The 112,011-nt window shown below is 60.6% G+C and overlaps 5 protein-coding genes across 15 annotated transcripts; 3 read left to right on the plus strand and 2 right to left on the minus strand.

The window, feature by feature from the left end:
* Positions 1-14,714: 14,714 nt before the first annotated feature.
* BSG (basigin (Ok blood group)) lies at positions 14,715-26,260 on the plus strand. Of its 6 annotated transcripts, none has more exons than XM_063620004.1 (9): positions 14,793-14,945; positions 20,169-20,516; positions 21,921-22,077; positions 22,795-22,877; positions 23,057-23,193; positions 23,994-24,264; positions 25,042-25,066; positions 25,249-25,351; positions 25,954-26,260. In XM_063620004.1, exons 1-8 carry the CDS (start codon positions 14,879-14,881, stop codon positions 25,310-25,312), a joined length of 1,152 nt encoding a protein of 383 aa, XP_063476074.1. In that variant the 5' UTR covers positions 14,793-14,878; the 3' UTR covers positions 25,313-25,351; positions 25,954-26,260. The 6 variants fall into 6 exon arrangements, with proteins under 6 accessions (XP_055103639.1, XP_063476075.1, XP_063476076.1 ...); XM_055247663.2 differs by having other exon boundaries at positions 25,249-25,316; XM_055247660.2 differs by having other exon boundaries at positions 14,796-14,945; positions 25,249-25,316; positions 25,525-26,260.
* A 6,430-nt stretch (positions 26,261-32,690) lies between these two features.
* Positions 32,691-63,724, plus strand: HCN2 (hyperpolarization activated cyclic nucleotide gated potassium and sodium channel 2). 2 transcript variants are annotated; one of them, XM_055247623.2, is made up of 8 exons: positions 32,691-33,387; positions 47,776-48,199; positions 49,641-49,802; positions 52,540-52,758; positions 55,774-55,920; positions 59,855-60,095; positions 60,317-60,481; positions 62,359-63,724. In XM_055247623.2, exons 1-8 carry the CDS (start codon positions 32,756-32,758, stop codon positions 63,033-63,035), a joined length of 2,667 nt encoding a protein of 888 aa, XP_055103598.1. In that variant the 5' UTR covers positions 32,691-32,755; the 3' UTR covers positions 63,036-63,724. The 2 variants fall into 2 exon arrangements, with proteins under 2 accessions (XP_055103598.1, XP_055103599.1); XM_055247624.2 differs by lacking the exon at positions 52,540-52,758 and having other exon boundaries at positions 32,756-33,387.
* A 63-nt stretch (positions 63,725-63,787) lies between these two features.
* Positions 63,788-80,998, minus strand: POLRMT (RNA polymerase mitochondrial). Its single transcript, XM_055247965.2, is given in 22 exon segments — positions 63,788-63,894; positions 63,990-64,051; positions 64,142-64,227; positions 64,350-64,422; positions 65,063-65,161; positions 65,281-65,336; positions 65,542-65,655; positions 65,760-65,846; positions 66,123-66,302; positions 66,526-66,648; positions 66,934-67,056; positions 67,702-68,490; positions 68,796-69,020; positions 69,229-69,399; positions 69,468-69,612; positions 69,614-69,630; positions 70,098-70,247; positions 71,375-71,561; positions 71,807-71,937; positions 76,700-77,328; positions 80,254-80,358; positions 80,846-80,998. Coding segments are annotated over 22 exon segments (3,690 nt in total). The 5' UTR covers positions 80,934-80,998; the 3' UTR covers positions 63,788-63,844.
* Positions 80,999-87,314: 6,316 nt separating this feature from the next.
* Positions 87,315-91,417, plus strand: FGF22 (fibroblast growth factor 22). 2 transcript variants are annotated; one of them, XM_055248515.2, is made up of 3 exons: positions 87,315-87,575; positions 90,287-90,390; positions 90,462-91,417. In XM_055248515.2, the coding sequence occupies exons 1-3, from the start codon at positions 87,362-87,364 to the stop codon at positions 90,654-90,656; spliced, it is 513 nt and encodes a 170-aa protein (XP_055104490.1). In that variant the 5' UTR covers positions 87,315-87,361; the 3' UTR covers positions 90,657-91,417. The 2 variants fall into 2 exon arrangements, with proteins under 2 accessions (XP_055104490.1, XP_055104489.1); XM_055248514.2 differs by having other exon boundaries at positions 90,485-91,417.
* Positions 91,418-94,400: 2,983 nt separating this feature from the next.
* Positions 94,401-108,775, minus strand: RNF126 (ring finger protein 126). Of its 4 annotated transcripts, none has more exons than XM_055248513.2 (9): positions 108,501-108,775; positions 99,225-99,283; positions 98,634-98,697; positions 98,085-98,248; positions 96,813-96,875; positions 96,618-96,687; positions 95,717-95,810; positions 95,208-95,323; positions 94,401-95,119 (listed from the first exon to the last, which is right to left on the minus strand). In XM_055248513.2, the coding sequence occupies exons 1-9, from the start codon at positions 108,573-108,575 to the stop codon at positions 94,970-94,972; spliced, it is 855 nt and encodes a 284-aa protein (XP_055104488.1). In that variant the 5' UTR covers positions 108,576-108,775; the 3' UTR covers positions 94,401-94,969. The 4 variants fall into 4 exon arrangements, with proteins under 4 accessions (XP_055104488.1, XP_055104486.1, XP_063476070.1 ...); XM_055248511.2 differs by having other exon boundaries at positions 98,004-98,248; XM_063620000.1 differs by having other exon boundaries at positions 94,401-95,323; positions 98,004-98,248.
* Positions 108,776-112,011: the final 3,236 nt, after the last annotated feature.

Below are 112,011 nucleotides of genomic sequence, written 5' to 3' on the forward strand. Positions count from 1 at the left end.
TGAGTAACTGGGACTATAGGCGCCCGCCACCACACCTGGCTAATTTTTGGTATTTTTAGTAGAGACGGGGTTTCTCCACGTTTGTCAGGCTGGTCTCAAACTCTTGACCTTGTGATCTCCCCACCTTGGCCTCCCAAAGTGCTGGGATTATAGGTGTGAGCCATCGTGCCCGGCCCTTCCCTGCTTTAAAAAGGGAGGTTGTGGCTCCCAAGGCTTCTCCCAGGAGGGGGCGGCGTTGGCCAGGACTGGAGCAGTGACCGGGTCTGCAGGCCAGCAGGGGTGCGCGGCCGTCCCCCCCACCCGCATGGCTCCTGGGGCTGGGCCTTGAACAGCGTCCCAGGATCTTCTTTTTTAGTAACAGCTTTATCAAGTTACAACTCACACAGCAGGTGCGTCTCCCTGTAAACTGCGGTTCCAGGGCCTTTAGCACCTGCGCGGAGCTGGGCAACCACCACCGTGACGTGTCACCCCAGCACCCCAAAAACAGGCCCATCCCCACTGTCAGCCCAGCACCCCGAAAACAGGCCCGTCCCCACTGTCAGCCAGCACCCCGAAAACAGGCCCGTCCCCACTGTCAGCCCAGCACCCCAAAAGGTGGCCCTTCCCCACTGTCAGCCCAGCACCCAAAAAGGAAGCCCCACCCCCGTTGTCATTCCAGCACCCTGAAAAGAGACTGTCCCCACTGTCACCCCAGCACCCCAAAAGGAGGCTCGTCCCCATCGGCCGTCACTCCCCATCCCCCCCCCCCAGCCCCGGTGCCGTCACATCGCCTCCCTGTCTCTGGATGGGCCTGTGCCGACATTTCATGGACACGAGAACACGCTGCGTGGCCTTCTGTGTCTGGCGTCTCCCACTGAGTGTGACGTCCTCAAGCTGCACCCACACGGTGGCTGGGTCCGAGCGGTGCTCCTGCTCCGGAGGGTCGAGCTCCAGCTCGAGGGGGGCCTCGCTGCGTTTGTGGGTGCATCCCTGGGTGCACATCTGGGCGGCTTCGTCTGCGTCCGTCCGTGTGAAGCTTTGCTGGGAGCCGCCTATGCGCGTTTTCGTGTGGACCTACCTGCTCCTTCCTCCCTCCAGATTAGACCCATGGGAGTGGCATCTCGCGCTGTTCAGTGACTCTGTTTCAGCGCGGCGCTGTTTCCCTGCAGAACCTTTTAATTTCACTACCAACTCTTTCTTTCTTTTCTTTCTTCCCGTTCTTCCCCTTCTTCCCTTCCCTTCCCCTCCCCTCCCCTCCTTCCTTCCTTTCTTTCTTTCTCTTTCTTTTTTTCTTCCCCTTTCTTTCTCTTTTTCTTCTTTCTTTCTGTTTCTTTTTCTTTCTTTCTTTCTCTTTCTTTCCTTTCTTCTTTCTTTGTTTTTCTTTTTCTTTCCCCCTCCCCTCCCCTCCTCTTTCTTTCTTTCTTTCTCTTTCTTTCTTTTTCTTCTTTCTTTCTTTCTGTTTCTTTATTTTCTTTCTTTCCTTTCTTCTTTCTTTGTTTTTCTTTTTCTTCCTTCCCTCCCCTCCCCTCTCTTCTCCTTTCCTTTCCTTCCCTTTCCTTTCTTCCGATGCAGTCTCAGTCTGTCACCCGGGCTGGAGTGTAGTGGCATGATCTCGGCTCACTGCAAGCTCCGCCTCCCGGGTTCAAGGATGCACGCAATTCTTCCACTAACATCCGCTCACTGCAACCTCCACATCTCAGGTTCAAGCGATTCTTGTGTCTCAGCCACCTGAGTAGCTGGGATCACAGACGTGCATCACCCCGCCCAGCTAACTTTTTTTGTATTTTTAGTAGAGACTTTTAACAGAAACACAGGTTTCACCATGTTGACCAGGCTGGTCTTGAACTCCTGACCTCAGGTGATCCGCCCGCCTCGCCCTCCCAAAGTGCTGGGATTACAGGCATGAGCCACTGTGCCCACGTTAATGATTTTGTTTTTTAATTATTTTATTTTATTTTTAGACAGTTCCTGCTCTGTTGCCCAGGCTGGAGTGCAGTGCTGCGATCTCGGTTTGCTGCAACCTCTACCTCCCGGTTTCAAGTAATTCTCCTGCTTCAGCCTCCCAAGTAGCTGGGATCGTAGGGGTCCACCACCAAGCCCAGCTAATTTTTTTGGATTTTTACTAGAGATGGGGTTTCACCATGTTGGTCAGGCTGGTCTGGAACTCCTGACCTCAAATGATCCACCTGCCTCGGCTTCCCAAAGTGCTGGGATTACATGTATGAGCCACTGTGCCCGGCCTGGTTAGTGTTTTAATAGACTTAATTTTTAGAACCATTTTTGGTCTGCAGGAGATGTGTGGTGGCGGTATCCACAGGTTCCCCCTCGTCCCCGCCCCCAGGCCGCCCCCCTCTTCAGTCAGCAAGAGTCACAGCTGACAAACTCACGTGGATGTGTGATCATTAACTACTAAGGCCTACGCTTGGCTCGGATTTCCTCAGTTTCCCCTAATGTCTCTTCCTGCACAGGGTCCCACCAGGGACCGAACCTGGCGTTTCACCACAGCCTCTCCTGGGCACCCCCAGGCTCCCACCCTTTCTCAGAATTCTGTGTCCCGAGGCCACCTGGTCAGGATTTATGTAGATTATGGGTGTGGGCCACCGCACCCCCCAACTATCTCACGTTTTTCTCAAGATTGGACTGGAGTCACAGTTTTTTTGGCACAGCCAAGTGCATTTTTAATCTTTAACTTTTTTTATTTCTTTATGTTATTTTTTTAGAGACTCCTGGGCTCCAGCAATCCTCCCGCCTCAGCCTCCTAAAGGATTACAGGTGTGAGCCACCGCACCCAGCCTAATCTTTAACTTTTTATGGAGTCATTGGCTAGCAGTCGAAGGTTCCCAGGTCACAAGTGAAAAGCCTCATAACTCACAAACCGGGCACGCCCCTGTTCCCGGCACCTGGGTCCAGACACAAGCCCCTGCCCCAAAGCCCCTCCTTAGCCAAGTACCCAAAGTCCAGTCTCTCTTTTTTTGTTTGTTTGTTTTGAGACGGAGTCTCACTCTGTCCCCCAGGCTGAAGTGCAGTGGTGCAATCTCAGCTCACTGCAAGCTCTGCCTCACAAGTTCACACCATTCTCCTGCCTCAGCCTCCTGAGTAGCTGGGACTACAGGCGCCCGCCACCACGCCCAGCTAATTTTTTTGTATTTTTAGTAGAGACGGGGTTTCACCGTGTTAGCCAGGATGGTCTTGATCTCCTGACCTCGTGATCTGCCCACCTCGGTCTCCCAAAGTGCTGGGATTACAGGCGTGAGCCACCGTGCCCGGCCCCAAGTCCAGTCTCTAACCCCAGAGATGGGCCCTGCCTGTTTGGGTTCTTTTTTTGTTTTTTGTTTTTTGTTTTTGTTTTTGTTTTGACACGGAGTCTTGCTCTGTCGCCCAGCTTGGAGTGCAGTGGTGCAATCTCAGCTCATTGCAGCCTCCACCTCCCAGGTTCAAGCAATCCTCCTGCCTCAACCTCCCTAGTAGCTGGGATTACAAGCACCCGCCACCACACCCAGCTAATTTTTGTATTTTTAGTAGAGACAGGGTTTCACCATGTTGGCCAGGCTGGTCTTGAACTCTTTTTTTTTTTTTTTTTTTTTTTTTTGAGACGGAGTCTCGCTCTGTCGCCCAGGCTGGAGTGAAGTGGCGCGATCTCGGCTCACTGCAAGCTCCGCCTCCCGGGTTCACGCCATTCTCCTGGCTCAGCCTCACCGAGTAGCTGGGACTACAGGCGCCTGCCACCACGCCCGGCTAATTTTTTGTATTTTTAGTAGAGACGGGGTTTCACCGTGGTCTCGATCTCCTGACCTCGTGATCCGCCCGCCTCGGCCTCCCAAAGTGCTGGGATTACAAGCGTGAGCCACCGCGCCCGGCCTGGTCTTGAACTCTTGACCACATGATCCGCCTGCCTCCCAAAGTGCTGGGATTACAGGTGTGAGCCACCACGCCGGGCCCCTTTGGGTTTTTAAATTGTTTATTTATGGCCAAGCCCGGTGTCTCACGCCTGTAATCCCAGCACATCGGGAGGCTGAGCCGGGCGGATCACGAGGTCAGGAGTTCAAGATCAGCCTGGCCAACATGGTGAAACCCTGTCTCTACGAAAATTACAAAAAAATTAGCTGGGCATGGCAGCAGGCACCTATAATCCCAGCTACTTGGGAGGCTGAGGCAGGAGAATCACTTTAAGCCAGAAAAGGGAGGGTGCAGGGAGCTGAGATCGCGCCACTGCGCTCCAGCCTGGGTGACAAGAGTGAGACTCCATCTCAAAAAAAAAAAAAAAGCCATAAATAAAAAATTTTTTAAAAAATGATAAATGTTGGCCGGGCGCGGTGGCTCACGCTTGTAATCCCAGCACTTTGGGAGGCCGAGGCGGGCGGATCACGAGGTCAGGAGATCGAGACCACGGTGAAACCCCGTCTCTACTAAAAATACAAAAAAAATTAGCCGGGCGTGGTGGCGGGCGCCTGTAGTCCCAGCTACTCGGAGAGGCTGAGGCAGGAGAATGGCGTGAACCCGGGAGGCGGAGCTTGCAGTGAGCCAAGATCGCACCACTGCACTCCAGCCTGGGAGACAGAGCAAGACTCCATCTCAAAAAAAAAAAAAAAAAAATGATAAATGTTTGCGATCCTGGCTATGTTAATGTCTGATCAGTACACGTATGTATTGAAAGGTCACTACGTACCCCATGAATATGTAAAATTATTATGTGTTCTTTTTTTTTTTTTTGGGAGAGTTTTTTGCTCTTGTTGCCCAGGCTGGAGTGCAGTGGCACAATCTCGGCTCACTGCAACCTCTGCCTCCTAGATTCAGGTGATTCCCCTGCCTCAGCCTCCGGAGCAGCTGGGATTACAGGCCTACACCACCATGCCCAGCTACTGTCTGTATTTTTTTTTTTTTTTTTTTGAGACGGAGTCTTGCTCTGTCGCCCAGGGTGGAGTGCAGTGGCGCAATCTCGGCTCACTGCAAGCTCCGCCTCCCGGGTTCATGCCATTCTCCTGCCTCAGCCTCTCCGAGTAGCTGGGACTACAGGCGCCCGCCACCACGCCCGGCTAATTTTTTTTTGTATTTTTAGTAGAGACAGGGTTTCACCGTGGTCTCGATCTCGTGACCTCGTGATCCGCACGCCTCGGCCTCCCAAAGTGCTGGGATTACAAGCGTGAGCCACCGCGCCCGGCTACTGTCTGTATTTTTAGTAGAGAGGGGGTTTCACCATGTTGGCCAGGCTGGTCACGAGCTCCTGATGTCGTGATCCACCCGCCTCAGCCTCCCGATGTGCTGGGATTACAAGTGTGAGCCACCGCACCCGGCATGTGTTCATTTTTTTTTAAAAGAAGGATAAAAAGGCCGGGTGCGGTGGCTCACGCCTGTAATCCCAGCACTTTGGGAGGCCAAGGCGGGTAGATCACTTGAGCCCAGGAGTTCGAGACCAGCCTGGCCAACATGGTGAAACCCCATCTCTACTAAAAATACAAAAAAATTAAAATTAAAAATAAAAACAAATAAAGGATAAAAAGAAAGCCAGGCCTGTTGGCGATGAAAGCTGCCCGGGGCAGCCCTCTCCCTCTTCCTGGTGCGGGTGTTGCCAGCGTGGATGTCTTTCGTGGACGTGAACTTATTTTACAAAAGGGCACTTGTTCGGAGCTAGTCCTGAGCCTGCAGTTTCTGGGAGTCACCAGCTCGAACGACGCAGGACAAGTACACTTTGGGGTGGCATGTTCTGGTGCTATTATTTTGGGGTGGGGTGTCCTTCCGTGGTACGGCTGCACCACGTTGCCTCTGTCCGCTTACTGCCCTCGGAGGATGGGTGAGCTGTTTCCACCTTTGGCTGCCGTGACCTGGGCTGCTGTGAACTTTGCAGACGTTTGTGTTTCCTTCCCGCACGGAAACTTGGACAGAAGCTCCTTGTCACGTCCCACAGTCACACGGCCCCTGCACGTGCTTAAAAGAAGCTGTGGTGTTTTTTTGTGTTTTTTGTTGAAACGGAGTCTCTGTTGCCCAGGCTGGAGTGCAGTGGCGTAATCTCGGGCTCACTGCAACCTCCTCCTCCCGGGTTCAAGTGATTCTCCTGCCACAGTCTCCCTGGGTTCAAGCGATTTTCCTGCCTCAGCCTCCCAAGTAGCTGGAATTACAGGTGCCCACCACCACGCCCGGCTAATTTTTGCATTTTTAGTAGAGACGGAGTTTCACCATGTTGGCTAGGCTGGTCTCAAGCTCCTGACCTCAGGTGATCCACCCGCTTTGGCCTCCCAAAGCACTGGGATGACAGGTGTGAGCCGCCGTGCTCGGCGGAAGCTGCGATTTTTCTTGTTCCGTGACATCCTCAAGGGAGACCCTGATTTAGAGGCAGGGAGGCTAGGAAGGAGGAAGCATCCAGCCCAGTGGAGTGGACCCATCAGAAATGCTCAGAGGCGGCTGTGCGTGGTGGCTCACGCCTGTCATCCCAGCATTTTGGGAGGCCAAGGCGGGCGGATCACCTGAGGTCGGGAGTTCGAGATCAGCCTGACCAACACAGAGAAACCCCATCTCTACTAAAAATACAATGTTAGCCGGGCGTGGTGGCAGGTGCCTGTAATCCCAGCTACTCGGGAGGCGGAGGCAGGAGAATCGCTTGAACCCGGGAGGCGGAGGTTGCAGCAAGCCGAGATTGCGCCACTGCACTCCAGCCTGGGCAACAAGAGCAAAAAACTCCGTCTCAAAAAAACAAACAAACAAAATGCTCAGAGGCAAGGGCTGAGCTTCCTCTCCAGCCTCCTCCAGAGATCACAGGGCATCACCTCACCCCACCCACCCCACCCACTGGGTCCTGGGGTAACTCCAACTGGACAGACATCAGTGGAGGCCAGGCAAGTGTTTGGTGAGCTGGAGCCACGCCCCGGGGAGAGAGCTAATCTCTGAGCCCAGATGCACCTCATCAGTGGTTCCCTCCTGCCCTGCTGGGATGTCGCCACCACAGCCCCGGTGAGTGACAGGGGACTTAGAGACACAGAACCAGCCACCAGCAGGAGGCTGACACCCTGTGTGGGACACACAGTGCCCTGGAAGCCTCCACCCCTCCGTCTGTGTTTTCATTTTTTTTTTTTTTTTTTTTTTTTTTGAGACGGAGTCTCGCTCTGTCACCCAGGCTGGAGTGCAGTGGCGCAATCTCGGCTCACTGCAAGCTCCGCCTCCCGGGTTCACGCCATTCTCCTGCCTCAGCCTCTCCGAGTAGCTGGGACTACAGGCGCCCGCCACCGCGCCCGGCTTATTTTTTTTTATACATTTAGTAGAGACAGGGTTTCACCATGGTCTCGATCTCCTGACCTCGTGATCCGCCCGCCTCGGCCTCCCAAAGTGCTGGGATTACAAGCGTGAGCCACCGCGCCCGGCCTTTTTTTTTTTTTTTTTTGAGACAGGGTCACCCAGGCTGCAGTGCAGTGGTGCAATCCTAGCTCACTGCAGCCTCAAACTGCTGGGCTCAAGCAATCCCCTTCCCTCAGCCTCCTGAGGAGCTGGGGCTACAGGTGTGCACCACCACGCCTGGCTAATGTTTGTATTTTTGCCAAGATGGGGTCTCACTATGTTGCCTAAGCTAGTCTCAAAGTCCTAGGCTCACGTGATCCTCCCGCCTAAGCCTCCCAAAGCGCTGAGATTACAGGTGTGAGCCACTGCGCACTGCCAGCCCTCCCTGGTTCCTCCTGCTGTAAAAGGGAACAGCTGAGTGAGCATCTCCGGGTGGCCGGTGGGCAGAGCTCTGGTCTCAGGTGGTTTAAACTGGACAGGCGTCACCCGGGAGCTTGACAGTGACGTGGAACCACGCGTTGGGTGACTTAAACAACAGAAGGCAACCCCTCCCCGTCCTGGGGCCCAGAGTCTGAGGTCAAGGTGTGGGCAGGCACCGCTCTCTGAGAGGCCCCACGGAGGAGTCCTCCTGCCTTCTCCAGCTCCGGGGGCACCAGGCATCCTTGGCTTGTGGCCACATTGCTACGTTCTCTGCCTTGGTCCCTGTGTCTCAATCCAAATTTCCCTCTTCTGATGAGGATGCCAGGCATTGCCTTAGGACCACCCTAACAACTTTTTTTTTTTTTTTTTTTTTTTTTTTTTTGAGACGGAGTCTCTCTTTGTCGCCCAGGCTGGAGTGCAGTGGCGCAATCTCGGCTCACTGTAAGCTCCGCCTCCCGGGTTCACGCCATTCTCCTGCCTCAGCCTCTCTGAGTAGCTGGGACTACAGGCGCCCGCCACCACGCCCGGCTAATTTTTTGTATTTTTAGTAGAGACGGGGTTTCACCGTGGTCTTGATCTCCTGACCTCGTGATTCGCCCGCCTCGGCCTCCCAAAGTGCTGGGATTACAAGCGTGAGCCACCGCGCCCGGCCTCCACCCTAACAACTTTATCCTAACTACCTCTGCCAAATAAGGCCACGTTCTGAGGTTCTGGGTGGGCGTGAGTTTTGGGGGGCACCGTTTTCCCTGGGAAGACGCAGACGCTTGTCGTTCCGTGGTAAACGCCAGAAGGCCTCATCTGATGCCCATGCATGCCCTGAGGTGGGGAAGCTGCTGTCCTCATCCTCGCTGAGCGTGGGGTCCTAGGATTCTCAGGCAGCTGGATTTGCCCATGGAGAGGCCGGCGCCCAGGCTCGGTCCCAGGACAAAGGCAGCGGCGTGATGGTCGCTGACAAAGTGGGGGCCCCCGGACCCCAAAGAGAAAGGTCCACAAAGGCTGAGCTCGGGGCAGGGGGATTTGATTCAAGAGACATTTGCAGCCATACGGCCCTTCTCAAATTTTTTTTTTTTTTTTTTGAGACAGTCTCACTCTGTCGCCCAGGCTGGAGTGCAGTGGTGCAATCTCAGCTCACTGCAACCTCCGCCTCCCAGGTTCAAGCGATTCTCCTGCCTCAGCCTTCCGAGTATCTAGGATTACAGGCACGCGCCACCACACCTGGGTAATTTTTGTATTTTTAGTAGAGACAGGGTTTCACCATGTTGGCCAGGCTGGTCTCGAACCCCTCACCTCAAGTAATCCACCCACCTCGGCCTCCCAAAGTGCTGGGATTACAGGTGTGAGCCACCGCGCCCAGCCCCTTCTTGAACTTGATGATTTCTCTCTCGTATCTTAGAAGTCACACGCTGGAGGATTTAGGGTTGAAGAATCCTGATGCCAGGGTCGGGTGTGGTGGCTCAAGCCTGTAATCCCAGCACTTTGGGAGGCTGAGGCAGGTGGATCACGAGGTCAGGAGATCGAGACCATCCTGGCTAACACGGTGAAACCCCGTCTCTACTAAAAATACAAAAAAAATTAGCCAGGCGTGGTGTCGCGCGCCTGTAGTCCCAGCTACTCAGGAGGCTGAGGCAGGAGAATGGCGTGAACCCGGGAGGCGGAGCTTGCGGTGAGCCAAGATCGTCCAGCCTGGGCGAGAGAGCGAGACTCTGCCTCAAAAAATAAAATAAAAAAATAAAAATAAAATAAAATAAAATACACTCTGAAATTTAAATTAACTGGGTATTTTTATTTGCTAAATCAGGCCCTACAGGGAGTGGTCCTGAAGCCCCTCTCCTTGGAGGTAAAAGGGGACTGGGGTCTTCTTGCTTCTGGGGTCAGAACTGCGCAGAGCAGGTTCGGGGAGTTTTGGGTGGGCGGCACGGGGGTCCCCCTGGCTCTGCCGGAGGGTCAGGGGAGGCTTTCCAGGGAAGGGATCAGAAAACAGTGTCTTGAAGGCGGCCACAGGCTTTATTTTGTAAACAAAGACCAAGTTCCCAGGAGAACTGACCTCAGGCCTGATTGAGGGCTTGCCAGGGGAAGGCTGCCGAGGGGGCAGGAATTGGGCCAGACACTGTGGTTGTTTACAGCCCTGGAGGGGCTTTGAAGCCAGCTGGCCCTGCTGGGCCTCACCAGCGTCCGTGCCCTCGTTCTGCACGTAGCTTCAGACCCTCCCCTCGCCCGGCCCCCATGAGGACGTTCCAAGCCTGTGGTCCCCCAGGTGGGAGCTCTTGGCGCCGGGTGGTTCTGAGGCTCCAAGTCCCCTGATGCGAAGCCATCCCCGAGAGGGCGTCTCCCAAAGTGGGAAGAGGGGTCTCCCAGAGTGAAGCCCTCAGCCCCGTCCTGGCCCTCTGCCCTCAGCCTCTGTCCAGCATCTTCCCACCCTGGCTGGGCCCAGCCTTCTTCCTGGATGGGGTTTTCTGCCCCTGCCCACCGTGGGCTGGCCCCTCAGTTACGCACATCACCCTATTTATTTTTATTTATTTAGAGACGGAGTTTTGCTCTTGTCCCTTAGGCTGGAGTGCAGTGGCGCGATCTTGGCTCACTGCAACCTCTGCCTCCCAGGTTCAAAGGATTCTCCTGCCTCAGCCTCTTAAGTAGCTGGGACTACAGGCGCCCGCCACCGCGCCCGGCTAATTTTGTATTTTTAGTAGAGACGGGCTTCCACCATGTTGGTCGGGCTGGTCTCAAAACTCCTGATCTCGTGATCTGCCCGCCTCGGCCTCCCAAAAGCAACCATTTTATTTATATAACTGTGTCCAAATTGTTAGAAATAAGTGCTCGGTCCTGCAAAGAGAAACTAGCACTTAGAAAATTTCCCAGCGAGTCGGCCGGGCGCGGTGGCTCACACCTGTAATCCCAGCACTTTGGGAGGCCGAGGCGGGTGGATCACAAGGTCAGGAGTTCAAGACTAGCCTGGCCGAGATGGTGAAACCCTGTCTCTACTAAAAATACAAAAAAGTTAGCTGGGCGTGGTGGCGGGCGCCTGTAATCCCAGCTACTCAGAGGCTGAGGCAGAGAATTGCTTGAACCCGGGAGGCGGATGTTGCAGTGAGCTGAGATCATGCCACTGCACTCCAGCTGGGACACAGAGCAAGACTCTGTCTCAAAAAAAAGAAAAAAAAAAGAAAATTTCCCAGCGAGACAACTTTACAGAACGGGGCTCCCTGGGCGTGACACAATCGCCAGAGCGCAGGGGACAAAGGAAGGAAGGGAGCTTCTGTTTCCCCATTGGCTGGGGCTGGACGCCCACATCTAAGCTGATCCCGGTTGGCTAAGACTTAAAACTGTCTCCAAATAGGGTAAAGGCGAGATTCGCGAGAATAGGAGGGCCGGGCGGAAGAAGGGGTAGGGTTGATTGACAACTTATGACCTGGAAGTTGAGTTTTGTAAGAGGAATTTAGTTGTCCCAACAATTTACTCCTTTTCTGTTTTATACTTCTTCCTCTTCAAATTTATTTATTTTTTTTGAGATGGAGTCTCACTCTGTCGCCCAGGCTGGAGTGCAGTGGCGGGATCTTGGCTCACTGCAGGCTCCACCTCCCGGGTTCACGCCGTTCTCCTGCCTCAGCCTCCCGAGTAGCTGGGACTACAGGCGCCCGCCACCACGCCCGGCTAATTTTTTGTATTTTTAGTAGAGACGGGATTTCACCGTGTTAGCCAGGATGGTCTCGATCTCCTGACCTCATGATCTGCCTGCCTCGGCTTCCCAAAGTGCTGGGATTACAGGCGTGAGCTACCGCGCCCGGCCTATTTTTCTTTTTTTTTGAGACAGAGTCTCGCTCTGTTGCCCAGGCTGGAGTGCAGTGGTGTGGTCTCGGCTCACTGCAACCTCTGCCTCCTGGGTTCAAGCGATTCTCGTGCCTCAGCCTCCTGAGTAGCTGGGATTACAGGCACGTGCCACCAAACCCAGATTATGTGTGTATTTTGGTAGAGACGGGGGTCTCACCAGGTTGGCCAGGACTGTCTCAAACTCCTGACCTCTTGATCCACCCGCCTCGACCTCCGAAAGTGCTGGGATTACAGGCATGAGCCACCACGCTCGGCCTTCAAATTTCTTTAGCAGGATTTGGCTTTGTTGTTCTTGTTGAACATCTAGGAACAAGAGCTTATCTGAGTACAGAGCAGGAGAGGTAGGGGAGGTTTTTGTGAGAGCTGCTTCTGTGAGTCTTTGGGTTAACCCGCGAATACCAGGTATGACACAGCAGCCACAGGATGAGTCCTGTAACAATTGCAAGGGAGTTAAAGATTGAGGTCAGCCCGGGCGTGGTGGCTCATGCCTGTCATCCCAGCACTTTTGAGAGGCCAAGGCAGGTGGATCACAAGGTCAGGAGTTTGCGACCAGCCTGGCCAACATGGTGAAACCCCGTCTACTAAAAATACCAAAAAAATTAGCCGGGCGTGGTGGCGGGCGCCTGAAATCCCACCCACTTGGGAGGCTGAGGCGGGAGAATCGCTTGAACCCGGGAGGCAGAGGTTGCAGTGAGCCGAGATTGCGCCACTGCACTCCAGCCTGGGCGACAGAACGAGACTCTGTCTCAAAACAAATAAAAATGACCGGGCGCGGTGGCTCACGCTTGTAATCCCAGCACTTTGGGAGGCCGAGGCGGGCGGATCACGAGGTCAGGAGATCCAGACCACGGTGAAACCCCGTCTCTACTAAAAATGCAAAAAATTAGCCGGGCGTGGTGGCGGGCGCCTGTAGTCCCAGCTACTCGGAGAGGCTGAGGCAGGAGAATGGCGTGAACCCAGGAGGCGGAGCTTGCAGTGAGCCGAGATTGCGCCATTGCACTCCAGCCTGGGTGACAGAGCGAGACTCCATCTCAAAAAAAAAAAAAAAAAAAAAAATAAAAATGAAGAAAAGAACAAAAAAAAGATTGATGTTATGAGTCCCTTCCATTTTCCAAACCACCTTTACATCAGGCCATCAAGGGGCCGTCTATTCCAGAGTTTACGGCTGATTCATTTGCTAGGTCGGTAAGGCCCGGGTCAGGCTTTTGTGATGGTCCCATCGGGGCCTGTATTATCTAGGATCAAAGTAACGATGCGCTTTCTTTTTTTTCTGAGACAGAGCTTCGCTCTTTTAGCCCAGGCTGGAGTGCAATGGCGTCATCTTGGCTCACTGCAACCTCCGTCTCCCAGGTTCAAGGAATTCTGCCGCCTCAGCCTCCCGAGTAGCTGGGATTACAGGCGCCCGCCACCGCGCCCGGCTAATTTTGTATTTTTAGTAGAGACGGGGTTTCTCCATGTTGGTCAGGCTGGTCTTGAACTTCCGACCTCAGGTGATCCGCCCGCCTCAGCCTCCCAAAGTGCTGGCATTATGGGCGTGAGCCTCTGCACCCGGCCGATCTTCTTTCAATATATACTTTCCGGTTTCTTGGGCAAACTAAGCTTTCTTGTTTGGAGAATAACGTGGGACCTCTGGGAGGGGAGGCTGTGGGAGGAGAGGCATAGCCAGGGCTTCCTCTTGCGCATGTGGTGTCCTTATTACTGCCCATTTTGCCTCCTCGTCTGCCTTTCTGTTTCCTTTGGCCTCCAGTGTTCCTGCCTTTTGTGCGCCCTGCAACGCAGAACAGCTACTGTGTTTGGGGCCCACACTGCGCCCTGGAGCTGTAAAATTTCTTTTTTTTTTTTTTTTGAGACGGAGTTTCGCTCTTGTTGCCCAGGCTGGAGTGCAGTGGCGCGATCTTGGCTCACCGCAACCTCCCCCTCTCAGGTTCAAGCGATTCTCCTGCCTCAGCCTCCGTAGTAGCTGGGATTACAGGCACCTGCCACCACGCCTGGCTAAGTTTCTATTTTTAGTAGAGATGGGGTTTCTCCCTGTTGGTCAGGCTGGTCTGGAACTCCCGATCTCAGGTGATCCGCCTGCCTCAGCCTCCCAAAATGCTGGGATTACAGGCCTGAGCCACCACGCCCGGCCTAGGAGCTGTAAAATTTCTTCTTTGTATTTTATTTCTTTGCCCCCAGCAGTTAAGAGTTCTCTTTCTTGGCTGGGCGTGGTGGCTCACGCCTGTAATCCCAGCACTTTGGGAGGCAGAGGTGGGTGGATCACCTGAGGTCAAGACTTAAACTTTTTAAAAGTAGGGTAAACGCGCCACCTGTGAGGAAAGAAGAAGGGGGGCGGGGAAGAAGGGGGTAAGGTTGATTTACAACTTTTGACCTGGAAGTTGAGTTTCTGAAGAGGAACTTAGTTGTCCCAACCAAATGGGGCACAGGACGTTTATACTAAGAAATTATTCATTTTTTGAGATCCAGATTCAAGTGCCCTTTACGTATTTTTATTTGGGCGGAGGAGGTCGCTTCCTCCCACCTAATTTATTAATGTTCATATATATATATCTATATATATAAATAAATTTTTTTTTTTTTTGAGACAGAGTCTCGCTCTGTCACCCAGGCACCCAGGCTGGAGTGCAGTGGCGCAATCTCGGCTCACTGCAAGCTCCGCCTCCCGGGTTCACGCCATTCTCCTGCCTCAGCCTCTCCGAGTAGCTGGGACTACAGGCGCCCGCCACCACGCCCGGCTAATTTTTTGTATTTTTAGTAGAGACGGGGTTTCACCGTGGTCTCGATCTCCTGACCTCGTGATCCGCCCGCCTCGGCCTCCCAAAGTGCTGGGATTACAGGCGTGAGCCACCGCGCCCGGCCTTATATATATACATTTTTAAAGGCAAAGATGTGGGTCTCGTCATGTTGCGGCGTCTGGTCTCGAGCTCCCGGGCTCAAGCGATCCTCCCGCCTCGGCCTCCCAAGTCTCTGGGATTACAGACGTGAGCCACAGCAGCCGGCCCGTGTTTAACTCAGATAAAATCTGGGTAACACTTTCAACGCTTCAAGCCCCTCGGGCGCACCGCTCTACGCTCATTCCAACTTTGAAAGCAGAAAGGAAGAAATGCGCGGGCTCCAGCCGCGTGCCCGCAGGCCCCACTCCCGTTTCCTAGCAACGCCGGGTCACGTGTGCCGCCGCCCGGCTTCCGTAGCGTGAGCCTGCCGGAGCCGGCGCGTACGTGCGTGAGTGTGCGCGCGTGCGCAGACGGGGCGATCGGCGTCCCCCGCGCCGTCGCTCGCCCCGCCCCCGAGACAACGCCGTGCGTGCGCGCGCCCGGTCCGCGCCTCCGCCTGTTTTTATAGCGGTTGCGGGCGGCGGCGGTGGCGGCTGCGGGGCCGGGGAAGAGGAGAGATCATGGCGGCTGCGCTGTTCGTGCTGCTGGGATTCGCGCTGCTGGGCGCCCACGGAGTCTCCGGGGCTGGTGAGGAGCGGGTGGGGGGCGGGCGTGCTGTCCTGCAGGGGCCGGGAATGGAGGCCGCGGGCCGAGGCGCGGGGCGGACCCGAAGCCGACGGGAACCGGAGCCTGGGGCCTCGGCGCGGGGCGGCCTGGGGTGCGAAAGGCCGGCTCCGGGGACTTCCCGCGCCAGCGTGGAGCTTGTGGGTGAAGTCCCAGGGTTTGAGGGGGGACTGGGGGTCCCTCCCGGCGCTGCCTGCCAGGCTCGCCCGGGCTCCCCGGCCTCTGTGTAGGCGTGAAGCCCTCTGCTTGGGGGCGGGAGCCAGGGGGTCCTTGCCAGGCTGGTCTTGGTCAGGGGAGGTGGGCGTCTTGCTTTTCGGTGGCCTGGGGTTGGGGGTTCCCCGGCGGAGGTTGAGGATCTCGCCTGATCCCTGGGTGAGGGCGTCTGTGAAGGCGGTTGGAGGTGGCCCGCCCGCCCGTCCCACCGGCCAGGAGAAGGGAGACCCAAAGCCTGGGTGAGCGTCCCCTTTGGCCTGGAGCCAGGGGTCAGGGGGTGGGCTGGTGCCTGCCCAACCTGTCCTGCTGGGGCTGGACTCCGCAGGACCTGGGGAAAGCGGACTGGGGGTGGAATCTGGAGACAGGTCCACCCTGCCTGCGAGTGTTAGGGTCAGAGACCCTACCCTGAGACTCTCTGGGGCCCCCGCCAGGGCCCGTGCTGTCTGTAGCCATCTCTTCTGGAAAACGGGCTTTTGTCCTCCAAGAGCACATGGAGGCTCTGAGTGGGTCAGCCCTCCGGATCGGGAAGGGATTACCGTTCTTCACGGGATTTAGCCCTGGCGTCTTGCCTCGGGTGTGCACCTGCCCCCGGGTGTTCTCCCAGACTTTTAAGCCCTCGCAGGCTCCCTCAAGGGGCCCTGCGTGGAAGGGAAGGCAGAATCTCCCTTTGATTCTGCCTGGTTTCGGGACACAGAATGAGGTGGTCTCAGAACGCCCCTCCTCATTTACAGGCGAGGAAACTGAGCCCTGTGGGGAGTCGAGGTTCCAAGGTCACAGTGAGGGGCATTGGCCACCCGATGCAGCGCAGGAAATAGTGAGAAAGTCGTTTTTAGCCGACTCTGACCGGCATTCGGTTTCCAGTGCTGTCTTAGGAGGGCCGTGCGTTGAGGGTGGGCAAGCCTGGTTTGGAGAATGCATTTGGGAACTGGATTGAGGTGTGTTTTTCCGGGAGAAAAGCATGACAGCCTTTCTTGCTTGATAGAAAATTTCTTCATTGTTGAGACCCCCATTTGGTTCCGGGTTAAAGATTTATAGTGAGGCCGGGCGTGGTGGCTCAGACCTGTCATCCCAGCACTTTGGGAGGCTGAGGTGGGTGGATCACCTGAGGTCAGGAGTTCAAGACCAGCCTGGCCAACACAGTGAAACCCCATCTCTATTAAAAATACAAAAATTAGCTGGGCGTGTGGGCGCACGCCTGTAATTCCAGCCGCTCAGGAAACTGAGGCAAGAGAATCGCTTGAACCCGGGAGGTGAAGGTTGCAGTGAGCCGATATCGTGCCACTGCACTGCTGGGTAACAGAGGGAGACTATCTAAAAAAAAAGAGGCCGGGCACGATGGCTCACGCCTGTAATCCCAACACTTTGGGAGGCCGAGGCAGGCGGATCACGAGGTCAAGAGATCAAGACCATCCCGGCTAACACGGTGAAACCCCGTCTCTACTAAAAATACAAAAAATTAGGCCGGGCGCGGTGGCTCACGCTTGTAATCCCAGCACTTTGGGAGGCCGAGGCGGGCGGATCACGAGGTCAGGAGATCGAGACCACGGTGAAACCCCGTCTCTACTAAAAATACAAAAAAAAAAATTAGCCGGGCGTGGTGGCGGGCGCCTGTAGTCCCAGCTACTCGGAGAGGCTGAGGCAGGAGAATGGCGTGAACCCAGGAGGCGGAGCTTGCAGTGAGCCGAGATTGCGCCACTGCACTCCAGCCTGGGCGACAGAGCGAGACTCCGTCTCAAAAAAAAAAAAAAAAAAAAATTATAGTGACCGATGTGTTGGGAACAAGGTGCAGAGCTGGAGGGTCTGGACTCCTGAAGGGTCAAGAGCAAGGGCTTCGAGCCTCTGTCCTGGGCATTGAGCCGTAGGGGGCCTTGGGCAGAGGCTGGGGAGGGGGCTGCTTCTTCCAGAGGCTTTGCCAGCTAACTCCTGACCCACATCTGAGATTTCGTCTTCCTGGTAACCAAAGTGGCCCTTTATCGAATGTCTCCTGGGCAAGGGCCTGGCCCCAGCACTGCGGCCAGCTCTCTGGGGAGACAGATAGGAGCCCACGGGCGAGGTGAATGTGGAAGATAAGCCGCCGCCCCAGCCCTGTGGAAACAGCCTTGGTGGCCGGGGCCAGCCAGGCTTGACTGGGTTTCCAGCACAGCACAAGGTCCCCACATTGAGCTAATTTGGACAGTCAAGTGGGTGAAAGACCTTTGGTCTCTCCCTGCCGGGTAGGGCGGTTCGAGATTTTGTTCCTCTTGTGCAGGAAACTGAGAAGGGTTTCTCCTCAGCAGAAAGCTTAGCCCGGGGCTTACTGGCCAGAGCTGCATGCAGCCTGGGAAGCAAGTGGAGTCCGCAATGCTGGCAGCGCTGCCATGCAGCCTGTAGCCGTGTGTCTGTGCGTGTGTGTGTGTGTGTGTGTGTGTGTGTGGTGAGAAGTGGGTCCACGTCTGTGGAGCGTGTCTGTGCTTTTAACAAACCCCACTTTTGCTGGGGACTGACTCGTGAAGACCACAAGGTCTGGGCAACACAGCCTTGTTCTGTGTGGGGTGGACACTGCTGTTTGCTCTGTGAGTTCGTGACTGTTTGCCTCTCCTGAAACTTGCTTCAGGGGCGTCTGCGGGTTGGTGGGGCATGGCCGGGTGGAGTGAGCGCCCAAGATTGGCCGTCCACGTCTCCTGTGGGCTTGTCAGGAACTGGAGGGCCGGGGTGTGCTGGCTGGGTCCCGAGAGTGGAGGGCTTCACCCTTGAGCCTCAGATGAGAGGAGTGGGAGTGCCTGGCTGTGGCTGGTGGGGGTGGGTGGGGGAGGTGCCGGTGGCCGCTTCCCCGAGCTGTTCTCTGTTCTCGCTGGCTGCTGTCTGAGCACTGCGGTGGGTGGGGAGGAGGGCGGGTGGGGGCGGGCAGCCTTATCCTGCGGGGCTGCTTGTGTACAAGTACCACGTGGCCTGCCTGGCCCTGAGCCCTGGGCAAGGAGGCGGTGGCTGTTTTTAGATGAAGGTGACTTTACTTGAGAACATGGGTTATGGCTCATATGGCCAGAATCGAATTCTAACCTTTCTGGGGCTGTGGCCGAGGGTCAGGCGCTGCCCCTCCTGGTGCTCGTGGGTGGAGGTTCCTGGCGCGGCAGGCAAGATGGGCTGGCCCGTGGGGTGGGGGGCTCTGCATTGCCCCCGAGGAGCCTCTGTGGAGGCTTTGTCTTCCAGAGCCCACCCCAGTGACAGGTGAATACAGAGACACCAGCATCACCAGCATCCAGAGGGACACAAGGGTTGTTCTGTCCAAGGCCTTTTGGTCCCTTTGGGAGTGATGCCGCCTGCTGAGGTGGCGGCCCAGCGGGAGCACCGTGACTGGTGCAGATGGCACCTGGGAGCCTGGGACACCCGGGAAGGTGGGTGGGGGCAGCTTGGCTTCGGGCCCCGCCTAGTCCTCCTCTCTGCCCTGTGTGCCCTGCCCTGCCTGGAGGTGGGATGTGACGACTCAGGGGCCGGCCTCTCCTAGCACCCCTGAGTGAGGAGGATGTGGAGCACATTCCTGCAGGGCTGGAGGATGAGGAGAGGGGCTGCTGCGGGGCAGGAAGGAGCTTGCCAGCTGGGCCGCCTCTGGCTGTGCTTCCTGCCCTGACTCACCTCGCCCAGCTCTGCACGTAGCTGCCAGTTTTGCAGTCTGGGAAATCTTAACTCCCAAGAAATGTAGGTTACCAGGAGGAGATCCCTTTGTGAAAATGGCACTGCCAGCCAGGCACGGTGGCTCACGCCTGTAATTGCAGCATTTTGGGAGGCCCAGCAGGGTGGATCACGAGGTCAGGGGTTCAACACCAGCCTGGCCAAAATGGTGAAGCCCCGTCTCTACTAAAAATACAAAACATTAGCTGAGTGCGGTGGCAGGCACCTGTAATCCCAGCTACTGGGGAGGCTGAGGCAGGAGAGTCGCTTGAACCCGGGAGGCAGAGGTTGCAGTGAGCTGAGATTGCGCCACTGTGCAACAGAGTGAGACTCTGTCTCAAAAAAAAAAGAAGAAAAAGAAAATGGCACTGCCAAAACCTGTCAACTGCGCCTGCCCAGAGCTCACATGAGGTGGCCAGACGTGAACATCCCTGTCCCTGTGGCCTTGGGGGCTGTAACCTGTGCACTGCCACGCAGCCTCAGAGCCGTGAGCATGCGTGTGCACGTGTGTACGTGTTGTGTGTGTTTGTTTGCAGATGTGTGTCCTTGTATACGTGTATGTTGTAGCGGTGCCTGGGGAGTCTGGCCTCAGAAGGTGCTGTGGGGAGGGGGCGCTCCCCTTGGTCTTCCCCTCAGGCTGGGCTGTTCTTGGCAGGCAGGTGCTAGGCACAGTGTGAGGTTCTGTGTGGATTCTGCTGTGCTCCTTGGCAGCTCGGGGGGCCTTCCCTTGCATTTCGAAGGAAGGGGAGGCGTGTGGCCAGAGGTGAGAGGCCCTGAGGCCCTGCCTGGTTCCCAGCTTCCCAAATCCACCTCTCTCTGGGTCGCCGCCCTCAGAGATTGCTGAGGACACGAGCTTTCCACCCACGGGCCGTCCTAACGGAGCCGGGCTAGGGGCTCCTGGACAGAGGCCGCCTGCCCCTTTGGGCTTTGGGGTTTGTTTTTCTCAGCAGCTCAGCCGGGTCTCTGGGGTCAGGGTATCGGGCCGAAGGCAGAGGACGCTGCCCTTGGGACGTGAGCTCTGGGCAGCCCTCGGGGCTCAGGACTCCTGGCTGTTCTGCCCAGTTTCATGTGTTTTGTGTTTTGAAACCATGTGTGGTCCCATAGTTGTGCCCTGAGAAGCCGCCGTGGCTGCCGTGAGGTAGGAGTGGACAGGACGCCCACGGTGGCCCCCACGGTCTTTCCCATGCCATGCTCTTTCCAGCCGGGCCCCATCACTCTCCCACAGGCTGAAAGGAAGTGGCTTCTCCACCAGCCCTGGCTGGGACTCCTGTGGGCGAGGCCTTCCCCAGGGGCTGCACTAACAAGGCCCCACGCGCGCTCTCCCCGCAGCCGGCTTCGTCCAGGCGCCACTGTCCCAGCAGAGGTGGGTAGGGGGCAGTGTGGAGCTACACTGCGAGGCCGTGGGCAGCCCGGTGCCCGAGATCCAGTGGTGGTTTGAAGGGCAGGGTCCCAACGACACCTGCTCCCAGCTCTGGGACGGCGCCCGGCTGGACCGCGTCCACATCCACGCCACCTACCACCAGCACGCGGCCAGCACCATCTCCATCGACACGCTCGCGGAGGAGGACACGGGCACTTATGAGTGCCGGGCCAGCAACGACCCGGACCGCAACCACCTGGCCCGGGCGCCCACGGTCAAGTGGGTCCGCGCCCAGGCAGTCGTGCTAGTCCTGGAACGTGAGTGGCGGGCACCTCCCTCCCCGCCTCCCTCAGTTTCCCTCCTGTGCCGCTCGCCTCCCGGCTCCCGCTCAGTAGAACCCAGACGCCTCCTCCGCTCTCCGTCCCACTGTGCCCCGTTGGGCCCACCGCCTGGACAGGGGCCCGGACTGAAGGGGGTGGGCTTGCCGCCTGACCACCAGTGCTGGGCGACCTGGCTCAGGGCGGGCAGGGCTCTGCCCTCCAGCAGGTGGGTCCTCGTCCTCCCCTCGACCCTTGTGCCGTCCGTTCCGCCGTTCCTTTCTGCTCCCCGGGCGCCTGCCCGGCTCCCTCCCTGAGCGTCCATACTGCAATCCTGGGGGGACCTCCAAGCTCAGCACAGGCTTGCAGGTCTCAGAACCTTCTGTGTCCTTCTCAGCGTCTCGTTCTAAGGGATTTTCAAATTTCAGTTCCTAGCGGGAATGTTGTAAATTAAACAAGAACCAAGAGATTTGCCTGGTTGGGGATTGGCAGAACTGGGGTGCTCCCAGCACTGCTGGGGTGCTGTCAGCCTGGGCCCGGGGGATGTGGGGCTGCCTGAGTGCCTTGGCCAGGGGGTGCTATGGCTGTTTTTTTTTTTTTTTTCCTGGAGATGGAATCTTGCTGTGCCCAGGTGGAGTGCGGTGGTGCGATCTTGGCTCACTGCAACTTCCACCTCCTGGGTTCAAGCGATTCTCCTGCCTCAGCCTCCTGAGTAGCTGGGATTACAGGCATGAGCCAACATGCCCAGCTAATTTTTTTGTATTTTTAGTAGAGACGGGGTTTCACCATGTTAGCCAGGATGGTCTCGATCTCCTGACCTCGTGATCCGCCCGCCTCGGCCTCCCAAAGTGCTGGGGTTACAGGTGTGAGCCGCCGCGCCCGGTCGCCAGGCTGGTCTTAAACTCTTGACCTTGTGATCCGCCCACCTTGGCCTCCCAAAGTGCTGGGCTGGGATTACAGGCGTGAACCACCGCGCCGGGCCGGCTACGTTTTTAGAAAGGAATTTCCGGTTTGTGCTGGGGCTGCTGCAAGAGCTCGATGCCCTGGTCCCTACTCAGGGACGTGGGTGGTGCCTTGTCTGTCCCCACACCCCGGTCCCAGCCTCGTGTGTCTCTGGCCTCTGGGTTCCCAGTGCCTTAGCCCAGGGCCCGCCAGCTGCCAGCGAAGGGTGCCTTCCCGAAGGGGCCTTCTCAGCAGGCGCTGGGGCTGTTCCCTTCCCGGAAGCATGGCCAGAAGTTCCCCTTGGGCCTCTGGTCCTCGGGGTGTAAGGGCCACGGTGTATTTTTGGGATGAAAACTAGTGCTTCCCAGGGAGGACCCGCAGATTCCTGGCGTTCGGGAGTCAGGCAGGCAGCGCGGGCCGTGCTCCTCCACTCTGCTGACCGCGTCTCGCCGGGCCTTGCAGCCGGCACAGTCTTCACTTCTGTAGAAAACACTGGCGCCAAGACACTCCTCACCTGCTTCTTGAATGACAGCGCCACAGAGGTCACCGGGCACCGCTGGCTGAAAGGGGACGTGGTGCTGAAGGAGGACACGCTGCCCGACCAGAAAACGGACTTCGAGTGAGTGCCTGACCACGCGATGCCACCACCTGCCCTTTCTCACGGCTCTCTTGCCAACGGCCTGTGGTCCGTGAGAACAAAAGACTGGTCGGCAGGCTTGATCCAGGCGGAAGTCAGGGACCAGTTCCACGCAGACCCCCAGAGGGAAACCCCAGGGAGGGTCTGAGGGGCGTCCTTGTGAGCCAGGTGGTTCCAGCAGCCCTGACAGGAGTCCCTGTTGCTCCTCGCTAGGTCCCAGGCACGAAAGGGCGCCACACTGCCAGGTCCCGGGCACGCGTACAGGCCTCCCAGGCTCTGTGCTCCTGGCACAAGAGGGCACCACACTGAGGCCTGTCCTGCTTGGACCCCAGACGCCGTCATGGCCGGAGCTTTGTCATAACTGGGGCTGGGATGGCCCTCGGAGCACAGAGCCTTTTGTTTTCAGGCCGACTGGGAAGATAGTCACAGGGTGTGGGGTGCAGAGCAGGGCCCAGAGGTGTGGGGTTCATTGGTCAGGGAGAGGAGGTCTGTTTGTTGGTTCTCTCACCTGTGGGGTCTTGCCAGCCTGGCTGTGTCCTTGGGGCCGTACGGGGACACCAGGAGTTCTGTGGAGGTTCAGACTTGACTGGAACAGTTTTGCTTTTTCACTGTCCCGTGGTTGGGCCTCTGGAGAACCCTGGGTCCTTGGAGGCGTCCTGCAGAGCCGGCACCTGGCTCACCCGCCTGCTGTGGTTGCAGGGTGGACTCGGACGACCGCTGGGGAGAGTACTCCTGCGTCTTCCTCCCCGAGCCCACACGCAGGGCCGACATCCAGCTCCACGGTGAGTCCTGCAGCCAGGGGTACCGGGCACCACCGACTGTCGGGAGAAGCTGTCGGCCTGAGGCACCCGGCACATCCCAGAGCCCTGGCCCCCTGCTCCCTGGAGGGGAACAGCCCTTCTGCGGGAGAGGTGGGGGCGGGCCTGTGGTTCCAGGCTCCTCTCTCTCACCGTCCTGTCAGGTCCTCCCAGAGTGAAGGCTGTGAAGTCGTCAGAACACATCAACGAGGGGGAGACGGCCGTGCTGGCCTGCAAGTCAGAGTCTGTGCCCCCCGTCACCGACTGGGTCTGGCACAAGATCACTGAGTCTGGGGACCAGGTGAGAAGCCAAGGAGGCTGGGGGTCCCGGACTCAGCCCTCAGGACTGGGTGAGGGGCCTAGACTGGGGGTCCCGGACTCAGCCCTCAGGACTGGGTGAGGGGCCTAGACTGGGGGTCACAGGCTCAGCCCTCAGGGGACTGGGTGAGGGGCCTAGACTGGGGGTCACAGGCTCAGCCCTCAGGACTGGGTGAGGGGCCTAGACTGGGGGTCACAGGCTCAGCCCTCAGGACTGGGTGAGGGGCCTAGACTGGGGGTCACAGGCTCAGCCCTCAGGACTGGGTGAGGGGCCTAGACTGGGGGTCACAGGCTCAGCCCTCAGGGGACTGGGTGAGGGGCCTAGACTGGGGGTCCCGGACTCAGCCCTCAGGACTGGGTGAGGGGCCTAGACTGGGGGTCACAGGCTCAGCCCTCAGGACTGGGTGAGGGGCCTAGACTGGGGGTCACAGGCTCAGCCCTCAGGACTGGGTGAGGGGCCTAGACTGGGGGTCACAGGCTCAGCCCTCAGGGGACTGGGTGAGGGGCCTAGACTGGGGGTCACAGGCTCAGCCCTCAGGACTGGGTGAGGGGCCTAGACTGGGGGTCACAGGCTCAGCCCTCAGGACTGGGTGAGGGGCCTAGACTGGGGGTCCCGGACTCAGCCCTCAGGACTGGGTGAGGGGCCTAGACTGGGGGTCACAGGCTCAGCCCTCAGGACTGGGTGAGGGGCCTAGACTGGGGGTCACAGGCTCAGCCCTCAGGACTGGGTGAGGGGCCTAGACTGGGCGTCACAGGCTCAGCCCCTGTCTTTGGTCCCCCTAGCTCATTGGGAACCAGAGCAGGTTCTTCGTGAGTTCCTCGCAGGGCCGGTCAGAGCTACACATTGAGAACCTGAACATGGAGGCCGACCCCGGCCAGTACAGGTGCAACGGCACCAGCTCCGAGGGCACCAACCAGGCCATCATCACGCTCCGTGTGCGCAGCCACCTGGCCGCCCTCTGGCCCTTCCTGGGCATCGTGGCTGAGGTGCTGGTGCTGGTCACCATCATCTTCATCTATGAGAAGCGCCGGAAGCCTGAGGACGTCCTGGATGGTGAGCCGTCTGCCCTCCTGCCCACACGCCCTGCTCTTGGGGCGGCCTGGGGCCACTCCTGGTCCGTCCCTGACAGCCCCACCACTGATCCAAAGCTCGGAACCAAGGAGCCCCAGGCAGGGAGTTGATGGGACCCTGAATGAAAGTGTGGGATGGAGGGTCCGGCCCCGGGCAGCTGCAGCTCAGTGGGCAGCGGGACCCCAAGAGGAGGAGGCGGCGGCAGCTCCGCCCCACAGCCTCACCCGGCCCTTCCCTCCCCCTCACTTGGCTGCAAGCCGGTGTCCTCCATGGTAAGCCGGCCCTTGCTGCTCTGCCGGACCTTGTGGCAGCTGTGAAGAGCCCAGGGCTGTGGCACCGGGAAGTCCTGGCCTCTGCGTGATCGGGCTCGGGAACCTGAGTCAGCCATGCTCGGCTCCGGCAGCCCCTGCCTGCCACCCCTGCGTGGCTCTTCTGCCCCTTGGGCTGCGTGTGCTGGGGCGAGGCCTGTGTGGGGCCTGTGGTGGCAGCTCCTGGAAAGCAGTGGGGAAGGGGTGAGGCCCACGAGGCCGTGGGGACAGCTCACCGTGGGGAGCACAGCTGCAGGTGGGAGGGCTGCCTTTCCCCACGCCACTCAGAAGATGCACGTGGCCGGGGCTGTTGAGCTGCCCCGAGCCAGCCCTGGGGGTCACTGAGGGCAGGGCTAGCAGCACAGGTGCTCCTGCTTGGGGCCTGAGTGGGGCCAGCACTGACAGGCTGTCCTCTCATCTCCTCTTTTTCATGGTGGCGGCTCTCCTTCAGATGACGACGCCGGCTCTGCACCCCTGTAAGTCACAGCTGCAGGGGTCGGGGGTCCCAAGGAGCTGCCTGCTGCCCTGGGCCTTTAAAACACAAAGGCAGAGCCCCCGGGCTTCAGTATTCAGGGGTCCTGGGGACGGGGGGGGCAGGGGTGGCTTGGAGAGGGTGACTTGTGGGGGACACCCTCTCACCCGGCCCCTCGTGCCCCAGGAAGAGCAGTGGGCAGCACCAGAACGACAAAGGCAAGAACGTCCGCCAGAGGAACTCCTCCTAGCCAGGTGCGGTGGGCAGGCGGGAACGCCTCCTGAGCCAGGTGCGGTGGGCGGGAACTCCTGAGCCAGGTGCAGTGGGCGGGCGGGAACGCCTCCTGAGCCAGGTGCGGTGGGCGGGCGGGAACGCTTCCTAGCCAGGTGCGGCGGGCTCCTGGGTCCCACCTGTGGGTCGCTGGGAGGTGGGTCCAGTCTGAGCGCCCCTCCCTGTCCCCAGGTGGTCCGAGGACGCTCCCTGCTCCCGCGTCTGCTCCTCCGTGGAGTCCACTCCCAGTGCTTGCAAGATTCCATGTTCTCGCCTCTGAAAGAAAACCCGCCCCGTAGATTCCCATCATACGCTTTCTTCTTTTTTAAAAAAGTTGGGTTTTCTCCATTCAGGATTCTGTTCCTTAGGTTTTTTCCTTCCGAAGTGTTTCACCAGAGCTCGGGAGCTGCTGCGCCGCGGCCCCGTCTGTGGCTTTCTGCCTCTGGGTCTGAGTCATGGCGGGGTGGGCGGCGCAGCCTTCTCCACTGGCCGGAGTCAGTGCCAGGTCCCTGCCCTTTGTGGAAGGTCACAGGTCACACGAGGGGCCCAGCATGCTGCCTGTCTGAAGCCAATGCTGTCTGGTTGCGCCATTTTTGCGCTTTTATTTTTAATTTTATGAAGGCCACAGGTCTGTGTTTGACTCAGCCTCAGGGACGACTCTGACCTTGGCCACAGAGGACTCACCTGCCCACACTGAGGGCGACCCCGTCACGGCCTCAAGTAACTCCCAAGCCCCCTCCTCGTCTGTGCATCCGGGGGCAGCTCTGGAGGAGGTTTGCTGGGGAACTGGCGCCGTCGCCGGGACTCCAGAACCGCAGAAGCCCTCCCCAGCTCACCCCTGGAGGATGGCTGGCTCTCCACAGCACCAGGGCTCACGTGGGAACCCCTCTCCCACCCACCGCCACAATAAAGATCGCCCCTACCCCCACCCTCTCCCTCTCCTGGCTCTTGTCTGTGCCTGATGGGGTTGGGTCGCCCGGGTGCACCCCGGGCTCTGGTGGCCACAGCAGTGGTACGCTCAGTACCGGGATTTCTTATGCGAGGATGGGTCTGCTGAGACCGCAGTGTGTGTTAGGGGTCTGGGGGCATGGGCTGGACAGGGCCTGAGGCTGTCAGCCGGCCTGGGAACTTGGAAGGTGCCTGGGACCGACCCCGTGCCTCAGAGCCACACAGAAGAGGGTGGGCACTGGCCTGAGCCTTCTCTGAGCCTATTAATCCCCTCGGCATGTTTTGGCCCTGACAAAGGCTGAGGCTTTCTGCTGCCTGCCCCACGGCTGCCTGTACCCACCCTCCTGCGTGGGCTGCTTGGGCAAGGTTCAGGGGCAGTCCTGGCGGCTCCTGGAGAGTGGGTGTGTGAAGCTGGTGCCTGGAGGTTGAGGGATGCCCAGCCCCTGCCCATCCAGCACACGGAACAGACGTGGTTGCAGGGCTGGAGAGCTTGGGGGACCAGGAGCTTAGAGCGTGGAGGTGGCGAGTTGCAGGACCAGTAACTGGGTGTGGAGGGAGGTTTGCAGCAGCTGTGTGAGCCCTGCAGGCGGAGTGCGGCACTGGGCCTTCTGCTGGTCTGAGTGAGGGTCTCAGGTTGGAGGTCAGCAAAAGAGGTTGGGTGGGGCTTAGGGAGCCTGGGTGGGTTCCCTGGGAAGCCAGGAATCAGATGGGAAGGCAGTGTGTTTCCATGTTGGACAAATCCAGGGTTTTAATGCCACAGAAGCCAGGAAAGGGCTCACGGCCTCTGGCCTCACAGGGCTGTACAAAGGGGGAGTTGAATAAACACTGACGGGCCCCAGGCAGCAGCTGTTCATGGTGCTGATCCTCCTGGGCCAGCAGTGGACTTGCAGGGCCCACATCCGGAGCTGGCTACCAGGCCTGGTGCCGCACAGCCTCGGAGGAGCTGAGGCCGGCTCAGGGTCCCTGGCAGCGACCGCCCTGCCAGGCAAGTGGGGGTGCTGCTGATTTCCACAGCTGGGCCCTCCCCGCTGGCTGCCACCAGGCGGCGCCACACGCCCAATGCTGACTGGGGCTGGCCCGTGTGGCAGGTCCTGGAGCCCCTCTGCCCGGGCAGTCTGACAGCCCTTCCTCCTCGGCTGAGACCGAAGAGTCCCAGGCATCACGCACTGAACCTGTGCTCAGTGACCTGTGAATAGGGATGCCACGTCTGCATTCGGACGCTGACTAGGCGTCTGTGGTATACTTGGAGCTGGAAGGTGTGCGTGGACAACAGGCAGAAGGTTCCAGTGGGATGGAGGCTGCCAACAGGACGATGGGGAAGGGGCGCATTGGGGGCATCGCCAGGCATGCGGCCCAGGTGGGCCCCTGGCTCATTTTCCCCCCCACCTCCCTGCCTGGGCGCTGTCCATCTTTCTGCTGCACCCTGAGCCCCAGGTGTGGGCCCACCGTGCCTGTGGATGCCTCACGCTCTGTACCGGGTGGGAGGTGTGGGAGTTACAGGTCAGGGCAGCCTTGGGAGACGGGCGGGTTTCCTGGGTTGCTGACTGGCAGATGGGGGGCCTGGGTCTGTGCAGGGTCGTCTGCCTGAGAAAGCAGCCCCTCACCCCTGGGCACTAACGTCGTCTTTTTTCTTTGCACACAGAAATGTAAACCTGATTCACAAAAGTATAACCACTCAGCATGTAGCTTTGTACACCTGCCCTCAGCATTTAGTGTCCTTGTTCATCCAACAAGCATCTAGTGAGCACTGGGGTACGAAGTGGTGGGTGTCCACCCCGTCACTGGGGTGTGCAGCCCTGTGCCCAGCGTGGGGTGTGGAGGTGGATGTCCACCCCATCCCTGGGTGTCCAGCGTCACTGGGTGCAGCAGTGGGTGCCCAGCGTGGAGGTGCAGAGGTGGATGTACGCCCCATCGGTGGGTGCCCAGCGTGGGGTGCGGAGGTGGATGTACGCCCCATCGGGGGGTGCCCAGCGTGGGGTGGGGAGGTGGTGTACGCCCCGTCGGGGGGTGCCCAGCGTGGGGTGCGGAGGTGGATGCCCAGCCCGATGTCCACCCCGTCCCTGGGTGCTCTTGGTGGCAACTCGCTGAAGCCCTGCCTCGGTTTCCCCAGAGGTGAGATGGGGAATTCACTACCACCACGTCATGAGATGAGATTAGATCCTCCTTGTCAGGTGTCAGGAAAAGGCCTCAGGGCTCCCCTGGGAACCTTGGGGTCTCAGGAGTCCCAGCTCCCAGTGGACAGGGGTAGGGTTGGGGCAGCCAGAGGAACAAGAGTTCATTCATGGGCTGGACTCCACCGCGGCCCCGCAGCTGGGCTGCCTATTCCTGTCCTGGGCAAATTGGCCTCTCCTCCCTCTTACCCCCCACCCCAATGGGAGTCCACAAGGACAGGGCCTGCCGGGCTGCAAGGGTCCCAGCCCCTGCCCCATCCCCTCCACTCTGGGCTGTGGCTCTAAGCAGCACGTCCCACTCTAGGGACTCAGGGCGGGGGCAGTGACACATCCAAGGTCCCGCCGTGGAGGGCAGAGCTGAAGGAGTGAGAAGCAGCTGCTGAGATGGAACTGGCCTGTGCGGAAAGACTTTGGTCTTCCCCCTGTTTTTCACCAGGCTCCTGGGGCAAGGGCAGCTCAGCAGGGAGAAGGAAATTTGTGTGAATCCCAGGCCAGCACGGGGCCCCCACTCTCATTGCAGACACTGCAGACATGGAGGCCTGGGGCAGGGGCCCTCAGGGCTGCGCTCCTGCAGAGATGGAGGTTGCGTGTGTGGCTGAGACTGGGATGCCACCCCCTTTCCTCAGCCTCTGTTTCCTCAGCTGAAAACGTGGGCCCAGGCCTGCCATGCACAGCTCATCTCTTTATTTTTTTTTTTTTCTTTCAAGACAAGGGTCTCATTCTGTCACCTAGGCTGGTGTGCAGTGGTGTTGATCTGGGCTCGCTGCCACCTCGACCTCCTGGGCTCAAGTGATCCTCCCACCTCAGCCTCCCAAGAACCTGAGACCACAGACGACACACACCACTCCGCCTGGCTCGTTTAGTATTTATCGAGTCAAACTGCAGATTTTCCAGGCGGGCTCAGTGCCTGCCCTGGCCTGATTTTGTCTTCCTGGTCTTAAACTGCTTTTCACTCCAAAGGCCCCAAAATTGTATAAGCTTTCTGGGCATGCAACCTGGACCTGTCCTGACTAAGCGGGAAATGTAGGTCCGAGGTTGGTAAACCCGGTAAACAATGCCCAGAGAGGCTGCAGGGGGCGGGGAGGTGGGGAAGACCTTGTGGAGGGGATGGCAGGGCCTGGGGAGGTTCAGCAAGGAGGGGTCTGGGAGTTTGGGGTCCAGTGACCCAGGCACACAAAGGCCAGACACGGGCGGAGGAGTACAAACCGCTGGAGGGACCCGGGCTTTCTTCCAAAGGCACTGGGAGCCGTGGGTGGTTTTAGGCCACAGACCGATGTGACTGACCGAGGGGCCAGGCCCTGGGTCTCCATGCTCCCTACACAAGGCAGGCGTGGTCTCACCTCACCTCAGGGCTTCGCACAGGCTATGCTGCCTGTCCAGAGCTTCCTGCAGCTTTCCGGGCCGCACCCCCTCCTTCGGGCCTTCTCCCAGCACCTCGCCCCCTCCCCACCCCGAGTGTTTGGACAATGCTCTCCACCTTCTGCTGGACGGTGTCTTACTGGCTACTCATAAGGTTGACTGTGATAACCAGCTTTCTCCCCCAGCTGGCTCTCTGAGTCAGCCATACTCTGAATACTCCACCTGGAGCAGGTGCTTAATAAGTTTTTTTTTTTTTTTTTTTTGAGACAGAGTCTCGCCGTGTCACCCAGGCTAGAGAGCAGTGGTGCCATCTTGAATTGCTGCACCTCCCAGGTTCAAGCAATTCTCCTGCCTCACCCTCCTGAGTAGCGGAGATTACAGGCACGCGCCACCACGTCCGGCTAATTTTTATATTTTTATTAGAAACAGGGTTTTGCTATGTTGGCCAGGGTGGTCTCAAACTCCTGACCTCAACTGATCCGCCCGCCTCGGCCTCCCAAAGTGCTGGGATTACAGGTGTGAGCCACCGCGCCCGGCTAACTTTTTTTTTTTTTTTTTCCTGAGACGGAGTCTTGCTCTATCACCAAGCGCTGGAGTGCAATGGTGTGATCTCAGCTCACTGCAACGTCCGCCTCCTGGGTTCAAGCGACTCTCCTGCCTCAGCCTCCCAAGTAGCTGGGATTACAGGAGCCCGCCACAACGCCTGGCTAATTTTTGTATTTTTAGTAGAGATGGAATTTCACCATGTTGGCCAGGCTGGTCTCAATCTTTAAATATTTTTAAAATTAAATGAGCATGGCCGGGGGGTGGCTGACACTTGTAATTCCAGCACCTTGGGAGGCTGAGGCGGGTGGGTCACCTGAGGTCAGGAGTTCGAGATCAGCCTGGCCCAACATGGCGAAACCCTGTCTCTACTAAAAATACAAAAATTAGCCAGGCGTGGTGGTGGGTGCCTGTAATCCCAGCTACTCCGGAGGCTGAGGCAGGAGAATCACTTAAACCCAGGAGGCGGAGGTTGCAGTGAGCGGAGGTCACGTCACTGCACTCTAGCCTGGGTGGCGACAGAGTGAGACTCCATCTCAAAAATAAATAAATAAATAATAGATAAAGGCAGAATACTCCAGCCTGGGCAAGGGGTCAGAGTGAGTGTGCTGAGGCCAGGGAGGCTCCCAGCGCACACTGACAGGCACTGGCCTGGGTAAGCCTGTGGGTTGGGGAGCCGTCGCCAGGATCTGGTGACAAGGACCCCGAGCCAGCCTCCCTTGTGACTTGCAGGTTCTGCCGGCGCCTGGAGGAGGCGTCTTTCTGCTTCTCCCACTGCCAGGCATGGGCGGTTCCCGTGCCGTGCGGGTCCCGCCTCCTCCCTGCTCCCAGCCGCGAGCCCCGGGGCTCTGGCGACCTGCCCGGCCTGACATCTTCCCAGGGTGAACATAAAAGAACCTCCTTCAGCTGGAGCACGCATCTGCCTCGGGGCGGGCCACAGCCTGGCACTGCCAACTGTGCCACCCGCCCAGCCTCTCCCGCACCACCTTGGGATGAACAGCTGTCCTGCCCGCCTATGCGGAGGTGGCCGGCGGGGCCAGCGTGGGGGTGCAGGGATCCCCAGGGTGTGGGGCAGCCAGGCCAGGGCGAGAGACACGGTCAGGCTCAGCCCATCCACTGTCAGCCGGGCACATGCTGGCCCTCCCTCGAGTACCACTGAGTGCCTCCTGTGTGTAGGAAGAGGGCCATCTCTGCCCCGGTGGCCTGGAGATGCAGATGGGCAGGGGGCAGGCATCGTGGCTGACAGGACATCAGGCCAGGTGCCAGGAGGGTCTCAGGAGGGCCTCCTGCCTCCAGGTGGGGATGTTCAGCCCCCACTTCTTTGTGTGTGATTGTCTGTCTCCTCTCTCTCACTTGCCAACTTCCTCACCTGCCCCCTCCCGGCTGTCTGGTGGGCTGGGTGGCTAGGGACAGAGGCCTCATGTCACCCGGCACCAAGCAGCCCCCACGCCCAGCCGGCTTCGGCCCAGAAGCAGAGCCTTGGGAAGCACCTGTCTCAGAGCTGGGGACTGGGGGCGGGCACTGGGGCACAGCTGCGCCTGGAGTCCCAGGGGTGGGGGAAAGGAGGCAACCGCGGGGCAGGGGGCTCTGGTACCTGTGCGAAGGCGCTAGCGGGCTCTGGGTCTCCCTGTGACCCCGATCTAAAGCCCACCAGACCTAGAGGAGACCCCCGCCCGCTTACTCCCCAGGGCACTGTTTGAGGGGTGGGTAGGGAGCCCCACACCCTCGGGTGGCTCTTCCAGTTTTTCTTGTCTGGCTGCGCTTGGCCTCAGTTTCCTCAAATGCAGACCAGGGAGAGGAGTGCCTCAGTCTCCCGGAACGGCCCCCAAGCCGGCCTGCCCCTCCCCACGCACTCAAGGGTCTCTGTCCAGGGCCCACAGGCGACCCAGCAAGGGCTCCTGTGGCCTTTAGAAACACCCTTTCGTCGTGGAAGTCTTCAAACCTACAGAAAGCAAGGAGGCGCTGGCCGTGGCGGCCTCCCGTCTCCCAGGCCCGCGTCCACCCTCCCCGCGCCGGTGCCCTCCGGACGGAGGTGGAAGCCGAGGCGCGGGAGAGGCGGCTGCGGCCGGGCAGCGGGGCCCGGTGACCTTGGGCGCGTCCTTACACGTCGCGGGCCTCAGTTTCCCCTCCTGGGGAGAGGCCCGCGAGGGGCTCCGAGGCCTCGGCCCGCGTGACCTTGGGGCGCCCCCGACCCCGCGGCCCGAGATTCCCGGCGCCGAGCGGAGGCGGCGCGCGGGGAGGGGGCGCAGCCGAGGCGGGTCTCCCGCCCCCGCCCCTCCCCCGCCGCAAGGCTCCGCCCCCCGCGGCTCCGCCCCGCCCCGCCCCCGCCTCCCCCCTCCCTCGGGCTCCGGCCGGCGGCGGCGGCGGCGGCTCCGCTCCGCACTGCCCGGCGCCGCCTCGCCATGGACGCGCGCGGGGGCGGCGGGCGGCCCGGGGAGAGCCCGGGCGCGACCCCCGCGCCGGGGCCGCCGCCGCCGCCGCCGCCCGCGCCCCCCCAACAGCAGCCGCCGCCGCCGCCGCCGCCCGCGCCCCCCCCGGGCCCCGGGCCCGCGCCCCCCCAGCAGCCGCCCCGGGCCGAGGCGTTGCCCCCGGAGGCGGCGGATGAGGGCGGCCCGCGGGGCCGGCTCCGCAGCCGCGACAGCTCGTGCGGCCGCCCGGGCACCCCGGGCGCGGCGAGCACGGCCAAGGGCAGCCCGAACGGCGAGTGCGGACGCGGCGAGCCGCAGTGCAGCCCCGCGGGGCCCGAGGGCCCGGCGCGGGGCCCCAAGGTGTCGTTCTCGTGCCGCGGGGCGGCCTCGGGGCCCGCGCCGGGGCCGGGGCCGGCGGAGGAGGCGGGCAGCGAGGAGGCGGGCCCGGCGGGGGAGCCGCGCGGCAGCCAGGCCAGCTTCATGCAGCGCCAGTTCGGGGCGCTCCTGCAGCCGGGCGTCAACAAGTTCTCGCTGCGGATGTTCGGCAGCCAGAAGGCCGTGGAGCGCGAGCAGGAGCGCGTCAAGTCGGCGGGGGCCTGGATCATCCACCCGTACAGCGACTTCAGGTACCGCCTCCGGGAGGGCCGGTCGGCGCGAGGGGGCCCGGGGAGCCGGGTGCGCGGGGGCTGTCCTTGGAGCGCCTGGGGAGGGCGGGGCGGCGCGCCCGGCCGGTGACCTCGGGCGTGTCCGGGACCCGCCTCGGAGTGACCCCGGCGCGCGAGGCTCCGCCTCTGGGGGTCTCCCCGGGTGACCCCGGAGCGCCCCCCTCCCACGCACCCCGACATCCTCCGCCCTGCGGCGCGGCGGGTGGGGTGGGCCGCAGGGCCAGGGTCTGAGCGCAGAGGGGCGGAGAGGACGAATAGAGGGGAACGTGGGCCCCAGAGAGGCGGCGGAGCGGAAGGGAGGAGGAAAGAAGGGCGCCTGGGAAGGACGCGCCCGAGGGAGGCCGGGGGAGAGGGGGTTAAGCGACTCCCACGGCGTCCATCCGCGCCCCGCCTGCAAAGAGGCGCGCCCGGGGCTGCGGGCCTGGAAAGCGTGCGGGTCCCCAAGCTGTGTCTCCGGGAGCCGCTCCACCCGAGCCGCGGGCGGTGCGCGCATGTGGCGGTGGGTGTGTAGACGCTGCTGTGGATCCAGCCGGCTAATGCGTGGAAGGCTCGGAGCAGGGCCGGCGCGGGGCCACCGCCACCGATGTTTGCGGTCCTGGTTCCTGGGCTGTGCGTGCTGTGGCCGGAGAGTGAGACCGGCGCGTGTCCCCGTGGGCTGTGTGTGAACAGGGGCCCGTGACCACGGCGGGTTCCCGGGGCGCGAGCCTGTGGCCGGGGAGGTGTGTCTCCAGGAGTGTGTTTGCGTGTGGTCGCGGGCGTGTGCGCCTCGGGTGGGTTTATGTTGGCGGGACATGTGGTTTGTGTGTGTTGGGACCAGGTGGCGGGCGTGCGCGTGTGCGCCCGTGGCCGGTGTGCACCGGTGGGCAGTAGTGTGAGCCATAGGCAGGTCTCACACGTGCGACCATAGAGGGATGCATGTGTGTTTGTGTGTCCACGAGTGGGGTGTGAGGTGGGGTGTGAGGTGGGGTGGGGTGTGGAGGGTGTAGGTCGGGCCAGCCGGGCTAGCGAGGCCGGGCGCTCGGGGCGGGCGCGGTTTCAGCACCACGGACAGCGCGCCGGACCTGGGAAGCCTGCGGTTTTCCCGCCTGTCTCTCCTCCTCCAGGCCTGGGCGCCCCAGGACGGCCCCCACGGACCCTGGACCCCCGGAACTGGGCAGGGAGGCTATGGGGTTCTCTTCCCCTGGCTTCTCTGCACCCCTAGTGCTTGGCTGGAGAAACTGAGGCCTGGGGCACATGCGTCCTGGACAGAGCCTTGAGGAAGGCCCTGGAATCCTCCTCTTACCCCAGGCCTTCCTGAGAGGTGAATACAGCTTTGACCAGAAGGCTGGATTTCGAGACAGGCCAGGGTGGGAGGAGCCCCGAAACCCCAGAGGGGCTGTGTCCAGCCCCTCCCACCCTGCCTATGTGCCCCACTGGGAGAGCTTGGTCAGGGTCTGGGCTCTGGCCTGCGAAATGCGGACAGTGAGCAGGAAGGACTGGACTTCCAGGGCTGCTGGTCGGCCTGGCCCCACTTCCAGTCGGGCAGTGGCACCCCCTGACCGGAGAGGGACGCGGTGGAGAGGGAGCTGCAGAATGTGCCACTCCCCTCCATCCCCTCCAGCATGACCTTCGACAGAGATGGGTGCACCGCAGCGTGGGGGCTGGCAGGTGGAGGCCCACACCAGCCACTCCCTCCCCTGGGCAGCTCCAGCGACCGCCTGGCTGCAGAGGGGTGGTCGGTGGCCTGGGGGGCAGGTGGGCTGATGGCTGATCCCGGAGCTTGGGAGGAAGGCCGGTAGGAGGAGTGAAGCCCCATCATCCTTCCACCCTCCTTGGGCATGGTCGCCTGGAGGCCTGGGCAGGCGGTGGCCCCACTCTGTGCTCTGAGGCATTGAGGGCTCAGAGGCCCCTGTGTGGACCAAGTGCGGCCCCACCCCGGCAGATGAGCGTTAAAGTGAAACTGAGCAGGCAGGGAATGGGGTTAGCAGGGCCTGTCTTCAGGACTAGGGGAGTTACGGCAGTCAGATTTTAAAAAAGGATTTTGATGCTGCCACGCTGGGTGCACGGGGCCCCTACTACCCTCCCCAGGCTTGGGACCTGTGCCAGTGTGGAATCAGTGTGGAAAAAGACCCCCAAGAATATCTCAAAAGCTTCCTAAGCCCCCGCTGGGCCGGGGGCTGTCGGAAGCACCTCTGAGGATTAATTTAATAATACTAATTATTGTAAGGGTGAGGAGGGTGCTGTTGCTAACCCGTTTTACCCAGGAGGAAAGAGAGGCCCAGAGAAGTCAAGTCGTTTGGTCAGAGTCACACAGCTACTCAGGGCCGGATCTGGGATTCTGTCTGGGCAGCACAGCCCAGGTGTCCACACTCCTGACCGGCAGGCAGCCAGCCTCTGCCTAGGTCCCATGCAGACCAAGAGGAGCAGGAAGGCCTCCTGGGGGTGCCTAGGGGTGGGTGGTGGGTGATATTTGTGTGAATATTAATTATTTATTTATTTTTTAATTTTTGAGATGGAGTCTCGCTGTGTCTCCCAGGCTGGAGTGCAGTGGTGCGATCTCGGCTCACTGCAACCTCCGCCTCCCGGGTTCAAGGGATTCTCCCACCTCAGCCTCCGGAATACCTGGGATTACAGGCACACACCACCACGCCCGGCTAATTTTTGTATTTTTAGTGGAGACCGGGTTTCACCATCTTGGCCAGGATGGTCTCAAACTCCTGACCTCAAGTGATCCGCCCGCCGCGGCCTCCCAAAGTGCTGGAATTACAGGCGTGAGCCACCACGCCCGGCCTGTGAATACTAAATTTTTGAAACCATGTATGCAGTGGTGGGAGGGGCCTGTGTCTGCCTTTTCACATTTGCCCCTTTCTCCTCACAACCCGGTGGTGTAGTAACCGTCCCTGCTGGAGCCGCATCTGCAGCGAGATTTAAAAGGAAGAAGGAGGGGGCAACTCCCGCCCCAGCCCCCAGGTCCCTGTGCAGAGGCCAGCAGTGTCCCCCCTCCTCGAACGCCCCTTGTCTCTTGCCAGTTGATCCCACCCCCGGAAATTGGCCCGAGCCGCCTGGCACCAGGAAGGAGACCATTAGTGTTTGTGAACCGGAACCGCCCCCACTCGGCTGGGCTGAGGAGGTGTGGGGGATGCAGGAGAGCCCTGGCCGGGAGGAGGCATTTGAGGTGGCTGGGGGATGATGGGAATGTGTGCAGAAAGGTGGCCCAGCCGAGGGAAGAGCCGGGAGCGGAGCCGGGCACGGGGCCGGGCCAGGAGGCAGCATCGTGGAGCGTCTGGGGGCCGGACCCTGCTGTGGGGGATGTTTTTGGGCAGCCCACAGCAAGCAAAGAGGCTGCCACATTTGCAGCTGACTCAGGAGTCGGGCCCCAGCTGCCTTTGGGCCCAAGGCCTCCTGTGCCTGGCTGGGTGTCTTGGGTCCTCATTGGGCCCGTCTGCCTCAGTTTCCCCAAATGCAAGGTGGGGATGGTATGAGGGAGAAGGGTTGGGTCTTTCATAGCCTTGCCAATGTCTTGGCCTCACGTCTCACACTCTCTTCACCTCCCCTTCCTGCTGAGAGAGTGCTGTGCTCCTTGCCCAGCCTGTGCCCCCCAGGCACGCCCTCACCCCGGTTCTTCCTTGCCCATCCGTCTCCACCTCGCCCAAGTCTGCCCTACTCCTGTGCTCGGAAGCGGCCTCTTTCACGCGACATCCCAGTCCCGGTATACAGCAGGTGCCACATATCTGCTGAATTTGCTGAGGGGCAGACATCGGTCCAGATTTTGGCTCTCAGGCCTGGGCGGCTGGCCCCTTTGGAAGTGCAGTTGGTGCCAGGGTGCGGTGGCTCACGCCTGAGATCCCAGCACTTTGGGAGGCCGAGGCGGGCAGATCACCTGAGGTCAGGAGTTCGAGAGCAGCCTGGCCAACATGGTGAGTTCCCGTCTCTACTAAAAATACAAAAATTAGCCGGGTGTGGTGGTGAATGCCTGTAGTCCCAGCTACTCGGGAGGCTGAGGCAGAAGAATCACTTGAATCCAGGAGGCAGAGGTTGCAGTGAGCCGAGATCGCGCCGCTGCATTCCAGCCTGGATGACAGAGTGGGACTTGGTCTCAAAAAAAAAAGAAACAAAAAAAGAAGTGCAGTTGGTCTATTCCTGAAGCCTCTGGGGCTGTGGGTGGCTCTACACCCCGGCCTGATGTCTGGAAGTCCGCAGAGGCGTGCCGGGCGCTTCCCTGGGGTGCTGGTGGAAAAACAAGTTCAAGGACCCAAGTTCAAGCTTTGGGTTCCGGAGGCTCAAGTTCCCTTCTTTGTAGGTGATTACGGTTCGTGCCTGAATTGGAACAGGCGTGAAAACCAAGAAGAAGGGGTTTGGCCTTACGGAACCCCAGGGCTGTGGCAGGGTCTTCTGTGCCTCCCAGAGCAAAATTAGGTCAAAAATAAGTATAGTTCATTCCTACTCCCCTCACCCCAACCGCCGCTGATTCTAAAGGCCACACAGGTCCACTTGGGAAAGCCTGAGTCATGCAAAGGAGGGCGTCCCCGCGGGAGAGGGGCCGGGGCCGGAGGGTGTCCCTGCGGGAGGGGCTGGGGCTGGAGGGGACACGAAGGCCCAGGGAGGGACGGTCTGAGGAGGTCGCATTCTCCGAGGCTTGCCCTCATCCACCCCCCACCCCCGGTGTCACCCAGGGAGCTGGGCAGGCCTGGCAGGGTGGAGACCTGGGCAGATCCGGGGTTTGTGCCCTGGGCGCTCTGGAGGGCACAGGGCAGGTGTCGGGTGGAGAGAGGCTGGCGGCTTCCTGACTGCCCTCGGTCCAGCTCCAGGGCTAAGTGCCCTGTGGCCGGCCTGCTGTCTCCTGCTGCTGCTGACTTTCAGGTCTGTGTTTCTGAATTGTCTTCAGCTGGGGAGGCCCCGTGTGAGGGGAGACAGACGAGATGCTCCCCAAAGCCAGGATCCGTTATGTCTCCTGGGGTCCTCGAGAGGACTGGTCGGGGAGGGGCTGCTCCAAGACCCCACCAGGACAGGCGGCCCCTGGGCCCCGCCTCAGATGGCTGAGCGGGTCAGCGGGAGATCAGCCTGGGGGTGCAGCTCTGCAAATCCATGGTGATGAATTCCGGCATTAGGGCGAGGGAATAAACCCCCCATTATCCCGGGGGAGGTCGGCCCTGGGGGCAGGGCGAGGCGACGGTTTCCCTGGCTCCAGTCACGGCAGGAAGGCCCAGCGTGTGCAGGATGGTGGGGCGTGCACGGACCCATATCCCAGGTGGCAGTGGCCTGCCCTCTGGCCTGTGTGGAGGGGTCAGGGGTTGCGGTGGCCAAGGCCTCCCCACTCTCTTCAGGGCCTTCCCTATGTTCCCTGCTCGAAAACGGACATCTCTGTCTGGGCACTGTGGCTCACGCCTGTAATCCCAGCACTTTGGGAGGCAGAGGTGGGAGGATCTCTTGAGCCCAGGAGTTCGAGACCAGCCTGGGCAACATAGCAAGCCCCCCCATCTCTACAAAAAGTTAAAAAATTAGCCAGGTGTGGTGGCGTGCAGCTGTAGTCCCAGCTACTCTGGAGGCTGAGGCAGGAGGATCACCTGAGCCCAGGAGGTTGAGGCTGCAGTGAGCTATGATCATGCCACTGCTCTCCGGCCTACGAAACAGAATAAGACCCTGTCTCAAAAAAATAAAAAACCTAAAAACCCACATATTCAAGCCCCCTTCATCAGCTCACCACTCACTTGAGCTGGGCCCTGCCTCACCCCCCGCCCCACGGTTCAGCCTCGCACCCAAACAGCACTGGCCGCCTCTCTCCTGCCAGATGCCTCCCCGGCCCCCTTTCTGGCCTCCCGGCTGCCACCATGGGCCTCTCCAGACATCGGTCCTTCTTTCCCTGTCACCTCAACCTCCTGCCTGGCTCCAGCCCTCCCCCATCGTGTCCGCCCACATGCCCTGGTCCCGAGGCTGCCCACCGGCCTTGAAGGGAGCATCAGCCTCCACACCTGCTGCCCCTCTTCAGGCACCGCCCTCGCCTCACCATCTCATCCACCCACACACCACCTCCTCCGAGGAGCCCTCCCGCCCGCCCGGGACTGACAGGCCCCCCAGGTTGGTCTTCTTGTGGCACCCCCCAAGGCATCCCATGTGTCTGTCTTGGGGCTGGGCCTGGCCTGTGTGGTCTTCGTGTCCCCCGGTGCCCGGCGGGACAGTTCAGTGAACATCTGCTCCGTCTTGGGATCACCCGGGAATCCGAGATCTCCCCCCCGCCCCCGGCCCATAGCGTCTCCCTTTCTTAATCCCGGGCACCTGCCACGGATCTGCCCATGACTCCACAGCTGAGAGCGCTGTCTCCTAATCCCCCGGCCCGAGGCTCTCCCTTAATCACCGACCTCCAGCCCCTAATCCTCTCCCGGATTTGCCCCATCTGTAAATCCTGGACGGCCTCCGGCCTGAGGCTGGGCTCCTGCGGGGAGGGCCCGGCTGCCCTCGCCCAGTTCCCCAACGCGGGACTCAGGCTCCCACAGGGGCTGAAGACCCCCTGGGCAGGCCCTCCCCTGGGATCCAAGGGGCTGAGGGTCCTGGGCCTTCTATTGCCAGGAGACCTGGTGTCCTCGTGGTGTTTGGGAGCCGGGTCAGCGGCCTCCTCCCCCGAGCTTCATCCAGCCCTGGAGAGACGGGGCCCTGCATCGGCCTTGGGAACTTCCAGGGGAAGAACCCTGAGCTCCAGGCAGGAGAATGACACATGGTCTGTCTGGGTTCCCATCCCACTGTTTCACTTATGGCTGGAGGAGCCTCAGTTTCCCTGTCTGAGCCGAGAGAGAGGCTGGGCGGCTGTTGGAGGAGGGCTGAGCTCACGTTGGTGTCAGGTGCCGGGGTCCCCACTGAAGCCACTCTGGAGTGGGAGGGGGTCCGAGGCTTCCTCAGGTCCCCCAGGCGTGAGAGCTGAGGCCTGAAGGTGTCCCCGGGGACCCAGCCTCATCCCCGGCCTCGGGAGCTGGTCTCCCTCCCTGCCTGTGAGGGCCGAGCTGGAGGAAATGGCCTCGTAGAGGCCTCACTGTTACCTGTTGGGGATGGGTTTTAAATACAGGATTTAATGATGGTCTCTGATGTTCCTGTGACAGCTGAGGGGGACCTGTCCTTGCTCAGCACTGGGTTTGGACAAGGAGGGCACACAGTGCCCGGGGGCTGCTGGGGCCCGCTTGGGTCCCTGTGGTGGCTGGATGAGGAAAGGGCTGCTGGATGCGGCTGCACAGAGTGTGAGGGGGAGTGGGGGCGGGCTTTGGGCCTTCCCCTGACCCCAGGTCCCCTCTCTGGGGTCCTGTCTTCTGGAGCTGGCTCCTCCTCCCCAGGGCGAGAGGCAGGAGAGGGTCTCCCAAGGTCACTTGGTCTAGTGCTGGGCAAGGAGAGGGTTGGGGTGCACCGGCAGAGACAGTGATGCCCTGCAGAGCTCTGGGGTCCCCTCTGCCCCAGGCCTCGGGTTTCCCCTTGGGAGGGGACATGTGTGGACGCCCTTCCTCGTCCTCATCTCTGAATGGTGACGACGAGGGTTGCAGCCCCAAGCCCTGCTTGGAGACATTGTGGTTGGAACGGGCAGGCCCCGCCCCACGAGGGACCCTCGGAGTGGCCACCCCACCTGTCCCTTCTCCTAGGCCCCTCTGCTCCGACCCCTGTAATCTCCAGGAATACTGCCCTGCTGGGCAAGATGGGCTGAGGAGTCCTTTTCCGGGACACAGGAGCAGAAGGCTCAAGGGAGGAGGTTTCCAGACAGTATGGGCTGTAGATAAGAGGACAGTCCTGGGGTCTCATCCTGCAGCCCCACTTCCATCAGAGGGGAGGTGTGGTACCTGCCCCCAGCTTACCCCAAGAATAAAGGGGAGAATGTCTGTTAATCATCACCTGGAAGGGAGGCCCTCATGTTATATGGCCGTTTAAAACCAGGTCCCCCCTTGGCGGTTTCTAGGTCTCTTTGGCTGTTTCTAGGTCCCCCCGCCTTGGCGGTTTCTAGGTCCCCCTTGGTGGTTTTTTTTTTTTTTTTTTTTTTTTTTTGAGGCGGAGTCTCACTCTGTCGCCCAGGCTGGAGTGCAGTGGCGTGATCTCGGCTCACTGCAAGCTCTGCCTCCCGGGTTCACGCCATTCTCCTGCCTCAGCCTCTCCGAGTAGCTGGGTCTACAGGCGCCCACTACCACGCCCGGCTAATTTTTTGTATTTTTTTTTAGTAGAGACGGGGTTTCACCGTGGTCTCGATCTCCTGACCTCGTGACCCGCCCGCCTCGGCCTCCCAAAGTGCTGGGATTACAAGCGTGAGCCACCGCGCCCGGCCCCCTTGGTGGTTTCTAGGTCCTCCTGGTGGTTTCTAGGTCTCCTTGGTGGTTTCTAGGTCCTCCTGGTGGTTTTTAGGTCCTCCTCATGGGTTCTAGGTCTGCTTGGTGGTCTCTGGAGCCCCCTGGGAGTTTCTCCCCACCCCTTGTAGGGGAGGTTTCTAGGCCCTGTGGCCTTCTCAACTGATTTTTCCTGCTTGTTTTGTCCCAAGGCTGGTGCTCGAAGGTGGGAGGCAGGTCTCAATCCAGAGGGTGAGGCTGGGGCTGAGCTCCACGGTGAGTGCCCTTGGGGCTGAGGGGCAGGGAGCCAGCGGCAGGCAGGTGGCATCCCATCAGCCCACTCGGTGCTGGGGCCCTGGGGGTCTTGTTGCTGAGCAGATGCGTGAGATTGGGGGCCGGAGCCCTCATGTCCTGTTAGACTCAGGGAAAGGAAGGCCTTAAATTTCCAGTCATTAGTCATTTGATTTCACCCTTCAAGCCTGTGAGTGGACCCCTCCCCACTCCAAGATCAAGTCAGCCTTTTGTTTTTTTTTTTGTTGTTTTTTTTTTTGAGACAGAGTCTCCCTCTATCACCCAGGCTGGAGTGCAGTGGTGCAGTTTTGCTTCACTGCAGCCTCGACTTCATGGGCTCGAGCGATCCTCCTACCTCAGCCTCCCAAGTAGCTGGGTCCACAGGTGCACACCACCACGCCGGCTAATTTTTGTATTTTTTGTAGAGACGGGATCTCACTATCTTGCCCAGGTTGGTCCTGAACTCCTGAGCTTCTGTGATCCTTTAGTCTTGGCCTCCCAAGCTGCTGGCATTAGAAGCATGAACCCCTGCACCCATCCTTCCCTTCTTTTTTTTCTTGAGACAGAGTCTCACTCTGTTGTCCAGGCTGGAGTGCAGTGGCGGGATCTCGGCTCACGGCAAGCTCCACCTGCCAGGTTCACGCCATTCTCCTGCCTCAGCCTCCTGGGTAGCTGGGACTACAGCGCCTGCCACCACACACAAAAAAATAATAAATTTTTGTATTTTTAGTAGAGACGGGGTTTCACCGTGTTGGCCAGGATGGTCTGGATCTCTTGAGCTCGTAATCTGCCTGCCTCAGCCTCCTTAAACGCTGGGATTACCGGCGTGAGCCACCGTGCCCGGCCTGAGTCAGCCCTTCTCCAGGTTTTATCCCCAGCCCGGGTGGTTCTTGGGGGGCGTCCCAAAGGCTCAGCCCCTCCCCATCTTGAGGTGGTGGATACTTGGAAGAAGAGACTGAGGTTCTCAGGGGCTGCAGGAACTCACCCAAGGTCACTGTGCCAGCAGGCGGGTGCCAGCCCAGCTCTGGCGGGTGCCAGCCCAGCTCTGGCTGGTGCCGCCACGATGCGAGTCGCTGGGTCCCTTCCAGCCTTTGGCTCTTGCAGACCGAGCTGCTGTGACCATCTTGGTACAAATGGCTTTTTAATTTTTTTCTCTTCCTTTTGGACGATTTCCCCGGGATCCTTTCCCCGAAGTGCAGTGTCTGGGTCACCTCGCAGGCATGGTGTTAACAGGTTTTCCCTCGAGGAGTCATCCAGAAACAAGGAGCCAACTTTCGGCAGCTCCTGAAACAAAGCTCCCGGCGGCCATGCCAGCGATGGGCTCCCAGGTTTTCCTTTATTGCTGCTAACTTTGGGGAGTCCCTCCAGCCCCTCAGCATCTCCTCCGAAAGGATGTGGGGACCCCGGCCATGATAGGGAGGGGCTGGGCCTGGGGTGGGGACAAGGCCTCAAGAATTGGCCGGACGCAGTGGCTTACGCCTGTAATCCCAGCACTTTGGGAGGCCGAGGCGGGTGGATCATGAGGTCAGGAGATCGAGACCATCCTGGCTAACACGGTGAAACCCCATCTCTACTAAAAATACAAAAAATTAGCCGGGCGCGGTGGCAGGTGCCTGTAGTCCCAGCTACTCGGGAGGCTGAGGCAGGAGAATGGCGTGAACCCGGGAGGCGGAGCTTGCAGTCAGCCGAGATCGTGCCACTGCACTCCAGCCTGGGTGACAGTGAGACTCCATCTCAAAAAAAAAAAAAAGCCTCAAGAACTAAGAAGGCTGAGTTGATCCCGGGGTGGGGAGGGGTCCTCTCGTGGGTGTGTGTGTGTGTGTGTGTGTGTGTGTGTGTCACAGGGTCTCATGTTGCCAAGGCTGGTCTCGAACTCCTGGGCTCAAGTAATCCTCCCACCCCAGCCTCCCAAAATGTTGGAATTACAGGCATCAGCCAGTGTGTCTGGCCTACCCCCCAAGCCCCCAGTGTTAATGGCAAAATCAAATGAATCTTTGTGCTGGAAATTCAAGACCCTCCCTTGTCTGAGTCAGGCACATGCAGGGCATGTAGGCTCAGACCCCAGTCTGGAACCTCCCCTTCAACAAGAGCCCTTGGCCCCAGAGCCCAGAGGTTTTTGTTTTGTTTTGTTCTTTGAGACGGAATCTCGCTCTGTCACCCAGGCTGGAGTGCAGTGGCGCGATCTCGGCTCACTGCAACCTCCGCCTCCTGGGTTCAAACAATTCTCCTGCTTCAGCCTCCCGAGTAGCTGGTACTACAGGGGCCCGTCACCACGCCCAGCTAATTTTTGTATTATTATTTTTTGGGATGGAATCTCACTCTGTTGCCAGGCTGGAGTGCCGTGGCATGATCTCAGCTCACTGCAACCTCCGACTCCCTGGTTCAAGCGATTCTCCTGCCTCAGCCTGGGATTACAGGCACGTGCCATCATGCCCAGCTAATTTTTTTTTTGTATTTTTTGTAGAGATGGGGTTTCACTATGTTGGCCAGCCTGATCTTGATCTCCTGACCTTGTGACGCGACCGCCTCGGCCTCCCAGAGTGCTGGGATTACAGGTGTGAGCCACCTCACGCGGCCTAATTTTTGTATTTTTAGTAGAGACGGGGTTTCACCATATTGGCCAGGCTGGTCTCAAACCCCTGACCTCAAGTGATCCACCTGCCTTGGCCTCCCAAAGTGCTGGGAACACAGACGTGAGCCACTGCGCCCAGCAGGCTTTTTTCTTCTATCAGTTTTCCACTTAACCATTTTAAAACCTATGAATCAGTGTCATTAAGCCCATTCGTGCTGTCGTACAACCGTCACCACTATCCATGTTCATACCTTTCTCATTCCCCCGGACGGAAACCGCACCCCGCACATGCCACTCCTCATCCCTCCAACCCCTGGCCCCCAGCACCCACGCATCCCCTTCCTGTCTCTCTGGATTGGCCTGTCCTGGACATCTCATAGAAATGGGGTCACACGGCCGGGCGCGGTGGCTCACGCTTGTAATCCCAGCACTTTGGGAGGCCGAGGCGGGCGGATCACGAGGTCAGGAGATCGAGACACGGTGAAATCCCGTCTCTACTAAAAAAATACAAAAAAAAAAAATTAGCTGGGCGTGGTGGCGGGCACCTGTAGTCCCAGCTACTCGGAGAGGCTGAGGCAGGAGAATGGCGTGAACCCGGGAGGCGGAGCTTGCAGTGAGCCGAGATTGCGCCACTGCACTCCAGCCTGGGCGACAGAGCGAGACTCCGTCTCAAAAAAAAAAAAAAAAAAGAAATGGGGTCACACGACCAGGCGCGGTGGCTCACACCTGTAATCCCCACACTTTGCGAGGCTAAGGCAGAAGGATCACAAGGTCAGCGGGTCGAGACCAGCCTGACCAACATGGTGAAACTCTGTCTCTACTAAAAATACAAAAATTAGGAGTGGTGGCTCATGCCTGTAATCCCAGCTACTCAGGAGGCTGAGGCAGGAGAATCGCTTGAACTCGGGTGGCGGAAGTTGCAGTGAGCCGAGATGGCGCCACTGCATTGCAGCCTGGGCAACAGGGTGAGACTCAGTCTCGGAAAAAAAAAAGAAATGGCTTCTCTCAGCATGACGTCCTCAAGGGGCATCTGAGCCATCGCCTGGGTCAGAGCCTCGCCCCTTTTCACGGCTGAGTCATGTTCCATGGTGGACGGGTCGCGCCGCGTTTGTCCCTCTATCTGGTGATGGGCGCCTGGGCTGCCTCTGCCTTTTCGCTGCTGTGGATCGAGCTGGTGTGAACACGGCGGAGTGGGCGTCGTCCGCAATTGAGCTGGTGTGAACATGGCGGAGTGGGCGTCGTCCGCAATTGAGCTGGTGTGAACATGGCGGAGTGGGCGTCGTCTTTGTTTTCATTTCTTTGGGTATAATCTTGGGGCGGGGAAGTGCTGGTAATTTTATGTCTTTTTAAGGAACCACCCGTGTTTGCTCGGAGTGGTTTTGATTTTCATTTTCTCGACAGCGAAAGGGCCGGGCATCTGTCTAGGTGGCCATTTGCTGACTCCCTATGACTTCCTGTGTGGACGCGGCACTCCCAGCACCGTGCCTGGCCGGCCATATGCAGGCCCTGAACCCACAGGCCCTTTTCTGCCAGAGCTTCCCAGGGAGAGTTTTGGGATCCACCCTGGGGACTTGGACCCTGACCGGTTGTATCTGGGAGTGGAAACGCCCTCTGGTCTCTTGTCCACGGGTATTTATCTTACGGAACGTCCTAATGGTGCCAAGTCCGGCTCGGCCGTTCCTCCCACCCTCTCGGTCTCCCCTGTGGCGCCAGCCCCGTCTCTGCTTCGCTTGCCTCCATCCTGTGTGGGCCCCACTTCCTCCTCTCTCCTAATGCGTGGAAGCCCCACTTCCTCCCCTCTCCTCCTGCGTGGACGCCCCACTTCCTCCCCTCTCCTCCTGCGTGGACGCCCCACTTCCTCCCCTCTCCTCCTGCGTGGACGCCCCACTTCCTCCCCTCTCCTCCTGCGTGGACGCCCCACTTCCTCCTCTCTCCTCCTGCGTGGACGCCCCACTTCCTCCTCTCTCCTCCTGTGTGGACGCCCCACTTCCTCCTCTCTCCTCCTGCGTGGACGCCCCACTTCCTCCTCTCTCCTCCTGCGTGGATGCCCCACTTCCTCCTCTCTCATCCTGGATGGATGCCTCACTTCCTCCTCTCTCCTCCTGCGTGGACGCCTCACTTCCTCCTCACTTCCTCCTCTCTCCTCCTGCGTGGATGCCCCACTTCCTCCTCACTTCCTCCTCTCTCCTCCTGCGTGGACGCCCCACTTCCTCCCCTCTCCTCCTGCATGGACGCCCCACTTCCTCCTCTCTCCTCCTGCGTGGACGCCCCACTTCCTCCTCTCTCCTCCTGTGTGGACACCTCACTTCCTCCTCTCTCATCCTGGATGGAGGCCCCATTTTCTCCTCTCTCCTCCTGCGTGGACACCTCACTTCCTCCCCCTCCTCCTGCGTGGACGCCTCACTTCCTCCCCTCTCCTCCTGTGTGGACACCTCACTTCCTCCTCTCTCATCCTGGATGGAGGCCCCATTTTCTCCTCTCTCCTCCTGCGTGGACACCTCACTTCCTCCCCCTCCTCCTGCGTGGACGCCTCACTTCCTCCCCTCTCCTCCTGCGTGGACACCTCACTTCCTCCCCTCTCCTCCTGCGTGGATGCCCCACTTCCTCCTCACTTCCTCCTCTCTCCTCCTGTGTGGACGCCTCACTTCCTCCTCTCTCCTCCTGCGTGGATGCCCCACTTCCTCTGGAAATGCAGCCAGTGCTGCCCTGGTTCAGTCTTCCTGTGGCCCCTGTGGATGCTCCCGCTTCTCAGTAAGGCATCTGGGGCCCTCACCTCCCAGCGTGAGCTGAGCATGGTTCATTTCCCACACTGGCTTCCCGCCTTCGCTCTCCCTGTGCGCGCCGCCATGCCTGGCCCTGCTGCTTCCCAGTGCCCCTCTGCACCCCAGCTCCTCTCTGCTCCTCCTCTCTCCTGTCTATTTTTTTAACGCCAACCTTGTGCCAGGCACATTGTCCCTCTCTGGTCATGTGAAGCATTTAATCTATTTTGAGCCACCTCTTGGGCCTTGTGAGGTCTCCTGCATCTTCAAGGACACGGGGTCAAAGCTGGGCCTGAGGAAGGGACCTGGGCTAGGGCAGCACAGTGGGCATTGGGCTCCCTCGGAGCTGGGTGGCCTTCCTGGGGGTGGGAGCCTGGTCCCCAGGGAGGAGTGCCCAGGGCTGGTCCCGCAGGCGCCCGGGGGGGAAGGCACCGGCCTGAGGTGTGGGCACCCTCGCCCCCAGGTTCTACTGGGACTTCACCATGCTGCTGTTCATGGTGGGAAACCTCATCATCATCCCAGTGGGCATCACCTTCTTCAAGGACGAGACCACCGCCCCGTGGATCGTGTTCAACGTGGTCTCGGACACCTTCTTCCTCATGGACCTGGTGTTGAACTTCCGCACCGGCATTGTGATCGAGGACAACACGGAGATCATCCTGGACCCCGAGAAGATCAAGAAGAAGTACCTGCGCACATGGTTCGTGGTGGACTTCGTGTCCTCCATCCCCGTGGACTACATCTTCCTTATCGTGGAGAAGGGCATCGACTCCGAGGTCTATAAGACGGCGCGTGCCCTGCGCATCGTGCGCTTCACCAAGATCCTCAGTCTCCTGCGGCTGCTGCGTCTCTCACGCCTGATCCGCTACATCCACCAGTGGGAGGAGGTGAGGTGGGGCGGGGCCAAGGCCGCAGGGGCGGGGCTATGAAGGTGCTGGGGTGGGGCTACAATGGTGCATGGGTGGGGCCAAGGCCCAGGGGCGGGGGCTATGAGAGATCTGGGTGGGGTCAAGGCCCCAGGGCGGGGGCTATGAGAGATCTGGGTGGGGTCAAGGCCCCAGGGCGGGGGCTATGAGAGATCTGGGTGGGGTCAAGGCCCCGGGGCAGGGGGGCTATGAGAGATCTGGGTGGGGTCAAGGCCCCAGGGGGGGGGCTATGAGAGATCTGGGTGGGGTCAAGGCCCCGGGGGGGGGGGCTATGAGAGATCTGGGTGGGGTCAAGGCCCCAGGGGTGGGGCTATGAGGGTGCAGGGGCAGGGCTGTGAGGGTTCTGGGGTGGAGCTACAATGGTGCAGTGGTAGGGCCAAGACAGCAGGGGTGGGGCTATCAGGGTGCTGAGCAGAGTCGAGGCAGCAGGGGCAGGGCTATGATGCTGCTGGGGTGGGGCCATGATATCTGGGTGGGGTCAAGGAGCATGGGCAGGGCTGTGAGGGTGCTGGGCGGGGTCAAGGCGTCAGGGCAGGGATATGCGGGTTGTGCTGGGGGGGTCAAGGTAGCAGGGGCGGGGCTAAGGGTTGTGCTGGGTGGGGTCAAGGCTGCAAGGGTGAGGCTATGAGGGTTGAGCTGTGTGGGGTCAGGCAGCAAGAGTGGGGCTATGAGGGTTGTGCTGGGGTGGGTTCAGACATCGGGGTGGGGCTATGAGGGTTGTGCTGGGGGGAATCAGGCAGCAGGGGTGGGGCTATGAGAGTTGTGCTGGGGGGGGGGATCAAGCAGCAGGGGTGGGGCTATGAGGGTTGTGCTGGGCGGGGTCAGGCAGCAGGGGCGGGGCTATGAGGGTTGTGATGGGGCAGAGTCAGACATCGGGGTGGGGAGCTGTGGATTTGGGGAGTGTCCTGGGGCAGGGGCTGTGGATTTGGGGGGGGGGGTCCTGCAGTAAGGGCTGTAGATTTGTGCGGGGGTCCTGGGGCGGGGGCTGTGGATTTGGGTAGGAGTCCTGGGGTGGGGGCTGTGGAGTGGGGGTCCTGGGGTGGGGGCTGTGGATTTGGGGTTGGGGCCGCAGGGTGGGGCGGGGGTCCTGGAGTGGGGGCTGTGGATTTGGGGTTAGGGGTCCTGGGATGGGGGCCATGGATTTGGGGGTGGGGGTCCTTGGGCGGGGCTGCAGGGTGGGGTGGGGTCCTGGGGTGGGGGCCGTGGATTTGGGGTTGGGGGTCCGGGGGTGGGGGTCCTGGGATGGGGGTGGTGGATTTGGGGTTGGGGGTCCTGGGGCGGGGCCTTGGATTTGGGGGACAGGGCCAGGAGCTCCCGCAGTGGGGGTGCATGGGGCTGGGGCTCTGAAGGTGGGGGGCCGGCAGGGCAGCGAGTAGGGTGGGCTCACGGCACCTTCCTGCAGATCTTCCACATGACCTATGACCTGGCCAGCGCGGTGATGCGGATCTGCAACCTCATCAGTATGATGCTGCTGCTCTGCCACTGGGATGGCTGCCTGCAGTTCCTGGTGCCCATGCTGCAGGACTTCCCACGCAACTGCTGGGTGTCCATCAACGGCATGGTGGTGAGCACCGTGGGTCCTGACGGAGGGGGACCCAGGCCCCCTTATCCCCCTTATCCCCCTTACAGAGGGGGGACCCAGGCCCCCTTATCCCCCTTACAGAGGGGTGAACCCAAGCCTTTCAGAGGTGGAGACAAGACCCCCCCCCTTATGGAGGGGAGGACTCAGGCCCTTACAGAGGTGGGGACCCAGGCCCCCTTATCCCCCTTATCCCCCTTATCCCCCTTACACGGGAAGACTCAGGCCTCTTTACAGAGGGGGACCCAGGACTGCAGCCCCGGCGCTGGCCCCTTAGTGTCCCTTGGGGCTGAAACAGCCACTTGGAACGTTTCAGGCCTGGGACCATCCATGGAGAGAAGTCGAGTGTGATTGTGATGAGTCCTGTCACCCAAACATCTGCTTAGTGCTTTTTCCAATGGATTTCGCTTTTAATTTACTTCCATTTATTATTATTATTTTATTTACTTACTTTTTTTAAGACTGAGTTTCACTCTGTCACCCAGGCTGGAGTGCAGTGGCACGATCTCGGCTCACCGCAAACCCCACCTCCCAGGGTTCAAGCAATTCTCTCGCCTCAGTCTCTCGAGTAGCTGGGATTACAGGCGCCCACCACCACACCTGGCTAATTTTAGTACTTTTAGTAGAGACGGGGTCTTGCCATGTTGGTCAGGCTGGTCTCAAACTCCTGACCTCAGGTGATCCACCCGCCTCGGCCTCCCAAAGTACTGGGATTATAGGGGTGAGCCACTGTGCCCAGCCTAATTACATACATTTATTCAAAAGAACAATTTAAGAGCTGGGCATGGTGGTGCTCACTTGTGGTCTCAGCTACTCAGGAGGCTGAGGGGGTTGGATCCCTTGTTTTTTGTTTTTTTGTTTTTTTGTTTTTTTTGAGATGGAATCTCGCTCTGTCTCCCAGGCTGGAGTGCAGTGGTGTGATCTCGGCTCACTGCAAGCTCCACCTCCGGGGTTCACGCCATTCTCCTGCCTCAGCCTCCCGACTAGCTGGGACTACAGGCGCCCGCCACCACGCCCGGCTAATTTTTTGTATGTTTAGTAGAGACGGCGTTTCACCATGTTAGCCAGGATGGTCTCGATCTCCTGACTTCGTGATCCGCCCGCCTCGGCCTCCCAAAATGTTGGGATTACAGGCGTGAGCCACCACGCCCGGCCTGGTTGGTTCCCTTGAGCCCAGAAGTTGAGGCTGCAGTGAGCCATGATTGTACCATTGCACCCCAGCCTGGGCCACAGAGCAAGACCTGATCTCTAACAACTAAAGAAAAATTTACATCATAGCCCTGAAATGGGAAAATGGTATCACATGCCAAAGAAATAATAAATGGGCCAGGCATGGCTGCTCACGCCTGTAATCCCAGCACTTTGGGAGGCCGAGGAGGGCGATCACCTGAGGTCAGGAGTTGGAGACCAGCCTGACCAACATGCTGAAACCCTGTCTCTACTAAAAATACAAAAATTAGCCAGGCGTGGTGGCACGCACCTGTAATTCCAGCTACTGTAGAGGCTGAGGCAGGAGAATCACTTGAACCCAGGAGCAGAGGTTGCAGTGAGCTGAGATCGCACCACTGCACTCCAGCCTGGGCAACAGAGGCAGACTTCGTCTCAAAAAAATAAAAATAAGTAAAAGCAAAAGGAATGGGCCGGGCGTGGTGACTCACGCCTGTAATGCTGTCACTTTGGGAGGCCGAGGCAGGCGGATCACGAGGTTAGGAGTTTGAGACCAGCCTGACCAACATGGAGAGAACCCGTCTCTACTGAAAATACAAAACTAGCTGGGCATGGTGGCGCGCGCCTGTAATCCCAGCTACTCGAGAGTCTGAGGCAGGAGAATCGCTTGAACCTGGGAACGGAGGTTGCCGTGAGCCGAGATCGTGCCACTGCACTCCAGCCTGGGCCACAAGAGCGAAACTCTGTCAAAAAAAAAAAAAAAAAAAAATGGAATAATAAATGAAGTTAGGTCCCAGATACCCCTTGCTTCGTGGCTGAGATGTGCTGACTCTTTAGAAGGGTTAGCTATGGGAGCCCTCGGCTGTTAGAGCCAGGTTAGTGCCCAGTGAGCCTCTGTCCCTGCCTGGGGAGTGCTGTGCCCCAGCCTCCAGCCGCATATGGGACTTGGGACGTGTTTGGGTTGGACACAAAGCAGGTGGGCATTGATGGGGTCAGGAGCTACAGAGGGAAGACCCGCCAGTGCCCCTCCCCAGAGCCTGGCACAGCTGCCCAGGCTGAGGCAGCCCATTGTCCGGCTGCCACCCGCACATGTGGTCCCATTTCCTGAACAGAGCCCCATGGCCCCCCTTTCCCAGCTGGGTCAACTGAGGACTTGGTGCAGCAGGACCTCCTGCGCCGGCCTCATGTCTCCGCCCGCCCTGCCCCTCTGCTCTGGCCCACATGCTCCCTGGAACTTTCGTCCCCTCTTGACCTCACAGATGTTCTGATCTCAGAGGCTGCAAAAGGCGGGATCCAGACTCTCGCCCTTGGGGTCGCAGTTTCCCCAGGAGTGAAGCGGGCGGGTAGCATCAGCCCTGGCCCTACTGCCGACTCACTGTGACAAGTGTGCAAACCATGTCATCCACCTGGGTCTCCGTTTCTCGTGGTTACCTCTGATCATGGGGAGCTCACCACCTCCAGTGCTTGGGGGAGGGTGGGTGCTGGGCCCTTGAGGACCGAGGGCACCCGGGGCGTGAGCACCTGCCCACTAGCACCCCTCCTGGTGGCCTTGCAGAACCACTCCTGGAGCGAACTGTATTCCTTCGCACTCTTCAAGGCCATGAGCCACATGCTGTGCATTGGGTACGGCCGGCAGGCGCCGGAGAGCATGACGGACATCTGGCTGACCATGCTCAGCATGATCGTGGGGGCCACCTGCTATGCCATGTTCATCGGCCACGCCACTGCCCTCATCCAGTCGCTGGACTCCTCGCGGCGCCAGTACCAGGAGAAGGTCTGAGGGAGGCGGGCCCTGGCCTGGGTTCTCATGGGGGAGGCAGGCCTGGATCTGGGGTTTGAGAGTCAGGCCAGGCCGTGGGGTCTGATGGAGGGAGGCAGGCCCAGTCCTGGGGTCTGAGGCGGGAGGGAGGCCTTGCCCTGGGGTCTGTAGGCAGAGGTAGTCCTTGTCCTGGGGTCTGAGGTGGGAGGAAGGCCCGGCCCCGGGGTCTGAGGTGGGAGGAAGGCCCGGCCCCGGGGTCTGAGGGGAGAGACAGGCCCGGCCCCGGGGTCTGAGGGGAGAGACAGGCCCGGCCCCGGGGTCTGAGGTGGGAGGAAGGCCCGGCCCCGGGGTCTGAGGGGAGAGACAGGCCCGGCCCCGGGGTCTGAGGGGAGAGACAGGCCCGGCCCCGGGGTCTGAGGGGAGAGACAGGCCCGGCCCCGGGGTCTGAGGGGAGAGGCAGACTGGGCCGTCCACCCAGCTCCAAGTGGCGTGCTCAGGGCAGAGACAGCGTGATGGGGAGTAGGGACCCTGGGGGTTTGTGGCTGTGATTAGGAGGAGGAACAGAAACGTCTCCAGCCGGTGGTGAGAGGCTCTGACCCTGTGACAGGGAGGGAGGTCCGGGGCCTGGAGATGGACGTGGGGTGGGGGCTGGGGAGGGGATGCAGGCTGGGCAGGAGGGGGCTGAGTTGGGATCAGGGCAAGTCAGGGTCAGTCTTTGGACATCAGGAAGCCCCTGGGGCTGAAAGGGGGATGCGGGGGAACCTGGAGCGAGAGCAGGAGAGATGGGCATCGCCAGGAGGCTGGGCCCACCTGGGGGTCTCTAGGCCGGCTCAGGACGGGGCTGGGGTGGGGAAGGGCCTGGCGGGGTCTGAGAGACCTGGGGGTTGCTTCAGGACACGCTGGTGGCCGGCAGTCAGGGCCAGGCTTCAGGGAGAGCAAGGCTGCCCCACTGCTTAGACGCGGCCTCTGGCCTGCAGCGTGCACTGGGCTAATCCTAGGCTTGGCTGCGGAGGGGACACGGGGGAGCTGGGAGGGGTGGAGGGAGATCAGGATTGGCCCCATGGCAGCCCCTGGAGTTGGGCCTCATGCTCTGCTGTGTGCCTCAGTTTCCCTGTGTGAGGCGGCTGGCTGGTCCTGGCTGGGAGCCAAGCGCCCCCCTCTCCCGCGCCCCGAGCAGTGGCTGGCAGGGTCGGCTGGGTCAGCTGGGCCCCGTGCCAGGCGCCCGGCTGTCCGGAAGCCACGGGCCTCACACCCAAACATAAGCTGGTGCCACCACCCGCCCGCCGTCACGGGTTCTGCTGAGCTCAAGGCAGCTGCGGTCAGGCGGGGCTGGGGCGGAAGTGAGGCTGGAGCTGCCGGGGGGGCACCGTCCTGGGGACAGCAGGGCCTGGCACCCCCACCCGGCACCCATACTCCCTTCCCTTCTCAGGAGGGGCTGACCTGGTGGTTTCCGGAAAGATCATCAGGGAGGGGCCAGAGCCCCCGCAGGGTTGGAGGCCCTGGGAAGGGGATCCTGTGTGTCAGGCCCTCATAGAGTCAGGTGCCCACCCATTCCTCAGGGATGGGGTTGCTAGATAAAATTCAGGGCACCGGGCCTGGCGCAGTGGCTTGTGCCTGTAATCCTGGCACTTCGGGAGGCTGAGACAGGCCGATCACCTGAGGTTAGGAGTTTAAGACCAGCCTGAGCAACACGGCGAGACCTCATCTCTACAAAAAATAAAAAAATTAGCAGAGCATGGTGGTGCACACCTGTAATCCCCCCTACTCAGGAGGCTGAGGTGGGAGGATAGCTTGAGGCCAGAGGCTCAAAAAAAAAAAAAAAAAAATTCAGGTTACATAGTTACATCTGAATTTCAGAGAAACACCAAATTTTCTTAGGATATGTCAAATATTACAAGGATATACTTGCACTAAACGTTGTTCTTATTTTTCTGCAATTCAACTTTTTTATTTATTTGTTTTGTTCCTTTGTTTTTGAGATGGAGTTTCCCTCTGTTGCCCAGGCTGGAGTGCAGTGGCACAATCTCGGCTCACTGCAGCCTCCGCCTCCCGGGTTCAAGCGATTCTCCTGCCTCAGCCTCCTGAGTAGCTGGGATTACAAGCACCCACCACCACACCCGGCTAATTTTTGTATTTTTAGTAGAGATGGGGTTTTACCATGTTGGCCAGGCTGGTCTTGAACTCCTGACCTCAAGTGATCCACCCACCTCCTCCTCCTAAAGTGCTGGGATTACAGGCGTGAGCCACCACGCCCGGCCTGCAATTCAACTTTAAATGGAGTTGAACTTTATCCACCAACCCTGCCCCTGTTAATTAATATTATTTTAGAATTATTTAGGATATCAATATCAATTATTCAGAATGTTAATTAAGAATTGGCTTGGCCAGGTGAGGTGGCTCACACCTGTAATCCCAGCACTTTGGGAGGCCGAGGCGGGAGGATCCCTTGAGCCCAGGAGTTCAAGACCAGCCTGTGCAATATGGCGAGACCTCATCTCCACAAAAAAAACAAAAGAATCAGCAAGGTGTGGTGGCGTACAACTGTAGTCCCTGCTACTCAGGAGGCTGAGGTGGGAGGATTGCTTGAGCCCAGAGGTGGAGGCTGCAGTGAGCTGTGATTGTACCACTGCCCTCCAGCCTGGGCAACAGAGCGCGACTGTCTCAGAAAAAAAAAAATGAATTGAGTTTATCATTGAAACGAATTGAACTCTGATTTAAATAGAAGCATGTTTATTTGCTCTTGTTGAATCTGGCGGCCCCTGTGTGTGGCGGAGGCCTGTCTCCCAGCTGCGGGCGGGGGCTGTGTCTGACCCAGCCCTGACTCCCCACAGTACAAGCAGGTGTGAAGGCCTGTCTCCCCGCCATAGGCCGGGGGGCTGTCTGACCCACAAGCAGGTGCCTGTGTACCTGCTGCAGGCTGGGGGCAGTGTCTGACCCAGCGTCGCCTCCTCCCCACAGTACAAGCAGGTGCCCGTGTGCCCGCTGCAGGCCGGGGGCGGTGTCTGACCCAGCCTCGCCTCCTCCCCACAGTACAAGCAGGTGGAGCAGTACATGTCCTTCCACAAGCTGCCGGCCGACTTCCGCCAGAAGATCCACGACTACTACGAGCACCGTTACCAGGGCAAGATGTTCGACGAGGACAGCATTCTGGGCGAGCTCAACGGGCCCCTTCGGGAGGTGAGGCGGGCGCCGGGCGGGCGGGAGGCAGCCTCGGGCACAGGGCCGGCCAACCCCTCCTGGAGCCCATCAGCCGGTCCCTGAGGGAGGCGCGGTGCCTCGGCTGCAGCAGGAGGCACTCGAGCTAGACCTGTGTACACACCCTCCCCGCCCCGTGAGCCTCTGCACCCCCAGGACCCCGGCCACCCCCGCCTTGCTTCCCGCTGCCCCCTTAGCCGACCTGCCTGGGTCTGTGCCCGACAGGGCGGGGCAGAAGCAGGGCAGGGTGGGGAGGGAGGAGCCGCAGAGGCCCCGCTGAGCACCAGGCACTGGGGGCAGTGAGGCTGACTGGAGCGGGTTTAACTCCCAGCTCTGTTCCTGCAGCCTGGGTGACCCTGGGCAAGTTTCCCGGGGCTGCGGGAACAAATACCCACAGGCTGAGTGGCTTGAATGGCAGAGATTCGGCCTCCCGCCGTCCTGGAGGCCGGAAGCCCAATATCAAGGCGTGGGCCGGGCCGCGCTATCCCCAGAGCCCCTGGGGGGGGATCCTTCCTGCCTCTTCCGGCGTCTGGGGCTCCAGGCGCCCTCGGCTTGCAGATTCATCTCCCTGATCTCTGCCTCCATCTGTTCACAGCCCTCTCCCCTGTGTGTGTCTGTCTCTTCTTGTAAATTCATCCGTCGTTGGATCAGGGCCCACCCGGTTCCTCGTGGCCTCTCTAACTGGGTCACATCTGCAAAGACCCTATTTCCACATAAGGTCCTATTCACAGGAACCGGGGGTCAGGATGTCAGCCTGTCTTTCTGGGAGATGTAGTTCAACCCACAACACGCATCAAGCAGTTATTGAGCACCGACTGCGTGCCCTGCTGTGTGCTTTGAAGGTCCCACCCTCAGGAAGCGGGGCCTAGGGAAGGCGGCCGTGATCACGCAGGCGGCAGAGAGCAGCTCTGGGAAGCGGGGAGAGATGAGGACGGGGAGGCGACATCAGAGCAAGGCCACGTGTGAGCCGGGCAGGGTGTCCCCGGTATAGCACCTGGCTCGGGGAGAGGCCCCGAGGAGGGGCTGGAGGAGTTGGGCGAGGAGGCGGGAAGGACCGGCCTGACACTAGGGACCTTGGGCCCCGGGAATGCTTCTGGGGGGCACGTACACCCATTGCTCCCAGAAGGCACACACTGCGGTTCGCTTCGCGGAAAATGTTTAATTGCATTTGATGACTGTGGTTTTTATTCATTGGTTTGTAGAGATACAACACTCAGACCACAGAATGCATAAAATGCGGTGGCTTTTAGTATTAACAGAGTGGTGCGCCGGACACCACAAGCTAACTCCAGAACGTTCTCATGGGTCCAGAAGGAGGCCTGGGCTGTTAATCACCAGCTCACTCCCCATCCCCAGCCCCTGGCAACCCACACTACTTAGTCATTACTGAGGTGTTCAGGAGTTGCAAAGTCAAATCTTTAAACCCACATATGGCCGGGCGCGGTGGCTCACGCCTGTAATCCCAGCACTTTGGGAGGCTGAGGCGGGCAGATCACCTGAGGTCGGAAGTTCGAGACCAGCCTGGCCAACATGGTGAAACCCTGTCTCTACTAAAAATACAAAATTAGCTGGGCGTGGTGGCGGGTGCCTGTAATCCCAGCTACTCGCCTGAGTCAAGAGAATCACTTGAACCCGGGAGGCAGAGGTTGCAGACAGCCGAGATCGTGCCACTGCACTCCAGCCTGGGCAACACAGTGAGACTCCGTCCATCTCAAAAAAACAAAAACAACCGCATATATTCAGAGAAGACTGGCTCTGTCCTGTGCCTGTTCCTCTACCCAGTTTCCTGTGTTGGACTCCACTTTAGTTTTTTTTTTTTTTTTTTTTTTTTGAGATGAAGTCTCGCTCTGTTGCCCAGGCTGGAGTGCAGTGGCACGATCTCGTCCCACTGCAACCTCTGCCTCCCGGGTTCAAGCAATTCTCCTCCCTCAGCCTCCTGAGTAGCTGGGATTACAGGTGCCCACCACCACACCTGGCTAATGTTTGTATTTTTAGTAGGGACGGGGTTTCACCATATTGGTCAGGCTGGTCTTGAACTCTTGACCTCAGGTGATCTGCCTGCCTCAGCCTCCCAAAGTGCCAGGATTACAGGCACGAGCCACCGTTCCTGGCCTGTTTTTCCTTTTAAGATAAACGCATGCAGATACCCACTGCCCGCTGTCCTCCTGGCTGAGGCACCTGTCTGTGCTTCTGGTCTTTGTGGGGTGAGCTCCGCATACGTGCTGAACCAGGGCCCGTGCGTCCGGATTCGCTGGGTTGGATCCAGATTCCCTCAGGGCTTGCGCCATTCTGCGGGCTCGGTGGCTGTGAGGGGTCACCTGTGCCTGGCTGAGGAAGGCGCAATCTCCCTGGGTTAGAAATGGCTCATGCCTGTAATCCCAGCACTTTGGGAGGCCGAGACAGGCGGATCACTTGAGGTCAGGAGTTCAAGACCAGTCTGGCCAACATGGTGAAACCCCATCTCTACTAAAAATACAAAAATTAGCCGAGCGTGGTGCTGGGTGCCTGTAATCCCAGCTACTCGGGAGGCTGATGCAGGAGAATCACTTGAACCCAAGAGGTGGAGCTTTCAATGAGCTGAGATCGTGCCACTGCACTCCAGCCTGGGCAACAGAGTGAGACTGTCAAAAAATAAAAAAAAATGCCAGGCGTGGTGGCGGGCGCCTGTAGTCCCAGCTACTCGGGAGGCTGAGGCAGGAGAATGGCGTGAACCCAGGAGGTGGAGGTTGCAGTGAACCGAGATCACCCCACTGCACTCCAACCTGGGCAACAGAGCGAGACTCCATTTCAAAAAAAAAAGTGCCAAAAAGTGCCCCACGTCATCAGGGCACAGCTCGATAGCTGGTTCCTAAAGTGAACGTGGTGTAACCACCACACTGAACGAAACTGGAACAGTCTTGCCATTCTTAGAAGCTGCCTTGCTAAGGGGAATTGCCCTGACTTCCCATACCATCGATTCATCTCCAGGCCCTTGGTTTTGATGTTGATTTTTCAAAAATCACCTGATAGTTTGACCAAATGTAGCTTTCCGCTGATTGTGTGTGTGTGTGTGTGTGTGTGTGTGTGATGGAGTCTTGCTCTGTCGCCCAGGCTCCAGTGCAGCTGCGTGATCTTGGTTCACTGGAACCTCCTCCCGAGTTCAAGAGACTCATGCCTCAGCCTCCTGAGTAGCTGGGATTACAGGCACCTGCCACCATGCCCAGCTAATTTATGTATTTTCAGTAGAGATTGGGTTTCACCATATTGGCCAGGCTGGTCTCCAACTCCTGACCTCAGGTGATCCACCCACCTTGGCCTCCCAGAGTGCTGGGATTACAGATGTGAGCCACTGTGCCTTTTTTTTTTTTTTTTTTTTAAAGAGTCAGGGTCTTGTTCATGCAGGCTGGAGGGCAGTGGTGTGGGGATCACGGCTCACTGCAACCTCGACTTCCTGGGGTCAAGTTATCTTGCTGCCTCAGCATCCTGAATAGCTGAGAGTAGGTGCCCACCAGCACGCCTGGCTTTTTTTTATTTTTTTTTTTCTTTTTCGGTACAGACGGGGGTCTTAGTGTGTTGCCCAGGCTGGTCTGGAACTCCTGGGCTCAAGCGATTCTCCCGCCTCAGGCTCCGAAAATGCTGAGATCACAGACGTGAGCCCCCGCACCCGGCCTTCTTTCCGGCGCTCCTGTCTACAGCTGCCCCTCTTGGTCCCATTGTGTTGGCGGATGTCGCCAATATGGTGTCAGACAGCGAAGGAGCAGTGGGCGTTTTTTCTTTCTCCCGTCCTTGGTGGCAGCAGCTCGGTCCGGCTGCGGGGCTGAGTCCGTCTCTCAGACAAGGAAATTGGGGTCCAAGAGGTGAACCGGTCCCAGAGGCCGGGCGAGGGGGAAGTGGGAGTGGGATCCACAGCGGACCCAGCCCCGCCTCCCCCCTGCAGGAGATCGTCAACTTCAACTGCCGGAAGCTGGTGGCCTCCATGCCGCTGTTCGCCAATGCTGACCCCAACTTCGTCACGGCCATGCTGACCAAGCTCAAGTTCGAGGTCTTCCAGCCGGGTGACTACATCATCCGCGAAGGCACCATCGGGAAGAAGATGTACTTCATCCAGCACGGCGTGGTCAGCGTGCTCACTAAGGGCAACAAGGAGATGAAGCTGTCCGATGGCTCCTACTTCGGGGGTGAGCTTGAGGGGGTCGCACTGGGTGGGGGGGGACACGCGACCCCCACAGTATGCAGAGCCAGGGGCTGCGGGCTGGGCTGGGGCAGGCAGCAGGGACAGCCTGGGTGGGAAGCGCCCACGCTGGCTGAGGTGCAGAGGCCGGGCCGTGTGCCTGGGCGGGGAGGGCCGCGGTGCCCGCCTCGTCCACACGCTGAGGACCCCCCTGCCCGCCATGTGCAGAGATCTGCCTGCTCACCCGGGGCCGCCGCACGGCGAGCGTGCGGGCCGACACCTACTGCCGCCTCTATTCGCTGAGCGTGGACAACTTCAACGAGGTGCTGGAGGAGTACCCCATGATGCGGCGCGCCTTCGAGACGGTGGCCATCGACCGCCTGGACCGCATCGGTGAGCGGGCCGGGGGTGTGGCCGGGCCGGGAGGGGTGTGGCCGGGGCGGGAGGGGTGTTGCTGAGGCTGCGGGGGCGTGGCTCGGACAGTGGCGGGGGGGGGGGGAGGGGTGTGGCTGAGGCCGCGGGGGCGTGGCTTGGACAGTGGCGGGGGGAGGGGCGTGGCTGAGGCCGCAGGGGCGTGGCTGTGGTATCAGGGGCATGGTTGGGGCAGAGACGTGGCCAAGGCATCAGAAGTGTGGCCATGGCATCAGTGGCGTGGCTGGGGAAGGGCAGCGGCTGGCGGCTCCTAGGACCCCTTTGGGTCTACAGGCTGATTTTCTGATCTATTGTCCTACTTTGGCCAGAGGCAGCCTGTTTCCCAAGGGAGGGAATGCATGGGGTGTTTGCGGTTGTGCCGAATGCTTGATGACCACCTGCTATGTGCTGGGGGTGTGGGGGACAGACCGGGGGGCCGACTCAGACTCCCAGGGAGACTTATGGACTGGTGATGAAATCACACACAACCGGGCTGTGTGCCAGCAGGGGAGGTGGGGCCGGTGGGCTTCCCTGAGTTGGGAATGCAGAGTGGAGACCAGGGTAAGGGATGCTATGTGGAAAGGGGGAGGAAGGTGTGTTCGTGGACTGGACACAGCATGTCCCAAGGCCCTGAGGTGGACACAGCATGTCCCAAGGCCCTGAGGTGGAAAGGAGGCCTAGAGTGCAGAGAGCTAGGGAGGCCTGGAGGAGGCTGGGGAGAAAGGGGAGGCCAGACACACAGGGCCCAGTGGGCAGCAGGGAGAGTTTAGACTAAACCAGGAGCATCACGGAGCCATGGAGTGTTCTAGGTGGGTGGAGACCTAGTGAGATTGTATCCGCCAAGGCGGGCCATGTCCAGGAGGGAGACGGTGACCTGGCCTCTGGGGGGGCAGTCTCTGGGGCAGGGAGGGGCAGAGCCCTGATGACTGGATGTAGGTGCCGGGGAGATGGCGGCCCGTGCTGCTGTTGGTGGGAATGGGAATGAAGACCATGGCTGAAACACAGGACAGGGGCGAGGGAGTGGTGTCAGGGAGCTCCCCAGTGTACAGTAGGAAGCACTCAACAACTTGCTCTATACAGTGAGTATGCAACACATTCCTGAATATTAGGTGCTTGGATTATACCTTCTGTATACAGCAGGTGCTCAGCACAGGCTGTGTACAGGCAGGTGTTCTCGTTATGCTTCTGGCACACTGGAGGCACTCATTATATAATCAGCCTATACAAATGGTACACGTGCATACTTGCTGTACAGTGATACCTGCTCCATGTACACAACAGGCATTAAATACCTGCTTGCTGCCAGGCGCGGTGGCTCACGCCTGTAGTCCCAGCACTTTCGGAGGCCGAGGCGGGCAGATCACGAGGTTAGGAGGTCGTGACCATCCTGGCTAACACGGTGAAACCCCGTCTCTACTAAAAAAATACAAAAACTTAGCCGGGCATGGTGGCGGGCGCCTGTAGTCCCAGCTACTCGGGAGGATGAGGCAGGAGAATGGTGTGAACCCGGAAGGTGGACCTTGCAGTGAGCCGAGATCCTGCCACTGCACCCCAGCCTGGGTGACAGAGCAAGACTCCCTCTCAAAAACAAAACAAAAACCCTGCTTTCTGTATGCAGGTGCTTCATGCATGCTGGCTGTGCATAGCACTTGCTCAGCCTGTATGCAGCAGGTACTCCATATCCATACTATAGGCAAGAGATACTACATGTGTGCTTATTGCATACAGTAGGTGCTAAATGCATGCTAGCTCTACACTGCAAGCACTTTGTGCGCACCCGCTGTGTAGAGTAGGTGCTCGATGCCTGCTGTACGCAGCAGGCGCTCCCTGTGCACACGCTAACGCCCCCTCTCCTGCAGGCAAGAAGAATTCCATCCTCCTGCACAAGGTGCAGCATGACCTCAACTCGGGCGTATTCAACAACCAGGAGAACGCCATCATCCAGGAGATCGTCAAGTACGACCGCGAGATGGTGCAGCAGGCCGAGCTGGGTCAGCGCGTGGGCCTCTTCCCGCCGCCGCCGCCGCCGCAGGTCACCTCGGCCATCGCCACGCTGCAGCAGGCCGTGGCCATGAGCTTCTGCCCGCAGGTGGCGCGGCCGCTCGTGGGGCCGCTGGCGCTCGGCTCGCCGCGCCTCGTGCGCCGCCCGCCCCCGGGGTCCGCACCTGCTGCCGCCTCACCAGGGCCCCCGCCACCCGCCAGCTCCCCGGGCGCGCCCGCCAGCCCCCGGGCACCGCGGACCTCGCCCTACGGCGGCTTGCCCGCCGCCCCCCTTGCTGGGCCCACCCTGCCCGCGCGCCGCCTGAGTCGCGCATCGCGCCCACTGTCCGCCTCGCAACCCTCGCTGCCCCACGGTGCGCCCGGCCCCGCGGCCTCCACACGCCCGGCCAGCAGCTCCACACCGCGCCTGGGGCCCACGCCCGCTGCCCGGGCCGCCGCGCCCAGCCCGGACCGCAGGGACTCGGCCTCACCCGGCGCCGCCGGCGGCCTGGACCCCCAGAACTCCGCGCGCTCGCGCCTCTCATCCAACTTGTGACCCTCGCGAACCGCCCCGTGCGCCCAGGCGGGCCGGGGGCGGGGCCGTCATCCAGACCAAAGCCATGCCATTGCGCTGCCCCGGCCGCCAGCCCGCCAGAAGCCATAGACAAGACGTAGGTAGCCGTAGTTGGACGGACGGACGGGCCGGGCCGGCGGGGCAGCCTCCTCCGCGCCGCCGGCCGTCCCCCCTCATCGCCCTGCGCCCACCCTCATCGCCCCTGCCCCCGGCGGCGGCCTCGCGTGCGAGGGGGCTCCCTTCACCTCGGTGCCTCAGTTCCCCCAGCTGTAAAACAGGGACGGGGCGGCCCAGTGGCTGAGAGGAGCCGGCTGTGGCGCCCCACCCGCCCCCCGCCCTCTAGGTGGCCCGCCGTCCGATGAGGATCGTTTTTTTAAGTGCAATACTTGGCCCGCCGGCTTCCCGCTGCCCCCATCGCGCTCACGCAATAACCGGCCCGGCCCCCGTCCACGCGCGTCCCACGGTGCCCTTGGGGAGCAGCACCCCCTGCTCCCTCCAGCACTGGCACCGAGGGGCGAGCCTGGCTGTGCAGGGCGCGGGGGCGAGGCTGGGGTCCCGCCGCCGTGATGAATGTACTGACGAGCCGAGGCAGCAGTGCCCCCACCGTGGCCCCCCACGCCCCATTAACCCCCACACCCCCATTCCGCGCAATAAATGACAGCATTGGCCCCGAGCCTGGCCGCGTATGATTGCTCGGGACCCGCAGGGCAAGCACGCTCCCTGAAGACAGCAGCTCCGGGGGGGTGGCAAAAAGAGCTTTATTTACACCCGGGCACAAGGCTCGCCGGGTGTCAGCTGAAGAAGTATGTGGAATGCTTCACCTGCTCCAGGTCGAAGGCCCCTGCGGAGGAAGCAGAGCAGAGGGCATGGGTGGCGGGAAGGCCCCGCCCTGACCCGCAGTTAGAGCCACCCTTGCGAGGCTGCCCACCCGCCTACCTGGCTTGGGCACCGCCTGCAGTGTCTGCTTCAGCTGGCTGGCCTCCAAGATCTTCCGGGGCCTGGGGTTGGAAACAGTGCGGGGTGAGGCTGAGGCCAGGTTTTTTGGGGGTGTGGGGGTTCCGGGTAGTTGGGGTCAGCGAGCGCCTTACTCGGAGCAGAACCGCTTGACCAGGAACTTGGACAGGTCCTGCAGAATGGGCTCGCTGTGCAGGTGGACAAACTGCTCCCGGCACACCTGGGCAGGAGTGAGGGGATCCCCAGGGGTGATCAGGCAGGCTCTGGGCACCACCCCTACCCAATGCCCTGGTGTGCGGGGCCCCACCCATGAGTGGACTGAGGCTCGGACGCTGGGGGCACCTGGTTCATGACGGAGACATCAGCTGCATGGGTCCAGTAACAGTCGTGCACAGAGACGAAGGTCAGGCCCTTCCTGCGGCAGAGCGGAGGGCTCGGGAGGGGAGCTCACAGGGCCACCCCGTGACCAGCATCCTAGCCCTGTGCTCAGCCCCCTCCACTCGAGGTCCAGGGAAGCCCACCCTCCTCCAGGCCTCGCCCCACCCCTTGCCCAAACATCCTGGGTTTGGAGTCAGCACAGGCAGAGGAAATATTCTCAGAAGCCTCCCCACCCCACACCTGCTGCCCCCTGGGCTGCTGTGGAAGCCTCAGCTCCGAGGGCGGCTACATTGTCCCCTCCTGCCAGGGCCACCACCACACATCCTGAGCGTTCCCAGCTCCCATGGCTGGTAGATTCTGCTGGAACGACCTCCACGTGTTGCAGATCTAACCACACATTGCGGTGCCCACCAAGAAATGCCCACCAGGAAGAGGCAGAGCCCATGCTTGGCTCTCCCTGTCAGGCCACAAGAGGGGAACTGCCAGGACCACCTACATTTGGGGCACACAGCCTCAGGGCCTCTGCAGAGGCCCCACAGACATAGCAGATCCACTCTGCCCAGTCCCTGCCCCCAGCACTGTCCCCTGCTGGACCCAGCCTTGCCAGCTGTGCCCTGGTAACCAGAACAGAGGCCCCTGGGAGGCGAGCGGCACCCACACCGTCCGGAGACGCCCACCTGTAGCAGTGCAGGGCGGTGAGCATCATGTGTGAGGAGTCCAGCGAGTGGATGAAGTTGGGCGGGAAGCCGTTCTTCTGCTTACGTGTGTTGGGCTTCCTGAGGACGGAACAGGTGCCAGTGGAGGCAGCCCAGGGACACCCCTAATTGGCTACTGTCTCCACTGTGGCTGCTCTCCCGACCCCCGGCCAGCCCCCCAGCCCGGGCCCCCCACTCACCGGCTGATGTCTCCGTTGTGGGTGTAAGTGATGCTCTGAATTCCACCTCCTAATTGCTAAAAAGGGGAAGGAGCCGGTGAATCCCGCCCGAGGCCCAGCACGGCACTGGTACACTGGGGCGGTGGTACACTGGGATGGTGGCACACAGGTGGGACGGGATGGCACACAGGTGGGATGGGGTGGCACACTGGGGCGGTGGTACACTGGGACGCTGGTACACTGGGATAGTGGCACACAGGTGGGACGGGGTGGCACACTGACCTTGACCTTGGACTCCAGGCGATACGGCTGGATGATGGGGACACCCAGGGGTGTGACCCACTCCACCACGGAGCCCGTGTGGGAGATGAGGCGGGCGCTCTCGGTCAGCCAGTGCTGTGGGACACAGGCCGTCTCAGGGCAGGGGGCTCAGGAAGGGGCTCCGGTCCACTTGCTAGGGGAGCCCTGGCCGAGCGGGGACAGGACAGGACAGGACGTACCTGGATGGCCCGGGTCCCCGAGAACATCTCCTGTAGACTCTTGAAGACCTGGCGTACGAGGTAGTGGGAGGCCTCCCACACGAACTCCTGCAGAGGGCAGGCAGCAGGTGCGGGTCCTCAGGGGCTGGCCCTACTCCCCCCCATTTCTGAGCAACTGAGGCCCAGAGCGGGAGGGGGGAGGGGGGTGGGGGATGGGGCCTGACGCTCACGCGGTCAGCAAAAGACGCCCAAGCCCTAACAGGCAGCCAGTGGTCTGGGGGAACAGCCAGGTCTCCTGCTGGGAGGCTGGGTCTGGGGCACACCCATCTGAGTTTCACAAGGCAGTGAAACCAACATGTTCGCAGCGCTACAGGCCTGGCACACCTGGGGAAAGTCGTTCAGCTCCCGGAGGCGCTTCTCAATCTGCAGGCGCCCGCCGTAGCGGGTGACCCCGTACACCACGGTCATCACCGTCTGCTTCACCACCTTGCGGGTGATGAAGCCTTCCAGCACCTGTGCCACCCGCGTGCCCCGCTGGGCGTCCTGCCTACGGAACACCTCCACCTGCACCACGAGGGGGCGGGAGGCGTGGGTCAGCCCCTCTAGCAGCCCAGGGGCCACCAAGCACCCACGAAACCCTCGGACAACACCTGCTTGGGAAGCCCCTGCCCCAGCCCCACCACATCCTCCGGACAGGCCAAGGTGAGGGCAGCTGGGGCCGAGACTCAGGGCCCGCACTGCCCCCACGCTGATGCCCCCGGGCAGCAGGTAGCAGGGCACGCCCTACCTGCGCGGCCACGCCGCTGTACACGTCCTGCGGCACATCCGAGGGCTCCAGGTTGACGGAGGCGGCGCCCACACTGTCGCGGCCCAGGGCAGCATAATGCTGCAGGCCATTGCAAGAACCGTCCTGAGGGAGGGGCCGCAAACGGGAGATGAAGGCTCAGAAAGGCAGCGATGTGTGGGACCCCAAACCACCCCCCAGGTCGAGCCGTTCCTAGGGCCGTGCACCCCCCAGCCAAGTGCACCGGAGCCCCCGCACGCTCCCGGGAGAGACCAGGAGCCACGGCTCCTGCACCCTCTAGGGCCACCTCCAGAGAACACCACGAGTGAAGATGAAATCTCACACCCTCAAGTCGAGCCCCAGGCCCAGTGCACATGGCATGGCCTCGGGGGCCCGACCCAGCTGGCTCACCTGATGGACGGGTAGGTGGGAAACATAGGCGGCAGGGTCGGAGGCGCGCACAGCCTTCGCCACCTCCATACAGCAGGCCAGTGTCTGCCAGGGTTCCTCTGCACCCATCCACCACTTTCGGCCCTGCAGGGACAGCGGGTGGAGGAGGGCGGGCAGTGAGTACCGGGCGGAATCCCTGAGCCCGCTGGGGGGCTGTGTTGCGGGGAGGTGGGAAATGGGGAGGAGACGCACAAGCGTGACGGTGAACACAGGACCCATGTGGGCGAGAGACGGGGCGGTGGCTGGATGAATCTTCCATAGCCACGGATGGAGAGTGGGGGCTGCAGGTAGACCGGGCTCAGACAAGTGTGTCCTGAGGCGCCGGGGAGAGGGGAGGGGGGGAGAGGGGAGGGGGGAGAGAGGCGGGCGGGGGACTTGGGGACGCCTGGGGAGGAGGGAGCGCAGGGGACGCGGGGGCCCTGGGGGAGGGGAGAGGCAGGACAGGCGGAGGACGCGGGGGCGCCGGGGTAGGAGGGCGGGTGGGGGATGTGGGGGCGCCGGGGGAGGGAGGGGAGGAGGAGAATGGGTAGGGGGCGTGGGGGGAGAAGGACGGGCGGGGGACGTGGGGGCGCCAGGGGAGGGCGGAGCGTGGGGAAAGCGGGGGCGCCAGGGGAAGGGGGGAGGAGGACGGGCAGGGGGCACGGGGGCGGGCGGGGGACGCGGGGGTGCCGGAGGAGGGTGGGGGATGCAGGAAGGCGGGACACGGGGGCGCCGAGGCCCCGCCCCTACCGTCAAGGGTCGGTCCGCGGAGTCCAGGATGTCGTCCATCACCTCCTCCGCAAAGGCCAGGCGCTTCTGCAGCGGCTCCCGCTTCTTGAACCCCGTGAGATTGACCAGGTGGATCTTGAGCCAGTCTAGGCCGTGCGGGCCGAGCGGGCGGCCCTGGGCGAACTCCAGCAGGGCCCGCGCCACGTCGCTGCCCAGGTGGTTGAAGTGCGGCGGGCAGGGGTAGGTGCGGCCACGGAAGTCCATGTTGTGCGGCAGCCAGAAGACGCAGTCCCGCAGGTGCTGCGCCAACGAGAGGCGGTACAGCGCTTCCACCCGCAGGCTGTGCATGTCGCGGGCCACCTTCTGGCAGTGTGCCAGCTCACGGCGCAGCTCGGCCTTGCGGGCGGGCGCGGCGCTGTGCTGCAGGTGGACCTCGGGCGGCTGGGGCGCCTCGGAGGGCGGGGCCGGCACGCCTAGCTGGGGGCAGCCCTTGGCCTGGAAGAGCTGCAGCACCAGGTCCAGCACCGGCCCGTTGACGCGCCAGGCGCAGTTGCCCAGTTGGGTGAGGGCGTCCAGCGCGCCATGCAGCGCGGTGGGCGGGCAGGTTTCCAGCAGCTCCTGGTGCTGCGTGGCGCCTTCCACCGTGCGCATAAGCTTGGTGGGGCTGAGCAGGAAGGCACCAGAGTGCGGCGAGGTCCAGGGCAGCGGGGGGCAAAGCATGGGCACATCCACCGCCTCGAAGGTCAGAGTGGGCTCCGCGGCCTTCTCCAGCAGCTGCACGTAGGCCGGGTGCGGCTTCAGGATGCCGATCTGGGGTGCGACAAGCAGATGGGTCAGGGCCCTGGTGCTGGGGCCTTCCTGCACCCACCCCTTAAACTTGGGTGAGACGGGCCGGCTCCCCGACCAACAAGAAACCAGTGTGGCCTCCCACGAACAGAAGCCACCTCCAGAAACGGCCGGACAGCTGCGTGGACACCCGTGGTGTGTCCCGAGTCCTGGGAGGTACCGACGGCTGCGCTGAGATCAAGGCTCCGCCCAGAGGCGCCAACCCCATGGGGTCCCTGGTCACCCCAGCGGGATGCCCCCCAGCTCAGGAGGGCACTGCTGCCTGGCACCTGCTGGACGTTGCGGAAGGAATACACGTGGTAGAGCACGGGGACAAGTCGGGAGGAGCGACGCAGCTTGTCCAGGCTGCTCGGCATCTGCGTAGCCTGCACCAGCATCTCCGCCAGCATCTTGCCGAGCTCCATCTGCACTGGCAGGGGCCAGGGCTGCTCCCGCAGGGCCTCGGGTGCCCCCAGCGCCTCCCAGTACTGCCGCGGCAGGCAGGGCTTGGGCACCTGTGGGACGGGGCGGTCAGGGCGCTGGGCACCGGGGCCTCTGAGCCAGATGCCCCACCGCCCGTGCCTGACCCCCGGTGCGGCATCTCTCAGCCCAAGCATACAGAGAAACAGGCTGAGACTTGGGGGCAAACCCGGCTGCCCTAGGGAGGGAAAGCGCCCACCCGCCACTGGCCCCAGACAGGAAGAGAGCGGGTGCGGGCCTCACCGTGGTGTCGGAGGCCAGCAGGCACAGGTACTTCCTGTAATGGTTCTGCAGCGCCTGCACCTGGCCACTGAGCCGCTGCCTCTGCACCACGTGCCGGCTGAAAGTGCGCGCACTCAGCTCCCGGGCCAGGGTGGTGAAGGACTCACCCTGGGCGGGCAGCGCCTGCAGGACCTGCGGAAGGAGGCCGTGAGTGCCTGCCCGCCCCACCCGGGGACCCGGCCGCGCGGAGGAAGACGCACCTGCAGGAGCATCCGCACCACCTCGCGCTCGTCCAGCAGGCACAGGAAGGGGTACAGTGAGAACCGACCCTCGTGCACCTCGCGCTCCAGGCGGTTCTTGGTCTCCTTCAGCGCCCGGCACAGTGCTTTCTCCCACTGGTCCCGCAGTCTTCAGGGTCTTCCGCTGCGGGGATGAACGGGCCCGGTGAGCCCCGTGGCAGCTGGCGGGACCCAGGCTCACATGACGCGGATCACCGCAGCTCCCTGCAGAGACCTCACGGCCCTCAAGGTCCCTGCTGTGTGTTCCAGGTAGCTCCTCACCCCGGCCTGCCCTCCGCTGGCTTCGGTGTGACTGACGCAGCCAAGAGCACAAGCCCAGCCGCAGCGTGCGCAGAAGCACAGGCCAAAACCCAACCTCGGGACCCCACAAGTTTTCCCTGAGCGACACCCAGGCTGAGATCCTAGGCCCTGCATGCCCAGACCAGGGCATGAGCAATTCAACCGCATACACGGAGCTCAGCCCCTGCGGCAGACACGGGAGCCCGGCTCAGCCCCTGCGGCGGACAGGGGACCCCGGCTCAGCCCCTGCGGCGGACACGGGAGCCCGGCTCAGCCCCTGCGGCGGACAGGGGACCCCGGCTCAGCCCCTACCGCGTGCGTGACCTCCTTGCTTGGCAATGTGGGCTTCTCCACAGACACCACGCACACCTTGCTGGCCAGCTCCACGCGGAGCTGCTTCTCAAAGAGGCACTGCAGGTCCTTCAGGGGCAGGTGCAGCTTCGGGTAGGACACAGGCCCATCCTGCAGGGATGGGGGTAGTGAGGTCGGGGGCTTGGCTAGAGGGAGACCTGCCCTCCCCTCCCAGAACCCCAAGACGTCATGGGTGCAGGCATTTCTGCGTCTCCTGCAAGTTGCTGGCTGCCATCGCTGACGTGGGGAAAAGCGGGCTGTGGGTAAAGTCAGTGCCAGCGGCGCAAACCAAAGGCCTCGGTCTCTCCTGGCCTCGGCCTCTCTAGATGGGACACGGCACCGTGGAGGTGGGGGGGGGGCGGGGGTGCTGGGAGCTGGCAGAGCCCAGGGAGACCATTCACTGCGCCCCCAGATGTTTGCTGTTTTCTTCTCAAACTTGGAACTGTGTGAATGTGACCCATCCAGAAATAGATGAATTAAAAATAACAACTAAAGCCTAGCGCTTTGAGAATCAAAGACGCACGTCCACACAAAAGCTTGTACACAAACGTTCACAGCCGCATGACTCATAGTAGTCGATAAGTAGAAACAGCCCAACATCCATCAACGGACGAACAGACGGGCACGGCGCGGCCATCCACGCACCGGAGCATGACTCAGTCCTGACCCCGGCCGCCTCACGGATGCACCGTGAGGACGTCACGCTCAGTGGGAGATGCCAAACACAAAAGGTCACGCAGTGTGCGGTCCCATTTCTACGAAATGTCCAGAGCAGACTCATCCACAGAGGGGGTGGGGATGGGGAGTGACAGGTGATGGGGACGAGGCTTCCTTTTGGGGTGATGGAACATTCTAGAATTAGACAACTGTGACTATACTAAAATCGCTGAATTACACCTTTAAGAGGGTTTTATGGCAGGTGAATTACACCTCAGTAAAAGACGAGCCCACTGCGTGCTCCTGGCAGCCCCACTCAAATGCGCTGCTCTCCTGTCACCCACCCTATCTCTGTGGCGCCCGACCACCTCGTCCCCCTGGAGCCCACACCCTCAGGGCCAAGACCCTCCCAGCTCTGGCTCCTCCAATCTTCTCGGAGGAGGGAGGAATTCAGGGCCCAGCCCAGGTGAGCCCTGGGCACCGGGGAGGCCCATTGGTCTGGTCTGAGCTGAGGCTCCAGGGACCCCCAGAGGGCAGCTTTGAGGACTGAAGTCCGTCTGCCAGGCCCCACGTGGGCTCACCTTGGCATACACGTCCCTGAGCAGCTTGGAAGTGTTGACCGGGGGCGGCAGCTGCGGCGGGAGGCTGAAGGTGGGCTTCACCTTGTGCACGGCCTTCAGAACAGTGGCCCGATCCTCCTCGGTCAGGGGCACGGTGGTGAAGAGTGCCTGCAGCTTCAGCCCCTCTTGGCTCATCTGTTCCAGACACCTGTGGGGCAGGAGGCCTGCTCTAGGGTCGGGCCAGCCCCACGCTGGGCTTCCACGGGCCCCGGGGGAACCTCGTGACCACCTCCTGCTAGCCTGCAGGTCTCAGTGAGGCTGTCAGGCCCTCTGGGGGTCCCCAGCCCCCACCCCAGGCACTGTCCCAGATCTTAAAACCCTGGCAGGGACATGGTGGGGGGTAGGGGGTGGGAGGTGGGGGGTGAGGGGTGGGGCCCTCCCGACACCATCTACCTCTCGATGGTCCCGGCATCCTGGTCCCGCCTCCCCATGCATTGGAGGGCGGCCGCATAGGACAGCAGGTCCGGGGTCAGGCCGGCATCCTTCACCATGAATAACACGTACACCAGCTCCTTGAAGGCACCCTGGGAGACCAAGCCAGGGTGAGGGTCTGGGGGGATGGCCCAACCTCCGCATCCTCCCTGCTCCCTGGAGATCCCTTCTCTGTAGCCACCAGCTCAGCAGGGGACAGGGTCACCAGGCAGGAGCGGCCAGCTGGGCAGACCGACGCGTCCCTGAGGTTCTGACACACAGGCTCTGCCTGCAGAGGCGGCCGCATGGCCCGCCAGGTGGCGCTGTGGGAGGTTCACGCTCCTCTGGGAGGCGGCTTGTTAAACCTCCAGGTTTGTCAATTGCATGGATCTTTTCAAAGGACTGACTTGGCTTGACTGTTCTGTGTTGTTTCTGCCTTCCGTTTCATCGATTTCTGTTTTAATTTTTGTAACTTCCTTTCATCTACTTGCTTTAGGTTTAGTGACAGCTTCTTCTAGTTTCCTAAGGTGAAAGGTGATGTATTTGGTCTGAGATGTTTCACTTTTTTTTTTCCCCCAAGATGGAGTCTTGCTCTGTTGCCCAGGCTGGAGTGCAGTGGCACGATCTCGGCTCACTGCAACCTCTGCCTCCCGGGTTCCAGCAATTCTCCTGCCTTGGCCTCCTGAGTAGCTGGGATTACAGGGACACATCACCACACCAGCTAATTTTTTTGCATTTTTAGTAGATACGGGGTTTCACCATGCTGGCCAGGCTGGTCTTGAACTCCTGACATCGTGATCTGCCAGCCTCAGCCTCCCAAAGTGCTGGGATGACAGGCGTGCGCCACCGCGCCCGGCCATCATCTTTCTGAATATAGGCATTTTGTGACTATAAATTACCCTGCAAGCACTGTTTTAGCTGCATCCCAGATCTTCTGAGAGGTGGTGTTTTCATTTTCATTATCTCCAAGTGTTTTCAAACTTCACAGTTTACTTCTTCTTTGGAAATTTTATTATTTTTTTAGACGGAGTCTCGCTCTGTCACCCAGGCTGGAGTGCAGTGGTGCAATCTCGGCTCACTGCCAACCTCCGCCTCCCGGGTTCAACCGATTCTCCTGCCTCAGCCTCCTGAGTAGCTGAGATTACAGGCACACGCCACCACACCCGGCTTAATTATTTTGTATTTTTAGTAGAGATGGGGTTTGGCCCTGTTGGCCAGGCTGGTCTCCAACTCCTGACCTCAGGGAATCCACCCGCCTCGGCCTCCCAAAGTGCTAGGATTACAGATGTGAGCCACCGGGCATGGCCCAATTCTTTTTCTTTCTTGGTAGAGAGGGGTGTCTCGCTCTGTTGCCCAGTCTGCTCTCAAACTCCTGGGCTCAAGCAATCCTCCTGCCTCGACCTCCCAAAGCACTGGGATTACAGGTATGAGCCACCACACCCAGGCATGTATAGCTTAAATATCCCCTGCAATTTCTTTTTTTTTCCATCTAATTTTTGGCTACGCACAGTGGCTCATGCCTGTAATCCCAGCACTTTGGGAGGCCAAGGCAAGTGGATCAAGAGGTCAGGAGTTTAAGACCAGCCTGGCCAACATAGTGAAACCCCGTCTCTACTAAAAATACAAAAAAAAAAAAAAAAAAAAAAAAATTAGCTGGGCGTGGTGGCACATGCCTGTAATCCCAGCTACTTGGGAGCCTGAGGCAGGAGAATCACTTGAATGCAGAAGGCAGAAGTTGCGGTGAGCTGGGATCTCACCACTGCACTCCAGCCCGGGCGACAGCAACTTTGCTATCGACACAGACTTGGAGACTCTGTCTTAAAATATACATATATACATAAAATTATATATATATATATATATAATTTTTTTCTTGTATTCGTTTTTCCTGAGATCCCTGTTCTGAGCAATTTCTCCTTTGACCCAGTGGCTGCTTAAGAGTGGCCTGTAACTGTAACAGACTATTCCAAAGGGAAAAACATTCCTTTACATCCTCCCACCCCATAGTAGCTCAACACATGCTGTGACATGAGATGGCCACACACCAGAGACATGAGTGTTGGGGCACTTTTTTTTTTTTTTTTTTTTGAGACGGAGTCTCGCTCTGTTGCCCAGGCTGGAGTGCAGTGGCGCAATCTGGGCTCACTGCAAGCTCCACCTCCCGGGTTCTTGCGATCCTCCTGCCTCAGCTTCCCGAGTAGCTGGGAGTGCAGGCGCCCGCCACCACACCTGGCTAATTTTTTTTTTTTTTTTTTTTTTGAGATGGAGTCTCCCTCTGTCACCCAGGCTGGAGTGCAGTGGCACGATCTCGGCTCACTGCAAGCTCCGCCTCCCGACACCCGGCTAATTTTTTGAATATTTTTAGTAGAGACGGGGTTTCACCGTGTTAGCCAGGCTGGTCTCAAACTCTTGACCTCAGGTAATCCGCCCGCCTCAGCCTCCTAAACTGCTGGGATTACAGGTGTGAGCCACTGCGCCCGGCCAGTTTTGGGGCAGTTTCTAAACAACCTCTGTATGGTAGACCTCGCTGACCACACACAGTCCCTAAATTGAAATATTCAGTTCTTCGCTTTCACCAGCTTCAAGTGTTCAGTAGCCACATACAGCTGTTGGCAGATGCAGAAAATTCCCAACTTCATGGAAAGTTCTACTGGATGGCGCTGGTTAGAATATGTGGCCAGGCACGATCGCTCACGCCTGTAATCCTAGCACTTTGGGAGGCTGAGGCAGGCGGATCACCTGAGGTCAGGAGTTTGAGAGCAGCCTGGCCAACATGGCAAAAGCCCGTCTCTACTAAAAATACAAAAATTGGCCAGGCGTGGTGGTGAGTCCCTGTAATCCCAGCCACTGAGGAGGCTGAGGCAGGCGGAATTCTTGAGCCCGGGAGGCAGAGGCTGCAGTGACCTGAGATAATGACACTGCACCCTAGCCTGGGCAACAGAGAGAGGACCTATCTCAAAAAAAAAAAAAAAAAAAAAAGAGAGAAAAGCAATGCCTTAGCCGGGCTAACATGGTGAAACCCCACCTCTACTAAAAATAAAAATTAAAGCAATCATCCAGGGGTGGTGGCGCACGCCTGTAATCCCAGCTACTCAGGAGGCTGCGATTGACGTCAAGCGACATCCAGGACTGCTGGCCACCCCCGAACACGGGGAGAGGCAGGAGGGGTCCCTGCCAGAGCCTCTGGTGAGACCTCGGGTCTGCAGACATCTTGATTTCAGACTTCGGGGCTCTAGTGCTGAGAGTGCGTTTCTGCTGTGCAAGCGGCCAGGTCTGTGACACTTTGTTAGGGGCCGATCACAAAAGCGCCCTGTGACGGTGTGGGCTCTCTGCTGAGGGAATTCATGGGGCTTGTGACCATGGAGGGGAAAATACACGACCCTCATCCTCAGTCTCCTTGGAGTCTGGCGCCCCTGCAGCAAGGAAGAACCAGGCAGCAAGCTGCCTCCACCTCGTGGTAAGGGCGCTGCAGACTTCACTGCAAGAGGGGCTCCACCTGCTCCTGCATTTCGCTGTCTGATGCATTAATAAAGAAGCACATCAAGTTCTCTACCACGAATTGGTCTTAATGTTGTGATAACTGTATTTTAACATAATAGTATCCCATGTTTACCCAAATATTAAGACAAGCTTTTACTGCTGTTTCTCAAATTAGGGCTCATGGGGTGGGAGAAAGCTGGGAACATTTGCTCCCTTGAAAGGGTTTGTAACCACCACCCTCCAAAACAACCAAGGGGTCCGAGGAGAAACTTTGGCCAGATGTGGTGGCTCACGCCTGTAATCCCAGCTCCTTGGGAGGCTGAGGTGGGCAGATCACGAGGTCAGGAGTTTGAGACCAGCCTGGCCAACACGGTGAAACCCCCATCTCTACTAAAAATACAAAAATTAGTCAGGCGTGGTGGCGAGCACCTGTAATTCCAGCTACTTGAGGCAGGAGAATTGCTTGAACCTGGGAGGTGGAGGCGGCCGTGCGCTGAGATCGCACGACTGCACTCCAGCCTGGTGACAGAGGCAGACTATGCCCCAAAAAACAAATAAACAAACAAACAAAAAGAAAACGGCAGCCAGGCGCGGTGGCTCACACTTGTAATCCCAGCACTTTGGGAGGCCGAGGCGGGCGGATCACGAGGTCAGGAGATCGAGACCACGGTGAAACCCCGTCTCTACTAAAAATACAAAAAAATCAGCCAGGCGTGGTGGCGGGCGCCTGTAGTCCCACCAACTCGGAGAGGCCGAGGCAGGAGAATGGCGTGAACCCGGGAGGCGGAGCTTGCAGCGAGCCGAGATCGCACCACTGCACTCCAGCCTGGGTGAGAGCGCGAGACTCCGTCTCAAAAAAAAAAAAAAAAAAAAAGAAGAAAAGAAAACGGCAAGGGAAATTGGAAAATACTCCAGATGAACCACAAAGAAGATGGGTGGGATGCAGCTAAAGCTGTGCTCAGAGGGACAGTGATGCCAGCAAACGCCCACATTTCACACAGAAGGATCTCAGCACAGCAGCCCCACCCTCCACCTCAGGAAACCAGAAAAAAGAGCGAAGTCAACCCCAACACCAAAGCCTCATCCTGACAAGCGCTCTGCAGGCTGCCCCGCCGACCAGGCCAAAAGCACCCCTTGCCCAGACAGGTTCAAGAGCCCTGAGAAAGACCAGAAGGAAATGCTCAAGGCATTAGCAGAATTTCTCCCTACTTTTTTGGTCATTTTCAACATTTGAGAGTCACACGTGATTTGTACTTGAAAAGCCTAAAAGAATTATTAAAATAGAAAACAAAGGACTTGAACTTGGGGGCTGAGAGAGAAAAGTCCAGTCTAAACGAGGGCAAGTTCCCGTCTCCAACGACCAGGGCAGGAGGCCCGGCTCCCGGCTGCACTCACCTGCCGCGCCCAGCCAAGCATCACGGTGTTGTACATGTCCAGCGTGAGCAGCTTCTGCTTCTGCCGGTGGCCGTGGTGGGTGACCAGCAGGTGGTGCGCGAGGGGCAGGTGGTCGGTGAGCAGGCAGCACTTGAAGAAGGCCAGGAGTCTCTGCTGCTGACTTGAGAGCTGGGCCTGCGTGCGCTGCGCCGACGGGGCCTGCTCCACATTGGGGCTCGGCTTCGGAGGGGCCTCCTGCAGCACCTGGGCCAGCTGCTCCTCCCAGGGGCTCTTGGGGGCCTGGTGCGTGCAGTGCTCCAGGCACCCGGCCAGGTGCTTGCTCAGGAGCTGGGGCTCCACCCGCAGGCGCTTGGTCAGCACCTTGAACTCCCCCCTCTGGACTGGCATCTGCAGCTTAGCCTCCAACCGCTGCATGCGCATCTGCTGGGTCCACTTATCCTTCTCCAATCTCTTTGCCCAGCGGCCACAGGGCACCGGGGTGGCATCCTTGGTGCCCGTCTGGACCTTCCTGGGTGGCTGGTGGCTACCATCTCCACTGCCACATTCTGGGAGCCGCGCCACATCCACCCTGTTCACCACCACCTCCGACACACTCTCAGCCTGCAGCTGCCGTACCCGCGCCTGGAGCACTGTGAGGGGCAGAGGGCGAGGACATCAGAGGGACCCCCCCCCATCCAAGCACCCATCTCTCTGGACCCCAAGCCAGGCCAGGAGGTGCAGGTGGCTGAGCTCGCCGGGACCCAAGGCGTGAATTCCTCGTATCTGCCAACAACGTTGTAAAGCCTGCCCCCTCCCTTCCGGACACACGCACCCCACCACCTTCTCCGCACCTCCCCACCCGAGCCTCACAAAACTCAGCAGCCCTAACAGGCTGCCACCGAAACCTGCAGCACCGCGTCTTCCCGGTCACTGGCCGCTCGGACCCTCCAGGTGCCCAGGCCCAGAACCCCGGGGTCTCTGACAACGCCCTCCGTCCACCTCTCAGTACCTCCTCGGGGCTTGCCTCCAGAATCTATCCAGGTGGCCCCTCGCCTCCCAGGCCTCCCCTGCCCCTGCCCCTCTCACTCACTGTCTAGCTCAGGGCCTCTGCACAGACCCCCGGGACCCTGAACCGCTCGCTCCCTGGCTCAACCGTGGCCTGCAAGTTCGCACCCCGCCTCAGCAAGACCCCCCAGCTGGTGGAGCTGCTGCACACACACTCCCAGGCTCCCAGCGTCTACGCTGGTGGACGCTGAGTCAGTAAACGCTGAGCCACTAGCTCACAGGGAAAACGCAGCTGCTGCTCGTGCCGCCTCAGGCTGCATTTTTGCGAATCAATCAATGCCTAAGTGTTCTGTATCTGTTTAAAGAAGTCTTACTGGAAATCTACTGCTGGCCGGGCATGGTGGCTCACGCCTGTAATCCCAGCACTTTGGGAGGCTGAGGCAGGAAGATCACCTGAGGTCAGGAGTTCGAGACCAGCCTGGCCAACATGGTGAAACCCCGTCTCTACTAGAAATCCAAAAAATTAGCTGGGCGTGATGGCGTGTGTCTATAGTACCAGCTACTTGGGAGGCTGAGGCAGGAGAATTGCTTGAGCCTGAGAGGCAGAGGTTGCAGTGACTCAAGATAGTGCCATTGCACTCCAGCCTGGGCAACAGAGCAAGATTCCATCTAAAAAAAAGACTGTCGAAATAGGCCGGGTGTAGGGCAGCGCACCTGTGGTCCCAGCTACTCCAGTGGTTGACATGAGAGAATCACCTAAGCCTAGGAGTTCCTGGCTGCTGTGAGCCGTGATCAGGCCACCGTGCTGCAGCCTGAGAGACAGAGCAGGACCCTGTCTCAAAAACAAACAAACAGGCCGGGCGCGGTGGCTCACGCTTGTAATCCCAGCACTTTGGGAGGCCGAGGCGGGTGGATCACGAGGTCAGGAGATCCAGACCACGGTGAAACCCCGTCTCTACTAAAAAATACAAAAAATTAGCCGGGCGCGGTGGCGGGCGCCTGTAGTCCCAGCTACTCGGAGGCTGAGGCAGGAGAATGGCGTGAACCCGGGAGGCGGAGCTTGCAGTGAGCCGAGATTGCGCCACTGCACTCCAGCCCGGGCGACAGAGCGAGACTCTGTCTCAAAAAAAAAAAAAAAAAAACAAACAAACAAACAAACAAACAAAAAAAAAAAACGAGGGGGGGGCGCAGGTGTCCAGGTACGGTGGCTCACGCCTGTAATCCCAGCACTTTGGGAGGCCGAGGTAGGCGAGTCATGAGGTCAGGAGATCAAAACCAGCCTGGCCAACATGGTGAAACCCTGTCTCTACTAAAAATACAAAAAATTAACCAGGCACGGTGGCGCGCACCTGTGGTTCCAGCTACTCGGGAGGTTGAGGCAGGAGAATTGCTTGAACTTGGGAGGCAGAGGCTGCAGTGAGCCAAGATCGCACCATTGCACTCCAGCCTGGCAACAGATTGAGACATCTCAAGAAAAAAAAAAATTGCTGAAATAAAAAGACAAGCGTGATGCCCGCCTTCAGAGTGCTCTAAAACTCAGGAGACACTTTTAGGATTAACAGTTGAGAGCTTTGTTTTGTTTTGTTTTTGAGATGGAGTTTCCCTCTTGTTGCCCAGGCTAGAGTGCAATGGCATGATCTCAGCTCACCACAACCTCCACCTCCCGGGTTCAAACGATTCTCCCGCCTCAGTCTCCCTGGGTTCAAGCGATTTTCCTGCCTCAGCCTCCCAAGTAGCTGGCACTGCAGGCGTTCACTACCACACCCAGCTAATTTTTGTATTTTTAGTAGAGACAGGGTTTCACCATATTGGCCAGGCTGGTCTTGAACTCATGACCTCTTGATCCGCCCGCCTAGGCCTCCCAAAGTGCTGGGATAAAAGGCATGAGCCACCGCACCAGGCCTCGAACTCCTGACCTCTTGATCCGCCCATCTCGGCCACCCAAAAGTGCTGGGATTACAGGCGTGAGCCACCGCACTTGGCCAGGTTTTTTTTCCCTTTATAAAGGCTCTGCCGTCTCTCCCTTCCGGGCTGGCTGATGGACGCAGACAGGATGTGGGGCAGGAGCAGCGGTGGGAAGCAAGCACAGGGAAGCTCCCACCTCCCTCCCACACCACCAGCCAGGCCAGGCCGAGGACCTGCCACCATCGGAGCCTGGGCTGTCCCTCCCAAGTTTCGAAGTCACCCAGTCTCCATTAGGCGCCTACCCCCCAGAGCCGAGCCAAGACAGCTGAGTCAGTCCAGGGTTCACGTTCTGGCTCTGCACATGTGGCCTTGGGGGGGGTCTCTCCAGAATAATCTTGGGCCTCACCTGTGTCCCTGGAGAGTGGGAGCACCTGGTGGGGTTCTGGGGACGGGGAATTACGAGCGCTCCAGGAAGAAGCCTGCTCGGCAAGGACGGGGCCCATGAGAGGCGCAAGAGACGTTCCAGCAACGCCGTCTGGGCGGGTCCTGGGACCCGAGAGGTGGAGACCGCCCTCAACCTGTCTCAGAATCTGGGCCTTCGCCTTTTCTCCCCGCAGCAGGGAGCGGACCCTCCTCTCCCGCGCCGCCGTGGGGGTCGCGCTCACCCTCCAGCAGCTCCACGTGGCCCCAATCCTTCCTGCGGTCTTGGTCTCGCTCCTGGGGGCTGGCGGACGAGCTCCTCCTGGGGCCGCAGACGCCACCGAGGGTCCCTGCGGGAAAGACAAGGGCGGCTGAGGGGGTCCGGGCGTGTGGGCGGGGGCCTCCATAAAGGCAGAAGCCGCAGGGTTGAAGGGCAAAGGAGCCCTAAACGCAGCGGAAACTCTCTGAGCACGGGCTTAAGCTGGAAAAAAAACTAAGACAGCGAAGGTGGAAGGGGCCCCGCCGCGGCGAACACGGGCGAGGAACCGCGGAGAGGGTTCCTCGCATTCGAGGTGCAGCAGGTCAAAGGTTAAGAGCCCTAAACACCACACCTGGGGTCAGGAGGCTCCATAAGAAACCACGAGTCAAAGGTCAGACTGCACTGAGGAGCCTCAGTCGGAAGAGCGGGCAAGGGCGAGTGGAAAGCGGGGCCGGGTCGGTGCGCTCTGCACGCCCAGGTGCAAAGGGGCAAAGGTCAAAGCGCCAAAGGCCCAGGCCGCGCGGAGAGGAGCCCGCGGCGTAGCCCCCAGGCTGCTTGGCCCTCTCCCTTCGTGTTACCTTCTTTGGCGGGGAGCCCCGGGCGGCCGCAGGGCCGCAGGACCCGTTTGAGCCCCGCCGCGCCGCGGCCCCAGCAAAGTGCCGACATTACGCACGCCGCTCCGGGCGCCGCCACCACCACCCCAGCAGCCCGGGCCTGCGCGTGCGCCCGCGCCGCCTGCCGGGAGTTGTAGTTTCACGGTCGACGGAGGCTGCGAAAGGAAACTCCAGCCGGAAGTGCACTGCCTGAACTACAATTCCCAGGATGCAGCGGAGCGCGGAGGCATGAAGGCATGCGCCGATGGGCGCTCTGAGTGCTTCCTCCAGCTGTTTTCAAAGGGGGGGGCGGGACAGAGCTGTTGCCGTGGCAACCGGGGGGGACTCTCAGGCTGTCTTCCCGAGGACCTCAAACCCGGACATTTTTTCTGTTTTTCTTTCTTTTTTGGTTTTGTTTTGGACGCGTTGTCGCCCAGGCTGGAGTGCAGTGGCGCGATCATAGCTCAGTGCAGCTTCGAACTGCTGGGGTAAAGAGATCCTCGCCCCTCGGCTTCCCAAAGCGCTGGGATTGCAGACGCCGCCACCGTGCCCGGCTTTTTTTTTTTTTTTTTTTCCAAGGAATACTCATCTAATAATGAGGACAGCATCTGCAATTTAGAGATTCCTGTCCGCAACCTTCATTGCTCCAACGACAACTTTTGGGTAAGAGCCGTTAGGATGCCGTCTTTCGTAGAGGAAGCTGAGGCTCAGAGAGGGCCACCAAGTTGCTGGAAGACACAGCACGCGCGACCTCAGGGAGGCTGCAAGGAGAGAAGGCCCCAGTCTGCGAGACTCCCAGCCTCCAGCTTCAGTTTACCCTCCAATCCCCAAGCCCTCAGGGGCAGGAGACGAATGGAGCGGCAGGCTTGGATTCACCTGCTAAGAGGGGTGAGGTCAAGGGAATGAAATAAACCTCAGAGCCTAGAGCCTGCCCTGGTCTCTGCGTGATCCTGCCTAGGAGGAGCAGGGCGGGAGCTTTAGAATGGAACCTGGAAGGCGTGCCCACCTGTGTCGTTCAGCTGGGGCAGCAGGCCAGAGGCGGGAGCGCCTGCTCCGGGGAAGCAGGCTTGTGAAGCGTGAGAATAGGAATATCTGGGGGTAACTGTGTTCCAGGCTAATGTCACAGTTGCAAAGGGGAGCTGGTTTGGTGGCTCAGGCCTGTCATCCCAGCACTTTGGGAGGCCGAGGCAGGCGGATCGCCTAAGGTCAGAGTTCGAGACCAGCTTGGCAAATACGCAAGAAGCATGCCTGGCAACATGGCAAAACCCCATCTCTAATAAAAATATAAAAATTATCCGGGGGTGGTGGCGGGCACCTGTAATCCCAGCTACTTGGGAGGCTGAGGCAGGAGAATCGCTTGAACCCGGGAGGTGGAGGTTGCAGTGAGCCAAGATCTCGCCACTGCACTCCAGCCTGGGTGACAGAGCAAGAATCTGTCTCAAAAAAAAAAAAAAAAAAAAAGGGCAAAGGGAGGCCAGTTCAGTGCCTCAGGCCTGTAATCCCAGCACTTTGGGAGGCTGAGGTGGGAGGATGGCTTGAGCCCAGGAGTTCCAGACAAGCCTGGGCAACTGAGATAGTGAGACCCAGTCTCTACCAAAGGAAAAAAAGAAATTAGCCAGGCATGGTGGTGCACACCTGTGGTCCCAGATACTCGGGAGGCTGAGGCAGGAGGACTGCTTGAGCCCAAGAGGTTTAGACTGCAGTGAGCTGAGATGGCGCCACTGCACTCCAGCCTGGGTTGACAGAGCAGGACCCTGTCTCAAAACAAAACAAATGCAAAGGCCCTGAGGCGGGAACAAGTGTGGACCGAGGAGCAATTTGAGCAGAGTGGGGCTGGGGAGAGGGAGCAAAGATGTAGCTGGGGCTCAGGTAGGGGGCCTGACCACACGGGGGCTCGGGGGCCTCAGCTCAATCTGTCCTCCTTCCCCAAACCTTGGCACTTCAGTTTCCCCATCAGCCCAGAACAAGGACTGGACCTCACTCTGGAAGGGCCTGGCAGCCTCCTTACAGCACATTCCAGACGCTGCTGCCCACGCCTGCCTGGGCGCACTGATGCTACCAGCTGGGAATGTTTTCGACAGACAGCAGCACCCTCCCTCACCTGCCTCAGTCCACCTCAGGGTACCCCAGCGGGCTGTGACCTCAGACCTCACTCACTGCTGGGGTCACCTGCCTGGCCCTGAATCAGCTGGGCCTGGTGTGCCAAGACCTACAGACACCCCCTGCACCCCTGCAGGCAGGCGGAGCCAGAAACCTGGTTGGAAACGGACTTCTGAACTATTTCACCATTCCTTATGCGTCAGTCTTTTCTTCTATTTGATGAGATCCCAGCACTTTGGGAGGCCGAGGCTGGCGGATCACGTGAGGTCAGGAGTTTGAGACCAGCCTGGCCAACATGGTGAAACCCCGTCTCTACTAAACATACAAAAATTAGCCGGGCGTGGTGGCCTGTGCCTGTAATCCCAGCTACTCAGGGGGCCAAGGCAGGAAAATCACTTGAACGTGAGAGGTGGAGGTTGCAGTGAGCCGAGATCGCACCACTGCACTCCAGCCTTGGGCAATGTAGCCAAACCCCATCTCTACAAATAATACAAAAAAATTTTGTTGCCTGTGGTGGCGCCTGCCTGTGGCCTCAGCTACTTGGGAGGCTGAGGTGGGAAGATGTAGAATTGCTTGAGCCGGGAGGCAGAGGTTGCAGTGATCTGTGATTGAGCCACTGCACTCCAGCCTGGGCAACACAGCGAGACCATGTCTCCAAAAAAAAAAAAAAAAAAAAGAACTTAATCTGGGTTTTGGAATAAGACAACAGTTTCTGAAACAGGTCATTGCCCAAATTCCAGCCTTGCAACTCTGTAGCCGCCGTCACCCCCCAGCCCCACCGTTTATTGTAACTACATCTGTCTCCACCACTCCTGTATTAAATAAATACAATATTGGCTGGGCACGGTGGCTCATGCCTCTAATCCCAGCACTTTGGGAGGCTGAGGCTGGCAGATCCCCTGAGTTCAGGAATTCGAGACTAGCCTTGGCCAACGTGGTGAAACCCTGTCTCTACTAAAAATTCAACAATTAGCTGGACGTGGTAGTGGGTGCCTGTAATCCCAGCTACTCGGGAGGCTGAGGTAGGAGAAATGCTTGAATCCAAGAGACGGAGGTTGCAGTGAGCTGAGATCTCGCCGCTGCACTCCAGCGTGAACAACAGAGCGAGACTCCGTCTCAAAAATAAATTAATAAATACAACACTAATTATTTTTCTTGCTTAAGTTTTACAAAGAGACTTAATATCACCATCAAAAGTGGGAAACCATGTCTGGTCTGGCTGGGCGCGGTGGCTCACACCTGCCATCCCAGCACTACGGGAGGCCGAGGCGGGCGGATCCCCTGAGGCCAGGAGCTGGAGACCAGCCTGGCTAACATGGTGAAACCCTCATCTCGAACAAAAATACAAAAATTAGCCTGGCGTGGTGGGCGCCTGTAATCCCAGCTACTCAGGAGGCTGAGGCAGAAAAATCACTTGAACCCGGGAGGCGGAGGTTGCGAGGAGCCGAGATCACGCCACTGCCCTCCAGCCTGGGCGACAGAGTGAGACCCTGTCTAAAAACAAAACAAAACAAAGCCCAACCAAGCAAACCCCACAAAGTCGAGAATCGCTAGATGGAAGGGGATGGCCCAGGTCCCTGGAGTCGCTGTGACAAATTACCACAAACTTGGTGCCTTAAAGCAACGTTCATTTTCATTTCTGGAAATGAAAAGTCCAAAATCAGCACCACGGGCTGAAGTCAAGGTGTGTGGAGGCCTCGCTCCCTCCAGAGGCCCCGGGGCTCCTTCCTGCCTCTCCCAGCTTTTGAAGGCTCCAGACGTTGGCCGGGTGCGGTGGCTCAAGCCTGTAATCTCAGCACTTTGGGAGGCCGAGGTGGGCGGATCACGAGGTCAGGAGATCGAGACCATCCTGGCTAACACGGTGAAACCCCGTCTCTACTAAAAATACAAAAAAATTAGCCGGGCGTGTTGGCGGGCGCCTGTAGTCCCAGCTACTCGGGAGGCTGAGGCAGGAGAATGGCGTGAACCCGGGAGGCGGAGCTTGCAGTGAGCCGAGATCGTGCCACTGCACTCCAGCCTGGGGGACAGAGCAAGACTCCGTCCCAAAAAAAAAAAAAAAGAAGGCTCCAGACGTGCTTGGCCTGTGGCCGCATCGCTCCCATCTCCGTCTCTGTGGTCGCACTGCAGCCTCCTCGTCTGCCTGTGTGAAATCTCCTCCTGTCTCTCTATCGTGACTGCGTTTAGGACGCCCCAGGACAATCTTCTCCATGTCGTTCAGATCTTCATGGCGTCAATATATTGAGACTGTTTTTCCAAAGAAGGCAAATGTCACAGGTTCTGGGGATCAGGGTGGGGACTTACCTTTGGGCCAACCACAGAGGCTACAAAGAGGAAGAGACCACTGAATACAAAGCGTGAGCCAGCCCAGCCCTGATGGGTGTTTGTTGTTGTTGTTTGAGACAGAGTCTCGCTCTGTCGCCCAGGCTGGAGGGCAGTGGTGTGATCTCGGGGATGAGGAATGACAGCTGGTGGGGCTTCTTCTTGCGGTGATGGAATTTTCTAGAACTAGACAGTGGTGGTGGTTGCACAACTCTGCGAGGTACTAAAATCACTGAACTGGCTGGGTGCAGTGGCTGACACCTGTAATCCCAGCACTTTGGGAGGCAGAAGCAGGTAGATCACGAGGTCAGGAGTTTGAGACCAGCATGGCCAACATGGTAAAACCCTGTGTCTACTAAAAATACAAAAATTAGCTGGGCGTGGTGGCAGGTGCCTGTAATCCCAGCTACTCGGAAGGCTGAGGCAGGAGAATCGCTTGAACCAGAGAGGCAGAGGTTGCAGTGAGCCGAGATCGCACCACTGCACTCCAGCCTGGGTGATAGAGCGAGACTCCGTCTCAAAACAATAATAAAAAAATAAAATCACTGAACTGTACTGTGTAAGTGGGTGAATTGTGTGGTATAGAGTGGTTTCCGAGGTGCCATTAAAGAAACTTAGACGCCTGGGGTGGGGCCGGTCTCCCCGCTGTGGGTCCCATCCCCATCCTTTCTCACAGGGCCCTCAGATCACCCTTCCGCGGTGCGGGGACAGACACTCTAGGAAGGGAAGAGCTGGGCTTCTGCTGGCGGGAAGGCGGTGGACATTACTTCAGTGTCTGGTGCTGCGCCCTCTGCCCAGCGTGCTCTGTGGAGGGTCTCACTGTCTTCTCCCTCTTACTGGCCCATTTTACAGAGGCGGAACCGAAGCTTGGGGTGCTGGCCACAGGGCTTTAGTGTGGGAAGCCAGGCCAGGCTGGACCTCAGCCATGGGTACCCCTGGCCCTGAGACTGTGGCACCTGCCACACCCTTTGTGTGACCCGCCTAAGCCAGGAAGAGAGGGTCAGGAGATGCCTGAGCCACCAGGAAGGCATCCCGGCATCCAGCCGGACCGGTTATCCCTCCAGAGGGCTCCCCGGCAGGACAGGCTGGTCGCCATGTCTTCACCCTGGTGCTATTTAAAGGTGGGTGCCACCTGAGGCTGTGGCCGCAGGACCAGGACTGGGCTGCTGGCAGCTGTGCCCCCACAGCGGAGGTCACTGCCCCTCTCAGGCCTCGATTTCCCCACTTGTCAATGCCTCCGCTTGGCTGTGGGTCTGTGAGGGTCACTGTGCTCACCTTTGGGTTCCAGGGCATGGGGCAGGCAGAGGAGGGGTGGGGGCCAGCCGCCTTGCTGGGTGGTTCCCCGTGGGGCCTGGGGTGTGGCTCTAAGGGAGGAGCAGGTGTGGGTGTGAACGGGGCCGCCCCATTCCTGCCGCCTCCGACGTGCCCCGCCATCAGGCTACTGACAGTTCTACGTGGCTATCCTCCCTCCTGCCCACCTACCTGCCCAAACACACGTCCCCAGCCGTCCCCTGCCCACCCACCCGCTCATTCCCACACCCTTGTGGGCCTGGCTTTCAGGAAACTACAATTTGCGGGGAGAGAAGTCCCACCAGGGCATGCCCCGGAGCTTGGCTGGTCCCGCGGCTGACGCACGCGGCAGGACCTCCCGTGTCCATCTCTGTCCCCCAGCATCTGCGCCTCTGCCCGTCTCTGTGTCTCTCTCGTCTCTCCCTGTCATCTTCCCTGTGTCTCTTGACTGCCGCCGTCTCTCTGTCTCTGTCTCCCTCCGGGTCTCTGCGGCCCACGTCTCACACTCCCGCCCCCGCAACTCGAGGTCCTAGCCCGCCCGGGGACTCGGCTGACTCACGGACACGCCCCGCAAGACAAACACGCGCGGAGGCCGAGCGCGGAGTCCCGCAAGGCCGCGCCCCTGTGCACCTGGCCCCCGCCCCCGAGACGTCCCATTGGCCGGCGCCCTGGCCTGGCCCCGCCCCAGCGAATCCGGCCCCGCCCCCGAGGCGCCCCATTGGCCCCGCCGCGCGAAGGCAGAGCCGCGGATGCCCGGGAGCGACGAGCGCGCGGCGAACCGGGTGCCGGGTCATGCGCCGCCGCCTGTGGCTGGGCCTGGCCTGGCTGCTGCTGGCGCGGGCGCCGGACGCCGCGGGAACCCCGAGCGCGCCGCGGGGACCGCGCAGCTACCCGCACTTGGAGGGCGACGTGCGCTGGCGGCGCCTCTTCTCCTCCACTCACTTCTTCCTGCGCGTGGATCCCGGCGGCCGCGTGCAGGGCACCCGCTGGCGCCACGGCCAGGACAGTGAGTGCGGGGCGGCGGGGGCCTGGGGTGAGGGGGCTGCGGGTGACGGCAACGCGGCCGCCGTCATCACGGTGACCTGCGCCCGCGGGGGAGTCCCGGAGGCTCCTCTGTGCAGCCTTGGCCTCAGTTTCCCCCGTCTGTGAGATGGGTGCAGCCCGCCTGGTGGGAGGGTTGGACTGTTAAAGCGAAAGCTGCAGCGGGGGACCCGGCTCAGGGGCAGAGAAGCGTCCGTGTGGAACAACCCTGTGGGTGGGGCCACCTATCTGCAGGTGGGAAACTGAAGCTCCAGAGGGGCTGGGGCAGGCCCAGCTGCATGGCGGAAGGGGGTGGGGTTGACCTTCGGACTCCTGACATCACAGAATCCAGTCAGGGCTGCCTGAGTCGGGGCCCCCTCTGCTTCTTCCCAGACACCCCATCTGGCAGGTGAGGACAAGTAGGCACACAGAAGGGATGGGACCTGCCCAGGGTCACACTGACAGGGGTGGCGGAGCTGGGTCCCCACAGGGCCCAGGACCTCACGGAGCAGGCGTCTGTGTCCCCAGGGCCTGCCCAGCACACGGTAGGCCCTCAGTGTTTGTGGAATGTCAGGAGCAAGAGGAGAGGCTGGGCACAGCAAGGGATGTGGGTACCTGGACGCCAGGGGAGTCGGTGTCCCCGCCGGGCAGGGGGCGCTGGGAAGGGGGCCTGGGTCCACTGGCTGCCGCCTGAATCACCACCATTAGGGCAGGTGATCACTCCCTGCCCTTCCCAGCGCTTTCATCTGGGCGCCAAGGCCCTCATTAGGCCGCACGCGACGAGGGCGGACGGGGGACTGGATGTGCCGGTCCATCCGTGGCCGGCATGGCCAGGCGGGGTGGCCTCAGGCCGGGGCAGAGGCCTGGCTCCGCTGCCTGACCTGGGACAGTCTCTGCCTCTCTCTGAGCCTTGGTTTCCCCTGCTGGACGGTGATGGGGGTGAGAGCTAACTGAGGGCTCTCCTGCCCTTCGTGCATTCGCTGGTCACTCATCGGGCACCTTGTGGGTGCTGTGCTCGGCACGGGGGACCCAGTGGTGACAGAGACGCCCACCCTCCTGGGGCTCCCAGAGCAGAGGCGCGCAGCAGTTAGACATGTGAACAAGGGCGCAGGTGGGTGCACAGAACAGTGAACGGTTGGCTGGGTGCGGTGGCTCATGTCTGTAATCCCAGCACTTTGGGGAGGCCGAGGCCGGTGGATCACGAGGTCAGGAGATAGAGACCATCCTGGCTAACAGGGTGAAACCACGTCTCTACTAAAAATACAAAAATTAGCCGGGCGTGGTGGTGGTCGCCTGTAGTCCCAGCTACTCAGGAGGCTGAGGCAGGAGAATGGCGCGAACCCGGGAGGCGGAGCTTGCAGTGAGCCGAGATCGCACCACTGCACTCCAGCCTGGGTGACAGAGCGAGACTCCGTCTCAAAAAAAAAAAAAAAAAAAAAAGAACAGTGAATGGCATGAACAAGGGTGCAGGTGGGTGCAGAACAGTGAACAGTGGTGTTGGGAGGCGCCTTGCCAGGGGAGGGGAGACGCAGGGTGAGGAAGGGGCCAGGGGAGATGGTGACACAGATGTCCCAGAACAACCGCTTCAAAGACGTTCCTGTGTATCCTGGAAGGTCGGGCCGAGAGGCTGCCCCGAGAAGCTTTCACTTTAGCAGGGAGCTGGCCGGGCACCTGGGGAACTGTGCACCCAGCTGAGGAAGCAGCAGGCACCCAGGCCAGGGTGAGCGAGTGTGGGTGAGAAGTGGTGGCTGGGCCCAGGGTCCTTGCTGGACAAGACACTTCGGCTCAGGGTGGGGCAGGGCTCACCCAGGGCCATCCACAGACGATGGCGTCCAAATCTGGCTCTGCCACTCCTGGGCCTCAACTGGCCCCTCTGCAACGTGGGCTGCTGAGCGGGCTTGGTAAGACAGCTGGCATACAGTCAGTGCTCAAGCATGTCTGTGGTGTCCCATAAACCGCCGGCATCCCACTCCAGGCTACTGCCAGCCCGGCCTCCAGTCCAGAGTCCCAGTGACTGCGCGTGGGCCAGGCAGCTGAGCCATGAGGGCCGGGGCTGGGGGCTCCCTGGGGTGGTGTGAGCCGTGAGGGCCGGGGCTGGGGCTCCCTGGGGTGGTGTGAGCCGTGAGGGCCGGGGCTGGGGCTCCCTGGGGTGGTGCTGGTCGCTGGCTCATTGACCGTTATCAGCGGTCCGGGCGGGCCCTGCCCCCTCTGACTCCTACATCCCAGGAACCCTCTCCCAACCTTCCTCGTGGTGTTCCTGCCCCACCTGGCGTCCCTCTGGGTGTGTGGGAGCCCCCCCTCAACACACACACACAGATGCTGCTCTTGGGCTGAGCTGCAGGGACAGCGCTGACCTGGCCTGATAGGCCCTCCCACGGGGTCCTCATCCATCTCTGCACTCCCCCGGCTCGTGGGGGCCGTCCTGCTTCCCGTTCCCTCCGCCTGCTCCTCGCTCCTCCCTCATGTGCTGGGGGTGCTCCTGGCATCAGTCACGGCCCTGGGGGATCCTGAGTGTCCATTGTGGTCCTGGGGGGGTCCTGGTGTCCGTCGTGGTCCTGGGGGGGCTCCTGGTGTCTGTCATGGTCCTGGGGGCCCTGCACGAAGCACAGTGGACAGCAGTGGTGCTGGGGGTGAGCCAGTGACAGCATGAGCAGCTGTGAGCCAGCAAGGCCCTCCCCCGACCCCCACCTCCCCCAGGCATCCTGGAGATCCGCTCTGTACACGTGGGCATCGTGGTCATCAAAGCAGTGTCCTCGGGCTTCTACGTGGCCATGAACCACCGGGGCCGCCTCTACGGGTCGGTGAGTGCCGGGCAGGGCTGGGCGGCGCGGGCAGGGTGGGGAGGGTGGGCCGGCCTCACCCCCGCCCGCAGCGACTCTACACTGTGGACTGCAGGTTCCGGGAGCGCATCGAAGAGAACGGCCACAACACCTATGCCTCACAGCGCTGGCGCCGCCGCGGCCAGCCCATGTTCCTGGCACTGGACAGGAGGGGGGGGCCCCGGCCAGGCGGCCAGACGCGGCGGTACCACCTGTCCGCCCACTTCCTGCCCGTCCTGGTCTCCTGAGGCCCAGACAGGCCGGCGGCTCCCCAAGGTGCCTGGGCTGGTGGCGAGGGGCCCAGCCATGCCTGTTCTTCCCCTCGCTGGCTCCGTAAGCGCTGAGTGCCCACTGTGTGCAGGCGCTGTGGACACAGCACAGGAGCCCCCTGGGGGGGTCCCAGCCTGAGGTGGCAGCGGCCACCAAGCAGGTCCAATCCTGAGTTGGGGACCTTGAGGACCCAACAGGGCGCCTCTCAGGCTGAAGGACGCAGACGTCGAAAGGTCGAGGGGGGATGTCCCATGCAGGGCCCGGCAGAGGCAGGGGCTCAGGGTAGGTAGCACGTCAGGGGGGCAGGGCAGGAGGGGAGGGGGCCGGGGAGACAGTGACAGATGCCGCAGAACACCAGCCTCGAAGCCGGTCCCGTCCCGGGAATCTGCAAATACAACGCCTTGCGAGGACAAAGGCACTGCAGGTGGGACGGAGATGGGGGAGCATCCGGGGTGGGGGGTCCAGGGCCCCAGTGTCCTCACAGGGCCCTCACGACAGGAGGCAGGAGGGTGAGAGCCAGAGAGAGATGGGGATGGGCTGCGCCGTGGCCGTGAAGGGGAGGAAGGGCCCTAAGCTGAGGGATATGGGTGCCTCCAGATGCTGAGGAAGGCGGGAAACGGTTCCCCACTGCAGCCCCGGGGGAGACCGGCCCTGCCCCTGTCTTGGTATTAGCCCAGGGGGACCCAGTTTGGACTCTGGCCTCCAGAACCGCCAGAAAATAAATGTTTTAAGCCATTGAGTTTGTGGTCCTTCGTTATAGTGACGTGGGAAATATGTATACGGTGTCTGAAACTGTTTTCATGACAAAATAAGCCTCAGATCCCCCGGGGAAGGGCGGAGGCTGAGGGCAGGAGCCGGGCTGGGTGCAGGGCAGGCCTGGGGACTTCATGCTGCTGTCCTGTGGGACGGGGAAAGGGCTGGCTGTTGGCGTGGGGGCGCCCCCACCTGTGCCCAGCGCCCTCCTGACATCCTGACTCCGCTGGGACTTCTGCCTGCAGCCCTGGGAGTCAAACTCCAGCCTCTCAGAGAAAAGGTCACAGCCAAGAGCCCAGGTACACCCCAGCCCCGCAGCCTCGAGCCAGGCAGTGACACCCTGGGCCCGTCTCCCCTTTTGTACATGGGGTGACAGCACCATCGCCCTGGTGAAGGGGACAGTCTCCGGGGGCGGCCAGGGCTCCATTCCCAGCCGCCGCCTTCCACACAAATCTGGGAAAACTGGGCCGAGGCACTTGCTGGGAGGTGCTGAGCAGCCTGACAGGGAAAACCCCTCTGGGAAGGGACAGTCGGGCCCGGCCCGAGAGCCTCTGCTCACCCTGCAGAGAGAAGCGAGCCCCACCCCAGGGGACACCAGGCGGCCTCTGGGCACAGCTTTGGCTGGCGTGGAGTGGGTGGAGGCCAGGGCTGCGCCCAGGATGTCCCCAGGTGAGCAGTGTGAGGGGAGATCAGCCCACGTTGGCCAGTCAGAGGGCGTCGCCACTTGAGTTGTCACTGGGAGCTGCACAGGTCACCACGGCTGAAATAAAACTGTTGCTGGCACCCCACGCAGGAACATAACATGTGCCTGAAACAAACAGGTCAGCAGGCCGGACGTGGTGGCTCATGCCTGTAATCCCAGCACTTTGGGAGGCCAAGGGTGGTGGATCACAAGGTCAGGAGATCAAGACCATCCTGGCTAACATGGTGAAACACCGTGTCTACTAAAAATACAAAAAATTAGCCGGGTGTGGTGGTGGGCGCCTGTAATTCCAGCTACTTGAGAGGCTGAGGCGGGGAATCGCTTGAACCCGGAAGGCGGAGGTTGCAGTGAGCTGATTGTGCCACTGCACTCCAGCCTGGACGACAGAGCGAGACTCCGTCTCAAAAAAAAAAAAAGAAACAGGTCAGCAGTTGTTTGTTTCTAAAACAGAGCATGGAAGGAGCATACAGCCCCGCACATCCCAGGGCAGTGAAATCCCAGTTCACACAGAGGACTCAGCAGCTTAAGCAAGCCCAAACCTGGGGACCTCCAGTGTCCTCAGGCATCGAGGTGGGGGCCTCCCAACAGAGGAGCGGCCTGGGGGCACAAAACCAGAGGCTCTCCAGGAAATCGCCAGCAGTGAAAATAAGACAACCCCAAACTGCCGCAAACTGTGCTTCCGCTTATGAAGCCCTCCTGAGCAGCAGGGCGATGGGGAGAGGGCGGCTGCAGGAGCCAGGGCCCAGGGATGCAGGGGTGCAGGCCTTACCAGGGCCACCTCCTGTTGTGCAGCTCCTGGGGCGGGAAAGGCACTAGGGGCGGCCACTTCTTACTGCTGTCTGATCTGCGAGCAATGCGGCCTCACAGCCCCCAGCAGGGTGCCGGTGTCCTCAGGGCCCAGTGCCCCTGAAGCTCATGCCTGGGTGGGGCGACCTGATCGGTCCTGCTCCTCTGGCCACCCCACGAGAGGGAAGTCCCAGTCTCACAGGCAGGCGCACACCCCGGCAGCATCTCTGACAAAGGCCCTCCAGTTCTGAGTCCCCAGGTCCCGCCACCACAAGCCTCACCTGCCCAGCCCTCCTCTCCAGCTCCAACTCCAACTCCCAAGAACCACCACGGACGCACAGAACCCAAGCCTCGTCTCCCTGAACGCCTCCTGACTCAAAACTCCATCTTCCAACACGAAACTGGCTCGAAGCTCTGTCTTTCCAACAGGAAAACGGCTCAGCCGGGGGACTGTGACTCGGAGCAGGCGGCCCAGCCTGTCGCGCAGACTCGGGGCCAAAAACACACTTGTTCTCTCAGTCCAGAGATCAAGGACGATTCAAGGCAACCTCCCCACCTAGGTGTCCTCCATGCAACCTCGTCTTCGGGCACCGGGCACGTTACCTCATGAGGAGCCGAGTCCGCGGGTGCCGGGGTTGAGATGTGGACGCCCTCAGGGCTGGCACTCTGCCCTAGTGGCCACAGTCATGGAAATCCCAACGCTTCTCTCAGCTCTGCGACCCCAGAGGGCGGCCACCAGGAGGGCTCGCCACGGCGTTGCGGTAGCAGCCCAGAAGGTGCCCTGGGCACGGTCCAGACAGGTGGGATCCGAGTTACCTGGCCAAGGGGGCTGACACAGACACGTCGAGGGACACGGTGAAGAGCGTGGTGCAGAGCGGAGGGCGAGAGTCTTTGGAGAACAGGTGGGGGCGTGGGGCACATGCCTCCCATGCGCAGGAGCCGTCCACAGTGGAGGGACACAGGTGGTCCTGCTGAAGGCTCCTCTCTGTTACCCGTCTCCATCGTCTGATTCTTGGGTCCCAGGAGTGTGGGATCTTCAGCAACTGAGATGAACCCACCGCCCCGGCCCCCTGAGCCCGCAGGTCCCCATGCCTTGCCAGCTGTGCCTGAGCTGGCTGCACCCCGGGCCAGGCATCCAGCCACCTTGAGCAGTGGGGTCCAGCTCTTCAGAAGAGGCCAGGAACCCGCGTGGCTGAGGTGCAACCGAAGGGTGGGACGGAGGTGCTGGGCCCTGGCGCTTTCACGCTGGTGTTTCTGGTTTTAAATTTCATGACCCAATGACACTGCCACCCTGCTACCTCGCCAGCAGCCCTCCTGGCCTTAACTTCGGGAGAGCAGTCTTGCCAGCGGGCCCTGGGCGCCAGGCCCTGCAGGAGGCAGAGACCCCTGGAGACAGGACCAGACTCTGCAGAGCCCGGCCAGCCTCCCAGCTTGGCCCTTTCCTGACGCACGGGCGCAGAAGGAAAGCCACAGCACCGGCTTCTCTTTGTAAGTAGTGTATTTTAAATAGCTTTCAAGATACACATATTTTTTCCTTTAAAAAAGTCTGTTGGAGCAGTTTTGTTCTTGAATTTTGCTGGTCATCCTCACAGTCCCAAGCCCCCGAACTCCGGGTCATGGAGGCGGCCGAGGGGGAGGCTGGGGGCCCACGCGGCCTGTCCTGGCGGCGCTGGCAGCGCTGGTGGAGCAGCTGTGCCCCGTCTTTTGCCACAAATCATGCATGGCCGCCATGTGAGCTAAAACGTCCATTTATTTCAAAGCAGTAATAATTTAAAATTATAAAAATCTTTCCACCGCTGAACGTTTAGAGGGTGAGGTTAGACAGAGGACGGGGAGGCTGCAGACACCCCAGAGGGGACCATGTGGCCCACGCCTTCCCGAGCCAGGGGGCTGGTGGGCCGGGCCTGGGTCCTGCCCTGGAACAGGCGGGACCTGCAGCGCTGACCAGCCAAGCGTGGCGCCGCCGGGGCACCCAGTCTGTGGGTGCCGTGTGGCGCTGGCTGAGGGTGGGTGGGAAAGGCCCGTGCTTTCCCGACGGCCGACGTGGGCTCAGGAGTTGCTTGTGGCGTTCTCGTTGCTGGGCGAGCTGGAGGAGGAGGAGGACGACGAGGAGGAGAAGCTCACCCCAGTGAGGCCCGGGGGGTTCGTGGCCGTGTTCTGTCCCGTGAGGCTTTTTCGGCAGACGGGGCAGCTGTCGTGCTTTGCGGGGACAGAGGCAGGGACGGGAGAAGGGGCAGGTTAGAGGCGGGAGGGCTGCAGTCGGGGGGCGGGTGGGCAGGGCACTCACCTGCTCCAGCCAGGGCACGATGCAGCCGTCGTGGAACAGGTGGTTGCAGGGCAGCTGCCGCACACGCTCACCCAGCGCGTAGTCGTCCTTGCACACAGGGCACTCAAGCCCGGAGCCTGCGGGAGTGTGCGGCTGTGGTCACAGCGGGCGTGGGGGGCCTGCCGAGCCTTCGAGGGCAGGCTACTCCACAGCCTCAGCCGGAGGCCGCCCCTGAGCCCAGCGAGGGGAGAAAAGCCGTGTGTGTGCCCCCCGGGTCGCCAGAGGGGACCTGGAGAGAAACCTCTCCTCCCAGCCCACCTTCAGGAAAACGCTCGAGGCCGGGCGCGGGGGCTCACGCCTGTCATCCCAGCCCTCTGGGAGGCCGAGGCGGGAGGATCACCTGAGGTCAGGAGCTCGAGACCTGCCTGGCCAACGTGGTGAAACCTGTCTCCACCGAAAATACAAGTATGAGCCGGGTGTGGCGGCGGGCACCTGTAACCCCCGCTGCTCGGGAGGCTGGGCTCTCATACCTACGTGTTCCTCAGTGACGGGGACGGTGGGGAGGGCCTGGATTTTCTCTTTATCTGCCGGTGGGGGGCCCGTGTTTTCAAACTGATTGAGGAGCTGAAAGACAAGAGGCGAGAGTGCCGGGAGCTCCTCGGGGGCCCGGCCCGGGGCTCTGAAACGCGAGGCTGCAGGACCTGCAAAAGCACCGAGGCCGCGTCTGTCCTGGGCCCCTTGGATCCCGCCCCAGGTCAGAGGTCACTGTGGACCCCACGTGGCCCCCCCGCTCCTGGGTCCCCTGATGGCGGAATGGGGGGGGGCTGAGCTCCTGGGTCCCCTGACGGTGGAATGGGGGGGCCTGAGCTCCTGGGTCCCCTGACAGCGGAATGGGGGCGGGGGCTGAGCTCCTGGGTCCCCTGACGGCGGAATGGGGGGGGGCTGAGCTCCTGGGTCCCCTGACGGCAGAATGGAGGGGGGGACTGAGCTCCTGGGTCCCCTGATGGCAGAATGCGGGGGCCGCGCTCTGGCTCGTGGGCTACTGTGAGGGTCGGGTCCTGCCAGTGACAAAATGCTCCAAGGGCGGCTCAGCAGGGCTGAGACGGGCGGCGCTTGGAAGGTCAGGGCGCGACCTTTGGGAAGAGGGACCGCGTGGCCTCCTGCATATGTGACTGTGTGGCTGCGGGCGAGTCCTCTGCACGGTTTTGCTACAACGTTCCGCGTGAACACGGAGAACCCTCTAGGTTGCCAAGACTCAGAAATGGCAGGAGGAAGGCCGGAGCTGCCCCCTGTGCCCGCCAGAGCACAGAGGCTGTGCTCGCATCCCCTTCACCTTTGTGGGGCTTCGTGGGTCTGGGCAGTGAGGCACCTCCCGGGATGGGCAGCCCAGCCCTCCCCCAGCAGGCACTCTGGGCTGTGGCCACGCTGTACCTGTGTGATGATGGCGTCCAGGCCGTTGGCCCCCCAGGCGTAGTCCATAGGATTTGAGTGCAGGACTCCCCTGGAGGTGGAAGGTGGGGTTCAAATGGCTGACGGGCAGCTGGGGCAGGTGCATCTACCCTCCCACTCACCAGGGGCCCAGGCTGGGGATGGGGACAGGCACCCCCTCCACCCCCTCCCACTCACCAGGGACCCAGGCTGGGGATGGTGGCGGGCGTGATGATGCCGTTGACGAGCTGCTGGATGATCCTGGAAAAGCGAGGGCCAGTCATGGGGTGAAGCCGCCCCATGCACAGGAGAGGCGCCAGGCCTGCCAGTTCCGTGGTGAGCACCAAGGGCAGGCCCAGCATCAGCTTCTAGAATAGCTTCTATTTATTTATTTTACTATGAGCCAGGGTCTCACTCTGATGCCCAGGCAGGAGAGCAGCAGCTTGATCTTGGCTCACTGCAGCCTCAACCTCTGGGCTTAAGCGATCCTCCCGCCTCAGCCTCCCAAGTAGCTGGGACCACAGGAGAGGTCCACCACTCCTGGCTACGTTTTTTTTTTTTTTTTGAGACAGAGTTTCACTCTTGTCACCCAGGCTGGAGTGCAATGGCACGACCTCGGCTCACTGCAACCTCTGCCTCCTGGGTTCAAGTGATTCTCCTGCCCCCGCCTCCTAAGTAGCTGGGATTACAGGCGCCCGCCACGCCCGGCTAATTTTTGTATTCTTAGTAGAGATGGAGTTTCATCATATTGGTCAGGCTGGTCTCAAACTCCTGACCTCAGTGATCTGCCCGCCTCGGCCTCCCAAAGTGCTGGGATTACAGGTGTGAGCCACCTCGCCCAGCCTCAGCTACTTTTTAAAAATTAGAGACGGGGCCTCCCTGCGTTGCTCAGGCTGGTCTTAAACTCCTGTCCTCAAGCGATCCTCCCTCCTCGACCTCCCAGAGCACTGGGAATACAGCACTGAGCCACCGTGCCTGGCAAAATTAGCCACTTTTAAAGATGACATTTCCAGCAGGCAAGACACACAACCATAGAAGGATCAACCGCCAGGAGTGGAGCCCAGCGACGGCTCCCCCAGGCTCTGGTCCGGGCCCAAGGCCAGGACAGCGTTTGACGACACGCATGTGGTCAGCGGTCTCCAGAGCATGTGGGCCTGGCAGGCGCACGGTGCCCCGCTCTGTGGTCAACCCACTCCCTGAACCGGCACACTTCCGTCTCCGAAGAGCCATGTGGGGAGTCGCAGGGGGCTGGAGCGCCTGGCCGGGCGGCCTCTCCAGAGAGGCTACGGATGATGCCACGTTTCTGTGGAACCCGTGCTGGATTCTAAGTGCCAGAACTTTCGACCTCACGGCGTGGGGCCCTCGCGGCCACCCCCAGGGCCCCCTCACCCTTCCAGCGTGGGGACGCCTTCATGCCGGCCGGTGGCCCGCCGCGTGGTGAGGCGGGCGCGGGGCTGCCGGGCGCCGTACCGGTGCCGGGACGGATGGTCTCTCTCCCGCCGGCTCTCAGGGTCCCTGCCGTCATCAGCCTGCGCCCCAGGAGGGAACGTGGGGATCTCGAAGCTGTCATCGAAGATGCCGAAAGCAAACTGTCCGTAGCCCTGCGGCAGCGTGAACAGGTGCTGGTCCACGTGCTGGGGAGAGGAGGGGGGCGTGACCTCGGGGGCTCAGGCCCGTGCAGTCTGCTGGGGGCACTAGGGCACAAAGACAAAGGAGAAAGCAAGACGGGCCCTGCTGGGTGCCAGGTGGGAGGGAGACGCAGACAGGGAGGCAGGAATTGGGCAGAGCCTGCTCCGCTGGTGTGAGACGCCTCGACAGAAGTTTCACTTTCCTCCGAGTAACCATCGGCCCCAACCAAGCAGCGTGGGCCACCCCTGATCCCCGGCCCGGGTCCCTGGAGGGACAAATTTCCCTGCCGTGTGGCAGGGAGAGCCCAGGGCGGCAAGGTGGGGGCAGGCTGGTGCTCGGAGCCCTGAGCAAGGCCAACACGATCCGGAAGCACGAGGGGTGGCGACTCACCTCCAACGGTGGCCGGCTCTGCTCCGTGGGAGCTGTGGAGGGGGCAGAACCATTTTCTGTGCTCCTGGGGAGAGAGTGCGCATCAGCAGCGCCAGCTACCCCTGCCCCCATGCGCCAGGCGCTCCCTCCCCTCAAAAGCCCGTGTTGGGAGAGCGGGAATTGTCCTTGGCACTGCTTCCCACCTGCCACCGCCCCAGCATTTGGCACCATAACCCGCTGCTTCTTCCTTCGCCAGTAAACCATGGGTTTCTCTGTAAACCGGTGCAGACCCCAACAACCTCCTAAGTGTGAGGATGTGGGTGGGGGCCCCATGGCGCCTTCCCCGGAGGGCCTGGGTCACCAGATCAGCCGCCGAGGCTGAGGGAGGTGAGCAGCTGCACAGGTTGCCGGCACTCCCCTCTGGCCCCGGCCCCGCCATGACGGAAGGGAATGGCACGCGGCTGCCCGCACAGAGGGAAGTGCTCCCAGAGCCACGGACGCCAGGGCCTGCCGGCCACACACTCGGGGGGCCGACGCCAACACAGCCCACACCCCGACAACAGCTGAGGCTCGGCTGGCTCTCCCAGCCTCTTCAACAGGGGGCTGCATTACCTGGTCTCTTCCGGAAGCTCCTCGATAAAACCAGACTCGCATCTTGGACAGATATAATCCTGCAGGAGAGAACAGGAGGCCAGGTCACGGTGACGCCCGGCATCACCTGCAAAACCCCCTCAAGGGTGAGGACCCAGCGGTCTCTGGCTGGCCAGGCACACGCAGGCCAGGGCGGCCGTCAACCCATGGGTCCTGGAGGGCGGCCGAGGGCACCTGGCCTCTGCCAGCCACTCACTGACCCTTCGGTGGCTCCTAGCGATCTGAGCCCCTCCGACCTGCCCCACCGTGATGGGCGTCACCAGCATCATCAGTGCCTTGGCTGAGCCCGACCCGGCCCCACCGTGACGGGCGTCACCAGTGCCTGGGCACCTCCTCACACAGGGGCACTCGGAGGCGCCCCGATACCTCACAGTGGCATTTCCAGAACACTCTGGCAGCCCCGCACACAGCCTGTTCCCCTGGCTCGGGGGAGGCCACATCCACACTGGCCACGCCCCTGCAAGACCCCATCCCTAGGTCCCCCTGGAGCCAAGGACAACGCAAGGCCAACATGGTGATGTCCCAGGAGACGTGAGGACCCTGCCTGGGGACAGCCGTGTGTGAGTCCCAAAACCATGTTCACGGTTCCCCAGCACCAGCCTCAAGCCACAGCCATGCCGAGCAGGATGGGCGCCATGCCCTGCAGACCTCACACTGCAAGGGGATCCCCAGGGCTGAAGGAGGCACTGGCTCACGGGGAGGACCCCTCATGGATGGCTGGGCCCCTGGTGATGGCGGAGCGTGCCGAGCATTCGTGGGGCCTGGGCTGGAACGCGCGTGGTGCCTCCCGGCCTCACCAGGGGCCGGGCAGATGCTGACACACGCTTCCCGCACAGCCTGCAGAACTGGAAACTGGAAGCCAAATCAACCACTCTCTATGGACGACCCAGTCTCAAGTGCTCCATCGCAGCAACGTGAAAATGGCCTCACGACGGCACGTGTCACCACGCCAGGGGCTCACACGGGGGTCCCAAGACCACCCCCAGGTAACACGGACAAAAACAGAGAGACGAGGCTCCCACGGTGCACGGGGTACTGCTGTGAGGGGAGCCAAGGCGGACCCAGGCTCTGGGGATGCAGGTTGCACCGGGGCTGTTCAGTCTCCGCAGGGGCAGGGGCTGGGGCCTCTCCAGCAAGCAAGATCCCGGCCTCACCCACTGACTCGGGAGAAATGGGGGTCTGGCAGGCAGTGCCCAAGGGGAGGGCCGACAGCTGGGCCCCCGCCCACACCACGCCGTGCCTGCCTCACCTGCTCCTGCCACTGAGGCACTGGGTGGGAAGGGACTAAGGCCAGGGTGAGCAAATGATGCCAGATGCACACAAACCCCCCGTGAGGGGAGAGTGAAGAGGCACCATCTACAACATAGAAAAAGTGCAGCCCGGCTCCTGGCGAGGCCGGGAGGCACCACACGCGTTTCAGCCCACGCCCCACGAATGCTTGGCATGCTTCACCATCACTGGGGGCGCGGCGGCTCAGGCCTGTAATCCTGGCACCTTGGGAGGCCGAAGTGGGCGGATCACTTAAGATCAGGAGTTGGAGACCAGCCTGACCAACATGGCGAAACCCCGTCTCTACTAAAAAAATACAAAAATTAGCCGGGTGTGGTGGCAGGCGCCTGTAATCCCAGCTACTTGGGAGGCTAAGGCAGGAGAATTGCTTGAGCCTGGGAGGCAGAGGTTGCAGTGAGCTGAGATATCCCCCAGATGGAACTACCCCACGGCCCACGAGCCAGAACTTTCACTCCAGGCGCAGACCCCAGAGAAACGAAGACACCTGCCCACCAGGCATTCACATCGCCAGAAATGGCAGGTGAGGGTTCACAGCAGCACAGTTCATCATCGTCGCCGGCAGGTACAAACAGCTCCAGTGTCCACCCGCACCTCAGAGCACGACTCAACCACGGAAAGGGGTGAGGCCCAGACCAGGCCACGGCGGGGGTGGGGGGGACACATCTTGAGGACATCACGTCCAGTGACAGACGCCAGACACAGAAGGCCATGCGGCATGTGATCCCACGTCTATGAAGTGTCCAGGACAGAAGGCCACGCGGCGTGTGACCCCACGTCTATGAAATGTCCAGGACAGGCCGAGCCACAGAGACGGGGAGGGGATGTGTCAGCACCAGGGCTTGAGGGAGGGGATGAGGAGTGATGGCTGGCAGGGATGAGGTGGGTTTCTTTTTGCAGCTGTGAGAATGCTCTGGCATTAGACTGTGGTGGTGGTTGCACAACTTTATGAATATACTACAAACGTTTCACCAGGTAGATCGTATGGTATGTGAAAATACTGAGATAAAGCTATTAAAATAAATGGGCCAGGCGCCTGTGGTCCCAGCTGCTAGGGAGGCTGAGGTGCCAGGATCGCTTGAACCTGGGAGGTGGAGGCTGCAGTGAGCCAAGATTGCAGCAACAGAGTGAGGCAGCATCTCAAAAAAAAAAAAAAAGAAAGAAAAGAAAAGAGAGAGAGAGAGAAAGAGAGAGAGAGAGAGAAAGAAAGAAAGAAAGAAAGAAAGAAAGAAAGAAAGAAAGAAAGAAAGAAAAAAAAAAAGGGCCAGGCGCGGTGGCTCACACCTGTAATCCCAGCACTTTGGGAGGCCGAAGTGGGCAGATCACTTGAGGTTAGGAGTTCGAGACCACCCTGGCCAACATAGTGAAACACCGTCTCTACTAAAAATACAATAATTAGCTGGGCACGGTGGTGGGTGCCTGTAATCCCAGCTACTCAGGAGCTGAGGCATGAGAATCGCTTAAACCCGGCAGGCGGAGGTTGCAGTGCGCCGAGATCGCACCACTGCACTCCAGCCTGGGCCACAGAGTGAGACCCTGTCAGAAACAGAAAAAGAAAAAGGGAAAGGGGAAGGGGAAGCAGCCAACGACCACCACCATGGCCCCGAGCTTAGCGTGGGAGCAGGACGGCTCTGCCAGTGGCCGTGGGTTCTTGGGGTGTGTTTAGGGTGTGTTAGGGCGCCCCGTGTAAACACGCTGAGACTTCACAGTCGAATCTGAACCCCTGGTTTCTGCTGGTGTCGGGTCTATCGGGGCTCCTCTGGGCTCGGGGGTTGCCGCCGTCCGCCCGCCAGCTGACCGGGAGCCCGGGGCCACTCCATCGCCTGGGCGGGTCTCCGGGAATGGAGGGGCAGCCCAGAGCTCAGGCTCTCCCTGCATGGTGACTCCCCACGCTAGCACCACCCAGTCGACCTGGAACGGCTGCATTGGCCCCCACTGAGGGCGGGACGTAAGTCTGCTGTGCAGCCACCCCGACCACCATCTCTCCTGCTGGGCACATCCACAAGGTCAGGCGGCCCCAGAAGGGCCTGAGGGAGAAGCTGTCTCCCTCTGAGGACCCTGGCTTGCCAGCCGCAGCCCCGAATCTCTCCTGGACAAGCACGGGGCCCTGCACACGCCCACGTGGCCTGGCACAGCGCTTGGCCACTCTGGTCCCCATGTGCCGAGCTCAGCCCCTCTGTGCATCACTGGCTTTCTGTCGGGCTCCCGGGTTCCCGTCTCAGTCCAGGGCACAACGCATGCTCCTGCCACCCGCACTGCCAGCTCCCGACAGCCCGACCTGGCCACATACACACTCATCTGCCCCAGCCCTGGCCTCCTCTTGGCCCCCCGCTGTCCTGCCTGCAGCGGCCGTGGGGCCTGGTGCCACAGCACCATCCAGAACCCTCTCCCCGCAGCACCCACTCCGGCGTCGCGGCCTGTGCACGTCGGCCCTGCTGCTGGAACGCCCACCCCAGGTGGTTCAAAGGTCACCTCTCTGCTCCAAGCCTCTGCCCTGTCACGGAGGACGGCCTGGACACTCACTCATATCTGAAATCCGGCCGCCATCAAGGACGCCAAGGGCTGAGACCCAACTCCTGGGTGTTGTCAGGGCTCTGGGCTGTCCCTCAGGCCCCCGGCCAGCCCCTCCAGGGCCATGGAAGGCCGGAACCGAGGCTCTGGTCACGAAGGCAAGTGACAGGTGGATCCCGGATATCCAGGGGGGAGGCTGAGCCTCTGCTGGCAGACAGTGGGAGGGGCTGGACCTGGGGGTCTCCAGCCGCCCTCCTCCTCCACGGGCACAGCCGAGAGACCGCTTGGTCTCCTATTAAATCGGGGCAGCCACAGGTAGAAACACCTGGGCAAGGGGGCCTGGTGGAGGAGCTGCCCCACCTTCTCCGGGGGCGGCACGCACTGGGGGCCCCCACAGAGGCCCCATTGGAGCCTCTGGCCCTAGCAGAGGATGGTGAATCCGTTCACCTCTCCCTCAGAGGACAGGTGCAGGAGGTAAGATCACCCGGCATCATCACCATAGCAACAGCTGGCCAGGCAGCCAGGGTGGGAGGGAGCCTGCCAGTGCCGGGCTCCACCCATGCACCCCTTGGAGCGCGATGGCCTCATCCCGGGGTGGGACCTGGCAGGGCAGCAGGGGCCCCTTCATCCACGGGGACTGCACGGGGCGCATGTCCTGAGGGCCCAGGGCCAGGCGCATGGAGGGGAGTAGGCTGGAGACCTGCAGGCCCCAGATGACTGACTTCCTGATGACAGTGACTCAGCCCCTGTGGGTGGCAGGACCCTCGGGGAGCTGTGCACATCAGGAGACCCCAGGGAGGGTCATGGCGCAGCCCTTGGCCTCGGTAGGAGCCCCCGTGCTGGCCACTGTTTTCCTAAAGGATGCCCAAAGCTTCCTGGCTGATCGGCAGTGTGTGGGCCCCGCAGCCCCAGCGGCAAGGGCACGTGCGGCGCCTGCACCCCTTTCTTCCCTCCCTCGGCAGCTGCCACCACATCGCACATTCACACCGTCTGTCCCTGGGCCCCACGCACCACGCACTCCCAGGACAAGCTGGATGGACGAGGCGTGAGCGAAGCTGCTGCCTCAGCCCAGGCTGGGGCCCCGCCTCACATCCCAGGGCGTGCCTCGGCCCAGGCCCCGAACTCTGCCTTCTCTTTCCCAGGTGGCTTCAGGCACCGCCACTAGGGACCGGAACCCCACATGTGCCCATCCGTGCCAGTGCCAGGGGTACTACAACTCGCCCGAGGCTCAGAGGAAGGTCCTGATGGTGGCAGAGTTCTAAGTAGGAGGAAATTCAGCACTGTCATCTGCCCGGGGCAGACCCCTGCGCCAGCCGGCCCGAGAGGGCAGCCGACATCCACAGGTTCCCTGGGTATTGCTGGTGCCCGATCACAACGCCAGGCTCCATGCTCACAGGGTGCTGCAGGGAGCCCGTTCCAGAGAACCCAGCTGTGCAGAGCCACTCCAGGGTGCTGGCCAGACGCTTGAGAGGCAGGGGCAGGCTGTCACTGTCACAGTATCTGGCACAGCCGCAGACACACAGAGCAAGCAGCGGCCAGAGACAGACGCCACACAGCCTGGGAAGACTCAGGCCATCTTCTGAAGACTTGGCCAGAGCTGCTCAGGAGGCCTGGGAGGGCCAGGCCACTGCAGGGACGAGGAGAAGACAGGGTGGGCTGGGGGGCAGCTGGGGAAACTTCCTGCCCGGCCCCATCGGTGACACCAGCAGCAGCAGCCCTCACTTCCTGGTGGCTCCCTGCCCACGCCGGCTCTTCCCCGCCACGATGGGCAGCAGGGCCCGGCACCCCCACTGTCCTCTCACCACCACTAAGGGACACTGCGAAGGTTGCAGGCGCTCAGGGGTGGGGGGTTGGCAGGCAGAGCTGGGACCACCCTAGGAACCACCCAGAGACGGGGAGCTCAGGGGCAAGGACGGCACCCAGGGTACCTCTCTGCACCCGCCTGGTTCCCGGGGGCTCAGTGCCCTCAGCAGGTCCCTGCCCACTGGGTGCTGTTGCCCACACCCTAGAGTCACAGCACCACAGTCAGTGCCTCCTCAGCAGGGTCGAGTCTGGGTCTGTGCAGCCGCCTGCGGCCTGAGGTCCAGCTGGCCTGTCTGGTTCCTGCGGCCACACGCCCCACTCTGGCTGACGCTTCCTTTGCCGCTTAGACACCAAGACACCCTCATCATCGCCTTTTTTTTTTTTTTTTTTTTTTTTTTGGAGTCTTGCTCTGTTGCCCAGGCTGGAGTGCAGTGGCACGATCTCAGCTCACTGCAACCTCTGCCTTCCAAGTTCAAGTAGCTGGGACTACAGGCGCTTGCCACCATGCCCGGCCACTTTTTTGTATTTTTAGTAAGGACAGGGTTTCACCATGTTGCCCAGGCTGGTCTCGAACTCCTGACCTCAGGTGATCCATCCACCTCAGCCTCCCAAAGCGCTAGGACCACAGGCATGAGCTGCTGTGCCCGGCCTCGTCACAGCCTTTCATGGTGGCAACTGCCACCCCTGTGCCATCGCCTGAGCCCCCGACTGCGAGTGTGGCTCCCTGCTCAGGACACCCTCATGAGTCACCAGGAGAGCAGCCAGGTGCCGGCCACTCTGCACACACGTGTCCACCAGATGCAACGGGGAGCAAATCGCATCACCAAACCCACTTGGCAGGTGAGGAGACTGAGGCCAAGGCTGCCCAGCGGAGAATGGCCCAGCCGAGAGGGGCCTCAGCCTGATCCCAGAGCCCAGGACGGCAACAGAGGCCTGGAACGGCCCGGCTGCCTGGGAGAAGCCTCGTGGGCAGGCACACAGCCCACGGCAGCCAGTCCCCCTTGAGGCAGAGGCAGGCAGGAGCTTCCCGACAGCCAGCCCAGGTGTCTCAGCAGCAGCAGCGCCGCCCCTGACTCAGCCGCCGGGCAAGCTCCCCAGCGGCAGACGCTCCGTTTCGAGGGTGCTGGTTGTGGCTGGGGACTTTCCCCATTACCAGATTCGGAGCAGCCATCCCTCCCCAGAACGAACGCCACGTGTGCCCATTTCCCAGCATAGAAAATTCGTTTTTGAGACGGCGTCTTGCTCGTCACCCAGGCTGGAATGCAGTGGCACCATCACGGCTCACCACAGTCTCCACCTCCCAGGCTCAAGCGCTCCTCCCACCACCTCAGCCCCCACCACCTCAGCTCCCACCACCTCAGCCCCTGCCAGTAGCTGGGACTCCAGGCACGCAACCACACACCGCACTAATTTGTTTACTCTTCTGTAGAGACAGGGTCCTGCCATGTACAGAGAAGTTCTGACACTGCCACGCTGTCTACGGGCACCTTGTTGTGTCCTGCTCCAAAGGCACAAGCAGGTGCCCTTGGGATCACCCGCGGGGTGGACACAGGCAGTCCCCCCGCAGCCCTCCCTGCAGTTATTTGCTCTTAAGGAATTTACCAACGTCCATGATTACATATTTGTCAATCATTGTTCATGCTGGCTCCCTGGCCAGCCTGTAAATTCTGTGAGGGCAAAGACCACAGCAACCTGTCACCACTGAGTTCCTGTGACTACAGGAAGGCCCTCCCCAGGCCCAGTGACAGTCGGAGGAGGTCAGGGCCCTCCTTGTCCAAGGCCACGGGGCGAGGAGGTGGCTCCCCCACACCAGAATCCAGTCCTGTGCGGGCTCTAGGAGCAGTAAGTGCACAGCCAGGTCAGGGCAGTGTCGGCCCCCCACAGCCACCACTCCAGGCTTCCCAGGCCTGTCCCAGGGCTCAAGCGGCTGCGAGGGGCTGCCCTGCAACTCACCCAGGCAGGCAGGCTGTCAGGCAACCAGCCTCTCCTGCCACGGCCAGTGGGGATAGGAAGCAGGAAGAGGCAGGAGCGCGACCCCCGGGGACAGAGGAGCAAGGCAAAGCTCAGTCTCAGCTCCCCAACCTTCGCCCCACACCCGAGATTTCACTTTGTTCCTCCTGCTGGGGAGGGGAAGCCCTGTGGCTTCAGCAGAGAGGAAACCACACCTCTCTCTCTCCACTCCTAGGCCTGGCCCTGCTCTCCCGCCATGCCCCAACTCTAGCACTCGCTCCTCCTCTGTGACCCAGAGACAGGCGGCTTCTCCTGACTCCCTCCAGCCCCTTCCTGGGTCTCTGCTCCCAGGGAACTGCACTGCTTCTGGGGGGCTTGGGCTCCTCTTATGGGTCAAAGCATAGCAACAGCCGGGCGGCTGCGCACAGAGAACACAATAAATCCTCAATGCCTGCAGCCTCTTCCCCTGGGCACAGGGTGGGGAGTCCAGACCCCTCCACCTCCTGCAGCTGCTCTCCTCAAGCTGGCCAAGCGGCTCCCGACTGAGCCGGCTCTGCCACTTTCCTGCTGAGCCACCATGGGCCTCAGTTTCCTATAAAGCAGGGGTGGCTCGACTAAATCACTACTTGCACGTCAGCCTGGGGAAGGGAAACACAGGTTAAAAATGCAGACCATCGCCGGGCACGGTGGCTCACACCTGTAATCCCAGCGCTTTGGAAGGCTGAGGCAGGAGAATCGCTTGAGCCCAGGAGTTCAAGACGAGCCTGAGCAACACAAGGAGACCCTGTTCCTAAAAAGAATGTTATAAATGCAGACTGCTGAGCCCATTCCACACCTACAGACTCCGAAACCCCGGAAAAGGGGCCTGCAAATAGCACCTTCAACGAGCGCTGCTCCCACCTCCCCCAAGGTGACATCAGGTCCGCGTGGGAAACACTGCCCTAAACGGGCAGGAAGTAGCATTCGGCACGCCCAGGCCCAGGGTCCTCTTGGGTGAGGGGTGGCTGTAAACACCTCGAGGAGGGGTGGGCTGCGCAGCCAAGCCCCGGGAGGGAAAGAACGTAGGCTCCGGTCACGATGCGCCGCTGGCGGGCCGCGGTCGGACCCTGGGACAGTGACTGGAGCCTTCCGGGTCCGGGCCTGCCTCCAAGGCGGCGGCCAGGGCTCCACGAGGCGAGCCTGCAGAGAAGCGCCGGCGCCCCCGACCACGCGCTCGGCGGGGGTCGCCTGGCGTTATTCTCGGGGTCCGAGCCCCGCCAGGCCCAGCCCCTGCCCCGCGCCGCGCCACCGGGCAATACCCTCTCCCTGCTCGCCGGGCCTCAGTTTCTCCGTTTGCAAAACCAGGCTCACCGGGCTCAGGGATCCCACCTGGGATCCTCGCGGCCTCTCGGGTCGGGAACGCCGCGGATGTGGGGTCACCCGGCCGCGATGCCGCCGCGCTGCTCCGGCCAGGCACCGCCTCCCGCCCGGGCCTCAGTTTCCCGCATGTGCAGGACGGGGTTCGCGCCCGCACCGCCCGGGCTCCCCGCGGATTCAGCCTTGGCCGGTGCTGCCCCGAGCCTCAGTTTCCCCGTCGTGGTCAGCTCGCGCCAAGGGGCGTGCGCAAGCGACCCCCACCCCGGCCCCGGCCTTGCCTCAGGCCTGCGGCACAGACCCTGCCGCCCGCCGCCCCGGCCCGGGCCTCACCGGCAGGCGCGGGACGATCTCCACGGAGCAGCAGTGGCAGAAGTACCGTCCGGGATGCGGCGACGCCTCGGCCATGGCCGCCACCGCCTACTCAGCGCCACCCGCCCCCCGCGCGGCACCAGCCGCCGGCCGTTTGCTGCTCCCTCGCCGGCCGACGCGCCCGCGCACGCTCACGCACGGCACGCACGGCACGCGGGGCGGAGCGGGGGCGCGGGAGCGGCGTATGCTGCGCACTCGGCGGGCAGCGGCCCGGGCGACGGTGGCCGCTGAGAGACAAACTAGGTCCGGCCGTTGGGCGGGGGCTCCAAGCGGGGGCGGGGCTTCCGGCGGGCGGGGCTTCCGGCGGGGGCGGGGCCAAGCCCAGGAGGCGGAAGAGACGAGGAGTGGGGCGTGCGCGGGGTGTGGCCGAGGCCCTCCTCGTCTCCCGAAGCTGCCCGGGCCCTCGTGTCCCTCAGTGCTTCCCTACCTCATCGCCGTCTCCCCTCACGGTACTTCAGCCCGGTGTCCCCACTGTTCCTGGGGCTCGCCAGGCGCCCTCTCCCCCGCCCCCTGCCCGGTGCAGCGCTCTCCCGACGCCCGCGTGGCTTTCTTCCAGGTCTTTGCTCAAATGTCAGCTTACGAGGTCTTCTCTGCTGCCCTCCCGCTCCGTGGCAGATTCCCACCCGATGCACTGTCAGGTCAGCTGCGCAGCAAAGGGATTTTTGGACACACAGCAGCGCCTGACACACAGCAGGCATTCCCTCGGCGCTGCGGAATACAGGCAGACCCGGGGCTCAGGGCGCTGTCTGGGCCTCACTGGGACCCGTGGGGTCAGACAGAGGCTGAGGTCTGTGGGTCGTGGCCTTGTTTCCAAGATGCTCTGCGGGCTGACGGCCCAGGCGCCTCTCGGGTGCGGAGAGGGCAGGAAACCTAACCCCCGCTTCCAAATTTAATCAGTAGAAACGGTATCATCACCCAGCGCAGGCCAGGATCATTTCTGAGGTTAGTTCTGGCCCAATCACGCATGTATTTATTTTTATTTATTTATTTATTTTGAGACGGGGTCTCACTCTGTCACCCAGGCTGGAGTGCAATGGCCTGATCTCGGCTCACTGCAACCTCCGCCTCCCGAGGGTTCAAGCGATTCTCCCGCCTCAGCCTCCCAAGCAGCTAGGACTAAAGGCATCCGCACCACACCGGATAATTTTTGTATTTTTAGTAGAAACGGGGTTTCACTATATTTGGCCAGGCTGGTCTTGAACTCCTGACCTCGTGATCCACCCGCCTCGGCCTCCCAAAGTGCTGGGATTACAGGCATGAGCCACCGTGCCCGGCCTCATGCATGTATTTCTTTCTTCACTCAACACTCATTGAGCACCTCCTGCATAGCAGACCCTATGCTGAATGCACGCAGATACCCCCAGCCCCATGAGATTGGACTGGAGCATGGGACTCGAGGGTGACTCTGGCTCTGCCTGGGGAAAGACAGAGAGGGCTTCCGAGGGGTAAGGACGTTGGAACCAGGGCTGAGGGATGAATAGGATTTCGTTGGAGTTGGACTTCCTGCAAAATGAGGCATTGGAGCCAGACTGTTGAGGAATTCAGAGTTGGAGCCTGTGCATGTAGATTTTTTGTTTGTTTGTTTGTTTAGAGACGGAGTCTCGCTCTGTCGCCCAGGCTGGAGTGTAATGGCACAATCTCGGCTCACTGCAAGCTCCGCCTCCCGGGTTCACGCCATTCTCCTGCCTCAGCCTCTCCCAGTAGCTGGGGCTACAGGCGCCCGCCACCACGCCCGGCTGATTTTTTGTATTTTTAGTAGAGACGGGGTTTCACCGTGGTCTCGATCTCCTGACCTCGTGATCCGCCCGCCTCGGCCTCCCAAAGTGCTAGGATTACAAGCGTGAGCCACCGCGCCCGGCCTGTTTGTTTGTTTTTTAGAGATAGAGTCTGGCTCTGTTGCCCAGGCTGCAGTACAATGTCGCGATCTCGGTTCACTGTAACCTCCGCCTCCCGGGTTCAAGTGATTCTCCTGCCTCAGCCTCCTGAGTTGCTGGGATTATAGGCTGGGCACCACCACGCCCGCCTGATTTTTGTATTTTTAGTAAAGACGGGGTTTCACCATGTTGTATTTTTAGTAAAGACAGGGTTTCGCGATGTTGGCCAGGCTGGTCTCAAACTCCTGACCTCGGGTGATCCGCCCGCCTCGGCCTCCCAAAGTGCTGGGATTACAGGCGTGAGCCACTGCGCCCGGCCTGTATTCAGGGTTTTGAATGTCCAGAGGTTGGGGACAGGGGCTTCAGCCTCCCTGTCGTCTTTTCAGCAGCGCGAATCCAGTCATTCCTGCTCTGACCACCAGAGAGCGCACGGGCCCCGTCCCTGGGAATCCAGGAAAACCCCAGGCCGGGGAGGGGCAAGGCTTGCCGAACCCAGCCCCTGCACCAGCCTTCGCGCTGCAGAAGTGTAGGAGGAGCAGCAGGCCTGGTTCAAACGACACCAAACCACGAACTGGCTGTGTGTCCCTTGTGTCCCTAGGCAAGTGGCCTAACCTCTGAGCAGGCAGCAGAACCTGAGAGTTTTCCGTTGGCTCGGGGCAGACATGAGGATCCCTGGCACCTCCTCAACCCTCCCTGTGCTCTGCTGCCTGCCCTGAGTCACCTGCCCCTCGCTGACCCCTCCCCAGCCTCACTGGCCCCCTTGGGTGGGCTGAGCAGGTTCCCACCTCTGGGCCTTGCAAGGCCATATGCCCTCTGCTGGTAGTACCCTTCCCCAAGTCCACTCTCCTTCCCCTGCTTTTTTTTTTTTTTTTTTTGAGATGGAGTCTCACTGTGTCGCCCAGGCTGGAGTGCAATGGTGCGATCTCAGCTCACTGCAACCTCCGCCTCCAGGGGCCAAGCGATTCTCCTGCCTCAGCCTCCTGAGTAGCTGGGATCACAGGCATGCACCACCACACCTGGCTAATTTTTGTATTTTTAGTAGAGCTAGGGTTTTGCCATGTTGGCCAGGCTGGTCTCAAACTCCTGACCTCAGGTGATCCGCCCACCTCGGCCTCCCAAAGTGCTGGGATGACAGGCGTGAGCCACCGCGCCCGGGGCCTTTCCCCTGGTTCTTAGGAGGCTGCCCCATCCCCTTCCTGGGGGCTTCCCCGTCCACCACTGCACCCCACTTCTCAGAGTCCCCTTTCCATCCCCCACAGCCATCCTCACATCCGTGGGTTATTAATGGTGTCTCCCCATATGTGAGGCCAATACCCAGCACACAGTAGGTGTCCACTAGATTCCCAAATGCTTGAACAGTTGGCCAGTGTCTACTGGGTGCTGGGCTCAAGCAGGTGCTGGAAACACAGTGGGAATGAGAAGGAACGTAGGGATTTTGTATCAGACTAAAATCCCAGGGCAAGATGGCGCACGCCTGAGTCCAGGAGTTGAAGACCAGCCTGAGCAACATAGTGAGACCCTGTAGCTACAAAAGTAGAATTAGGCCGGGGACAGTGGCTCATGCCTGTAATCCCAGCACCTTGAGAGGCTGAGGCGGG

This window comes from Symphalangus syndactylus, chromosome 17 (genome assembly GCF_028878055.3).
Source record: "Symphalangus syndactylus isolate Jambi chromosome 17, NHGRI_mSymSyn1-v2.1_pri, whole genome shotgun sequence".
In the NCBI taxonomy this organism is placed as follows: domain Eukaryota; kingdom Metazoa; phylum Chordata; class Mammalia; order Primates; family Hylobatidae; genus Symphalangus; species Symphalangus syndactylus.

Bases quoted from the DNA above. Each gene is read 5' to 3' on its own strand.
- BSG (XM_063620004.1), top strand. From the start codon at position 14,879: ATGGCGGCTGCGCTGTTCGTGCTGCTGGGATTCGCGCTGCTGGGCGCC. The intron at 14,946-20,168 runs GTGAGGAGCGGG...CTCTCCCCGCAG, and splicing joins CCACGGAGTCTCCGGGGCTG to CCGGCTTCGTCCAGGCGCCA. The intron at 24,265-25,041 runs GTGAGCCGTCTG...GCTCTCCTTCAG, and splicing joins GCCTGAGGACGTCCTGGATG to ATGACGACGCCGGCTCTGCA.
- RNF126 (XM_063620000.1), bottom strand. From the start codon at position 108,575: ATGGCCGAGGCGTCGCCGCATCCCGGACGGTACTTCTGCCACTGCTGC. The intron at 96,876-98,003 runs GTGAGGGGGCCC...TCGCTTTTCCAG, and splicing joins GGCGTCCCCACGCTGGAAGG to GATCATCCAGCAGCTCGTCA. The intron at 96,688-96,812 runs GTGAGTGGGAGG...TTCCACCTCCAG, and splicing joins ATCCCCAGCCTGGGTCCCTG to GGGAGTCCTGCACTCAAATC.
- HCN2 (XM_055247623.2), top strand. From the start codon at position 32,756: ATGGACGCGCGCGGGGGCGGCGGGCGGCCCGGGGAGAGCCCGGGCGCG. The intron at 33,388-47,775 runs GTACCGCCTCCG...CCTCGCCCCCAG, and splicing joins CACCCGTACAGCGACTTCAG to GTTCTACTGGGACTTCACCA. The intron at 49,803-52,539 runs GTGAGCACCGTG...GTGGCCTTGCAG, and splicing joins TGTCCATCAACGGCATGGTG to AACCACTCCTGGAGCGAACT.
- FGF22 (XM_055248514.2), top strand. From the start codon at position 87,362: ATGCGCCGCCGCCTGTGGCTGGGCCTGGCCTGGCTGCTGCTGGCGCGG. The intron at 87,576-90,286 runs GTGAGTGCGGGG...CACCTCCCCCAG, and splicing joins CTGGCGCCACGGCCAGGACA to GCATCCTGGAGATCCGCTCT. The intron at 90,391-90,484 runs GTGAGTGCCGGG...TGTGGACTGCAG, and splicing joins GGGGCCGCCTCTACGGGTCG to GTTCCGGGAGCGCATCGAAG.